General features: G+C 42.6%; 6 protein-coding genes, 1 non-coding gene and 2 pseudogenes across 10 annotated transcripts; 5 read left to right on the top strand and 4 right to left on the bottom strand.

Moving 5' to 3' along the window:
- The first annotated feature begins 16,266 nt into the window (after positions 1–16,266).
- Positions 16,267–17,483, top strand: LOC102777701 (trace amine-associated receptor 13c-like). The gene is made up of 2 exons (XM_006806638.3): positions 16,267–16,433; positions 16,670–17,483. Exons 1-2 carry the CDS (start codon positions 16,267–16,269, stop codon positions 17,481–17,483), a joined length of 981 nt encoding a protein of 326 aa, XP_006806701.3.
- A 3,122-nt stretch (positions 17,484–20,605) lies between these two features.
- LOC148098359 (zinc finger MYM-type protein 1-like) lies at positions 20,606–22,505 on the bottom strand (annotated as a pseudogene).
- A 4,981-nt stretch (positions 22,506–27,486) lies between these two features.
- On the bottom strand, positions 27,487–28,667 carry LOC148098358 (trace amine-associated receptor 13c-like). Of its 2 annotated transcripts, none has more exons than XM_087829712.1 (2): positions 28,492–28,667; positions 27,487–28,303 (listed from the first exon to the last, which is right to left on the bottom strand). In XM_087829712.1, the coding sequence occupies exons 1-2, from the start codon at positions 28,665–28,667 to the stop codon at positions 27,487–27,489; spliced, it is 993 nt and encodes a 330-aa protein (XP_087685838.1). The 2 variants fall into 2 exon arrangements, with proteins under 2 accessions (XP_087685838.1, XP_087685839.1); XM_087829713.1 differs by having other exon boundaries at positions 27,487–28,299; positions 28,584–28,667.
- Positions 28,668–44,569: 15,902 nt separating this feature from the next.
- On the top strand, positions 44,570–45,705 carry LOC102777989 (trace amine-associated receptor 13c-like; annotated as a pseudogene).
- A 5,935-nt stretch (positions 45,706–51,640) lies between these two features.
- LOC148098357 (trace amine-associated receptor 13c-like) lies at positions 51,641–52,811 on the bottom strand. 2 transcript variants are annotated; one of them, XM_087829696.1, is made up of 2 exons: positions 52,636–52,811; positions 51,641–52,457 (listed from the first exon to the last, which is right to left on the bottom strand). In XM_087829696.1, exons 1-2 carry the CDS (start codon positions 52,809–52,811, stop codon positions 51,641–51,643), a joined length of 993 nt encoding a protein of 330 aa, XP_087685822.1. The 2 variants fall into 2 exon arrangements, with proteins under 2 accessions (XP_087685822.1, XP_087685823.1); XM_087829697.1 differs by having other exon boundaries at positions 52,741–52,808.
- Positions 52,812–62,867: 10,056 nt separating this feature from the next.
- LOC148098356 (trace amine-associated receptor 13c-like) lies at positions 62,868–64,035 on the bottom strand. Its single transcript, XM_087829722.1, has 2 exons — positions 63,860–64,035; positions 62,868–63,681 (listed from the first exon to the last, which is right to left on the bottom strand). The coding sequence occupies exons 1-2, from the start codon at positions 64,033–64,035 to the stop codon at positions 62,868–62,870; spliced, it is 990 nt and encodes a 329-aa protein (XP_087685848.1).
- Positions 64,036–71,379: 7,344 nt separating this feature from the next.
- LOC118455512 (trace amine-associated receptor 13c-like) lies at positions 71,380–72,696 on the top strand. 2 transcript variants are annotated; one of them, XM_087829610.1, is made up of 2 exons: positions 71,380–71,415; positions 71,875–72,696. In XM_087829610.1, the coding sequence occupies exon 2, from the start codon at positions 71,950–71,952 to the stop codon at positions 72,694–72,696; it is 747 nt and encodes a 248-aa protein (XP_087685736.1). In that variant the 5' UTR covers positions 71,380–71,415; positions 71,875–71,949. The 2 variants fall into 2 exon arrangements, with proteins under 2 accessions (XP_087685736.1, XP_035770639.2); XM_035914746.2 differs by lacking the exon at positions 71,380–71,415 and adding an exon at positions 71,546–71,715 and having other exon boundaries at positions 71,880–72,696.
- Positions 72,697–95,418: 22,722 nt separating this feature from the next.
- LOC102778276 (trace amine-associated receptor 13c-like) lies at positions 95,419–96,555 on the top strand. The gene is made up of 2 exons (XM_006806640.3): positions 95,419–95,579; positions 95,745–96,555. Exons 1-2 carry the CDS (start codon positions 95,419–95,421, stop codon positions 96,553–96,555), a joined length of 972 nt encoding a protein of 323 aa, XP_006806703.3.
- A 14,008-nt stretch (positions 96,556–110,563) lies between these two features.
- trnaf-gaa (transfer RNA phenylalanine (anticodon GAA)) lies at positions 110,564–110,636 on the top strand. The gene has a single exon. It is a non-coding gene; the product is annotated as a tRNA-Phe (tRNA).
- The last annotated feature ends 18,047 nt before the right edge of the window (positions 110,637–128,683 follow it).

Here is a 128,683-nt window from a genome sequence, read left to right as displayed (position 1 = left end):
AAAAAAATTTTTTTAAAAAGCACATATTCAGAACTCCCAAATCCCAAATAATTTATTAAATCACCCCGATGAGGTATTTTGGTTTTGTGCAGCCACTCTTTCTCAGACCAAGTTTTTCTTCATTTTTTGAGCTACTTTTACAACGGGTTTTCTCATTAACAGAAAATAGGCAGAATCCCTAAAAGAAAACGGCCTTGTTTTACACACATCAAGGAATCAGACGACCGTCGGTTCATCCCGGTCAATTACCTCAGAGAGATCCGAAAGCTTCCTCCGTCTGAGCGTATGAGAAAACCCCCCAGAGAAAATTATTATTTTTTAAGAGAGAAAGAGAGCAAATCGATCAAACTTTTCTACAACGTGTTATACCACTCCGGTTCAGGAGGGGCGATATAGCACGGACCGGCTGGATGACTAGGCCGGATGGAAGCATAACCGGAAGCGTGGCAGCGAGTTTCCCTTTGACCTTCATTCAGCTCCATGATCAACCGTTAAATCTTTCCTCAATATTGCTGTAATGTAACAACAAAGTTAGTTTTTTGAAGATCAGACAGGTCCCAAAACATTCCTTTCACATTCCCACAGTCACTGAATAAGCATCTGTGGGACAAATAAGCTTCAGGGACTGACTTGTTTTTTAGAAACGACCTTTGACACTTGGATGTTGGCTTAATTTTTTACCGAAAGAGAAATTTGACCCTAATAAAAAAAATAAAAAAACACGATACCTTGGTGAATACTTACCTCAACCTTGATGGGTTTTTTCACAGCTAATTATTTTGAAAAAAAGTAAACATGTTACAAGGACACAATGCACATTGCAGAGTACATGAATGGGAATTCCTCCTCCCTAACAAATGCCAAGTCATCATCTCCATATTGTGTGTCCCACTTTCCGAGTTTCATTGGAGTGTACTCAAGTGCACAAGATGTAAAAACAATGTATTCGTTTTTTAAGCCTCTTACCGAGTCCCTGTAAAGATGCCATTAATTTAAGAGACTAATAATTTTTTGATTTTAAATTGTGCTAACTTCAACGCAGTAACATTAAAAATAAAACATATTAGAACTCATTTTTTGTTGGACACAAGAACAACTTGAGCATCTTTCTTTCGGGAGCCGGAACTAGGGCTTACAAGTTTGCCGTGCCCCTGGGGACCAGCGCGAGGTTGTGTGGCGTGGAGGGTTCAGACACTCCCGCAGCGCAGACTTTGCTATCCGCACAGAGCATTTCTGGTGTGGCTCATGCAAAAGAGACAATACAGCGTGTTTCTCTGCTCCCGGTAAGCCTTCCCTTTATAAATATCTCTTTGATTATTCGAACAGTGTTTAAATTGTGACTCGTTTGTTATCCAAAAACATTTTATCTATGTTACTGATTTAAATTATACATATATATATTTCAAGCTTTTAGCTTAAACAGACTAGCAAAATCCGTAATGGCATAACCAGTGTGCACCCAGTGTGTTTTAAGTGGATGTTAATCAGTACATGAAGCGTACCTCCAAAAAGAGTCCATCATTTGTGGATTTACTGATTTGTTTTTTAACTGCACTTTTCACAAACTGCGGATGATGAAATCCTCTGTATTGTAGAAAATGTATTTAAACTATCGCTGAGTTCCCGAGCTACTTCTTTACTATGTAAGACACTATCTCTACTTTTAAGATTAGGCTTCCCATTCCCATGATGCATTGAGTTTGTCCTTGCAGTCACCTTTTTCACTCACTATGTGTTAATAGACCTCTCTGCATTGAATCATACACTATTATTAATCTCTGGCTCTCTTCCACAGCATGCCTTTATCCTGTCTTCTTTCTCTCACCTCTACCGGTCGCAGCAGATGGCCCCGCCCCTCCTGAGCCTGGTTCTGCCGGAGGTTTTTTCCTGTTAAAAGGATTTATTTAATTGTTATCGCTGTATTCAAGCTACTCACGTCTCTCTTTCCGCCTGCACTTACAAACATGCACACGAAGGACTACAGAAATATCTGAACCATGGCCAATGAGAGAGGTCCCGCCCCATGAGGTCTGGTGAATAGCACTGTCTTGTTCTAACTGCTTCAGACAGTCTATCACCCTCTTCCTGTAACCACTTCCTGGGTCTTGTTACAGGGGCTCATAAGAATTTTCGTCTCTGAGCAGTGAAATTTTTTTTCTCATTATAGTGATTGCAGCCATTCCCCAACTTTCTGTGAATGGTACTAATGTTCATAGATCAGTGGTCTTTGATCAGTGGGCTCTGATCAGTGGTTGTTCATCAGAGGTCATGTTTGAATTTTCATAATTATGATGAAGGAACTGACCTCCCAGCCCACCGTTCCCTCAGTGGGACTAATTTCAGTCAATATGCAAATGTACTGTTTATAAGATTGGGGAAACCCGCAGTCAGCTGAGACTGAAGAAGTCACTTGGATGAGTGACGAAACGTTTCTCCCACTGAAAATGAGAATTAAGAGAATTAACTTTTGGAGATTTACTTTCCTGGATGATTGAGCATGCATCAAGACATCACTGAGGGAAAAGTTTACCCTGCCCAGGATAGGGTTACTGGGGGCCCCGCGCTTGAGCTAGGCCTGGGGATGGCAAGCGTGTGGTGGCCGGGCACAGCCGGAAAAGGGGACATGGGCCCATCCTCCTGCAGGCCCACCACCCGCATGAGACGCTGTAGGGGTTGGGTGCATTTTCACGATTCAAGATTTTCAAGATTCAAGATTCTTTATTTGTCACGGTTGTGCATGGTTGTACAGGTATAACACGCAGTGAAATGTGACCTGATACGCTCCTCGACTGTTCAAAGAAAAACGAGAGAGAGACAGACAGAACTTTATATACAGTGAAGGAGTATACACAAAGAGGACATTATGTGCAGCAAGTGGGTGAGTTATGTACATTATATAAATAGAAATAAAATAAAATAAAACAATCTGGAAATTTAAAGCTTGTGTACATTGCGTGGGAAGGGTGTTAAAGTGCCTTGTGCTATAGCGAGGCCAGAAGGATCAGGATGATATCAGAAAGTGGTAAGGAGTCCTGTCTCAGTCACTTAAGAATGATGGGGGGGAGATGATTCAACACACGAATGGCCTGAGGATAAAAACTTCTCTTGAGCCTCTCTGTTTTTGTTCGGATGGTGCGGAACCTTCTGCCTGATTTCAGAAGCTGGAACAGTTCATTGCTGGGATGGGACGGGTCCTTCAAAATCTGAGTTGCTCTAGTCCAGCATCTCCTGACATAAATGTCCTGTAGGGAGGGGAGAGCAGTCCTGCAGCAGCGTTCTGCCATATGGATCACTCTCTGAAGAGCTTTTTTATCCTTGACACAGCTGTTTCCATACCAGGATGTGATGTTCTGTGTGAGGATGCTCTCCACAGTGCACAGCTGGCAATGAGTCAGACTCCCCGTGGGTGATAGGCTCCACCAGGGCTGCCCTTTCTCACCAATTCTGTTCATAGCTCGGACTGAAACAGTTCGCAGCCAAGTGTGAAGCAGCGGGAATGAGGATCAGCACCTTCAAACTTGAGGCCATGGTTCTCAGCCGGAAAAGAGGGGAGTGCCCACTCTGGGTCAGGGACAAGTTCCCCAAGTGGAGGAGTTCAAGTTTTTTCAGGCTCTTGTTTACCAGATGGTGCTGCTGCTGAAGTGATGTGGACGCTGTACCAGTATGTCGTGGTGAAGAGAGAGCTGAGTGTAAAGCGAAGCTCTCAATTTAATGGTCGATCTACGTCCCTACCCTCACCTATGGTCACAAGCTGTGGGTAGTGACCGAAAAGAACAAGATCGCAGATACAAACGGCGGAAATGAGCTTCCTCCAAAGGTGGCTGGCCTCTTCCTTAGAGATGGGGTGAGAAGTTCAGCCATCCGGGAGGGGCTCAGAGTAGAGCCGCTGCTCTGCCAAATCGAAAGGAACCAGCTGAGGCGGTTTGGGCATCTGACAAGGATGCCACCTGGGCGCCTCCTGGGCAAGGTTTTCCGGGCATGTCCCTCCGGGAGGAGGCAGACCCAGGACACGCTGGAGAGATTATATCTCTCGGCTGGCCTGGGAACGCTTTGTTGTTCCCCCGGACAACCTAGAGGAGATGGGTGGGGAGAGGGAGGTCTGGGCTTCTCTGCTTAGGCTGCTGCCCTTGCAACCCGGCTCTGGATAAGCAAATGGATGGATGAATGGATGGAGTGTGGGGGAGCAGTCAGTAGTTTCAACTCCTTTATCAGGCAGCAACTGTGTGCACACTCTGGCCATATGAGGCTGAACATTGTTTTGCACCAAGAGGAACCCATGACCCACTGTGGCAGTGTAGGGTCTGACAATGGGTCCAAGGACATCATCATGATAAGTAATTGCTGTCATGGTGCTAACCTGTAGAGGTGTGTGCCTCTCTTTCTGTAAATACTTTTCCAGAACACAACCATAATAACCTAAAAGCCTGGTCATATTGTAATGTTACACATTGCATATAGTTCCCTATGTTTTCTCCAGACCTTTTTACGTCTGTTACATGTGCTCAAGGTGAGCCTGCTCTCATCCGTGAAGAGCATAGGGTACCAGTGGTGAACCTGCCGATTTGGATACTCTATGGCAAGTGCAAATCAGGTTACACGGTGCCAGATAGTGAGGTCAATACAAGACGTCAGCCCATCTAATAAAAAGATATGAAGATAAACGGTTATGGTTGGGATTACTACTAATAACGAAGTAATATTTGGGTTTGAGCAGGATAAGCGCATGAAGTGTACTATATTGTTTAGATTTTAAAGGGAGGGAAGGTAAAGGTGTGGGATAAGGTTGGTGTGTGCGTGTGTTGGCTACTATGGGGGTGGGGGGATACTGACTCACCTAAAACATGTTGCACAAACACTGGGTTCAGCAGTTTCACCTACCTGCAGTGATGGAGGAAATTGAACGCTGCTTTCCTAAACTTCTTAACACCTCCTGCATGAGGCCGAGGCGTCCCCACTTTGAGATCACGCTGACTTATATTCTGCTGTCTTCAATCTCTCTGTTAACTGACTCTTAATCTGCTTGTCATCCATCTCACACTTCAGGTAGACACACATTACACTGACTTGATGTTAAAATTGTAAAGATTTTTCCATGTGTTGTTTTTTTTTAATGTTATTTCAGCTTTTCCTCTACAATGAATGATTACTGAAACATTACACTAGTAAGACGTATTACCATTCTTCCTCTTCAGGCAGCTCCACACCCGCAACAACGTCCTCTTTCTGTCACTCTCTGCAGCTGATTTTGGTGTAGGTCTTGTCATGTTCTTCCAAATTGTGCTCATAGATAGCTGCTGGTTCCTCTGTGACATCATGTGCACTCTGTATGGTAAATGGTAAATGGCCTGTATTTGTATAGTGCTTTACTAGTCCCTAAGGACCCCAAAGTGCTTTACACATCCAGTCATCCACCCATTCACACACACATTCACACACTGGTGATGGGGCGCACTGACAGAGGCGAGGCTGCCGGACACTGGCGCCACCAGGCCCTCTGACCACCACCAGTAGGCAATGGGTGAAGTGTCTTGCCCAAGGACACAACGACCGAGACTGTCCGAGCCGGGGCTCGAACCGGCAACCTTCCGATTACAAGGCGAACTCCCAACTCTTGAGCCACGATCGCCCCTGTACCACCTTTTAAATCAAAGTGTGCATGTTGGATGAATTCTAAATTATCTGTTCGCTGACTTAATAATCTTCACTGTTAAATTGGCTCAGTAGTGGTGAAATTAAACTAAATTGTAAAGTCTGTTCAGTAGATTTGTGGTGAATGTCCGTGGTGATTTTGGGTAATTTGTGACAATAAAAGTTAAGTCTGGGGAAATAGCTGATGAAAGTTTATGGTTGTTGATATTGGGGTGAATTTTAAAGTTGATGTGTTGTGGTTAATGTTAAGTATATTGTGTCAGCCAAGAGAAAGACATTAGAGTAGGTAATTGGTGGGGGAGGTTGTTACATCTTGCAGGAGGTCTCCTCTCTTCAAGAACTCACTCTGCAGGAGGGGGAGATACAGGAGAGGTGGAGGAAGATCTCAGCCTGGGCGTCTATTGTCTTGTGTAGTCTGGAAGATGAGTGGATGACGGGGTGGGTGCAGTTTTCTCTGAGGTGGGGTCGGGTGGGCTGTCCCGGGCTCTGTGGGGCCGGACGCCACTGCTGCACTGGGCTCCGGTCCGGATGGGCCTGGGCCCCTTTCCCTACCGGGTTGCAGAGTATGGGGGTGCCTACTGGGGTCAGCGGGGGAGCTGGGCCCAGGGTGGGGTCACTTGCCCCTCCCTTCCTTCCCTCCCCATCTCCAGCTGCCTCCCTCTTCCCGCTCCACCACAATCACCCACACATACAGGGTCTTGGGGTAAAGGTGTGTTTTATCTCACAACTTAGACATTCACCTTACTCACACTCTCATAACACATACATATAGGATCTTGGGGGTGGGCACGCTACACGAAATCCAAAAGACCATCAGGGTGTACACCTCACCCCTGGCGTTGTTGCCTACCTCTCAATTTTAAATACACGTAGACATTGAGGGCAAGCCGGAGGGGCTATGCGCTTACCTGCTGCTCTCTGGCAGGTAGCTCACATGCACACACATGCATCAACACTACATATGAGCGGGCGGAGGGAGGTTTGGAGTCTTCACAAACCCCCGTTCTCTAATAAAGTACACTTTCTCTGCGGCCTGCTGGAGTGGGGGGGCTGGGAGGAGAAGTTGGCCGTCCGACTGGGGTCTGGAATGTGGGGCCTCCCTGCTGCTGCGGAGTCGGGGCGGTCTGATTCTCTCCACCCCAGGGAAAAGGGTAACACCACCTGGGTTTGGGTGCAGTTTCCCCCTCCAGGGGCAAGGGTACCTAGACCCGGGGCTTAGAGTACGCTTGGGGAATGTGATTGTGTGTACAGTGTCTCTCTATGTCTGTCTCCACGTTGGTTGAGTGTTGAGTAATTGCATATGAGAGCATGAGGGTGGGAATGGATGTCTGTATCTGTGTGTGCCTGTTTGTCTGTGTCCATATGTCAGGTTGGGTATCAGACACCACCTCTCTGTGGACATCTCAGGCCCTCCAAGGTTTGGAGGCCTATCTCCCCCCACCACTTCCCCTACCATTGGCAGACGCCCTCAGACATCGGTGATTGGTGGTTCTTTGTGTCGGGATGGGCGTCCAGGCACCCACCCGCTCACTCCTGGTGGCTGCTTATTGGGGCCTGGAGCCTGGGGCTCGCTCGGGCCACTGCCAGTGAGCTCACGGGCACGTCACTGCAACCCCCCCTGGCTTCTGTTCCGCGGCTGCTGAGTGACCCCTCATCTGGGACTCTCCTCAGCTCTTTCTGGGATAGTGGCGATAGTGGTCTTCCTTGGTCTCTTGTGTTCTGGGGGCCTCTGGTTGTCTGGAGTCTTGATCTCCTCCATACCTGCTTCATGCCCTGGAGGACGGGGCTGTGGCCCCCCCACACCCTCTAGCAGATCATTACATGAAGGAACCTTTTAAATACAAGCGCGTTCATGCTCACAGGTGTACACACGGGTGCTCACACACACAAACTACACCCTTTTTGGCTCCTACCTCAAAGCACCCTGTGTGCTGTCGATCTTACGTGCTGCACAATAATGTTTAATATTTAGTATTTACTGTTATATTCCCATATATCATCATGATGTTGTTTATTGTATTGCTCTCGTTTTCTTCTGCTTGTTTTCTTTTTTCATTCTCAACAGGTTAAATTAAAAAGGTATCTACTGTTAGCTAGTTTATTGTGATGGTGTTGTTTTTATTATGTTGCTCTTTGTTGTTTGTTTTCTCTTCTGGTTTTTTATCTCCATACAGGTGATCCAGGTGTTTTGTTTGTTTTTCTTTCTTTTTCTTCCCCCCTTTCTCACCATCTCTTCTCCCCTCTATTTTTCTCTCTCTCCCTCTCTTTCTTTCATTCTTTCTCCCTGTCCTATCCCCCAGTCATGTCTGTCACGTCTTTAAAAAACGAAAATAAAATAAATACATAATTATAATAAAGGTCAATCAAATGGACCAATATGGCAAGGACATGATGATCCACTTGGTAAAGTAAATCCACTTGGCATCTTTCTTGGCCTTCATACAACAATTCTGACGGCTAAAGATCCAAACGGGACAGGAAAAAGAAAAAAAAAAAAAAAAAGAGTAGGTCACTTGTTTCAGGGATTTAAGGCCCGTTTGGTTAGAAGGCCGGGCCTGAGCATCAGGTAAGAAACTGGCGGTTAGAGTTCCCAGCGACGATAGTAAATTTATTAAATTAAGTTAATAATTCACTGCACTCCCCCAGGAGTGCAGTGTTCAGAGGGTGACGCATCCACTCCGTCACGGACGCGTGGCGGAGACCTGCAGCAACAGGACAGTCCGGATGGTTACCGCGGGGACTGGAAACTCCCGTTAATAACCAGTGGTCAAGAACCACTTCTTTCTGCACTTTTTGGATGAAGAGCATTGAAACCTTAACGTAAAGCTTCGGGTAAAGCTTGAGGCGAGAGACGCCGGTAAAGTAAAGCTTCGGGTAAAGCTTGAGGCGAGAGACGCCGCTAATGTAAAGCTTCGGGTAAAGCTTGAGGCGAGAGACACCGGTAAAGTAAAGCTTTGGGTACAGTTACGGTCGGGGGAAACGCTTTTAAATTAATATAGGGCTTAGAAATAGGGCCCCTGTCCGGGACAGATACGGGTTAATTGATCAGCAGAAGGTTGGACTTTCGGGCAAATAGGCTTTTAAAGTTGTCGAAATTGTGTAGGGACGACTGGTACCAGTGGAGGATGTAAAGTGTGTCATGGAAACGTTGAATAATGTATCTTGGCATTTGATGTCTTTTGTTATACGTATAAATGTGTGAATATATAGTGAAGTGTAAAATTGTCCTTTGGATGCATGGCCAGAAGTGCATATTGTTTTGAAAGTGGGACAGAGAATGGTGTGATGTGTGCGAGAAGAGCTGCTAAGAGACCTGAGTGAATTGTGCTAAAATTGTGCTGAAGTATTGTGTGAATTGTGCTGAAGAGCTGAGCTAAAAGAATGGTGACATGTGTTGAAAAACTGTTAACTGTGCTGAAGATGTGTGCCACAGGAATTCTGCTAACCACGCTGAGGACTTTGATGTGAAGGATTTCTTTTTTATTAATGCTTGCAAATGTAAAGAGCTTAGTATATACTTGTGTGAAGCTGTTCAGTTTGCGTGTGTGGCTGAGGGTGCATTCTTTTTATATTAAAAGTGAGTAAAATGACAGAGGGTACAGTGTATGGAGTGTGAACATAGAACAAGAGTTCGATTAGGCTGTCGAAACTGATGAAATACAGAGAAATGAATAGGGTTTGTATGAAAACCATTGCGTGTGTGTGCCTGTGACAGAAAGTGAAAGTGTCTGCATGCAGTTTGGAGGAAATTGCCTGATGTGTGTGCAACGAGTGAGAGAGAGACGTCTTAAAAAATTTAGAGGAATTAGAATGAAAGTGTTAATAACTAGTGATGAAAATTATATCAAATAAATGTCTTACTGTGTTAATACAGGTGCCCATGGACTTGGCTCAACCTCCTACATAAGTACAGCAGCCAGAACAAAATCATAGATTAACATAATTGGGACGATAAACAGGCCAGGTTTTGGCCGAAAATTTCACAGCTTCACCTTTCATCCTGTCCTTATCCTGAGAAGAAGGTTAAAGGACACTCAATCTCTTCCTGAAGACAGAAGACAGACAGAGCAACACCATGGACTTGAAGAATCAACTGCAGGCAAAAGACAGCAGGACTGACCTAAGACTCCAAAGGGTCCAGAAGCATGTACAAATACCATAGTTGATGGAAACATACGCTCTAATCACAAGCTGGGAAGTGTACCAGTGACAGGATTGTGTGAATGGACTTGGTGGGACTGTCTGAGTTTCATATTTTCCAATCCGGGGAGTCAAGCACCAAAATAAGAAACTTAAAGGAAGGAAGAGAATGAACAGAGAAGAAGACTGTTCAGAATGAGATGTTTTGTGGAGAGCTGCAGAGTACAGGATGTAGAAAGGAAGTGAAACTAGGTTTACTAGTGTTGATCTGCAGGTAGTTCAGCTGGCACCAGTCCACAAAGTCATGGGTCAGTTCTCTGTACTCCCAATCGTCCCCATCAATGATGAAGCCGACTATTGCAGAGTTGTAAGAGAACTTCTGCAGGAAGCACTGGCTGGAGTTGTGGGAGAAGTCTACAGTGTTGATGGTGAAGAGGAATGGAGCCAGAACCGTTCCCTGTGGGGCCCCCGTACTGCAGACGACCCTGTGCGACACACAGCCCTGAGATTCTCACATACTGTGGTTGGTTGTTGAGGTGTCCAGTATCCATGCTGTGAGGTGATGGTCCACTCCTGAGTTCTCCAGCTTGTCCTTCAGGACTGTGGGAAGAATGGTGTTGAAGGCACTGGAGAAATCAAAACACATGATTCTCACAGTGCTCCCGGCGGTCTCCAGGTGAGAGAGGGAACGATGCACGAGGTGAATGACGGCATTATCCACTCCAATTGCAGGCTGGTAGGAAGTTTTCAATTCAATTCAATTCAATTTTATTTATATAGCGCCAAATCACAACAAATGTCGCCTCAAGGCGCTTCATAGATACAGAGAAAAGCCCAACAATCATATGACCCCCTATGAGCAAGCACTTTGGCGACAGTGGGAAGGAAAAACTCCCTTTTAACAGGAAGAAACCTCCAGCAGAACCAGGCTCAGGGAGGGGCGGCCATCTGCTGCGACCGGTTGGGGTGAGAGAAGTGGGTCCAGTGATGAGCTCACCAGGGGCCAAAATGAGCTCACCAGGGGCCAAAGCTGAACCAGGACCAACCGCTCCAGGGTCTTCATCAGGTGGGATGTCAGAGCCACCGGCCTGTAGCTGTTGAGGTCCTTGGGACGTGGAATCTTTGGCACTGGTAGCACACAAGAGGTTTTTGAGAGCTGTGGGACTCTCCCCAGCCTCAGGCTCAGGATAAAGATGCGCTCCATCACCCCACACAGTTGATCTGCAGAGGACCTGACAACCCTTGAGCTGATGCCATTCGGACCCGCTTCCTTCTTTAATCCTTCTCCGTTCCCTCCTAACCTGGATGGTTGAGAAAGACAGGCATGTGTTGGATGTGTACTGGATGGTAATGGTAAATGGACTGATTCTTATATAGCGCTCTTCTACTCTCCCGGAATACTCATTCACCCATGCACTTCTAAACTCAAGTGCAAACTAAACTACATTCACACATATTCATACTCCGATGAACGCATCGGAGGGCAACTTGGGGTTAGTATCTTGCCCATGGATATTTGGCATGCAGACTGGGGAAGCCAAGGATCGAACCACCAACCTTCCAATCAGTAGCTAATCTGCTCTACCACCTGAGCCACAGCCATGTGATGGGGGTGGGGAGTAGTGAGCAAAATGAGTGGAGGAGGTGTAAAGTATCTGGGGTGTCAGAGGTGGAAAAGCAGCAGTGGGGGTGGATGTGTCTGCAACCGATGTTGAAGACTGCATCCTGAATGAATCAAGCCTGTTAAAGAAGTGATTCAGTTTATTTGCCCACCTCACATCCCCCTGGGCAGAGAGTTATGATTTTTGTGGCTTGAGATGGTTCTAGGCCTCTCCAGACTTAACATTATTCTGCTGAAGCTGGTTTTCCATTTTCTGCCTGTAGCTGTCCCTGTAGCTTCCCGTTCCTGATTTGAGCTTTCAGCTCTTTCTGAACCATTTTTAGCTCCTCTTTATCGCCAGCTTTGAAGGCCCTCCTCTTCTGCTTGAGGAGAGCTTTAATTTCTGGGGCAATCCAGGGTTTGTTGTTGGAGAAACACTGCACGGTCCTGGTGGGTACAGTGTTATCCACACAGAAGTTGATGTAGCCCATGACGCAGGTCACAAGGCTGTCAATGTCCTCTCTTTCATTGTCACAAAGCACCTCCCACACAGCAGACTCAAAACAGTACTTAAGACCTCTCCTCCGACCATCTCTGCACTGTGCACGTGATTGGTGGCTCCCTGGGCACTAAGGGCTCAGGAACAAGGTGCACCAAGTTGTGATCATATCTTCCCAGGGGAGGGAGAGGTGATGAACTGTATGTCTCTTTTGCATTCTCATACAGTAAGTGCAATGTTTCACTGTCTCTGGTGGGGCATGTCACATACTGGGTGAAGTTGGGCAGTGTGGAGTCCAGTGATACATGATTATAGTCCCCTGATATCTAAAAATGGGCTCTGAGAGATGGCATTTGCAGTCTGCTGACTGCGATAACATGCGTGAATTCTCTGGGCAGGTAGTACGGGTGCATGCTACAACTAACAGCTCAATGTCTGTGCTGCAGACTTGTTCTTTCACAGTGATGTGCCCAGAGTTACACCATCTGCCGTTCGCAAACGCTGCCAGTCCCCCTCCTTTCCTCTTACCGCTCTTTCTTGTCTTGTCCGCCTGCAGCAGCTGGAGACCGAGCAGCTCCACACTCGTCTCCGGAGTTAGCGGTGTTAGCCAGGACTCTGTTACACTGCCAATCCTCCTGGCAGTGTAGCATCTGTGATTGGGTTAGCATCGTTAGCTCTTCCATCTTATTACGTAACGATCTCACATTTCCCATGATCACAGAAGGGAGAGATGGTTTGTATTGTCTCCTTCTCAGGTGACGATGCTCCCTCTCAGCATGACTCCCCGTTTCATCCCCCTCTGCTCACTGAGGATGTCGAGTCTGTCTGCCATTAGCACAGCTGCAGCTGCAGGGCACAGCGCTAACAGCAAATCCCTAACATAAACAAAGGAGCTGTGTGCCGGGTCTCCAAAAGCGGTGAAAAAAGGGGATAAAGATAGAGAAAAAATGAACAGAATTAGCATGAAACGGTAGTGCATGATGGCAGAATCTAATTGCTAAGACTAAACTAAAGGTTCAGAGAAGTAAAGACGAAAATAAGGAAGAAGCTCAGAAATGAGCAGAGCTGCTGTAACAGCCTGCTATACACAAGGGGCACCAGACGTTATTGAGTTTTTAAAAGTATAGAGCTAGAAGAATCAGATGACAGTGCGTTGCTAGGACTGATTTGAGGAAAATGTTATTTCAAAAGACTAGACAAAAGCCTTGATAAAAGCATGGTTTTGTGCAAACTGTGCAAAAAAGAGTTTGCATACCACTGAAGCAGTTCAACCTAACGGTACCATCTAAATGTAAAACATGTTGCAGCGAGCACAGCAAACTGTGGGAGCTGTTAGAGCTAGCAGTCCCAGGTTGCCAGCCCAAACTTTAGGAAATGACTGATTTCAGGATCAAAATTAGTAAGTCAACAGGCCCTCTTCCTATTGAAAAAACAAAAGTTGTATCCAAGATGGCCGACTTCTAAATGGCCACCATGGTCACCACCCATCTTGAGGAGTTTGCCCCCTCACATATACTAATGTGCCACAAACAGGACTTTAATATCACCAACCATTCCCATGTTATTACAGTGTATCCATATAAATGACCCACCCTGTATTATCAAGCTTTTTACAACTACATGAATGTACTATTGCTGTGTGATTTATTACTACTACTGAAGGCTACTCGCCATACCAATACCTATTAGATTTTTAAATCTTAATATAAAATGAGTAACAGTAGGGTGGACATTAGGGTTTCACTGCTATGCAGATGACACCCAGCTCTATCTGTCCATAAAGCCAGATAACACACACCAATTAGTTAAACTGCAGGAATGTCTTAAAGACATAAAGACTTGGATGGCCACTAACTTTCTGCTTCTTAACTCAGATAAAACTGAGGTCATTGTACTCGGCGCTGAAAAGCTTAGAAATATGGTATCTAACCAGATTCTTACTCTGGATGGCTTTACCTTGGCCTCCAGTAACACTGTGAGGAACCTTGGAGTCATTTTTGACCAGGATATGTCCTTCAACGCACATATTAAACAAATATGTAAGACTGCGTTCTTCCATTTGCGCAACATCTCTAAAATTAGAAATATCCTGTCTCAGAGTGACGCTGAAAAACTAGTTCATGCATTTATTACTTCCAGGCTGGACTACTGCAATTCATTATTATCAGGATGTCCAAAAAACTCACTGAAAAGCCTTCAGTTAATCCAAAATGCTGCAGCAAGAGTCCTGACAGGGACTAGAAAGAGAGAGCAGATTTCTCCTGTTTTGGCTTCCCTTCATTGGCTTCCTGTTAAATCCAGAATTGAATTCAAAATCCTGCTCCTCACATACAAGGTCTTAAATAATCAGGCCCCATCTTATCTTAATGACCTTGTAGTACCATATCACCCTATTAGAGCACTTCGCTCCCACTCTGCAGGCCTACTTGTTGTTCCTAGAGTATTTAAAAGTAGAATGGGAGGGAGAGCCTTCAGTTTTCAGGCCCCTCTTCTGTGGAACCAGCTTCCAGTTTGGATTCGGGAGACAGACACTATCTCTACTTTTAAGATTAGGCTTAAAACTTTCCTTTTTGCTAAAGCATATAGTTAGGGCTGGACCAGGTGACCCTGAATCCTCCCTTAGTTATGCTGCAATAGATGTAGGCTGCCGGGGGATTCCCATGATGCACTGAGTTTTTCCTTTCCAGTCACCTTTCTCACTCACTATGTGTTAATAGACCTCTCTGTATTGAATCATATCTGTTATTAATCTCTGTCTCTCTTCCACAGCATGTCTTTTATCCTGTCTTCCTTCTCTCACCCCAACCGGTCGCAGCAGATGGCCGCCCCTCCCTGAGCCTGGTTCTGCCGGAGGTTTTTTCCTGTTAAAAGGGAGTTTTTCCTTCCCACTGTCGCCAAAGTGCTTGCTCATAGGGGGTCATATGATTGTTGGGCTTTTCTCTGTATCTATGAAGCGCCTTGAGGCGACATTTGTTGTGATTTGGCGCTATATAAATAAAATTGAATTGAATTGAATTGAATAGGCAAGGCTGCGTATATAAAACAGGTCCGCGGCCCCGAACCGTAGTAAAGGGACCTCTGGCTAATACGGTGGGTTCTGTGTCGGCTCGTAGCCGAAAACTAGCTTTACTTTGTTGTCTGGGTCAAGTTTTGCTAGCAGAGACAGGGAGAGGCGTTGAAAGGCTGCTCCAACGGAACTTATTGTTTCGGAGGAAAACACGAACACGGTGTACAGTTGAGCCTTAATAGCTTACTTACAACTGGGCTGCTGCAGTGGTCAGTATTATATTTACATGCTTCCAGCTCCCGTTTCTGCTCGGTGACAACTCGTACTTTTCCACTCCCCTTTTTCTCGCTCACAGACACATAACGGGTATGTTAGTCCATCCTTCCTGCAGCACAGACTACACTGCCCATGAGGCTACATTCTTTACGGCTGTGCATGTAACACTCTGCCTATTGCCTTCATATTAAATCATTAAAAAAAGAAAAATTTCTTCATGTCATTATGAGACATGAGATTGAGAACCAGTAGTGATGTGTGATACCACTGATTTCCTTTCCGATACCAAATAAAATTCAGGGTGGTATCGACGATACTGATCCGATACCAATACTTTGTACAAACACCTTAATATTTCATTGTATTTCATATATAATTGTATTATGTAATTGATATAATAATATAATAATATAGCTTCATAATGATTACAGGACATCAGACTACTTGAATAATCATTCAGAGACCAGTTGATCAAATCCATAATTCCTCTTTTAGGTTTTAGAGAACAGACTGTGAGAGAGTGTTCCAGGGAAAAGTAAGTACAAGCTAGCTTGGCAAAACTCCAAAAGCTGGCCACTGTCCTTGACCCATGCAGGTAAATAAAACTATTTTTTAACTTATTGTTACTGTTTCTTCAAAAAGCTCTATATATATAGTTGACAATTATTGTGGAGATTAATATAGACTTTCCTGAACTGTCTACTACAGGTTTGTGACTGAACTTCTTGGAGGTGAGACATACGTCTCATATTCAGTGGTCTTACCTGCTTTCTGCCACCTGCATCACACCTTGGAGTTGTCCCACCCCCCATGTCCATGTCTATTATTTGATTCTGTCACCCACTAAAATCCTTTTAAATTAAAAAATGATTTGTGCTTTGAGGCAGTTTTTTTTGAGCAATTAATCAAGATTAATTCATTACGAAGTCTGTAATTAATAAGATTGTTTTTTAATCGAGTCCCACCCCTGCGTTTTACATATTTCTATCACTTAGTACTATTTCTGCTTCTGAAGGTGTGGCATTTAATAAAAAGGGGAGGATAAAGATATATGCTGTATGACACAGAATATGATTAGCAGCTCGCCTCACTGTGATGATGGAGGAAACTGAACTCTGCTTTCCAAAACTCCTTAATATCTCCTGCAGGAGGCCAAAGCGTCCTCACTTTGAGATCATGCTGACTTACATTCTGCTCTCCTTCATTTCTTTGCTTACTGTGATTCTTAACCTGCTGGTCATTATCTCCATCTCACACTTCAGGTATGAAAATGTTTCATTATCTCCAAATATTGAATAATTATTTTAATAGTTTAGTTAATTGTGCTGTGTAGCAACATAGCAGTAATAGTAATTAAAACCATAATATGATCTGTACCTACAAGAAAGAGTAGACCTTTTTTTAATGAAGTGCATTTCTATTTCAGTTTTTGTTGTATGTGCATCCACATACATTTTTGATGCAGGAAACTAAATATGATGCTCCTTTTTCTCTCCAGGCAGCTCCACACCCCCACCAACTTCCTCCTTCTCTCTCTGGCTGTCGCTGATTTCTTTGTAGGTTTCCTTATGTTCTTTCAAATAGTGCTCATCGATGGATGCTGGTTCCTCGGTGACATCATGTGCACTCTGTATCAGTATCTAGCATTCATTATTACTTCAGCCTCAATAGGAACCATGGTGATCATATCTGCTGATAGGTATTTGGCTATTTGTTACCCTCTGCATTACTCCACCAAAATCACACAACAAAGAATTAATATATGTATAAGTTTGTGTTGGTTTTTTTCTGTAATCTTTCAGAGTTTGATTGTGAAGGATAACTTGAAACAACCAGGAAAGTATAACTCCTGCATTGGAGAGTGTGTCTTTGTCGTTAACTACATTGCTGGGATTTTTGATCTTTTGTTTTCCTTCATTGTTCCCATTACTGTGATTGTAGTTCTGTATCTGAGAGTGTTTGTGGTGGCTGTGACTCAGGCTCGTGCCATGAGGTGTCAACTTGCAGTCACTCACCAGCGATCAGTTACAGTAACTGTTATGAAATCGGAGCTGAAAGCAGCCCGTACTCTTGGTGTTGTTGTAGTTGTGTTTCTTATATGTATGTGCCCATATTACTGCGTTGCTCTCACAGGGCAAGATAACTTCCTAAATGCTTCATCTGCTGCCTTTGTAATATGTTTGGTGTACTTTAACTCTTGCCTAAACCCTATCATTTATGTCTTTTTTTATCCCTGGTTCAGAAAGTCAATCAAACTTATTGCTACTCTTCAAATACTGCAGCCTGACTCCTGTGAGACTAACATGCATTAAGAACACTTTTTAAAACCGTACCCATAAACAGGACAATGTACTTAGTCACAATGAAGACTTGTTGAATGACAGATGTGAAAACTTTGATAAAGTGATCAAATTTTACCATTCCTTAAAATATTTTTGTCTTTTTTATACTCTAGCGTCATCTAAGAACGATACTGTCTGGATTTAACATGGATTTATTTATCAGAAAGTTCAGATAAAGCAATATGTTGGCAAACATATTTATATATGTATCTGCTTCCACATGAGTACTTGCAATTATAAAAGACCAGTTTCCTGGTACTTTGTACTCTAAATTAAGATAAAATACTTTCTCGAGTACTTTCTGTGACCGCAGACATTAGCATATACTCTTTATTCTGTAATGTTTTCATAGGCTTGAAGGACAGCCATCAACAATATTAGGAAGTAATGTTTTAAAAAACAAGTAAAAAAAATAAACAGTTAAACAATGTTTTTTCTTTATTTTCATGACAGTTTACATTGTAGCTCCTCACTGAGGCTGAAATGATGAATTAACACATATTAAATTATGTAGTAAAAAAAAAGTCTGAAATAACTCAAAACATGTTTTATATTTTAGATTCTTAAAAATAGCTACTTTTGCCTGCTAGTATATATATATATGTACACTGCCGGTCAAAAGTTTTTGAACACAATTTTTCCTTTTTTTTATTATTGAATATAATTCAGTTTAATGTCTCATTGCACTCTGAAATGAAAGCATGGTACAACTAAGCAATTGGGATTAAAAAAGAAATCATGGAATCAGTTTATAGACCAAAATGTATTCTAAACTTTTGACTCATCAAAGTACCCCCTTTTGGCAAATATAACAGCTGAACACACCCGTTGCTGTAGGATGAACCCCTGATTAACTAGGTGTATATTGCGGGTATTGCATGGTGCTGCAGAATGCTGTGGTAGCTGTTTTGGTTCAGGGTGCTTCTCACTCTGTAAGTCACCAACCCTAGAAACAGCCCCAGACCATCCATTTGCAGCATTCCAACGGCCGGTTTCATGGCCGAGACAAGCCTTTTTGTCTTATCCTGACATCATACCAATGGTTTTCTTGCTTCAACTCGTCCTGTCAAATCTGCAGCTCAGAGTCTTCTCTTAACAGTTGAAACTGAGACTTGCTCACTACGACCACTATTAAGCTGTGCTTGAAGCTGTTGTTCTGTGAGACGCCATCAAACAAGCTGTTAGCTCTCAGAAACCTGTCCTCTGATTCAGTTGTGTCTTTGGGTCTGCAGACCTCTTTTGTTTGTTTCTGAGACTTTGGATGGTGAAGGAAACTGTACTCACTGACACCTTTACTTTCTTTGCAATTTCTCTGTAGGACAGACCTACATTTATAAGTGTTATGATGGTCCGTCTCTCTTCCATTGTTAATTGGATTTTTCTTGCAAAACACTACTTTCTGCAGTACAATACTGTTCAACTGTAGTTGACAAGTGTGTGGTACCACAGTGTGTTCCAGCACTGCTTTTATGCAGACAGAGTTTCAGTCAGGTTTCAGAGTTCATCACAGCACAGAAACAGCTTTAGTGAAGGTTACAAATGATCTTCTTATGGCCTCTGACTGTGGACTCATCTCTGTGCTTGTCCTTCTTGACCTTAGTGCAGCATTCGATACTGTTGACCATAATATCCTGTTAGAGCAATTAGAACATGCTGTAGGTATTACAGGTATTGCACTGCAGTGGTTTGTATCATATCTATCTAATAGACTCCAATTTGTGCATGTAAATGGAGAGTCCTCTTCACACACTGAGGTTAATTATGGAGTTCCACAGGGTTCAGTGCTAGGACCAATTCTGTTTACATTATACATGCTTCCCCTAGGCAGCATCATTAGAAGACATAGCATACATTTTCACTGCTATGCAGATGACACCCAGCTCTATCTGTCCATAAAGCCAGATAACACACACCAATTAGTTAAACTGCAGGAATGTCTTAAAGACATAAAGACTTGGATGGCCACTAACTTTCTGCTTCTTAACTCAGATAAAACTGAGGTCATTGTACTCGGCGCTGAAAAGCTTAGAAATATGGTATCTAACCAGATTCTTACTCTGGATGGCATTACCTTGGCCTCCAGTAACACTGTGAGGAACCTTGGAGTCATTTTTGACCAGGATATGTCCTTCAACGCACACATTAAACAAATATGTAAGACTGCGTTCTTCCATTTGCGCAACATCTCTAAAATTAGAAATATCCTGTCTCAGAGTGATGCTGAAAAACTAGTTCATGCATTTATTACTTCCAGGCTGGACTACTGCAATTCATTATTATCAGGATGTCCAAAAAACTCACTGAAAAGCCTTCAGTTAATCCAAAATGCTGCAGCAAGAGTACTGACAGGGACTAGAAAGAGAGAGCATATTTCTCCTGTTTTGGCTTCCCTTCATTGGCTTCCTGTTAAATCCAGAATTGAATTCAAAATCCTGCTCCTCACATACAAGGTCTTAAATAATCAGGCCCCATCTTATCTTAATGACCTTGTAGTAACATATTACCCTATTAGAGCACTTCGCTCTCACTCTGCAGGCCTACTTGTTGTTCCTAGAGTATTTAAAAGTAGAATGGGAGGGAGAGCCTTCAGTTTTCAGGCCCCTCTTCTGTGGAACCAGCTTCCAGTTTGGATTCGGGAGACAGACACTATCTCTACTTTTTTTTTTTTTTTCAATATTTTATTTTAATTTTTTAAGCATAGAAAACCCCATCAACAAACAAATACAGCTCAGGCGCTGAGATGATAGGACAAAAAAAATAGCACAATAATAATAATCAATAGGGAAAGACAAAAGAAAAAAAAGAAAGAAAACATTAAAATGAGAAACTACCAGTATCCATAATGAATTAAATGTCATGAATACGTAATAAACAGGGAAATTGCAGTGCCATGGTACATGTTCATACAACGTGAGCTTTCTCAAGGTGAGTACAAAACGGAGTCCAGGATTTTGAGAAAACATTTTCTGCAGGTGTTTGCAGGTATCGAACTTTTTCCAGTTGAATGACTGATAACATGTCATTGAGCCAGACACTGAAGGAGGGAGGAGTAGCGGACTTCCATTCCTATAGAATAAGTCTTTTCGCAATCATCATTCCGAGGTCGATTGGCACCCGCACAGTCGCTGAAAACTGAAGGCTGACAAATGAGGCTCAGACAAGAAGTGGTTTGAGGTTGGACAACATGCCTGAATCCCATTAAGCAATTCCTGACTAATACCAGAAAAACGCTTCTCAAGTTCAGGGATCATTCTGTCCAGACAAGGAAACAACAATTTCCTTTTAAGCTCTTCTGACACAGAAGAGCCACAGACTTCACTGCCTGCCCCACAGGTTGACTCAACAACAAATCCATTCATTCTCTATTTTTTTTCTGCCTCTCTCCAGAAGACTGCTTCAAAACGGCTATCTGGTTTGCCACACACATAGCCTTTGTTCTTGCATGAAGATCTATAGCAGTGGCATCACTGCACTTCTGCTTCAATGTCTCAACCACTGCATCTTTGTGTGTCTGTGCCTGGGCAACATCTATGGTCTCCTTCTGTAGGTATCTGTGTAAACATTCAGTTACAGACAGTAGATCCTTTAAAACAATCAGCAAATACACTGAGGAGAATTTACTGAGTTTTGCCTTCAATCCCACTGCAATAGGTGTGTTGATAGAGGAAAGGCGCTCAATGATGGCAGGGAAATTGTTAAGCACAGCCGTTACTGAACGAACATGGCATGCCCAGCGTGTGTTTGACAACTGCGCAAGTTCACTTTGCCCCAATCCTAATTTCTTCTGAGTGTCTTATGATGGTTTACAAGAGAAGCACTAAAGAAGGAATGGAGACTTTCAAGCATGTTAAAGAACTCTATGGTTTCGGTAACAGCTCTGCATGTGTGACATAGGATGAGATTTAACTCATGTGCATAGCAATGAACATATATGGCCTCAGGGTGCTTCTTTTGAAAATGGGCTTGCACACCTCCAACTGTTCCGCTCATGACAGCTGCTCCATCATAGGTCTGTGCCACACATTTCAACCGCTCAATTCCCTTCTCTTGCAGCTGATTCTCAATAGCAGTATTTATCGATGCAGCATCAAACTTTTGCATTTCTGTCAGGGCTAGGAACCTCTACTACACCTTCCACAGACACATACCTCACACAGAGTGCCAACTGTTCTGTTCTTCCATAGCCTCATCAGCCATAATGGCATACATCTGTGATTCCTTCATCTCACGAACAATAGCTGCAGTTACTTCTTGTGAACAACATTCAATCATCTCATTCTGACTACTACAAGAGATGTACGTGGTGTTTGATGGGGGGGTGTATCTCTGCAAGAATGGATCAAACAAAGGTTTTATGCACTCGCGGAAATTCCCTTTATTGTCACTCTCTTCTGTTTCGTCATGACCTCGAAATGATATTCCCTGCTTCCCCAAAAAGCAAGTCACTGCCACAATACGTTCCAGGTACTCCCTTCTTTCACTTACTTCAGTGGCACTTGCTGCCTCTATCTGTTCAACAATATTGCCTTGTGACAGACTTGCTTTATAGCTGTTCCAACAAACTACACTGTCCTTGTGTGACTGGGTGGCTTCATGTTTTTGAAACTTGCTCAGTGCTTTTTGCCAGTTACTGACTCCATCATTCACTAATGTGTCATACCTAAGACTTTTGCCAAAGACTCGACAAGCAAAGCAGAAAGCAGCATTTTTTTGGGAAGAATATTCCAACCATTTAAAACTTTTGAACCAGTTTTCTTGTAAGGATCTTTTTTGTGTTCCAAATTGAGTGAGAGGTTAATGGGACAGTTTCAACTGTTTAGGACCAGTAGTCTTATCCCCTAAATCAAGAGCCATATCTTGAACTCCTTTGGATTGCTGACTGGAATGCTGCTCTGTCTGCCTCTCCTCATCTCGTTCCCTGGTCTTCTCTCTCAGAATCTCTCCCTGTTCTTCTCCTCCTTGTTTAATGAAATTAACCAAACAGTAAATCATATAGACAATTAGGAAAATGTAATGAAGGTGTCCAGTTCAGAATGAAGTCTAATGATATAAGGTCATGATTCTCAAACTGCCAGTGGTACATGAACTCCCCATTGTGGTACTTGGAGGAAAGTCATAAATAATTTTTGAAAATAAAAATACCTCAAACATGTGCAATTCAATCAAAAAAAGTACAAAACTTTGAATTAAAATACTTAAAGTATACTAAATTCATATTTCAAATATCCTAAGCATTGTCTTCCCTTTTCTTCTTGTTTCAGTGTCAGCCTGCTACATTTTCACGTTCTTAGGCTGCTCATTCTGACTTACTTCACTTTTTAATGTGACTTTTCATTTTAGTAACGGATTAGAATTTTGTCTTGTAAGATTTATGAGTTTCATGCTCTCATAGTGGTACTTTGGAGAGCTTGACATTTTCTCAGATGGTACACACTGTAAAAAGTTTGAGAAACACTGATAAGGTAAGTGTATGTGTGCTTTTGGAAAACATTTAAAGCTGCTGTACAGAATCTTTGAAACAAGCTTAAAACATCTTTAGAATATAAACAGAGCACTCTGCTCCTCTCTGCAGCTCCTTACTCCACGCAGTGCGAGTGATGTACGTACTGCGGCAGTCATACAGACAACTGGACGGTCCAAAGGTTGGCCTACCTATTACTGGCTGAGGTTTTAGTAGAGTTGTGGCTGAACCACATAAAAATATATCATTAATTTTAATCTCCCAAATCAATGATAATGTTATGTTGGAATGTTGTTATAGAGGGTCAAAAATGTTTCAACTCAGTTTGTTTTGCAGATTCTGTACAGCAGCTTTAATATAGGGAGGACACAACTTCCAGATTGTGAGTAAAATCAGGTTTTTTCTCTTTGTCAGTTTAACAGTTTCTGCCTGTCACTGTTCCCTGTCTGTTTCCTTACCTGGTTCTTCCTGACCTTGTACTTTCTCCTCACGTTCCCTCTTTCCTCTCACCCTCTTTGGACTGACAATCATACACAAATAGATTCAATTAGATGAAAAAAAATGGATTAATATGAAAAAGAAATACTATTAAAATCACTAATTAAAAAGTCCTCTCTCAGTGTACTTTCAACCAAAAGACAAATATTTGATCTTACACTTTTACCTGATGGTGGCTCCTTTTTTTTGAAAAAACGTCCTAATGTCCATTATTAACCTGGCTGTCTCTCTGTACGCACGCACACACACACACACAACAGGAGTTATAAGGTTAATGGGCATTCAGTCAGTTAGTTAGTTAGTACCTTGGGTTTAATATTGGCACATGCACATATGACAAAATAAGCAGCTTCTCTCATTCCATTTCAAACAGGACAGTAGTAACAACAGAGGGCTACAATTTTAAGTTTTAGATTTAATAGGCTACATAAATTCAATAGGAGCAACAGGGCGGTCAAATGTAGCTGAATTTACTTCAGAGCAGGACGGATTGTAGGGTAGCAAACATCGTTGGAAAACACGTTTTCAACACTGCAGGTTACCGGGTGTAATGTTTTTCAGCTAAAAGGAAACATGGTCTGACTCCTACCTAACTATATAAAGAGTAACTGAAGGTTAAATGCTGTTAATATGTCCTGTTTTAAGCCAGGCAATTCCACCTCCGCTCAGCTGTGTCTCAGCCACCATCGCTCTGGCAGCAACAGCGCTAGAGCCAGAGCAGGGGAGAGGTGAGCTGGAACAAACCATTTGGGAGGGGGGGAGGTTATCTATACTTTTGTTGTTAAAATGTTCCATCTTAATTAAGTACTGTATGCTTTTTATATTTTTAGTAGTGTGTCCCACAAACAGCAAATATTGTCAAAAAAAGTAAGAAATCTTTGTGGGTGCTTTGAATAATTTCAAATGGGCTAAAATCACCCCTGGTGCACTCTATGTAGTATTTTGTATTGAATTAATTGAAGACTGGGATTTCTAATTAGATGAAAGGTTTTTAAGCAAATCTGAGACCAGAAGTTTTGGTCTAAGTTAACTGATAAATCCGCTTCCCATTTTGCAATAGAAAGTGATATTGATTCATCTGTTTTAGAAAACATTCTGTATATTTTGGAAAGTAATTTGGGGGTTTTAAGAGTAAGAAATTGAACCACACTTGGTGGTGTTTGTAGTTCAACTTGACCCGGTTTAAATTTCTTTTTTATATGGATTTAATTTGTTGATATTCTAAAAATCTTTTCTTGTTGATCCCATATTGTGTAACTAGTCTGTCAAATGGAATAAATTCTGTTCCTTCTAATATATGTTCTAAGTATTTGATTCCTTTACCACTCCAATCTGAAGAGTTTATCATATTATTGTTTTGTAATATGTCAGGGTTGTTCCAGATAGGTGTACGTTTGCATGGGATTAATGAAGACTCCATCAATTTCAGAAACTCCCACCATGCTGTCAGAGAAGAGCTGATGTTGATGCTTTTGAAGCATTCATGCCGTTGGATGTTTGAGCTGATAAATGGTAGATCTGAAATCTCTAGATTATTGCAAAGTGCTTGTTCTACATCTAGCCAAGGTTCATCTAAAAGGGTATGTTTTAACCATCCTGAGATAAACTGAAGCCTGTTGGCTAAGAAATAGTGCTGAAAGTTAGGTAGTTCTAATCCTCCTTTATCCTTGGTTTTTTGTAGTGTTTTTAAGCTTATACGTGGGGGCTTATTTTTCCAAAGGAATTTGGACATACAGGAATCTAGAGATCTGAACCAATCTTGTGGCGGTTTAGTTGGGATCATTGAGAATAAATAATTTATTTTTGGTAAGACCATCATTTTTATGGCAGCAACCCTTCCCATGAGTGATATGGGTAGACATTTCTATCTAGCCAGATCACCTTCTACTTTCTTTAAAAGTGGGATATGGTTTAATTTAGTCAGATCTGCAAGCTTGGGAGAAATATTAATACCTAAATATTTTATATTTCCCGATTGCAGTGGAGTAGAAGAAGAATTATGGAAGGAGCAATTAATTGGAAGGACTGTAGATTTTAACCAGTTAATTGAGTAATCTGATATTCTTGCAAAAGAGTTTATCAATTCAATCACCCCAGAGATATTGGTTTGTTAGTTTTGGAGAAAAAGTAACACATCATCCGCATAAAGGCTGATTTTACATGTTCTTGCATTTTATGCTGTTAATTACTGAATTCTGTCTAATTGCTGCTGCTAGTGTTTCAATAGAAACATTCCAACACTTCAAATGCTTCAGGAGCTGTCCACTCAGCGCAGCATCAGTACCGTGGAAATACACGGATACATCCGTAGACTTGGTACAGAATTCACAATGCGTTTTCGGGACTTTCAGGTGTATGGACCAATGTTTTTTTTCTGATCAAACCAGAAAGCTGTAATGAGCAGCTGGATTTGTCTTACATTAACTGGCTGGACACAGAGGACATCGAAATGCAGCTGATTGAACTGGAAAGTTCGACTCTGTGGGGGTCAAAGTTTGAACAGCGGCGCCTGGAGGTCTTGGTTTATAACCTGAGAACTGAGGACCCTCAAACCATTCTAGAATAGTGCAGAACAAGAAACGTTTGCTAAGAACTGCAGGTTGATGCCTGCTGGCCATAAAGTGTAAAACCCATTTAAATTAAAAGGACTTTAGGAGTCCCATATAATGTGAACCGTCCCACAGGCAAATTTTTACTTTATAGTTTGAGTTGTTGCCGTTTTAGAGTACCTGTGAGGAAGACTAAAAGACTCCAGGTTTCTTTTCTCCCTTCTGTATTTTGTCTCCTTAATGGCAAATAACCGTCCTTGGACTTTCTATCACTATTATTGTCATTATTATTTTATATTATTGTTCTGTTTATTTTTATCCTGCTGCTAAACTAATTTCCCCTTGTGGGACAATAACGAAATTGAATTGAATTGAATTGAACTGAATTGAATTGAATTAAATTGATAATCATTAAGTAAAATCATTATGGTTGTGGAAGCCAGACGTGAGGAGTGGGGGTGTAGTGTATATCACACACATCCTGTCGGTAATGCATTGGATTTGCTTCGCGTTGTGCACATTTGCAATAAGGTTTTGTTAAAAAAAGCATATATTTTGAATACACTGAGTTTGCGTCTTCTCTGACAAGCCTGAGGACAAAAGAATCGTGTCATTACTATCTAACATTCACACAAATTCATACTACCATAAAGTCAGAAACTGGGGGTTCAGTATATCTTGCCCAGTGATATTTGGCAAGCAGACTGGGGCAGCCTGAGATCAAACATCGAACCTTCTGATGAGTAGACTATCTGTTCTACTTCCTGAGTTACAGCCACCTGATGTGGAGTGGAGAGATGTGTGGAGCGACATAGGCCAGAAGTAATTCCTAGTTAAAGGTTTGCACAGTACATCCTGAGGCTATAAAGATGACTTCTTTTCTCTATGTTTTTATCCATTGTTGTACCAGAAGTGTGAGAAGATTTAAAGATACATATTTCAGCTTACTCTAATAATAACAATGATCACGTGTACATTCAGAAGTCACTGGGTATTGAATTCTTTTCTTTTCTTCTTTTTTTGTTTAGACATGTCCTATAAAAACCTAGAGACGGCTGTCTGGATAAAATCCATGCAGACCACCAGCCTGTCTGGCACCTATACCCAAATTCAGGTTCACACGTTTCCTCTTCCTTAGCTGTTCTGGTGCTCAGTTTTAACTTTAGCAGGTCATCTTCACCATCTCCACATGCCCAAATGCACTGAGCTGATGCCATGTAGTTGGCTTTTAAGATAGTTGCCTTAGTAAGCAGTGGAATATGTGTACATAAGAAAATGGTATTTCTAATTTAAATTCTTGTTCTGTGATTTGTGTTCCTGAATGTATGAGAGGAATGAACATACATGTGCAGTACATTTCTCCCCGATTTGTGTTTCATTTCTTTACTTGTAGGTTACACCAAGCGTATGTTTGAATTTTTTAGTTGGTGAACATTTTTTTTGTATGTCAGTGCTTTCATTCTGTTTACATAATATTGGTGTCACAGGAGCCAGATTTCAATATTTTAAGTGTAACAATTTGTTTAACAGATTTTCTGAACCAGGGGTAAAATAAAGCATAGATTAGAGGGTTTAGACAGGAGTTTAAATAGAACAAACACATTACAAATGCAACAGATGAAGCACTGAGCATGGCATCTTGACCTGAGAGTGTGACACAGTAATATGGGCAGAGACATATTAGAAACACAATGATAACAACACTGATGGTCCTTACTGCTTTCATTTCAGACTTCTTAACATTTGTACTTACTGACCCCTTGTGTGTCAGAGCTGCAATATGTGACCGCAGGGCACGAGCTTGAGTCATAGCCACAACAAATACGTTTAGATAAAGAACTACAATCACAATGACAGGACCAATAAAGGACAGCAATAGATCTGCAACTCCAAAAGCATGGCCAATAACAACCACACACTCTCCATAGCAGGAATTATACCTGCCAGGTTGCACCAGGTTGTCTTTTTGCACAAGACATTGGAAGACTGAAGAACAAATCCAACACAGATAAACACATGCTTTTGTTCTTTTTGGGGTGACTTTGGTAGAGTAATGGAGAGGGTAACAAATAGCCACATAACGGTCAATTGATATGAGAACCATGGTTCCTATTGACGCAGAGGTTATAATGTAGTCCAAGAGAAAATACATACTACACATGAATTCACCAAGAAACCAGCAACCATCTATAATCATAATTTGAAATAATATCAGGAGACCCACCAGGCAATCAGAGACAGCCAAAGAGAGGAGGAGGAGATTGGTGGGGGTGTGCAGCTTCCTGAAGACAAAAGACAGCGACACAGTTATTATTATTATTTGTAGCAACAAGTACAATTTTATACAGATAAATGTATAAGAGAAAAACAGACATTACTACCGACACACATTTCACTTATACTCTAATATGTTATCTTCATTTTACTGATCCACAAAACCTGATAACCTTATCTATGACAAAATTATTACTTGAAATGTGAGATGGAGATGATGACCAGCAGATTAAGAGTCACAGTCAGTAAAGAAATGGAGGACAATGTAATATAAATGAGTATAGATACTGAGTGAGGTCGTATGGGCTTCCTGCAGGAGAAGTTAAGAAGCTGTGGAAAGCAGAGTTCAGTTTCTTCAAACATTTCCATCATTAGTAAAAAGGAAGAGATAGCTTGCTGTGGAGTTCCACCACCTTTCTGTCTGAAGCTCTTTGCCATATCCTGACTTATTTACTTTCCTGCTTCACATTGCTCCTCCTCCCTTACCTCTGGTGGTAGCTGTTGTTGGAGTGAATTGCTAAATGTTGTCATTGTTGTGTTTAAATTTGTAAACCTTGTCTTAAACTGCATGTTTAAATGTTTTTTCTGTATAGCTGATGCTATAGCTATAGTGTTTAACTGCAGGCACATTCTACGTAAGGTTCTGGTTTCCTTATTTAGTGAGGAATGTTTACTTCCTGCCCTTTATGGCCTCACCTGTGTTTGTATATGGTGGACCGTTAAAGGAGATGAGCCATATACAGCAGGAAGTCACGTATACACACACGCGCGCACATGCATACACGCACACGCAGTGCTTTTAACTGTTATGATACACACCATTTATGGTTTTGCAATGGGTGTTTGTGTAACTGTTTGTCACTGAATAAGAGGCAGCAAGGGGACACTGGTAGTTGAAGTTGACTGGGATCAGGTGAGGAGCTTTCAGCTCCAAGAGCCGACCAGGCTTCCCTTGTGCAGCAAGTGTAAACTGACTGAGAGGAATTGTCTTGCTTTGTTCACGGTGATAAGTCTCTGAACCAGCGGGGCCTGCGAGTGCAGACCCAACATTTATTTGGTCCTTCAGAGATGGATCCCAAGAACTGGCCTTCCACCGAGGAGGGGGGAGGACACACCGAAGTCTGTTGACAGCCAGGACACCCAGGGCGCCTAATGAAAGCCCCGGAATATGAATTTGTGGCCAGGATTGCACAGGACCAAGCTGAAGAGGAGAACTGCCACAAGACTGCTGCAAGGGGGAGAGGAAACCAGAGTGGAAGGAGCAGGTGAGGTTGTTTAGTGTGGGAAATCAAAATTGGGTTAGCGAACCTGGGACAAAAACTGACTGCTTTAAGTGGGAAAATTGAGGTGTCTGAAGCACTGCAAAGAGAAAGGTACAGAAAGTCACACACACAAACAGAAAATGCATTAATCCTACTAACACATACACACATACAATAAAGCGCATGAAGACCAGAAAGCATCATAAGCATGTGTTTCTGTTTTATCATCTGGTCCGGTTCACGTAGTGAGATGAAAAGTGATATGTAGACTAGTGGACTAGTATTATATTAGTAAAAATGATTGAATTATAGTAGGGGTGAACAGAATGCTGGAGAGGGGTTCTGAATGAGTGAAACTAATAGATAATTGAGTTTCTTGTTTCTCATGTGTTGCGAAAGTTTTATCATAGCACCCATCTGGTAACATGGGAAGAAACTCATTGTGTAAGAGAACAACAGGGTTGAGTGGTGTGTGTGGTTGATGGATGGATAAATGTTTTGGGGATTAATCTGGCTGATGCATTTTTCTTTTGTTGCAAAGTTGAACCTTTTTACTTTCATGGTACACTGAAAGTTTTCTTTGATGATCATTTAAGCAGATCTGCATGATTGGAACTGAAAGCGCTACACAACATGTTGTCGGGGGACTGGTCGCAAAGTAAGCTTCTCCACATTAACATGGGCTGTGGAGAAAGTCATTTATTTGGGACACAATCAGAAAGTGAGGCTGTCTCTCACCTTTTACCTTTCCCTGTTGCTTGTCATGTGTTTCAATGGTGTATTAAGAGTTTTTCACGTGCTATGCGCAGAGGTGGGTTTTTTTCTGTTCTCAAACTGATCTCCATGTTGGACCTCAGTCTGGGGGGACTTCTTTTTTCTCCTTGTCTTTCCTGATGTTGTTTATTTTCCATTGTTCGGTTCCGGGTCGCTGCTCGTGCGGCTGACCGGCCAGCTACCCAGCCAGACCTGTCTCCCCAATGTGATGTTTGTGTATTGTATGTATGGTCGGCAAGGTCAGTCTCTCAATAGCCCCTCGGGGATGAATAAAGTCTTCTGAATCCGAATCTGAATCTGAACTGTGGTTTGCCTCCACCAGTGTGTGAATGTGAGAGTGAATGAATAGTGGAATTGTAAAGCGTTTGGAGTGTCTAGAAAAGTGCTATATAAATGCAATCCATTATTATTATCTCATCTTAAATATTCAGTATGGTTCGGACAACAGTTATTAACATATATTAATGTACAATCCTTAATATATTTCATGTGTGTGTGTGTGTGTGTTGGGGGGCAGAGGGAGTGTTTGCTCAGGGCACCAAAAGCCCTGGACCACTGGGGATTAGGCAGTGAGTTCAGGGGTTTTTCCACCGCTGTATGACAGAGGTGAATAACATAAACCTGACCTTGGAAGCGTGTGATTTGTTACTAGGCTGCAAAGGAAGGATGGGGCAGTGGGTAGCCCAGGGGTCTAAATGATTATGGCTCATTTCATGGGGGAATTAAGCTAAGCCAAATGGCTCCCTGACCTAAGTTGGGCAATGGGTGTGGCTTGTGGCTCAGCTGCAGAGGAAGGATGGGACAGTGATTTCAGGGGACAGTGCCAGGAGAGGATGGTTGACAATTGGTGATCATTGTTTAATCATGCCCCTCATACTTAGAAAGTGCGCTGGGACTCAGAGGAAGGAGAGTTGAAGAGGAGATGAGAGACAACTGTCTGCTTACAGTCTGCATGTAAACAGTTTGTGTGAAAGAACAGTGTGAAACAGCTGGCAAGAATGTCAAAAGTCAATAACACAAGTATGGAGGCCTTTCTCCCCTCACCACACTCCCAGCGGGTGGCTAATGCCCTCAGGCATCGATGCTTTGGTGGTTTTTGGTGTCCAGGGCTGGGTGCTCAGGTATGTACTGGCTCACTCCCAGTGGCTGCTTGGCTGGTCCTGGCATCTATGGCTCGGTCGAACCCCTTCGGGGGGTGGGCTTAGGCCTCTTGCCCTGGGGCTTAGCCCACTCTGGCGCAGTTGGCCTATGGCTCCCCACACCCTCTATGTGTTATAGTGGCACCTAACTGCCTAGTAAAACATGCCAACCCCACAAAGCATACAACCAGCGGAGGTACAGGCATAGATGGTGACGGAGCTGTGATGCAATGGGAACAGGGGGATGCTGAGGCTGTGGTGCTGAGCCCTCTGGTGGTAGCAAGGAGCCACTTCAGTGATGTTCGCCTGGTGATCATAGACTAGCTGGGGCTTGTGCGGGAGGACCACTGATGACACTTCCAGGGAGGTCAAATGGGGCTAGAGGATCGACCTTTCGCTTGTGCTAGGAGGCTGCATTACACAATGGTAATGTGACTGCAGCCCAACCCCAAAGAGGGAGAAGCTTGTTACTGAGCCTCGATGCTCGAGCAGTTCATGGAGGAGCAGGAACGGCGGAGGCGTGTCTTCTGCCACTAACCAGCGAGAGATATGTACAGTGTGCCGGTAAGGTGCCAAGGGGGCATATGAAGGTGTCAGGGACCAAGCAGTAAAGCATAAAGGACACACGTGTTTTAATTCTGCGTTGGCTGTCACTTGGTGTTCGCTCGCTCTGTGGTATAGTATCACTTCCTGTTCCTGCTCAAACACAGTGGTGTTTCTGAGTAGCTTATTTGCTTAGCAGTTTAATTAACAACTTTTAAATACATTCTTTTTCACAGTATAATCTTCACGTGCTTCATCCGAAGCACACTTTCTGTGTACTCACTACCTAATTTATAGCCAAAGTATTCACTCACTGTCTCTGTACTGTTTCGCTAGCTTAGCTCGTAGCCGACTCGTTAGCACCACCTTTAGCAGTAATGATATCTGTAACAAATGTAGCATATTTGCAGCTCTGGAGGCCAGGATTACTGATCTGGAGACTCGGCTTCGCACCCTTCACTCACCCTTAGCTAGCCAGGCCCCTGTAGCTGGTGCAGCCGAAGATAGCGTAGGCCCCGCTAGCTGTTCCCCGGCAGATCCCAGCAGCTGCGGAAAGAGGGCGGCTGGGTAACGGTGAGGAGGAAGCATAGTCCTAAACAGAAAGCCCAGGTACACCACCAACCCGTTCATTTGTCTAACCGTTTTTCCCCACTCGGTGACACACCCGCTGGGGGTCAAACTCTGGTAATTGGTGATTCTGTTCTCAGACATGTGAAGCTAGAGACACCGGCAACCATAGTCAATTGTCTTCCAGGGGAAAGAGCAGGCGACATTGAAGGAAATTTAAAACTGCTGGCTAAGGGTAAACGTAAATTCAGTAAAATCATAATTCACGTCGGCAGTAATGACACCCGGTTACGCCAATCGGAGGTCACTAAAATCAATACTGAATCGGTGTGCAACTTTGCCAAAACAATGTCGGACTCTGTAGTTTTCTCTGGTCCCCTCCCCAATCAGACCAGGAGTGACATGTTTAGCCGCATGTTCTCCTTAAATTGCTGGCTGTCTGAGTGGTGTCCCAGAAATGATGTGGGTTTCATAGATAATTGGCAAACCTTCTGGAGGAAACCTGGTCTTGTTAGGAGAGATGGCATCCATCCCACTTTGGATGGAGCAGCTCTCATTTCTAGAAATATGGACAAATTTATTAAACCCCTCAAAATATGACTATCCAGAGTTGGGACCAGGAAGCAGAGTTGCAGTCTTACACGCCTCTCTGCAGCTTCCCTCCTCCTGCTACCCCCCCAAAAACCCATCTCCATAGAGACTGTGTCTGCTTCCAAAAAGACAAAAAACAAACTAAAAACCAGCAACAAACAACTTAAACATTTACAAAGAAAGAACAATACAGTATCCACATCTGAACCAAAGAGTAAAACAGTGAAATGTGGATTATTAAATATTAGGTCTCTCTCCTCCAAGTCTCTGTTAGTACATGACTTAATAATTGATCAACAAATTGATTTACTCTGCCTTACAGAAACCTGGTTGCAGCAGGATGATTATGTTAGTTTAAATGAATCAACACCCCCGAGTCATTCTAACTACCAGAAGTCTCGAAGCACAGGTCGAGGGGGCGGTGTGGCAGCAATTTTTCACACCAGTCTATAAATTAATGAAAGACCAAGACAGACTTTTAATTCATTTGAAAGCCTGATGCTTAACATTGTCCACCCCAGCTGTGAAACTCAGAAACCAGTCTTACTTGTTATCATCTATCGTCCACCTGGGCCTTACACAGAGTTTCTCTCTGATTTCTCAGACTTTATATCTAATTTAGTTCTGAGCTCAGATAAAATAATTATTGTGGGTGATTTTAACATCCATGTTGATGCTAAAAATGACAGCCTCAACATGGCATTTAATCTGTTGTTAGACTCAATTGGTTTCTCTCAAAATGTAAAAGAACCCACCCACCACTTTAATCACACTCTAGATCTTGTTTTAACATATGGCATAGAAACTGAACATTTAACAGTGTTTCCTGAAAACCCTCTCCTGTCTGATCATTTCTTGATAACATTTACATTTACAATAATTGATTATGTGGTGATAGGGCTAATCTAAAGAAGGGCATCAAAAAAGCCAAACACCACTACAAAAAGAAGGTAGAAGAACACTTCTCCAACTCCAACCCCCGACGCATGTGGCAAGGACTCCAGACCATTACAGACTACAGGACCACCAAACCCTCCCCCGCATCCTCTGATGTCTCCTTCCTCAACGAGCTCAACAACTTTTATGCTCGCTTTGAGCGAGGGAATCCAACAACCACAACCAAAACAGACATGACGCCAGACCACCAACCTCTGACTCTCTCCCCCACCGATGTAGGAGCGGTGCTGAGCAGGATCAATGTCCACAAGGCTGCAGGTCCTGATGGCATCCCCGGGCGTGTTCTCAGAGCGTGTTCTGGGGAGCTTGCAGGAGTGCTCACAGACATATTCAACCTGTCCTTGGCCCACGCTGTGGTACCGGCCTGCTTCAAATCCACCTCCATCGTCCCGATACCCAAAAACTCCAACCCATCTTGCCTCAATGACTACCGCCCAGTAGCACTCACCCCCATCATCACTAAGTGCTTAGAGCAGCTGGTCCTAGCACACTTCAAATCCTGTCTCCCCCCCACCCTGGACCCCCACCAATTCGCATACCGCCAGAACAGGAGCACAGAGGATGCAGTCTCCATCGCACTGCACTCTGTCCTCTCACACCTGGACAACAACAACACATACGCCAGAATGCTGTTTATAGACTTCAGTTTAGCATTCAATACAATCCTCCCCTCACAACTCATCAGGAAACTGACAGACCTGGGCATCAGTTCCCTCGTCTGCAAATGGTTACTGGACTTCCTGACCAACCGCCCCCAACATGTCCGGCTGGATAACCACTGCTCATCTACAATCACAATGAACACCGGTGTACCACAAGGCTGTGTGATGAGCCCTTTCCTCTACTCCCTTTTCACCCACGACTGCAGACCTGCTGATGGTTCTAACACCATCATTAAGTTTGCAGATGACACCACTGTGATTGGCCTCATCAGTGACAACGATGAGGCCGCCTACAGGGAGGAGGTGGATCGTCTGGCTGAGTGGTGCAACAGAAACAACCTACTGCTTAACACAGAGAAGACCAAGGAGCTCATCGTGGACTACAGGAGGAATGCTGACCCACATCCACCCATCCACATTAAGGGGATGGCTGTGGAGCGTGTGAGCAGCTTCAAGTTCCTGGGAGTCCACATCTCCGAGGATCTCATCTGGACGACCAACTGCTCCAAGCTGGTCAAGAAGGCTCACCAGCGCCTCTTCTTCTTGAGGACTCTGAGGAAAAACCACCTGTCCTCAGACATCCTGGTGAACTTCTATCGCTGTACCATCGAGAGCATCCTGACCAACTGTATAACAGTCTGGTACGGGAACTGCTCTGCCTCGGACCGGAAGGCGTTGCAGAGGGTCGTGAAAACTGCCCAGCGCATCGCCGGAGCACCACTTCCTGCCATAAAGGACATCTACAGGAAGCGGTGTCTGAAAAGGGCTGGGAAAATCATCAAAGACCCCAGTCACCCATCACATGGACTCTTCACCCTCCTGCCCTCTGGGAGCCGCTACAGGAGCCTCCGGACTAAGACCACCAGGTACCGGAACAGCTTCTTCCCCACAGCTGTCAGACTCCTGAACTCTGCCTCCTGACATCTGACCCACGTTAAACTCATGGACTGGACATACACACACCCACAACCACCTACACACACACACAATGGACAACCGTACCCTCAAACACACAATAATAACATGGACTGAACTAAATATTAGGGAGCTTGACTATGTAGGGCCCTAAAGGTTAGAACTAAAATTTTAAAATGAAACCTAAAACTTACAGGCAACTGTCCTTATTTTTTACTTGAGGATGAGAACAAACAAACACTGGTCTAGATGAGTTCAGTCAAACAATGATTTTATTGAACACACACGTGGGGAGATGTATACAGTAGCATCATCAGCATAGATCTCCGCTAGAAAGCACACTTCAAAATGTTTTTGATATGTCAGGGTTCAGCCCCTTGTGTCAGCAAATAATATGACATGCATTAGTTGCAGTTAGTGACAGTTAAACAAGTTTCCGTTATCAGCAACATTTTTACCATACATGGCGTTTTCAACCGTCTTACCCTCCAGATGTTTCCTGTTGATTTGCACTTCTTATGCTTATCTTTAGCAGATCCTGTACCAACTGTTGCTATGCAGGCACAAATGCAGTTACAAGCAAAAATATATCTCACCTCTGGCCTAAAACTCATCTACTGTTATTTGTGTATGTAAGCATGTTTGCATTCACCTTTCTGCGCTCTGAGTCACCTTACACAATATATCGTGTGGACATTCACGGCAGACGAAGTTATGACCTTAAAAGGACTGAGCACCAACACTTCATGAGCACATTTGCAATGTGTGTGTAAAAATAACTACAGCTACACATTTAATAAAAGTTTTAATAAAATGCCACTAATAAAAGCCATGTTAGCAATTATGTATTTTCTTTTATTTCCACATTCCCTCTCTTGACCTTTGGAAAAAAGGTCACCATACTTTCCATTGTGTAACTCCTCGATCCATTTGGCCGCTTCCAAGCATGGCCGACATAAAAAAAACCCCTTCCATTGCCCAAAGACAGAAGTCATCCAGCCTCCAGCGGGTTGTCAATTCCTGAATGTTCGTGCATGGTTTTAGATAAAGTTTTCAGCCCCGCCAGAGCTCGAGTTACGGAGCCATCTGGAGCAGTGTTGTTGGGGATAAACGTCTCCAAAAAAGTCTCCAAACATGGCACACACGCCCCCTTTCTACGCCAACAACATGTCCAGAGCCATTCGATTTTGCACTCCCATCAACGAGGTCGGCCCCAGCTGCTCTGCGAACCGCTCCATGGCGTCACTGGTTAAGTTTGAGAGTCTCAGCTCATTGTAATGGACATCATTTATGCGGTCAACATTTTTATTTGGAGTTATCCATATGAATATACTTTCAAACCCTGAAGCTATTTGATCCACTAGCTTATACTCGTTCGGAACTCCCCTTGGCACTCCTATTGAGTCGATCTAGATAGGCGGGTCAGTTCTAGGGTCATAAGCGTTCCTTGTTAGTCCCCGTAAGGAAATTTCTCCTCTGCATTTAACCAGTGAAGCAGTGGATAGCCACCAATGCAGCGCCCAGGGAGCAGTGTGTAGGGACGGTACCTTGCTCAGGGGTACCTCAGGGTAGCCGTTCAGTGGAGTCGAACCCCCGACCTTCCGATCATGGGGCAACCACTCTACCTACTGAGCTATCCCTGCCCCTAAATCCCTTGTGGCATGGCTTTTACCTTGTTCCTAATTAGCATGAGTGGAGCTCCTAATCGCACCATTGCGCACGTCCCCACACTCCCCAAAGGAACACGAACCAAAAGGGTGTGGTGTCCACAATAGTAATATAACCCACTTCTGGCCCATGTGCCAATTATATTGTTTACGTCACTTACATTGTTTACGTCACTTACATTGTTTGTGGTTCTCCCCGTGAGTGTGAGAGTGCACCAACTTGGATCCATTTCCCCCAAAGTGTATTTCACGCTGTCGGTTGAGAATTTGAAACATGTATAGTTATTAGGTTTTAGGTTTCCTGAGCTGACCTGCTGTGTTCACCACAATATTCCCTCGGACCAGCTTGGGCTTTGGGTTTACTAAACTCACTCTGATCACCTCGATTGGGTCAGTTCCCGATATGTCGGGATTACCAAATAAAATACCCCTCCCGGGCTGTTGGACCTGGGCAGAGTGTTCCATGGTCCCAAAGACAGCATGACAGGATTCTGTGAAGTGGAAAACTCCCTCTGTATAGCTATTCCCTTCAGTTCTGCGGGCACCGATGGTTGCCACCCCAAACCTGCCCAACTCACCACGTTACTCCACAGACACCATTGTATATGTTCCCACTGACCAATGATTTCCTGACTTTGTGCATATCATGGAATGGCTACAAACCCACACATCATATCCCCTCCAGCTACTATTCTTTCCCTCACAATCAATTACGTTGCACACGTCAAATGTGTACGCCGTCGTGGACCATTTAACTGTCATGTTCCTTAGTCCATGACTGAGTGATTTTGTGTTTAGTGTATTTACTGATATTATTATTATTATTATTATTATTATTATTTGTAGGCTGTTTTGGGATGGTTTGTGTTTTGGGGTTTTGGATACTGGTTTTCTGGGTTTATGCTCCCTCTGTTGGTCCCTGGTGTTAGTGTTCCCCTGTCTCGTCAGGTTAATCAGGTCCAGCTGTGTCTCCCACCTGTGTGTGATTTCCCGGTGTCCCTTTGTGTATTTATAGTGTGTGTCTGCCTGTGTTCCTTGTCGCATCGTCTGTGTTCATCCTCTGTGTTACCCTGTGTTTCTGCATTGCTCCACAGATGCAGAAGCACAGACTTAACAACGTGGTGTATGCTGTACAGTGCAGCGAGGAATGCCCAGACCTCTACATTGGAGAGACCAAACAGCCACTTCACAAGCGCATGGCACAACATAGAAGAGCCACCTCTACAGGACAAGACTCAGCAGTCCATCTTTATCTTAAGGATAAAGGACACTCTTTCGAGGATGCCAATGTTCACATTTTGGACAGAGAGGACAGATGGTTTGAAAGAGGAGTGAAAGAAGCCATCTATGTCCACTGTGAGCGACCATCTTTGAACAGAGGCGGTGGTTTAAGACACCAACTGTCTGCCATCTATAATCCAGTTTTGAGTTCCCTCCCGCCTTAACGCCCACTCACATCCTGGGCCATCTGACCTTAGGAATTTGTATGATAAGGTGGGGCCAGGTTTCACAATGAGCTCACCTGAAACCCTGGCTGATTGGGACCCACACCCGTTTTCACACCTTGGCTCAGGCGATTAGAGGATCATCAGGGGGTCCTTTTGTCCCTCTGTGGGGGGATACTCCCACTAGGTTTAAATCTGGGACTCCGCACCATTTGATCTTAGAACTGAAGAAGCTTCTCGGGTGAGAGGTGAAACGTCTTCAAGCAACTTAAAGAAGTCCAGACGCTTTTCTTTGCAAGCTCCTTTGACTACGATGACCTGGATGACTGAGAACCTTCACAGACACGGTGACAGAGTGTCTTTCAGCACTTGGTTAAAAATGCCAGGAGACAGAGCAAAGCCTTGCGGTAGGCGCATGTACCTGAGTTACTGACCCTTATACGTAAATGAAAAGATGTCCCTCAGGGACTCGTGTAAAGGGAGACAGAAAAACGCGTTAGCAAGCTCGATGCACGTGAACCACTTCTGGTCCGGTTTATTGCCGTCAGCGCTGTATAGGGATTTGGAACAGGCACAGTGTCAGTACGGAGAATGGCGTTAATGGCCCTGAGGTCATACACCATCTGCACTTCCCTTTCACATGCTTCTTCACTAGCAAAAAGGGTGTGTTCCAAAATGATTGTGAGGGCTCAAGCACTCGTACTTTCAGTAGCCCTTCAATGGTTTCTGCAATCCCCTCCTCTGCTTCTGGCTTGTGTCTGTACTGTGGTCTCCAGATTGGTGCCTCAGACTTCAGCTGGAACAACACGGGCAAACAGGTCGCCAGGCCCACGTCAGTGGGCCCCGCGGACCACAGAGTGTCAGGGAGTGTTGAAAGTGCGGCCACTGCATCAGGATGATCAGTTCTCTCCCTGCCATGGGTTCTTGAAATTTGCTGATGTTCTAGTACCACTACGTCGTTTGAAAGATAGGTGATACGATATATTTTGCATGTAGGTACGTACCAAACATTTGGAATCTGTGTGGCCTGCCACCAAGCACTGTCCAATGCTCGCTTGACCATTGACCCCATCTCCTTCGCCTGATGACCTTCATGGACCGCCAATGTGATATGGGGTGCAAATCAGACCCCATTTTGTACCAAGGCAGTTGTTTGTCCATAAATTTTACTGCTGCCGCGACCACCTCTGGGCCTACATAGATGTTGTGTGAACGTACATTCCAGGTCTGACTTTCAAGAACAGACTGGAATTGTTCTCGGTAGATGTCATCATCGTCCCTATCGTAAAAGAGAGCAAAATTGCTGGGTGGGGAGTAGACGGCCAGACTCTTGATCCAAGGCCTCCACAGCTGGTATTGTCTCAAAATGCCTTCCTCCACCAGCTGTCCCCAGTATATATCGGCTGTAGGTTGTGCAGTCTTGTACCAGGTATTGGTTTTTTGAGTACATCCCCAGGCACGGGAACTGTGTTCCTCTTGGAAGAGTAACAGTTAGTCCATCTGCAGAGCACATGATAGTAGTTCCCAGCTTAATGAGCAGATCCCTGCCCATCAGATTTACAAGCACTTGAGGAGACACCACATATCTGTGTTTCAAAGTCTGTTTCCCCGGCTTGATCAGAGCTGGATCGGTTACTGGCAGAGTCATTGGAACCCCAAAGAAACCCACCACACACACTGTGTGCACTGCTTGGCGTAGCTTTCAGCATTGAGTAAGTCGCTCCAGTGTCAGAATCATCAGAATCAGAATACTTTATTAATCCACCAGGAAGGTCATCTCTGTGCCTTTCACGGTCATGGATAACAAAGGATCTGCCATTCCTATGTTGTCTTGTCTCTGTGGGTCCCTTCAGTACTACTCCTCCCCCCAGCCCCAGTCAGCCACTGGTTACTGAGTGAAGGGCAATGCATGTGGATTTGGGGACTGGTGTCTGCCCCTGTAGACTCCTCTGCCTCTAAAACCTCCACGTGCCTGGGGTCCATAGTCTTGTTCTTGTGGTCCCTGGCCGACTCAGTGCTGTCCAGAGCCCAGTGTTCTTCACCTCCACATCTTAAACAGGCATTTCAAGACGTAGTTCTGGGAGTGCCCGAACAGCAAGCCCTTGGCCCTCCCCTTCTGTATCCACCACGCCCTCTCTGCGATATGCCGGCCCCCAATTCCCGACGGGTCACCTCTGCCTTGGGCTACTAGCGGGCCACCGGTCATCAGGGTACAGGTTCGGATTGAGATCCGGCCAATCAGGCATCAGATCAGCTTGGGACCTCACCACCATCATTTTCTTGGTCCCCTCCTTAGCCTCATTCATCTCCTTTTTCTTGTCATTTAGTTTATTTCGGGCCTCGGTCAGCTGTAACTTTAACAGCTGCGCCTGCACTTCCTCAAGCTTCTTTTTCTGCTTGTTCGCCTCGTCCAGCTCCAGCTGGAGCCAATGCACAATGTGTCTCTCCCACTGAGTAGAGTCAGCGACCGCAAAATCTGGATTCTTTTCTAGGTCGGTTCTCACTTGTTCTGATAGACCTACCAACACCGCTGCACGGAACCATGCCCTGTCCTCACCTCCCTGGCCTGGGTGTATACCTGTCTGTGACATCCACTGCTCTTTAGCTCTTTCTAAAAATTCCCTGGGAGTGTGTTTAGGCTCCCAGGTAATTTTTGGTATGGAACCAGCATTTGGGGTCGGGTACTTCTCACGTACTGCGCTAGATAGCACATTTTCCATATCCGAGTATGGGGTGTCATTGGCGTCACGGATGGTGTTAGCGATTCGCTCCATGTCACCCTAGACCTCCACCCAACATACATTTGGCTCCTATCGCTCAAAAATCTCCTATGGCCAGTTCCTCTCCCTCCATCAGGGTTCTCAGTTTCCTTAGCCAAGCCGCTCCTCTCTCTGTGATAGGTGGGAGTTGCTTGACTAACGCTCCCAAATCTCTGATCTTGTATGGACGATACACTGGTTGACACTCCGGACCCATCATCAACGGCAGACAGAGCTGCTGGTCGTTTCCTGAGTCCAAGACCCCCCCTTTATTTTGAGTCCCTGCAGTGCTCAGCAAAGAGGGAAGGCGTCTCAGCTTTTAGTTCTTTCGGAAAACTGACTGTCTTTTCCCTCTGTCATCAGCCAACATCTTCCCCGATCGTAACCTGAGACCCGGTTTTGCACCTACCTTCTTCGTCTTCCCTTTCCCACGTTCCAGCGCCAGCACCTCTCTTTCCATCTCTTCCTCCAGCAGTCCCTGCTCCACTGCCTTCAACCTATCTCTGATGTGGCGTCTCGGTCCTCATGCAACTTTCCAATGACTTTCCCTACCCACTGGTCTCTCATAGGCTTACTGTCTATCCCTATCACTGGATTCCTCTCCGTCATGGGAGTGGGCAGACCCTGGAACTGCGGTCCGGGGTCATCATCCTCCGATTCCTCGTCAGTCCACTGGGTCTCCTCTTCCTCCTCTTCCTCCTCTACGTGTTGTCTTGCATCTGAGTCTGAGCTCCTAGGGTCCTCAGTTTGAGCTGTTTTCACACCTCTGTCTGGGCTCCCTTGTGAGCTCCTAGGGGGTACAGGGGAAAGAGGGGGAAATGAAATCGATCCCTCAGCAATTATGGGGCCTTGTGATGTCTCTGCTGCTCAGGAGAACCCAGCCAGCGGGCCCGAGGTGCCCGTCCAGCCTCAAGCCAAGTTAGCTGGAGGTTCTGAGGAGCCCGTCCACCCTCAAGCCACGTTAGCTGGGGGTTCAGGAGAACCCAGCCAGCTTCACGCCTCATCAGCTGGGGGGTCCTGGAAGACCCAGCCAGCACACACACTGTGTACTAACTGTTGCTATGCAGGCACAAATGCAGTTACAAGCAAAAATATATCTCACCTCTGGCCTAAAACTCATCTACTGTTATTTGTGTCTGTAAGCGTGTTTGCATTCACCTTTCTTTTTTTTTGCCAGATGAAGCTTATGACCTTAAAAGGACTGAGCGCCAACTCTTCATGAGCACATTTGCAATGTGTGTATAAAAATAACTAAAACTACACATTTAATAAAAGTTTTAATAAAATGCCACTAATAAACGCCATGTTAGGCATTATGTATTTTCTTTTATTTCCACACAACCAGTGAAGGTAGGCCAAAACTGGAGTAATAATAATAATAATAATTGTTACGGCCCTAGCAGGGCCTCCTGAAACTACTCTTGTATGGGTGTGGTGTTCGCTTTCCGCCTCCTCCTGTCTTGCTCTACCCCTCTGTCTCTCCCCAGGACACAGCTGCTGTTCATTGGCCTCATTTACCACCTGGGCCCAGTCAGCAATCACCTCTCTGAGGTCATATAAGCTGGGGATGAACTGGATGAGGGAAGGTGATTTCTCTGGTGTTTCTTTGTTGTGTTTTAGGTGTTGAAAGAGGTCCTATTGTGTGATTGTCCTGCCTGTGGTGTGGAGTTGTAGGAGAGTAGCTGGTTCATGTGAGTAGTGTGGGCTTGTGGGTCTCAACAGCAGCAGCAATGGGACTTGCTGCTGCTAGTGACAGGGTGGGCTTGTGGGCTCCTGGAACTGCCTCCTCGTGGTGTGGAGTTTTTTTGTTAAGTTGTTGTGTTCTTTGTTGTTGCAACCTTTTTCTTTTTCTAGTGTTATTGGTAAAACGGCGTTGCCGGCTCTTTATGTCAAGATTATCTATAATAAAAACTATTTGCTAAACACCTGTCTGTTTTCCTGTTATTCCATTCTAGATCCATTTGTTACTGGTCCTCACACTCACACCCCTAGACCTTCTTCGTGGGGACGTAACAATAATAATACTAATAATAATACATTTTATTTGTAGGCACCTTTAATACCCTTGAAGTCACCTTACAATAGTACAGAACAATAGCAACAATACAATATAATAAAACATGTCAAAATGAAATTTAAACATAAGGGAAATAAGAAACAAAACAAGCATGAAAGCATAAAAGCTGAGCAAGGTAAAAATGGACTAAGACGGAATCAGGTGTATGCAATTCTGAATAGATGGGTTTTGAGACATGATTTAATATTTAATACTTTAGTATTTCATTATTATTATTGTTGTTATTTTGTTGTCTTAATATACCTGTACGCTTTGTATATGATCATGTAAAGCTGAGGAACACGAGCCTAAGAATTTCATTACAGGTAAATGTTGCTACACTGTTTATCTGTATATGACAATAAAACTTAAAACCTGAACCAAGGGAAGATACTGAAGAACCTTGGCAAACAGTGGAAAAACACTGGATGCTCACCCGGACCATGACACTTCCATACTTACATACAAATTATTGTCCATTAGCTTTTTCACTTAAAGGTAGACTGCAAAATTACCAGTGTTAAACTACACTAGAAAAGTGTTTATGTGTGTCCACTCTTTTGAGTGTTAAATTATTACTGAGCAGTGTCAAAAATATTTGGTGACTTTAAAAAACAGCTACTGTGTGCTTTTTAAAAACGTTTAAACGGTTTACAGCGATTTAAACTTTAACTCCCTAAAGGTTTAACATAAAACTAGGTTACTATTAAAAAAACACATCAAAATGATTAATTTAACATTTAAAAGAAATTTACTTGTATTGAATTGGTTTTCTTGTACATTATATTATTAACATCACATTTTGACTTATTCACAGAGGGAAAAAATATCAGAGAATGAGTTACGTCAGAAGGCAAATGAGGGAGGAAGGGTGGTGATACAAAAAAGAGGCTCAGTCACAAAGCTGTTTGTGCTGAACAGCCACTGCTTTCTTTCTCTAACAATGGAAGAAACTGAACTCTGCTTTCCACAACTATTCAACTCCTCTTGTGTGCGGCAAAAGCATTCACAAATTTAGGCTGTGTTTGTTTACACTCCACTGTCTTCCATCTCTGTGCTTACTACAATTCTGAACCTGCTTGTGATCATCTCCATCGCTCACTTCAAGTACTGACATATTTGAATACTTAACAAGTTATAGAAAAATAATGTTTTTTGTGAATTTAATTAGAAAATGTGTTGCTTTGTTCTATATGTTACAGTGGAGTTGCAATTACTGCTGTAGAACAACCTATGATGCTCCTATTTTAATCCAGGCAGCTGCACACCCCAACCAACCTCCTCCTCCTCTCTCTGGCCGTCTCAGATTTCTTCGTGGGCCTCATCATGGCTTGTCAGATTAGTCTCCTAGATGGCTGCTGGTTTCTTGGTGACCACATGTGTGCTCTGTATACCACTTTAGATTACATTGTTACTTCTGCTTCAGTAGGAACTATGGTATTCATATCAGCTGACCGCTATGTAGCCATTTGTGACCCTCTGCATTATCCCACCGAAATTACTATAAAAAGAATCTCAGTCTGTATTTGTACTTGCTGGGCTTGTTCAATTCTGTATAACAGTCTTATCATGAAGGATAATTTCAAGCAGCCAGGGAGGTATAATTCTTGTTCTGGTGATTGTGTAGTTGTCATTGATTACTTTGTGGGAATTTTTGACTTTGTTTTGACCTTTGTCGGCCCTGTGATTGTCATCATAGTTCTGTATCTAAGAGTATTTGTGGTGGCTGTGTCTCAGGCTCGGGCAATGCGCTCTCATATCACTGCTCTCAGACTCCAGGGGTCAGAGACAGTGCATGCTAAGAAATCTGAGCTGAAAGCTGCCAGGACTCTCGGTGTACTTGTTATTGCCTTTCTGATATGTCTTTTCCCATTTTTCTGTTCCTCAATGGTAGGCCAGAATAGTTTCTTTGATATTAGATCTGTACCTTTTGAGCGCTTGCTGTTCTACTTTAACTCTTGTCTGAACCCATTAATCTACACTTTTTGCTACCCCTGGTTTCTGAAATCTATCAAGCTCATTGTGACATTTAAGATATTTAGGCATGGTTCCAGTGAGGCCAGTATACTATAGGGAAAAGTGATTTTAGTAATGAGTAAGGCATACAGTCTTTGACACTGAAAAACTGATAAATGATTATTTATTTCAAGTGTGATGAAACATATGTCTGCTAGAAGTTACTTTACATGTAGATTTTCAGGGCTAGTATTCTAATCCTCTGTTACACCATGACAAAATCAGGTGTTTGTTTCTCTAATGTAAATGAATGTGAATCCATCACAAATTCTGAAAACCATCACTAACTAAACTAAAGTAAATGAAGATGTGACATATGCTAGTTTACATTGGAGCCTAATTTACATCTACAGCGTACAGCTGTAAAAAAAAAAATGCTTGTTTTAGCAGTGTAATAGATGTGTTAATAAATTAACAACCATTCTTACTGAAACACTGAAATTTACACAGAATAGAATAGAATAAATCTTTATTGTCATTGTTACAAGAACAATGAAATGCAGTTTGGCATTTCTCTGTTAGCAGCATGTAGATTTTTACATTAAAATTATTTTAGAATAACAAGAAAAAAGAAAAGAACAGAGACCCAAAAAATTGATTTAGAGTTAAAGAGGTACCTGCACAGGGAATATATGTAATAACGTAAGTATCTACATATTTAATTGTTTAAATTTATATCTCCACAACATAAGAACAGAATAAAAACACAAACATTCCCCACCGGTGGACAATGTCACCCCACTCCTTACAGTGTTTCCCAGAGAATTAGAGTCTATCTCTTCTAGTTTGTTGTTGAGGAAGTTTCCAAATCATTGATGATGTTACAGACTGGCCTGAACAGTGGAATAGTAATAAGCTCTTTCTTTATTCTAATGCACAAAATGATCTGATCACAGTCAGAAAGTGCTTTCTGCAGGGTGCTTTACTGAACCTTTAACTAAAACGAGTCTTAATCTTAATCTTAATATATTGCATGTCATTCTAAATCTTTTTTCAGGCTGACTTAAAAAAGGGTTGTGCTTCATATTTAATCTATGTCTAATATTTCATATACAGAAATTTGTTAGTAAACATCCTATATTAAAAATAAATGATTTAATTTTTCTAATGAACAAAGTGAACTGGTTTCAGTCACAAAGTGTTTTACTTAGGTGCTTTTCACTTTATTTTTTACATATTGCTTGACATTTAAAAACCCTTATTTCAACTAATTTAAACTAATTTTCCCTTAATATTTGGTATATTTCCATCATTCCATCATATTTTTTGATGCTCAGTAATCCAGGTAATTAAACTCCAGAAGGCTGACTCTGTTTATTTTGAAGCAGCAATTTAAGTAGTAGAAAATCTTCATCACTCATTTCAGTGAGGTTTCCACAACCTTAAAAACAGTACAGTTAGACAGATACATACATACAGATTTACTCTTAGTTCACCTCCTTGGTTCAGTGATCATTTCTCCCTTTTCAAATAAATGGCGTCCTTCATTTCCTGCTTAAACTGGCGTTCCTCTGTGTGCAGGATGTGCACATCCATATCACAAGTCTGCAGTTTTAAATAGTTAGTCCTGGTCTGACAAAGTAGCTCTTCTTTGTTGTGTAATTTACTTAGCCAGTGGTTGATTGGTTTGTCCAATGCATAATCCACGGTGGTGTGAATGACTTTTACAGAAACCTTTCACAATGTTATTCTGAGCATCTTATTTTTCATGGTGAACATAATGTTTTTGTTCATCAAGCTGTGTGATCAGTGAATTGTGGAATGTCCTGAGATTTGATTTTAACCCAGGTGTCATCCATATACCTGAACCAATGGCCCAGTGCTGTTCATGGATAGGATATCAGAACCCTCCTCTTCCCCACTTCCTTCATGCACAAACTGGCCATGGTTAACAGTTCGGAACTCATGTCACACCCACGTTTCTGTCTATAGTACAGACACTTGTATTAAAAAATGTAGTTCTAAAAGCAGATACACTTGGCCAGTATTAAGGGTGGTTCTGTTGTGAAGAATAGGGTCTCCCTTTAATTTCTTATAAACTGTCTCCACTGCTTCAGTAACTTGAACACACACAAATGAAGAAAAACACATCATAAAGCCCAGCAATTCATCTGCCTCTATGATCTCGAGTTCTCCACAAAAATCAAAGTGCTTTAAATTTGGAGCTGACTACCAATGGGTTGAGGACTGCAACCAAAAATCTGAAGATGTTATAGTGGATGGAATCAACCATACAGACAATGGGGCTTGAGCTATTCCCTGTTTAGGATTGACCAGACAAGGACGCTTCAGTTTGGTATAATGTGTGGTATGAAATCCAATCTATATTGTGATCCTATTAACTGCTTTAGGCAATCTATCCCCTTCTGTAACGATCCAGGAGCTCATAAGAATCCTCTTCACTGGGTAGTGACATATTTTTCTCATGACAGTCTTTCGGGTTTAACAAAACTGTGGTCCTACTCCTACTCTTGTCTGCTGGAAGGTAAAGATGTTGTCCTTAACATGTGTATAACACGTGCCTTTGTACCTAGGGCCACAGAGTCAGCTACTAAGTGAATGGGTGAAAAAACCTTATTTATATAATATGTTCCAATCCAAAGAGGAGCAGACCTGAACACGCCACTTCTCATACCAAAATCTCATACCATAATACCCATATTTTAACAAATTTTGTCATATTTAGATTTGATTTATGCAGTGCTTGCTGTGTTGGTTTTTTTATCATTATTTGAGCTCCTTCTTTAATAAATATAACCATTTTGTTCTTTGATATTTTATTAATTTTTTTGTTGTTGTTTTTTATCATTTGCTTTTTTTGTGATAAAAAAAACTGAGACAATTGTTTTATCTGCCTTCTTAATGACATCTCTCTGTTATGGTCCTGGGTCATTTTGAACCAGCGTTCTTAGTTTTTTTTTTTGTTTTTTGTTTTTTTAAATTTTGTTCATTATTTATCCCATGGTCCCTAGGTAGTTCCGTTTAGTTTTTTAGATTTCCCATCATGTCTTTACACCCTGTGTCCCCCTCCGTGTATCTGTGAGTTCCCATGCCTCCTTTTTCCTCCTTGTGTTTTATTTCATATTTTCCTCATCCCGTTATGTCTGTGCTCTCCACGTGTTCTCTCTTTCCCTCTGGTCTGTGTATCTTTGCCAGTGGCGGTCCTAGCCTGTTTGGCGCCCTGAGCGAACTTTCTCTCTCTGGCGTCACAGAAGCACGTTCAGTGAGAGACTGAGATTACCAAAAAATGCTACTAAACAACACAGGAAATCATTCCCGCCCGTGGTCATCTCCCTGTACAACTCCTCGATCTAATACACTGTAAAAACTGCAATAGTTACACCCTTTTTGCACACACTCTTTTCTACTCAGTAATATTCTTGTCAATTTTCTTGACATTTCTTTAAAATCCTTTCTGTTCATCCTTGATATTTATAATTGAGTGATCTGTATATATTAGTGCTATTTCTTAAATGTGTAAAATCTGTAACATAATGTATTGTTTGGAGTTTAGTCTGTTACTGTTACTATTTTTACCATTCCTTCTTGGAGCAACTGTGACCCACATAATTTCCTTAGGGATTAATAAAGTATTCTGATTCTGATTCTACACCTTACTTTACAGATATGCTTTGTCTAGGGTTTATTTCTGGGATTTCACACAACCCAGAATTCAAATCATGAATACATAATGGGCTTGGATTTACAACATTAGAAATTAAATGTGCTATATTTGGAAGCAGCCACCCCCTCCCTTTTCGACGGGTTGTGTGAGACTTTAAATCATCAAACTGTAATTATAAATTTTAAATTGTTATTGATCGCTTTACCCCGAGTCCTAAAGTGTATATTTATTTTCTTAATCTTCATATATTTATTGTTTGTTTACTTGCACTGCTTTAACTGGAGCCTCGTTGTCTCGTCTCTCTATATACTGGACTGTATGTAGCGGAGATGACAAAGTTTACTTTGACTTCAGCACAGCAGCAAGCAGGCGCACCGAGGGCTCTCGCACTCACTTTTTGCCTATAGAATTTCAAAAAAACATTGGTGCAAATTATAATTCTTTATCATAATGTCTGGTGTTTTCATGTTTATTGGTTTGTTTTTATTTTGTTTTATTTTGCGAGTTGGCTATCAGATGCCACTCCAGCCAGCCAGAGAATCCCCTGCCACCCCGTCCTTTCCTCCCTGTGCCACAAGCAGAAGTCGCACCTCGCAAATGGAGGGCACCCTTACTCCCAGCAAATGGCTATAAGAACACCAATCGGTGCCTATGCCATCCCCAAAATGCGTTGGCATGATGTTGAGGCAGCATGAGTACGAGCAACTTTTTTTTGCTGATGCCCGTGATGCCGCCCCCTACCACGATGCCGCCCTGGGCAACTGCCCGTGCCGCCTATATCAAAAACCACTACTGCTCTGTGTACTTCCTGTTTGACCCTAGAACTGAAGAAGCTCCTCGGATGAGAGGTGAAATGTTTTCAAACAACTTAAAGAAGTCCAGATGCTTTTCTTTCCAAGCTCCTTGGACTATACTGAATAATAACACAATTTACATTAACTGATGCTAAAGATCTTAGCCATAACCACTGTTGGGTGTAACATGTTACAAAGTATTGTTAATGTAATCACATTGCATTTTTTAGTAATGTAGTAATGTAACACATTACTGTGCTTAATTCCATTAAAATTACAATTATGTCATTACTCACATTCCAAAGGTTCTTTAGTTGTCTGTAAACTGGCCTAATAAAAATAAAAATAAATCAAACAAACATGCCGTTGTCTTTCGGCGCAGTTTTGCTCCAATCCACTGATTTCAGTGTGTGTGTGTGTGTGTAGCAGCAGTAGCTTGCAGCAGTAGCTTGCTGCTACTACTGCACATTCACCTAATGTATATACTATATATATAATGTTCTCCCCCCCCCCCCCCATTTTTGCACATGTCGAGGAGCGTGTCAGGTTACATTTCACTGTGTGTTATACTTGTATAACTATGCATGTGACAAATAAAGAACCTTGAACCTTAAACCATCTACAGAGACAGTATACTAATGCAAGTCTAGCCAAAAATCAGTCAGTGCAGTGAGTCAATGCAGACCCCTGCCCAGCAGTCAGACCCTGAACAGGTAACAAAGACAGTGATGTGCAGTCAAGCTTAAGACTTCTTCAAGCTTGTGTTCTTTAGAGTAGAACTATTCTGGTGATCGCTTTGCAGCTTCTCTAGGCTGGTTTTCATCTTTGCTTCATCTTGCTGGTTTTGTGTTCATATGTTAAAAGTTAAAAGAAAGATTGTATGTCTGTCTTCATTAGGGCAGGGAGTCATCTGGGTGTTTAGGAACGTCAGGTTTATATTATCAACTGGTAATTATAATTTTCCTCCTCTTCACTTCTTTTGCTGCAGACTTTTGTATAAACTGGTTATCTTATCAGATTAGAGTATTTTTAATGTAGGCACATTACTTTTTTTGTCTTCATTTCCAGCTGTAAAGCTATATTCATACTGAATGCTGCTGTTTCTCAGAAACTGCAGCTTACATCCCTGCTCTCTGCTTAGGCACATGAAAGAACACAACAGACAAGGATGGGGAGGAGCAATGTGTACACGCTGTCTATTTGTGTACATGCATGACAAGAGTGCTGTTTCCAATGACATGTCTCCTTTGTATGAAATGGAGTAACATACTGAAGATAAAGGAGAAACTCTGAAACTAAAATATAGTTCCTATAATGCTACTAGCAGTCTAATACATATACTAATGGTGGTTGCCATTGACATGAATAATATTTGTGTCAGTCAAAATATTTCAGAAATGAAGTCCGTCAGTAGAGTTATTACAGTCTTTTCTTCCCCATCTCTGAGCCACACGGGTTTCTATTGTTTACTTATGGGTGTTAATTCTCTGTTAGTAACTTTTTTGTAATAGAAAACATAAAAAAACAACAACAAAAAAACAATGGGGCTTTCATTCTCAGTCTTTCATTCTGTTTACATGATATTGGTGTCACAGGAGCCAGATTTCAATATTTTAAGTGTAACAATTTGTTTAACAGATTTTCTGAACCAGGGGTAAAATAAAGCATAGATTAGAGGGTTTAGACAGGAGTTTAAATAGAACAAACACATTACAAATGCAACAGATGAAGCACTGAGCATGGCATCTTGACCTGAGAGTGTGACACCAAAGTATGGGCAGAGACATATTAGAAACACAATGATAACAACACTAATGGTCCTTACTGCTTTCATTTCAGACTTCTTAACATTTGTATTTACTGACCCCTCGTGTGTCAGAGCTGCAATATGTGACCGCAGGGCACGAGCTTGAGTCAAAGCCACAACAAATACGTTTAGATAAAGAACTACAATCACAATGACAGGACCAATAAAGGACAGCAATAGATCAGCAACTCCAAAAGCATGGCCAACAACAACCACACACTCCCCATAGCAGGAATTATACCTGCCAGGTTGCACCAGGTTGTCTTTTAGCATCAGACATTGGAAGACTGAAGAACAAATCCAACACAGATAAACACATGCTTTTGTTCTTTTTGGGGTGACTTTGGTAGAGTAATGGAGAGGGTAACAAATAGCCACATAACGGTCAATTGATATGAGAACCATGGTTCCTATTGACGCAGAGGTAATAATGTAGTCCAAGAGAAAATACATACTACACATGAATTCACCAAGAAACCAGCAACCATCTATAATCATAATTTGAAATAATATCAGGAGACCCACCAGGCAATCAGAGACAGCCAAAGAGAGGAGGAGGAGATTGGTGGGGGTGTGCAGCTTCCTGAAGACAAAAAACAGCGACACAGTTATTATTATTATTATTTGTAGCAACAAGTACAATTTTATACAGATAAAAGGAAAAAGCATTTCGCTCAGACTCACTCAGATAGGATATCATATCATTTTCATCTTTTAGCCATAAAATCTTACTGTCTGCATATGTCTAACAAAATTATTACTTGAAATGTGAGATGGAGATGATGACCAGCAGATTAAGAGTCACGGTGAGCAAAGAAATAGAGGACAGGGTAATATAAATAAGTATAGAAAATGTATAAGGACGCATGGTCTTCCTGCAGGAGGAGTTGAGGAGTTGTGGAAAGCAGAGTTCAGTTTCTTCAAAGGTTTTCATCATTAGAAAAAGGAGGTTCCAGCTTTCTGCATGAAGCTCTTTGTTCTGTACCTGATTTATTTTCTTTGCTCACATTGCTCCTCCCTCTTGCCCACTGGTGGCAGTTTTCTTTCAGTATGTTTACAACTATGTCAAATCCTGCATTTGACTTATTCGCAGAGGGAAAAAATATCAGAGAATGAGTTACGTCAGAAGGCAAATGTGTGAAGTTTCTTTTTATATGATGCTTTTGTCTTTTCCTCATAGTTTTAATGTTTTAACTGTTAAACTAGAGATGCTATTACCAATATAATGCTTTATTTTAATCCAGGCAGCTGCACACCCCAACCAACCTCCTCCTCCTCCAACACGTTCTCACTCCCAACTCGTCAAATGTGTGACGCATGGTCAGGCTCCCTCTGCTTCACTTATTGACGCACAGGGTATCCCCCTTGCGTCGAGAATTGACATGCAGGGTCCTCTCATTGAATACTATAGAGTTCTCTAAACGTTGCTTATTGACGACAAAAGATTTCCGCGGAAGAGCCTGTTGTTTGTATATTTATACATTTCTGAAATCACATTGTAGTGACGTATACTGAACACAATATATTATATAATGTAAGCAACTACCTGTGAAACAGCAGATACAGCAGATAAATTAATTATAGACTATTACTTTTGTATCGTTTATTGCATTTATGGTGGGAGTGGTGTATGCTGGGTAATGGCACAGCTAGCGACTGGGTGACTTTATTCACCCGCTTCGGCTGTTATCAGTCCATACAATGGGCGTTATTAGCACAAATCAGTCCCGTAGATATGGGCCATCTCCTTCTAGATTGTTCAGAAGGTTGTTCTCATCCATCCAGATGGAGGATCACTAACAGGAGCGTGGGAATACTCCAGAATCCACTCTGGCTGGAATCCGGTGGATACAGCAGTGTTTACAGGTAAGACCATTTAAACGGACACCATTTATAGAATGACTATTAAAAGTCAGCAAGTGTCAATAATGTTAATGTGGTTATGTTAGTAATACACCGAGTGCTAATATAACAGCTTTAAGATGCATTTGTAGATATTATTACGTGTTTTACCGTCTTTATGGTGCTAGCTTAAAGTTACGGTGTAAACATTAGCTTATATTGGAGTAAAGCTGTTACTGTTTAAACGATGTTAGCACAGAAATATTAGCTTCTGTCATGACTGATGAAGTTACTAGTGTGGGATTATAATATTATTTTATGCCATGTTAGACCCCTAATTAAAAATTGTGAATTATTATGTAGTTTTAGTTTGCATTATTCTCCTGAATTAGAAGAAGGTGATAACTATTACATTTGTTAAACTGATCTGCATTACATTAGACTGCTGATTTATTGTGAATGAATGATATTGTTTTATGATGCATTATACTGCTGAGTTATAAGAAATACTGTTTGCAGAAAGTCATCGCCTTATTTGTCTGATTAGAAGAGAACAGAACATACTGGAGAGGTTTGCTACCCCATCTCAGCAGGAGCAGATAAACAGGGAGCCAAGGTTGTAGGTTAGGCGCTGTGTGAGAGAAAGAATGTGAATGTTTAGGCATTTATGATTAGGTGGGGGCCACTAGAGGCTATAAGAGTTTGATCAGTGCTCCACCATTTTGAGATCTGATGCTGTCTACTGTATGGTGTCCATCTCCCATGCGTGTGTTCATTAAATCATTGTTTGACTCAACCCGGCCGGACCAGTGTGGTTATTTTGGTTTTCCTCGTGTATCCATCCCTAATATTTGAATCCGTGACAGTTTGGGGGCTCGTCCTATGGCATTGGGGTGGAAGTTGGAGGCTTGGATGGTCCGAGGTGGTCAGACGGGCAGACATTATCCGGCAATCGAACTGAGTGGACAGGCGCCTTATAAAAGAGGTAGGCACAGGCCTGTTGATTTTATCCGAAGTGTGCTGAATTGGACAATAAAATTGAATGTCTATTCAGTAGAAGTTGCCGGTGGGTGTCTGTTTTGATTTTGATGAAAAAAATCTCATGAGAATTGAAGCTGAAGTAATGATAAACAAACGTTGAAAGTGACAGTACTGATGATTTAAAGCAGTTGGACTGCTGAGTGAAGTTAAAGCAGTTGGACTGCTGAGAGAGAAAAAAGCAGTTGGACTGCTGAGAGAAGTTAAAGCAGTTGGACTGCTGAGAGAAGTTAAAGCAGTTGGACTGCTGAGAAATATTAAAAAGCAGTTGGACTGCTGAGAAATATTAAAAAGCAGTTGGACTGCTGAGTGAAGTTAAAGCAGTTGGACTGCTGAATGAATTTAGCTTGATAGGGAATTGGTCATTTAGTGGGTTAAATTCCCCATTGGTCATGGTTGGACCTGCCTCAGTTATACTCTTGCTCTGCGGTGTTGACTGTTGTTTCAAATTATTATAAATTTTCTAAGAACGGCAGTGAGACACTGCTAGGAAGCGCATAGCCCGGAGGTTACGCTCCCTCCTGGCCGCGGACGCGCGACCTTGACCTGTCGGCGAACAGGGTTAGTTCAGTTTGGCTTGACTGTGGGGTACAGGGCATCCTGGAATACGCTAGGAGTTAGAGTCTCCTTACCATTTGGAACGGTATCTGCGCTTTTTTGGGCAGTAAAGGTTAGACCTTGGGTTTTGGACACTTTTAAATTGAGTTAGGGACTTTAGAGATGAGGCCAGAAACTGTTGGACAGATACTGGTTAATTGATCACAAAAAAGTTGGACTTTTTCGGTTGGACCGTTAACTTAAATTTGTTGAAATTGTGTAGGCGCTATAGCTGTCAGGCCTGACAGTGATTGTAAATATAAGACGTCTTTGTAATATAAAATAGAGACTTGGGTGTGAAACGAGGGTGTGTGTGACGACAGCGCGCTGCAGTGCTGCGAGCTATTTTTAGACGGTGTGTGAACATGCAAATGAGGCGGCTGCTGTGAAGCGCACAGAGGACTTTCACTGGTGAAATAACACGCAGGAAAAATGTTGATCATGTTGATTATGTTTATTCCAGTGTGCAGAGATTGGCTAATCTGACCAGGAAATTTTATAAAACGGATTGTCGGAACAGTCAGCCTTAAAGTCACCTTTGACAGTCCAGACTAAGATGGCGTTGGACATCTTCGGGGCGGAAAAGGGTTGGTGTGACCAAGGTGTGGTTTGGCTCGTTGTATGTATATTTCAAGAGGATATGGCTCTGGATGGACCAGTTACCAGGGCATGGAAGGAGGACAGACTCATTAAATGAGGAGAAGGAATTTTCTGGGATTGGAGATCCTCTGGGTGAGTGGTTGACTAAAAGCATGCATAAAAAAAAGCTATCTTTTGTTATTAATTGGTAATAGATTGATAATTGGCCACATTTACAGCTGTATTGACTTGTTGTGGACGTAGTCTACTTCATGTTTAAGCATTCTAATTAACAGATTGAAAATAGTGACATTAAAGGAAGAATATGCAGCGCCACCCTGTCAGATGCCAGTGACGGTGGGGCTCAGTGATGAATCAGGTGAGCTTCATGGCTGAATCAAAACATAGATGCCCCTGCTGTGGTCAGCGAGGGAAAAACAGGGGAAATAAAATTGAAAAGAGGCATTTATAAACGTTTATGTGTGACGTTTATAAACAGGATAAAAGGGGGGTGTTTTACTGTTATTTTAGCATCAGCATTATTGTTACATCAGAATCATATAACAAGCATTGCATTAAACATTTATTGAAGCTATTGACATTACATTAACATTTGTATTATAGTGATTGTTATAACCTCATGTTAATCTTCTATTTACAGGTGTCAGAGTAATCATATGATCTTTCATTGCAGGTGTAACCATGATCATCTTTATACATATTGCAGTTTGTTGCTGATTATAGAGTTGTGCTCAAGTTAATAAGGGTTAAAAGCTACAGTCAGCGCGATGTCTGGCTGATCTATGGAGTGGAGTGACTTCAGCATAGAAGGCCGCACGCGCTTACATAACACTGATATCATGTTGTTCTTTGTGATCTTTTATTCAGTTATATCTTTTGTTAAGTTTTAAGTAGTGGCCGTTGATTAAACAACATTCATTTAATATTACATACCTGATTCGGGGCATTACACACAGATCAACTTAACAATCTGCTGAACCTTATAGCTGGAATGTTGTGTCTCAATAAGGGACAGTTGGCTCGAGGAGATAAGTGGGAGTCAGTGCCTGTCCTGGGGAAGGAGAGAATGTTCCTTTGCTGTGTCAAAAGTAGTCAACAAGTTCATATTGTAGTGAAGTTCATATTAATACAGGTTTTGTTTGTAGACAATTGTGAAGACGCAGGCTCTGGGCGGAGCCAGGAGTTGAACAGATCTAACATGACAATTAAATTGATTTCATTCCTTGGCACAGGATGACAAGACTGGAGCAACGACAATGGAGAAAGTCTGATACTTTCTAAGATATGAGGTCACTAACCTTTTCTTTTAATTTTCTAGCTCCGTTGAATTGACACATGGGAATGTGTCAAAAAGGGGGGGAAGTTGAGTTTGAACATCAAACAAGGGTTATATGAACATTTTTATGACTTCATTTGTGTTTTAATAACTTAGGTATGGTAAAACTTAAGCTAATAATGACCCAAAAGGTTTCCAGATTTTTTAGAGAACCCGTGAGAAGCATGAATTATTATTTCCATGTTTAAGCATTAATCATTGAAATGAACTGAATAGCGTTTAGAAGATAAAATGCCTGTGTTCACGAGAAGCTGAGTACCACACTGGAGAGGAAACCGTGGGACGGTAGGCGGAAGGAAACACATGATTTTTGTGAAAACGGGGGGCAAATGTTAGAATTAAAAATGGCTAATTTGTTTTTGATGTCTTTTATTAAAATGAGTGGTTTTAATCATTTTCATACACACCTGGCAAATGTGCTTATAATGAGTTGGCACTCGGTCCTTTGAAGGTCATAAGCTTCGTTCGGCGTGATGGTCCGGACTGATAAAGTGTAGGAAATGCCTTGAGTGCAGCGGGCTAAATGCAAACACGCTTACACACACATACACTAAATTATGTTAAGTCCTTGGGACATTCTGAATATTCTAAACCAATTCTGAACCACCAAAAGATCAGTAGATAACAACATTAGATTATTAGAGCTAGGAAGAGAGGTGTTTTGGTTTTCTGTCTCTTACAGAGAAAGGAACGGACAGCAGACAAGGTCACAGATATACGAGGATCCTTCGCAGCAGAGACAGACACGGTGACTGCTGAAACATCAACTGGGTTCAAGTGTCATGGCATTTTGGGCTCCAGCTAGTCACCTCAAAAGGATGGATCCCATAAACACAGCAATAACCATGAAGGGGTTGGCGGAAATCCAGGAACACCAGACCAACGAGGTTCGAGAGGCTCTTGGTCAAAAGGGGGACACGTTCCTGTTCCTTTTTCTGGGGAACACAGCTGTGACCCCAGAATACACAGATCGTTGTTTGAAATCGGGGAAGAATAATCCCCTGATCTGTGCAACGACTGAAGGGTTGTCTAACCCCTGAGGTTGAAGAAAGAAGAGCAGAGGATCACCCGACTGGAAGACACTGGTGCCTACAGCCATAAAATAAAGGCCAAAAGCTCCTCGGACAGAGGTTCTAGTCTGAGTACGTTTGAAGGGTATAAGGTAGCACCAAAATAAAGCTGTGGGAGAACTGGGGAGTGATGGGAGTGTCATCTGTACCTACTATTGTTGTTGTAATAATAGTCTTTCTTGCATCTGAACTGCGCAAACACAGAGGTCATCTCACATATGGTTCACCCAACAGGGGGACAAAGGGCCTCAGGAGTAAGAAGAAATGAACCCGGCAACACTGGATTGCAGGGTGTAAGTGAGCTCTTTAAGTTTAAAGAGCTCAACAGGGGGAATTGTTGGATTATAATATTATTTTATGCCAAGTTAGACCCCTAATTAAAGATTGTGAATTATTATGTAGTTTTAGTTTGCATTATGCTCCTGAATTAGAAGAAGGTGATAACTATTACATTTGTTAAACTGATTTGCATTACATTAGACTGCTGATTTATTGTGAATGAATGATATTGTTTTATGATGCATTATACTGCTGAGTTATAAGAAAATACTGTTCACAGAAAGTCATCGCCTTATTTGTCTGGTTAGAAGAGAACAGAGCATACTGCCCCATCTCACCAGGAGCAGATAAACAGGGAGCCAAGGTCGTAGCTTAGGCGCTGTGTGAGAGAAAGGATGTGAATGTTTAGGCATTTATGATTAGGTGGGGGCCACTAGAGGCTATAAGAGTTTGATCAAGGCTCCACCATTTTGAGATCTGATGCTGTCTACTGTATGGTGTCCATCTCCCACGCATGTGTTCATTAAATCATCGTTTGACTCAACCCGGCCGGACCAGTGTTGTTATTTTGGTTTTCCTCGTGTATCCATCCCTAATATTTGAATCCGTGACATAAGGCATACAGTCTTTGACACTGAAAAACTGATAAATGATTATTTATTTCAAGTGTGATGAAACATATATCTGCTAGAAGTTGCTTTACATTTAGATTTTCAGGGCTAGTATTCTAATCCTCTGTTACACCATGACAAAATCAGGTGTTCGTTTCTCTAATTTAAATGAATGTGAATCCATCACAAATTCTGAAAACCATCACTAACTAAACTAAACTAAATGAAGATGTGACATATGCTAGTTTACATTGGAGCCTTATTTACATCTACAGCGTACAGCTGTAAAAAAAAATGCTTGTCTTAGCAGTGTAATAGATGTGTTAATAAATTAACAACCATTCTTACTGAAACACTGAAATTTACACAGAATAGAATAGAATAAATCTTTATTGTCATTGTTACAAGAACAATGAAATGCAGTTTGGCATTTCTCTGTTAGCAGCATGTAGATTTTTACATTAAAATTATTTTAGAATAACAAGAAAAAAGAAAAAAGAGAGACCCAAAAAATTGATTTAGAGTTAAAGAGGTACCTGCACAGGGAATATATATAATAACGTAAGTATCTACATATTTAATTGTTTAAATTAATATCTCCACAACATAAGAACAGAATAAAAACACAAACATTCCCCACCGGTGGACAATGTCACCCCACTCCTTACAGTGTTTCCCAGAGAATTAGAGTCTATCTCTTCTAGTTTGTTGTTGAGGAAGTTTCCAAATCATTGATGATGTTACAGACTGGCCTGAACAGTGGAATAGGAATAAGCTCTTTCTTTATTCTAATGCACAAAATGATCTGATCACAGTCAGAAAGTGCTTTCTGCAGGGTGCTTTACTGAACCTTTAACTAAAATGAGTCTTAATCTTAATCTTAATATATTGCATGTCATTTTAAATCTTTTTTCAGGCTGACTTAAAAAAGGGTTGTGCTTCATATTTAATTGATTTCTAATATTTCATATACAGAAATTTGTTAGTAAACATCCTATATTAAAAATAAATGATTTAATTTTTCTAATGAACAAAGTGAACTGGTTTCAGTCACAAAGTGTTTTACTTAGGTGCTTTTCACTTTATTTTTTACATATTGCTTGACATTTGAAAACCCTTATTTCAACTAATTTAAACTAATTTTCCCTTAATATTTGGTATATTTCCGTCATTCCATCATATTTTTTGATGCTCAGTAATCCAGGTAATTAAACTCCAGAAGGCTGACTCTGTTTATTTTGAAGCAGCAATTTAAGTAGTAGAAAATCTTCATCACTCATTTCAGTGAGGTTTCCACAACCTTAAAAACAGTTGGACAGATACATACATACAGATTTACTCTTAGTTCACCTCCTTGGTTCAGTGATCATTTCTCCCTTTTCAAATAAATGGCGTCCTTCATTTCCTGCTTAAACTGGCGTTCCTCTGTGTGCAGGATGTGCACATCCATATCACAAGTCTGCAGTTTTAAATAGTTAGTCCTGGTCTGACAAAGTAGCTCTTCTTTGTTGTGTAATTTACTTAGCCAGTGGTTGATTGGTTTGTCCAATGCATAATCCACGGTGGTGTGAATGACTTTTACAGAAACCTTTCACAATGTTATCAGAGTCTGAGCATCTTATTTTTCATGGTGAACATAATGTTTTTGTTCATCAAGCTGTGTGATCAGTGAATTGTGGAATGTCCTGAGATTTGATTTTAACCCAGGTATCATCCATATACCTGAACCAATGGCTCAGTGCTGTTCATGGATAGGATATCAGAACCCTCCTCTTCCCCACTTCCTTCATGCACAAACTGGCCATGGTTAACAGTTCGGAACTCATGTCACACCCACGTTTCTGTCTATAGTACAGACACTTGTATTGAAAAATGTAGTTCTAAGAGCAGATACACTTGGCCAGTATTAAGGGTGGTTCTGTTGTGAAGAATAGGGTCTCCCTTTAATTTCTTATAAACTGTCTCCACTGCTTCAGTAACTTGAACACACACAAATGAAGAAAAACACATCATAAAGCCCAGCAATTCATTTGCCTCTATGATCTCGAGTTCTCCACAAAAATCAAAGTGCTTTAAATTTGGAGCTGACTACCAATGGGTTGAGGACTGCAACCAAAAATCTGAAGATGTTATAGTTGATGGAATCAACCATACAGACAATGGGGCTTGAGCTATTCCCTGTTCAGGATTGACCAGACAAGGACGCTTCAACTTGGTATAATGTGTGGTATGAAATCCAATCTATATTGTGATCCTGTTAACTGCTTTAGGCAATCTATCCCCTTCTGTAACTATCCAGGAGCTCATAAGAATCATTGTCACTGGGTAGTGACATATTTTTCTCATGACAGTCTTTCGGGTTTAACAAAACTGTGCTCCTACTCTTGTCTGATGATGTTGTCCTTAACATGTGTATAACACGTGCCTTTGTACCTAGGGCCACAGAGTCAGCTACTAAGTGAATGGGTGAAAAAACCTTATTTATATAATATGTTCCAATCCAAAGAGGAGCAGACCTGAACACGCCACTTCTCATACCAAAATCTCATACCATAATACCCATATTTTAACAAATTTTGTCATATTTAGATTTGATTTATGCAGTGCTTGCTGTATTGTTTTTTTTATCATTATTTGAGCTCCTTTAATAAATATAACCATTTTGTTCTTTGATATTGTATAAATTTTTTTGTTGTTTTTTTTATCATTTGCTTTTTTTGTGATAAAAAACTGAAGAGAATTGTAACATCGTACGAGACAATTGTTTTATCTGCCTTTGTAATGACATCTCTCTGTTATGGTCCTGGGTCATTTTGAACCAGCGTTCTTAGTTTGTTTGTTTTTTAATTTTGTTCATTATTTATCCCATGGTCCCTAGGTAGTTCAGTTTAGTTTTTTTAGATTTCCCATCGTGTCTTTACACCCTGTGTCCCCCTCCATGTATCTGTGAGTTCCCATGCCTCCTTTTTCCTCCTTGTGTTTTATTTCATATTTTCCCCAGCCTGTTATGTCTGTCCTCTCCACGTGTTCTCTCTTTCCCTCTGGTCTGTGTATCTTTGCCAGTGGCGGTCCTAGCCTGTTTGGCGCCCTGAGCGAATTCTCTCTCTCTGGCGTCACAGAAGCACGTTCAGTGAGAGACTGAGATTACCAAAAAGCGCTACTGAACAACACAGGAAATCATTCCCGCCCGTGGTCATCTCCCTGTACAACTCCTCGATCTAATACACTGTAAAAACTGCAATAGTTACACCCTTTTTGCACACACTCTTTTCTACTCAGTAATATTCTTGTCAATTTTCTTGACATTTCTTTAAAATCCTTTCTGTTCATCCTTGATATTTATAATTGAGTGATCTGTATATATTAGTGCTATTTCTTAAATGTGTAAAATCTGTAACAAAAAGTATTGTTTGGAGTTTAGTCTGTTACTGTTACTATTTTTACCATTTCTTCTTGGAGCAACTGTGACCCACATAATTTCCTTAGGGATTAATAAAGTATTCTGATTCTGATTCTGTGTTCGGTGTTACTTCTCTGTTAGTAACCTTTTTGTAATAGAAAACATAAAAAAAACCCAACAAAAAAACAATGGGGCTTTGATTCTCAGTCTTTCATTCTGCTTACATGATATTGGTGTCACAGGAGCCAGACTTCAATATTTTAAGTGTAACAATTTGTTTAACAGATTTTCTGAACCAGGGGTAAAATAAAGCATAGATTAGAGGGTTTAGACAGGAGTTTAAATAGAACAAACACATTACAAATGCAACAGATGAAGCACTGAGCATGGCATCTTGACCTGAGAGTGTGACACCAAAGTATGGGCAGAGACATATTAGAAACACAATGATAAGAACACTGATGGTCCTTGCTGCTTTCATTTCAGATTTAACATTTGTATTTACTGACCCCTCGTGTGTCAGAGCTGCAATATGTGACCGCAGGGCACGAGCGTGAGTCATAGCCACAACAAATACGTTTAGATAAAGAACTACAATCACAGTGACAGGACCAATAATGGACAGCAATAGATCAGCAACTCCAAAAGCATGGCCAACAACAACCACACACTCCCCATAGCAGGAATTATACCTGCCAGGTTGCACCAGGTTGTCTTTTAGCACAAGACAGTGGAAGACTGAAGAACAAATCCAACACAGATAAACACATGCTTTTGTTCTTTTTGGGGTGACTTTGGTAGAGTAATGGAGAGGGTAACAAATAGCCACATAACGGTCAATTGATATGAGAACCATGGTTCCTATTGACGCAGAGGTTATAATGTAGTCCAAGAGAAAATACATACTACACATGAATTCACCAAGAAACCAGCAACCATCTATAATCATAATTTGAAATAATATCAGGAGACCCACCAGGCAATCAGAGACAGCCAAAGAGAGGAGGAGGAGATTGGTGGGGGTGTGCAGCTTCCTGAAGACAAAAAACAGCGACACAGTTATTATTATTATTATTTGTAGCAACAAGTACAATTTTATACAGATAAAAGGAAAAAGCATTTCGCTCAGAATCACTCAGATAGGATATCATATCATTTTCATCTTTTAGCCATAAAATCTTACTGTCTGCATATGTCTAACAAAATTATTACTTGAAATGTGAGATGGAGATGATGACCAGCAGATTAAGAGTCACGGTGAGCAAAGAAATAGAGGACAGGGTAATATAAATAAGTATAGAAAATGTATAAGGACGCATGGTCTTCCTGCAGGAGGAGTTGAGGAGTTGTGGAAAGCAGAGTTCAGTTTCTTCAAAGGTTTTCATCATTAGAAAAAGGAGTTTCCAGCTTTCTGCCTGAAGCTCTTTGTTCTGTACCTGATTTATTTTCTTTGCTCACATTGCTCCTCCCTCTTGCCCACTGGTGGCAGTTTTCTTTCAGTATGTTTACAACTATGTCAAGTCCTGCATAGTTTCATTGTGTATTGAGGTTTTTAAACTTTTTCCAGTGAAGTTCATGTACTTGATAGATTGCATGCATTACCTACAATCGGCCAACCCTGTTCTTCGACCTCAAAACCCCGAAGTCTTCGACCCATTACTACCAGCCTTACCCTTGCGGGAACTTAGGAGTGGCTACTTTGTCATTTATTTACCCTTCCACTGGTGCACATCCTCTGCCTCTACCTTCCCTGCCTAAGAGGCGCTATAGGAAGCGGAGCAAACTGAGTGGGTTCCATGTTCGCTTTAAGGTCTACCTTAAGGCACATGCTGTGGCTCCGGTAAAATGCAATAGAAATGACTTCTGCGGGCCCTCGTCGCCCTGTATGTATATTTAATTCTGAGACTGTGCCTTTTTTGATCCTGATAGCACGGACACTAAGTCTTTTACTCCGTGATCAATCCTTGTCCTGGAAGGTCAGATTTGGCTTCCTCAGCTCTCTGTGAGCAATTTTTAAATCATTTTACAAGAAAAATTCTCTTAAGCCTTCATTTTTACACCCCTCTGTGGTGAATCCTCTTCGTGCTAAAGTAGAAAGAGGTAGGAAGTAGGAAGTAGTTCATTCTCCACCCTCAAGAGATTATTGGTCAGGTGAGAAGTTCGAATTCTGTACGTGACATTTCTCCTATTATTAAGGATGGTTTTGATGTAATTGGGCCTTATATTCTACCTTTGATGAACCTATCATTAATGGTGGGCTGCGTCCCGACTGCCTTTAAACACGCAACAGTGCAGCCTGTTCTAAAAAAAAAAGCAGCCTTGACCAGAATGATCCGGCAAACTATAGACCAATCTCCAAACTCCCGTTCTTATCTAAAGTACTAGAGAAAATTGTGTTTTGCTGTGTGTCATGCTGTAGGCATTAAGGGTTCTGCCCTTAACTGGTTTAAATCCTATCTCTCGGATCTTTTTCTTTCACAATGGGATGTTACTCATCCACCCTGGCCCCTCTTTGTTGTGGTGTGCCCCAGGGTTCTGTGCTGGGCCCTTTGTTGTTTTCTTTGTACATGCTACCTCTGGGCTCTATTTTTGATAAATATAAAACCTCTTGCCACTGTTATGCTGATGACATTCAAATTTTCTTTCAATTGATTCATGATTTGTCATCTTCACTGGAATGCTTGTTAGATTGCATGAAAGAGGTCAAGGACTGGCTTTTGGCCAATTCTCTTATTTTGAATGAAAACAAAACTGAGATTGTAGTGTTTGATAGGCATATCCCTCGGGACTAGTTAGCCATTCTATTTGGCCACCTTGCCAGCTTCTTCTCTGACACTGTAAGCAATCTAGGTGTTTTCCTGGACAGTTTATTTAGGCTTAATAAACAAGTGTCCTCAGTAGTCAAATCTGGCTTTTTCAATTGCACAATCTCTAAAGCCAAACATTTTATACAGCACAATGACCTTGAAAAACGTATCCATGCTTTTTTGACTTCCAGATTAGAATACTGCAATCCCTTTAATTTGGCCAATCCGTCCATCTCCATAGACTTTAACTTGCTCAAAATGCTGCAACTATATAAATTTAAACTATATACCAGTTTTTCAATTGTGTTGATGGGCCACGTAATACCAGCGTTATGATAAAAAAGATACACGCAATGTTTTATCCTGAACAAAACAGTGGTGTTTACAGCGGGAAGAACGGTAAAAACTGCGTTTTCTACGGACAGCGCTAGCAAACACTCTCCGCTTGTGAGTGAAAAAAGAAAAAGAAAAAACACCCCTTCCCTATTGGTGTTAAAGTTTACCTTGTCAGCCAATCAAAAACTGATATGGCAACATTTGGCACTTGGTTGTTTAGGGAGAAGGGGCAGTTTTAGGAGCGACACCCGCGACGGAAAGCGGGCAAGCGAAAGAAAGACAGAGAGCGAGTTTTCATATGTGAGACATTAGTGATGTTTAGCATGTTTGGAGGCTAGAGTTAGTGTGTTGTGTAGTTATTGTTTTGTATTTTGTGTAAGTTATACTGCTGAATGTCACATTTGCTCCAAAAAAGCCGTCAAAGACAAATTCCAGTGTAAACGCTGTCCCCACATGGAAAACAGGACTGACACACCTCCTGTTGTCAGACCTGGAGGGTTTAGGACTGTGCTGTTCTCCTCTTAATTATATTGGACACAAACTATTTTTTTGGACTGGCACAAATAATTTGTGTGCTTTCTTATTTGATGCAGCACACCTGATTGTTCAGTAAATAGTTTTAAATTGTTATTTAAAAAACGCCTGAGACCTTGGCTGCATTTTTAGGTAAATAGTACCATATAACTTTGTTGTTCGCAAAACTTGTGTATAATTTTTAGAAATGTACAATTTCTATTTGCATTTCAAGTTATGAAAACGATTCGTTAAACATGTTTTTTGAATTTTTTGTCTGGATTTAGATCAATTGTGCTAATATAGTATGCCAAAATGAAAAAATAACTCAAATTTCAGATATTTGAGGTTATGCTGAAAATAATGATACAAAACAAGGCAAGATAAACAGTTTTTAAAGGTGTAATATAGAGGCAAAATCAAAAGTAGTCAAAAACGGCCAATTATACCCTGGACCCCAGAGGGTTAAGATCATCTGGTCAATTACTCTTGGTCCAACCTAGGTCCCACCTGAAGACCAAGGGGGATTGTGCTGTTGTCTCAGCTGCACTGAACTTCTGGAATAGTCTTCCTGTTACTATTCGTCAGTCAGCAGCCCGGCTGACGTCAGTTCAGTCAGGAGCCCGGCTACCCTCAGTTAGGCCAGCTCACTCACCCATTCAGCCACCATCCTCACCGTCTCATCCTAAGCAGGGAACACACTCCACCACAACATCTGCTGGGTCTCTTAAGATGGTCATCTTCAAGGACGTAACCCCCTCCAGAGCCTCCCCAGAGGCTCGGTGCCAGTCGTCAGCCAACTCTGGACCCCTGGAGGTTAAGCCACCAGCTCCAACAATTTCACCCGAGAACTTTTCTTAGCAGTCTCAGCCGTCATCCCCTGCTGAGAGCTCCAGTGAGTTTGCCCTTCTGCCTCCGTATTCTGCTGGAGGGTCAGAAGGACACGTTCAGCCGCCTATCTCAGCTGGAGGGCCCAAGGAGCCCGTCCAGCCTCAGGCCAAGTTAGCTGGAGGGCCCGAGGAGCCCGTCCAGCCTCAAGCCACGTCAGCTGGGGGTTCGGGAGAACCCAGCCAGCCCCAGGTCTCGTCAGCTGGGGGTTCAGGTGAACCCAGCCAGCATCATGCCTCGTATACTGGAGGGCCCGAGTTGCCCGTCCAGCCTCGTGCCACGTCTGCTAGAGGGCCCGAGTCGCCCATCCAGCCTCATGCCGCGTCTGCTGGAGGGCCCGAGTCGCCCGTCCAGCTTCAGGCAAAGTCAGCTGGTGGGTCCGAGGAGCCCACCCATCACCACGCCTCGTCTGCTGGGGGTCCTGGAGGACCCAGCCAGCACATCCTCATGTCAGCTGACAGTCCGGGGAAGTCTGTTCAGCCGTCACCTGCTGAATCATCCCCTGCGGCAGCATTCACATCACCACCTGCAGCATCACCGCCTGCAGCATCATCGCCTGCAGCATCACCGCCTGCAGCATCACCGCCTGCAGCATCACCGCCTGCTGCATCCACATCGTTGCCTGCAGCATCACCGCCTGCAGCATCACCGCCTGCAGCATCACCGCCTGCAGCATCACCGCCTGCTGCATCCACATCGTTGCCTGCAGCATCATCGCCTGCAGCATCATTCCTGCAGCATCGCCACTGTCAGGTTCTGCAGCTGCCACGCTGCCGTCAGGTTCCGCAGCTGCCATGCTGCCGTCAGGTTCTGAAGCCGCCACGCTGCCGTCGGGTTCTGCAGCCGCCATCACTGCCTGCTGCATCACCACCTGCTGCTTCACCGCCTGCTGCATCCACATCGTTGCCTGCAGCATCATCGCCTGCAGCATCATCGCCTGCAGCATCATTCCTGCAGCATCGCCACTGTCAGGTTCTGCAGCTGCCACGCTGCCATCAGGTTCCGCAGCTGCCACGCTGCTGTCAGGTTGTGCAGCTGCCACGCTGCCGTCAGGTTCTGCAGCTGCCATCACCGCCTGCTGCATCACCGCCTGCGGCATCACCGCCTGCAGCATCATCGCCTGCAGCTTTATCGCCTACAGCATCATCACCTGCAGCATCATCGCCTGCAGCATCATCGCCTGCAGCATCACCGCCTGCTGCATCCCCGCCTGCTGCATCCCCGCCTGCTGCATCACCGCCTGCTGCATCCCCGCCTGCTGCATCACCGCCTGCTGCATCACCGCCTGCTGCATCATCGCCTGCAGCATCATCGCCTGCAGCTTTATTGCCTGCAGCATCATCACCTGCAGCATCATCGCCTGCAGCCTCATCGCCTGCAGCATCATCACCTGCAGCATCATCGCCTGCAGCATCATTGCCTGCAGCATCGCCACTGTCAGGTTTCGCAGCCGCCACGCTGCCGTCAGGTTCCGCAGCCGCCACGCCTGCAGCGTCAGCCTCATCCACGCCTGCAGCGTCAGCCTCATCCATGCCTGGTCCAGCCTCTGTGTCTTCATCCACGCCTGGTCCAGTCTCGCCAGACTCGTCCATGTCTGGTCCTGCCTCGTCAGACTCGTCCACGTCTGGTCCTGCCTCGTCTGGTCCTGCCTCGTCTGGTCCTTTCTCGTGTGGTCCTGCGGTTGCCACACCATCATTGGACCCAGCTCGTCCTGTTCCGGCTCGCCTCTGCCAGCCGCTTTCCAGGCCGGTCGGTTCGACTCAGCATTTTAGAGTTGTTATGTTTTGGCTTTGAATAATGGATTATTCCTGTATACTGGTGGCGGTGGTGATGATTATGATGATGATAGATTATTATTAGATTTCCATGTTTCTGTTCATGTGTGTTTCAGGATTTGTGTCTCATGTTTAGCATTTAGGTTCCATGTGTTATATTCAGTCTGTCTCTCAGTGTCAAGTCTGCGTCTTTGTGTAGTGAGGTCTTGTTTCCTGTTTTATTGTGAAGGTCTGCGTCTCTTGTGAATGTGTTCAATTTTACCTCTTGTCTCGTCTCGTTAATTGCTCCCAGCATTGTCCACCACCTGTGTGTAATCTCCCTGTGTTTCTCTGTGTCTTAAGTCGTGTCTTCTGTTATTGTAGTTGCTGGTCCGTCTGTGTATCCACCATGTCTCACCTGTGTGTTCTCCCTGCTGTCCATCGTCATTCTCCTCTGCTCGTTCTCATTCTTGTTCAGGTTTGTGCTCTGTAGTTTAGTTGTGTCCAGTATAGTTTAGTTTGTCTTCGTTTGCCATTTTTCCCTGGCTGGACCAGGTGACCCTGAATCCTCCCTTAGTTATGCTGCAATAGGTGTAGGCTGCCGGGGGATTCCCATGATGCACTGAGTATTTCTTCTTTACTCACTTTGTGTTAATAGACCTCTCTACACTGAATCACACTTATCATTAATCTCTGTCTCTCTTCCACAGCATGTCTTCATCCTGTCTTCCTTCTCTCACCCGAAACGGTCACAGCAGATGGCCCCGCCCCTCCCTGAGCCTGGTTCTGTCAGAGGTTTCTTCCTGTTAAAAGGGAGTTTTTCCTTCCCACTGTCGCCAAAGTGCTTGCTCATAGGGGGTCATATGATTGTTGGGTTTTTCTCTCTATGTATGTTTGTAGGGTCTACCTTAAAATATAAAGCACCACAGGTGATTGCTGTTGTGAGTTGGCGATATATAAATAAAATTGAATTGAACTGTCTCAAGTGCAGGAACCCAGAGCAGTGACAGCGAAATGTTTTACATTGTTTATTTGTTAAACTCAAAACTTCAAAGTGTGACAGGGACAAAGGCAACAAAACACAGAACATGACGTTGCAAGGCCTAGTTTACAGGCTAGGTAGACATGGATTTAAAAGGGGGAATTGAGCCAGAGATGCAGACTGGACCGTGGCAGTTAAGCAGTCACACTGAGGAGAGAGGACAGCGGAGTTAGCTAGGTAGTAAATAGAATAGAACAGAATAGAATAGCTTTTATTGTCACTGTTACAAGAACAATGAAAGGCTATTTGGCATTTCTCCATGTGTGTGAAGTACACAATAGCCTAAATATTTACACAATAACAGACAAATTTACATTTACACAAGAAAGATATGTACAAGTTATACATACACCCATACAAACATACACATACATACATACGTATATGTATATATACACATGTATGTCTGTGTACATACATACACACACATATTTCCACATAAACGCTTACATATATATACATACACATACATGCCATCTGAGGAGCAGGTGCATTGAGAGGTGCAGTGTGATCAGTGATGTTGCACACTGAGTGGGGGGAGGGGGGGCTGTTGCAACTATACTAAATAAGGTTATTATAAATACAGTTTAAAGCGGTAGGGATGTTGGTTGCATTGAAGTATAAATAGAAATACGATTTATAAATAATGTCCATGAGTGTTGGCAGTGCAGTTATCCTCCAATCAGGGTGGAGGTAGGGCATGTTTGACAGCCTGTGGGTAAAAACTTCTGTTGAGTCTGCTTGTCTTCAACCTGATGGACCTGTAGCGTTTACCAGAGGGAAGGGGGGGAAAAGTGTGTGTCCAGGGTGCGAGGGGTCTTTGATGATGATACTGGCTTTCTGCTGAAGTCTGCCAGTATAGATGTCTCTGAGGGGGGTTGGTGAAGTGCAGATTGCCCGCTCCGCTGCCCTCACCACCTGCTGCAGTTTCCTCTTATCCTCCACTGCGCACTTAGGAGCCTGATAGAAAATTCCAGCCGCACACCCTGACTAATTATCATGAAGGTCCTCCAAAGTAGCTGTGATCTGACATTCAGAGACATGTGACCATTGGGATTCATGTGGTGTCTAGCACCAGGATATTGATAGCAGATCTATCCTGTTCTATTTGCTGAAGTGTGGTGCTTTTCTGAGGAATGTTCCAGCTTAAGACATGGGCTCTTTTTTTGTTTCTCAAGGTTTTCCTGGACAGGTAAGGTTTATGAATCAATTAAAATGCCATTTTTGATCCAGTTTAAAACTAAGCAGTTATACTTCCATGTTATGCAATCACGACATCCAAAAATGAATGAGGTCAGATGGGAAAAATAGGAGGACGGACATTAGTGTGATGCACAGGAGAAAAAAGGGGCTCGGTCACAAAGCTGTTTGTGCTGAAGAGCCTCACTTGTCTTGGTTTTCTTGTACTTTATATTATTAACATCACATTTTGACTTATTCGCAGAGGGAAAAAATATCAGAGAATGAGTTACGTCAGAAGGCAAATGTGGGAGGAAGGATGGTGATACAAAAAAGGGGCTCAGTCACAAAGCTGTTTGTGCTGAACAGCTGTCTTTCTCTAACAATGGAAGAAACTGAACTCTGCTTTCCACAACTATTCAACTCCTCTTGTGTGCGGCAAAAGCGCCCACAAATTGAGGCTGTGTGTATTTACACCCTGCTATCATCTATCTCTCTGCTTACTGCAGTACTGAACCTACTTGTCATCATCTCCATCGCTCACTTCAAGTACTGACCTATTTAAATTAGTGACTTTTTTTTAGTGATAAAAAATCATTTTTGCTTGCGAAGTTTCTTTTTATATGATGCGTTTGTCTTTTCCTCATAGTTTTAATGTTTTAACTGTTATACTAGAGATGCTATTACCAATGTAATGCTTTATTTTAATCCAGGCAGCTGCACACCCCAACCAACCTCCTCCTCGTCTCTCTGGCCGTCTCAGATTTCTTCGTGGGCCTCATCATGGCTTTTGAGATTAGTCTCCTAGATGGCTGCTGGTTTCTTGGTGACCACATGTGTGCTCTGTATAGCAGTTTAGATTACATTGCTACTTCTGCTTCAGTAGGAACTATGGTACTCATATCAGCTGACCGCTATGTAGCCATTTGTGACCCTCTGCATTATCCCACCAAAATTACTATAAAAAGAGTCTCAGTCTGTATTTGTACTTGCTGGGCTTGTTCAATTCTGTATAACAGTCTTATCATGAAGGATAATTTCAAGCAGCCAGGGAGGTATAATTCTTGTTCTGGTGATTGTGTAGTTGTCATTGATTACTTTGTGGGAATTGTTGACTTTGTTTTGACCTTTGTCGGCCCTGTGATTGTCATCATAGTTCTATATCTAAGAGTATTTGTGGTGGCTGTGTCTCAGGCTCAGGCAATGCGCTCTCATATCACTGCTCTCAGACTCCAGGGGTCAGAGACAGTGCATGCTAAGAAATCTGAGCTGAAAGCTGCCAGGACTCTCGGTGTACTTGTTATTGCCTTTCTGATATGTCTTTTCCCATTTTTTTGTTCCTCAATGGTAGGCCAGAATAGTTTCTTTGATATTAGATCTGTACCTTTTGAGCTCTTGCTGTTCTACTTTAACTCTTGTCTGAACCCATTAATCTACACTTTTTGCTACCCCTGGTTTCTGAAATCTATCAAGCTCATTGTGACATTTAAGATATTTAGGCATGGCTCCTGTGAGGCCAATATACTATAGGGAAAGGTGATGTTATCACTGACACGGTGAAAAAAGATAAATTATGATTAATTTACACTAAGTACAATTCCAGAAGTCTGATAAAATGGATTTGTTTCCATTGTTTCCATTATTAAAGTACTAGTCCTCTGGTCCACAATGAGAAAATTCTGTGTTTTGTCCATAATTTAAATGATTGTAATTCCATCAAAATTAAATTGGAATGCACAAACAATTTCCGAGAATTGTACATGGTACTCTAATTTATCTGCAGCCTACAGATGAGACAAAAAATGTTGGTCTTAGTAAATAAATACATATATGAATAGTCATTCTTATTCTACCAGTGAAATTCATACATTTGAATTGTTGACCTTAATATCAGACTCTATAACATAAGAACATAAAAAACAAACATTCCCTGGAGCTCAACAGCATCCCTCCATCTCTCACTGTGTTTCCTCTGGGAAATTGAGTCACTTTGTAGTATTTTGAGGTTAAAATGTGGCTTCTACATCAGTCTGTGCTCACCAGGCACGTGCAGGGGGGGGGCTAGAGGGGCTTGAGCACCCGCCCCTTTCCTGATGGGTGCCCAAAGTGCCCTTTTGTTGAGGCAACTTTTAAAAAAATTTTTTTTTTTTTTTTTTAATGTGTGTGTCCGTGCGGAGTCCTGTCTGTGCCCCTCAACAATAATATTTAACTATTAATCACAGTTAAATAAAATAAAAGGATCTGGCTTGCATCAGTCACATGATCACATTTAACCAATGATCGCCCTTGACAGCAGAACGCGCTGGTTACGAGCCGGGAACGAGCTCACAAAGAGCACGCGCATTTTTTGCGGTCCGGAGCTGCAGGAGAAACACAAGTTAATTCAGAGACACAGACTGATGCGACAAAACCAGTAAGCAGGTGTACAGCGTACACTGTAGTGTATAGCACACAGGAGTGTTAGCTTATTACGTACACGTTGGTAAGCTGTCTTGTTGCAACTGACGAACTGAAACAAACGAGGGTGCTGCGTGTGCAACAGTGCAACAAACATTACCTGTCCTTTTATTAACTGCACAAGTAGCGCTGGTCATAGCTGCTGGCTACCTGTGTAAGGCTGTCATGGGTCTGTAGCTCTGTCACCGTTTTAGGGAACATATTTAGTTTTAAAGTAAGTTTCCGGGCTTTTCCTGCCTTTCTGGTGGGATTATATTTCACTAAAAAACGATCTAATATGCATGTCCACATAATTATGCATTATTATAATTATAATATATTAAAAAACACACGCTGTATTTTAAAGAACATACATTAAGAAGCAGATTATATTAGATTTATATTTTAAATAAGACAAAATTTAGATTTTACAGCAGTAAAATGATTGTATCTCTACAGTTTAAAAATGTAATAAGCTTTGCCCTGCACAGAGTGGATAGTGAAACAAATGGAATCATCATAAATACATTATTTCATATTTATTACTTCCCCCTCCTCATTGCTTTGTTATTGTAGCTCTAGTAATAAATAATAATGTAAGGATTCTGGATCAGCACCGTGATGCCCATAGTATATACAGTATTCTGAAGAAGGTCACTGTGTGTGCGTGCATGTGTTTGTTTTATGTATATGGATTTTTAAAAAAATATTACTCATGATATAACATTGTCCAGACATGCCTGGTAAGGACATAAGGAGGAAACGGTAGGAGCTGTGTGAGGCTACTAAAAGCAGTGCTATAACATTTTTCTGTCATCATTTTATTATAGATTAAGTGCAAGAGTTGTTAGGTGTGGATAAATAAAACTGTGATAAATTATTTATCACAGTTTTTTGTTGCCTTATGGTTCCAAGCGCTGTCACCAATTTTTGCATTTTGTTATTATCTCATGACACTTGTTTAATCAGCTACCATCTCTCCTATGGACTTTTTAATGTCTACAGTCTCAGATCAACACAGCCCTGCCCTTTCCATATTAGATTCTTGATGAATGTGTGTTGTTGTTATTCAGCCTGGTTCAATGTGTCCCTTTTTAACTTTGAGCACCCGCCCCTTTAAACCTCTGTGCACGGCCCTGGTGCTCACTATCAATTTTACACATATATGAACTTGAGTGACAGCTTTTTCTTAATCCATAAGGTTAAATATGTTGTTGGTCCAGGTATATAAACTTCACCTCTATGGGAAGGCTTTCCACAAGGTTTAGGAGTGTGTATATGGGAGTTTTTGACTATTATTACACATCAAACCTTGTCTTTATGAGACTTACCTTTTGTATTGATGCCCATGTTGGTGAGACACAGCAACAATCTAAATGACTGTGGCTAATATGATGAGATGATATGATGCTGGCTATGGATAATAAACAGATGCTGACCACTTACTAGACATGCAACTGAAAGCATCCTCTAAAATGTGTTAACATCTGTTTTAGCTCTGTTGCCTCAAGGACTGTTTTTTAATCTTTATAATCTCATACCACAAAACCTACATTCAGTCTGGATTTATTGAGCTTCTGTATTGTAATTTTTAGCTTTCAAAGCTATTTATGTGATACTGTTAATATCTTATCTTGTAAAGACATAATTATACCCCGTAAGCTTGTTAAAGTGTACCCTAACAATAAGCCGTGGGTCATCAAAAGCGTCAAATCCTGTTTACGGAAAAAGAGACAGGCTTTTAGAGAGGGGGCTGTTACTGACTTTCAGACAGCCACCAAAGACCTGAAAGTCAAGATCTTGAAACCAAAACAGAGCTACAAAAACCTTCTAGAAACCAAATTTGCTGCAAAAAATTTGGGGTCTGCCTGGACTTGTATGAAAACCACAGCAGGGTTTCAAAATCCCCAGAGCAGCAGTCAGATCATTTTAGATGGCTTTAATTCAGACACAGATTTTGCACTTTGAATATATTTTATGCTCATTTTAGTTCCTCTGATTTTAGCAAGGATATTTTGGAACTGAAACAGAAACTGAGAGATACTCAGCACTTTATCATTGAACTCATGTCCTTTCATATATTTAATGTGAACAAAAGTCAGGGTCCTGATTACATTATTGGCCGCCTAATTAAATCTTGTGCTAAAGAACTCAGTCCTATATTTCAGGTTATTTTTTATAAATCCTTGCAAACACAACATGTGCCCTCTCTTTGGAAAGAAGCAGTTGTGGTTCCTGTCCCTAAATCTAGTCATCCAACAGTTCTAAGTGACTTCAGGCTAGTTGCCCTCACCTCAGTTGTGATGAAAGTCTTCAGAAAATCACCAGAAGTTTGATTATGGAAGAGATTGAACATCAGCTGGATCCAATGCAATTTGCATATAGGCCCAATAGAGGAGTGGAGGAGGCGCTTTTGACTCTACTAAATTTGATTTAATAACACTCTATATTAACAGTTACACACTATATAAAACAACTTTATAGAATTATATTTGTTTTCAGATGTTGGCAGCTATCAGCGAATAGTTATCAGCTATTTTGAAACAAAAAAAGACTCTTTTTATTCATAACAAGAATTCCATAACAGCAAATGAACTGTGAAGCAGAAAATACAAATGCTATTTATGGTCTCCTCACAACAATGATAAGAAAAATAAACTGTGCCAAAATGGCATGTTTGGTAATACAGGGATACACATGTTAATGTGTGTCTGGTCTCCCACTCAGAGACACAGGTCTCCAAGTGTTCAGCATTCAGATGGCTACAGGGACAGTCATGTGAGAGAAAATCTGCTCACACAGATATGTAGAGCCAAGTACTGTCAATAAGGCCTCTGTATTGTTCTGAAGACAGTTAAACTAGTTGGGTAGTGATGTCCAGCAGGTGAAAAATACAAGCTCCATGAACACGCACAGCTATGGATTCCAGCTGCGTTCGTAGTTCTGCAACCCCACAGAGTCAAACTTTCCAGTTCAATCAGCTGCATTTCAATGTCCTCTGTGTCCAGCCAGTTAATGTGAGACAAATCCAGCTGCTCATTAAAGCTTTCTGGTTTGATCAGTCTTGAGTCTACAGATGTATCCGTGTATTTCCACGGTGCTGATGCTGCACTGAGTGGACAGCTCCTGAAGCATTTGAAGTGTCGGAATGTGGAAATTTCAATATTGCTTGAAAACACTGCCAGTTAGCAACGTCCCTCTGGGCTAAGGTAGGGTAGGCTAAGTTGTTTTTAGCCAATTACAAGCTGAATGTGGTTGTTGGGGTTGTTAGCTAAGATACCGTCATTAAGAAGTGGCACAACTAATGTGTCTATGCGAGCTAATTTGCGATGTGCACCGCATTTATTCGTTAATGCACCTTCTCAGATTAATTCACTGCGTGTTGTGCCATCAGTTAACCCTTCGCGTGCCAGCTGTGGCACGCATGCCCAGGATTGCAGACCCCTGATGTAGAGAGTAAAGGGACTTTTGCAAGACTTCTTTTCATCAATTTTTCTTTTGCTTTTAATATAATACAGCCCCATATTTTAATTAAAATACTTTTAGAACAGTTTGAAATCAAGAAAAACCTGGTGGGCTGGATTCTAGATTTTTTAACGAATAGGTCACAAAAAGTGAGAATAAATGGGGTTCTGTCTGACCCAGTGTTCTCCTCCACAGGTTGTCCTCAAGGGTGTGTCTTATCGCCCTTATTATTCATTTTTTATCCAATCTTTAAGTGATGACGTGAAAAATCCAGCTTCTGGGCCCAATGTAGTCTGCATAGGCTGTTGTGTGTGTTTTTAACATGTTTTAATGCTTTGTATCTTGTTCTGTTTAATTTCAACAAGCCCCTAAAAACAGTCAGTGATCACTGTCGGCTTCTCTTGGTTTTTATTACCTCTAATCATTTTAAAGCTCAGTTTGTAAGCCCTTACGATGCAACTACAGCCCAGCCCATACAGCAGTATATTAATGACTAACCTCGTATTGTGGATGGATTTTCTCGGTTGTTCTCCTGACTGAAGTTTGGTCCGTTTACAGCATCCTGCCATGACATTGCAGGATGCTGTAATCCATTGAAAACTCTCACATTAACTTTTATTGAGTGGAAAAAAGTCCTCCATTTGTTAGCGTTCGCCCTCCAGCTTCACTGTTTATGTTATACTAATGTTGGGTCTAAACTCAGACCCCGCTGTATCCAGGACTTATTCCCGTGAAAGAAAAACAAGGCAACAGCGATCGATCGTTTCACTTGCAAGGGAGGCCTCGTTGATGTCTACCACGAAATGACCCCAAATCCGGCCTCCTCCCGCTGCCTTTTATTGAGAGACAGTTCACACAGAACACATCACAGAAAAGTAACGCCCACATGGTTCCATGACAAGGCATTTTATGTATATGTGTGAACTTCTGTAAAAAAATGTGTGTGTGTGTGTGTGTGTGTCTGTGTGTGTGTGTGTGTGTGTGTGTGTGTTTTCCTGCTGACCAGAAGGGTCATAAAGAAGGAACAACATCCTAGGTCATAAAGAGGGTAGTCTCCCCCACACCCAATTTATGGTTCACCCTAGATAACACCGTGAAGCCATAAAAAGGGGAGGAAGTTTACCAACATCAAACAGACCTTCACAAGGATGTGCCTGTGATAAAAACACTACCGCCCCCCACCCTATACACATCCTCGAGTTTTATAATCCACACTTCACACTTACAACAATACACAATAATCAGACAACCCAAGTACATACAGACACAAACAACATGATCCCTACGGGGATTCTCTGGCGTCCAACGCCTGGGTCCAACCCGTATGCCCCCCTCTTCTGGTACCAGACTTTTCCTACACAATTTTGACAAATTTAAAAGCATCTAAGCCCAGGTCCAACCTTGCTGACTGATCGACCCGCTTCGCGAACACCCTCACCGATAGCGGTCAAATTTCTAAGCCCTATAATAATTTAAAAGTGGTCCCCGTGAGTTGACCGGAAACCCCACTCGTGGGCGCTTTCAAATCCCGTCTGCGCCTGAAGCTTTACTTAAGGTTTACCTGTCAATCACGTTCAAATGGGACCACCCGGGTCCAACCCCGTCGGTCAAAGTGGTGCTTGACCACTAGCTATTAACGAGTGTCCCCAGTGCTCGGCGTTGCCAGCCGAATTAACCCTCTCGCCGGAGGACAATGTCCCGCGTCCGGAAGAGAATGGAGGTATAACCCTCAGAACATTTTGCAGCCCTGGAAGTTTAACTTCCGTCCTAAAATTTATTTAAATACATTTTGGATTTAAATAAATTTAAATGTGGATTCCCCACAGCACCACTGTGGGGAATCCACAGTTAATTTATCTGGTGCCCGAGTCCAACTCTGCTTATCAATGTGGGGAATGAAATCCCCTGACCAAATGTCCTAATCTAATCTCTTTTCCTCTTTTCTTGGCTGACTTAACACATAACGGGGCGACCGTGGCTCAGGGGGTTTGGAATCGCATCTGTAACAGGAAGGTCGCCGGTTCGATCCCTGGGCTCTCTGTCCTGGTCGTTGTGTCCTTGAGCAAGACACTTCACCTACCACCTACTGGTGTTGGCCAGAGGGGCCGATGGCGCGATATGGCAGCCTCGCTTCTGTCAGTCTGCCCCAGGGCAGCTGTGGCTACAACTGTAGCTGCCTCCACCAGTGTGTGAATGAATAGTGGAATTGTAAAGCGCTTTGGGTGCCTTGAAAAGCGCTATATAAATCCAATCCGTTATTATTATTATTATTATAACACACCAACTTCAAACATACGTCACAACAATTTAAAATCCACCCTGGTATTAACAATAAGCTTTCGTCAAATATCCCCAAACTTTACCTTTATTTATCCCTAATTACCCAAAATTACCATGGACATGTCACCTGAAGTCTACTTAACAGATTTTATAATTTCATTTAATTTCCACTGAGCCAATTTAATGGTAACAATCATCAATTTGGTGGACAACTAATTTAGAATTCCTCCAATGTGCACAATTTTTTACAGGTTTGTTCTTACTTTATCTTTTAGACCGGTCTGTTGTCCGCCTCATATCAGATCAAGGTCCAAATTAGTCCCCTCAGCCGCAAAAGAATCCGGGTCACTGGCACCAAGTTTTATATCCGGTTCTTTTATATTCTTTATGGCCAAAAAAGACACAAGGCTCAAAGTGGTCTTTTAGTCAAAAAATAATCTTTAATTTTACATATTCCGGAATATGGAGACCCGAGCAGGCACACAGACACGCCAGCCAAAGTCTGAAGCACAAACACGAAGCCTAGTTATATACTCCATCCAGACGTCACACCACACTTTAAGTTTCGATCAAACACTCTGCTTAGTTTCACTTTCTGGTCCTGCAGTTACCATGCTCTTGCAAAAGCATGTAGTTTCCTGTCAGTACTTTCAGCACAGACTGTACTAAGAGATGGCCCTTTTAAACTACATTAAAAGCAAGTAACAATAAACACTAAATAAGGATTAACAATATATTTATTTCATGACAAGGTGATAGCAGAGCTGTACGTTTTAATTTGTTTCATAAATCCCTCAGTCTGAAGATGGCATATTATATTTAAATGGAAGCTAGCGAGCTAACTTCGTGCTTACTTCTAACTCCATTAAATATCATAAATTCTGTTTTCATGGATGCTTAGATGTTAAACTTAATTGTTACACCTGTTAAAGCAGCAACACTGATCATTTTATTAGAGATGAAAGAATTTCATCTCTAATAAATGTGTGAATATTCAATATTCAAAATCTCTGGTGGAGATTTTACACCAGGAATTTAAATCTCTGAGAGAATCCCTGGAATTCAGCCAGCAGCAGGTGGAAACGCTTGCCGCTGAAAATGCCACGCTATGGGAGTCGGTCAAATCTCTCACCGATAACATGACCCAGCTAAACACTGAAAATAAAAAAATAAAAGAGTCCGTTATCGATCTACAAGCCCGTAGCATGAGAGATAATCTTGTGTTTTCTGGTATTCCAGAATCTGCCGGAGAGGACGTGGAGGCAACAGTGAAAAGCTTCATTAAAATCCACCTGAAGCTGCTGGAGGACACCGTAAAGAACGTCGCCTTCGATAGAGTGCATCGCTTGGGGGGTGTGAGGTCGCGGACCGGGAGACCACGCCCTATTGTGGCCAAATTTGGTCAATTCAAACAGAAGGAACAGGTGAAGAGTCGCGGCAGGGAGCTGAAAGGAACGGACTTCAGTGTGAACGACCAGTTCCCCAAAGAAATCCTGGAACGACGCAAGGTCCTGTTCCCAGTTCGACGTAGCTTCATTCAGAAAGGCTCCCGTGCTGTCATCGCCGTGGACCGGCTCTACGTGGACGGACAGCTCTACCGCGACCCCGGCACCACTCCGTGGTTATATTGACTGCACTCCAGATAAGAACCCGCTACACTCTTTTCTTATTCATTCACACTTTCTCCTTTAACATGGGTTTAACCTAGTAATATCAGTATGATGTCATAGCAGATATAACACCGTCACCCTCCGTCTTTACTTTAATTGGAATGTTTCCGTTTCCTTTTCTTTTTTTTGTTGTCGCTCGCAGTTTATGTGGTTTCTTTCTTTCTCTTGTCTTTCACTGCTGTGATCACCTACTTCCCCACTCACCTACAAATAACACCCTCTATTTCTCCATATTTTCACACCACGATCACGCAAACACATGCGCTCAACGGCAGCACATTTACAACAGCCAAACAGCACGCACAGACTTGCAGGACACATACGCAAGCCACGCTTGTTCATATTAGTGAATATTCACACACATAGTCAGACTTATGGAGCCTATCACCACACTTTTTTCTCTTTCTATTTACAAACAAGTGATGTTTCCACATTCTCTCCACCTGTCTAAACGAAACACCCAGCGTACATCATTAGACATACACACACAATTATGGGCACGCTGAGGTTTGTCACATGGAATGTAAATGGGGCTGGCACCAGAGGAAAGAGGTTAAAGATATTTAACCAGCTTAAAAAACTACAGGCAGATGTTGTTTTATTACAAGAAACTCACAGACCTGTTACAGGTTTAAACGAACTTAAAAGACCTAAATTTCCTAATGTGTTTGCAGCCTGTTATAATTCTATACAAAGAGGAGTAGCAATTTTAATACATAAAAATGTTAATTTCACAGTACTCGATTCAATTCAATTCAATTCAATTCAATTTTATTTATATAGCGCCAAATCACAACAAATGTCGCCTCAAGGCGCTTCATAGATACAGAGAAAAACCCAACAATCATATGACCCCCTATGAGCAAGCACTTTGGCGACAGCGGGAAGGAAAAACTCCCTTTTAACAGGAAGAAACCTCCGGCAGAACCAGGCTCAGGGAGGGGCGGCCATCTGCTGCGACCGGTTGGGGTGAGAGAAGGAAGACAGGATAAAAGACATGCTGTGAAAGAGAGACAGAGATTAATAACAGGTATGATTCAATACAGAGAGGTCTATTAACACATAGTGAGTGAGAAAGGTGACTGGAAAGGAAAAACTCAATGCATCATGGGAATCCCCCGGCAGCCTACATCTATTGCAACATAACTAAGGGAGGATTCAGGGTCACCTGGTCCAGCCCTAACTATATGCTTTAGCAAAAAGGAAAGTTTTAAGCTTAATCTTAAAAGTAGAGATAGTGTCTGTCTCCCGAATCCAAACTGGAAGCTGGTTCCACAGAAGAGGGGCCTGAAAACTGAAGGCTCTCCCTCCCATTCTACTTTTAAATACTCTAGGAACAACAAGTAGGCCTGCAGAGCGAGAGCGAAGTGCTCTAATAGGGAAATATGGTACTACAAGGTCATTAAGATAAGATGGGGCCTGATTATTTAAGACCTTGTATGTGAGGAGCAGGATTTTGAATTCAATTCTGGATTTAACAGGAAGCCAATGAAGGGAAGCCAAAACAGGAGAAATATGCTCTCTCTTTCTAGTCCCTGTCAGTACTCTTGCTGCAGCATTTTGGATTAACTGAAGGCTTTTCAGTGAGTTTTTTGGACATCCTGATAATAATGAATTGCAGTAGTCCAGCCTGGAAGTAATAAATGCATGAACTAGTTTTTCAGCGTCACTCTGAGACAGGATATTTCTAATTTTAGAGATGTTGCGCAAATGGAAGAAAGCAGTCTTACATATTTGTTTAATATGTGCGTTGAAGGACATATCCTGGTCAAAAATGACTCCAAGGTTCCTCACAGTGTTACTGGAGGCCAAGGTAATGCCATCCAGAGTAAGAATCTGGTTAGATACCATATTTCTAAGCTTTTCAGCGCCGAGTACAATGACCTCAGTTTTATCTGAGTTAAGAAGCAGAAAGTTAGTGGCCATCCAAGTCTTTATGTCTTTAAAGACATTCCTGCAGTTTAACTAATTGGTGTGTGTTATCTGGCTTCATGGACAGATAGAGCTGGGTGTCATCTGCATAGCAGTGAAAATGTATGCTATGTCTTCTAATGATGCTGCCTAGGGGAAGCATGTATAATGTAAACAGAATTGGTCCTAGCACTGAACCCTGTGGAACTCCATAATTAACCTCAGTGTGTGAAGAGGACTCTCCATTTACATGCACAAATTGGAGTCTATTAGATAGATATGATACAAACCACTGCAGTGCAATACCTGTAATACCTACAGCATGTTCTAATCGCTCTAACAGGATATTATGGTCAACAGTATCGAATGCTGCACTAAGGTCAAGAAGGACAAGCACAGAGATGAGTCCACTGTCAGAGGCCATAAGAAGATCATTTGTAACCTTCACTAAAGCTGTTTCTGTGCTGTGATGAGCTCTGAAACCTGACTGAAACTCTTCAAATAAACCATTCCTCTGCAGATGATCTGTTAGCTGTTTGACAACTACTCTTTCAAGGATTTTTGATATGAAAGGAAGGTTGGAGATTGGCCTATAATTAGCTAAGACTGCTGGGTCTAGAGATGGCTTTTTGAGTAAAGGTTTAACTGCAGCCACCTTGAAGGCCTGTGGTACATAGCCGATTATTAGAGATAGGTTGATCATATATAAGATTGAAGAATTAATCAATGGCAGGACTTCTTTGAGCAGTTTTGTAGGAATGGGGTCTAAAAGACACGTTGATGGTTTGGAGGAAGTAATTATTGAAGTTGACTCAGAAAGATCGATTGGAGAAAAAGAGTCTAACTTAACATCAATGGTACTAAGAGTAGCTGTAGATAATATTACATCTGTGGGATGATTATTGGTAATTTTTTCTCTAATGATAAAAATTTTATTTGTGAAGAAGTTCATGAAGTCATCACTAGTTAACGTTAAAGGGATGGTTGGCTCAAAAGAGCTCTGACTTTTTGTCAGCCTGGCTACAGTGCTGAAGAGAAACCTGGGGTTGTTCTTATTTTCTTCAATCAGTGATGAGTAGTAAGCTGTTCTGGCTTTGCGGAGGGCTTTCTTATAAAGCAACAAACTATTTCTCCAGGCTAAATGATGATCCTCTAAATTTGTGACACGCCATTTCCTCTCCAGATTACGAGTCATCTGCTTTAGGGTACGTGTTTGAGAATTATACCACGGGGTCAGGTACTTCTGATTAGAGACCTTAGTTTTCACTGGAGCTACAGTATCCAGAGTCGTACGTAGTGAGGAGGTGAAATTATTAACAAGATAATCGACCTCTGTTGGGGTAGCGTTCAGATAGCTGCTCTGCTCTGTGTTGGTACAGGGCATTGACGATGATAACAGTGGCTGGATTATATTCTTAAACTTAGTTACAGCGCTTTCAGAAAGACATCTACTTTGATAAAGTCCACTCTCCACTGCTGCGTAATCAATTATTGTAAATGTAAATGTTATCAAGAAATGATCAGACAGGAGAGGGTTTTCAGGAAACAGTGTTAAATGTTCAGTTTCTATGCCATATGTTAAAACAAGATCTAGAGTGTGATTAAAGTGGTGGGTGGGTTCTTTTACATTTTGAGAGAAACCAATTGAGTCTAACAACAGATTAAATGCCATGTTGAGGCTGTCATTTTTAGCATCAACATGGATGTTAAAATCACCCACAATAATTATTTTATCTGAGCTCAGAACTAAATTAGATATAAAGTCTGAGAAATCAGACAGAAACTCTGTGTAAGGCCCAGGTGGACGATAGATGATAACAAGTAAGACTGGTTTCTGAGTTTCACAGCTGGGGTGGACGAGGCTAAGCATCAGGCTTTCAAATGAATTAAAAGTCTGTCTGGGTCTTTCATTAATTAATAGACTGGTGTGAAAAATTGTTGCCACACCGCCCCCTCGACCTGTGCTTCGAGATTTCTGGTAGTTAGAATGACTCGGGGGTGTTGATTCATTTAAACTAACATAATCATCCTGCTGCAACCAGGTTTCTGTAAGGCAGAGTAAATCAATTTGTTGATCAATTATTAAGTCATGTACTAACAGAGACTTGGAGGAGAGAGACCTAATATTTAATAATCCACATTTCACTGTTTTACTCTTTGGTTCAGATGTGGATACTGTATTATTCTTTCTTTGTAAATGTTTAAGTTGTTTGTTGGTGGTTTTTAGTTTGTTTTTTGTCTTTTTGGAAGCTGACACAGTCTCTATGGAGATGGGTTTTTGAGGGGGTAGCAGGAGGAGAGAAGCTGCAGAGAGGCGTTACTCGATACAGTTATAGATCCAGAGGGTAGATTTCTAATTATTAAACTATCAATATTGAACAAAAAACTATGTATTGTAAGTATATATGGTCCAAATGTTGATGAACCCTCATTCTTCCACGGATTTTTTAGTGCACTCTCTGAACACCTTGATTGCACACTCATTCTTGGAGGCGACCTCAACCTTGGACTAAATGAAGAAATGGATAGGCTCAAAACTACAGGAACTCAGCGCAATTGGCAATCCACAAATATAATCAACCAGTATATGAGCGACTATGGCCTTTGCGATGCATGGCGCTGCCTTCACCCCAACAGTAAGGAATATTTTTTCTTCTCACATATTCATCACTCCTACTCTCGTCTGGATTATTTTTTGGTCAGCAGCTCACTGCTGAGTGACATTTCAGACACCGAGATTCACCCTATAGCTGTCAGCGATCATGCTCCTGTATCTTTAACACTAATGCACAGAATAATACTACGCCAAGTAAAAACTGGAGATTTAACTCATCACTACTTAAAGATGAAGACTTTATTAAATATTTTAAAAAGGAATGGATTTCATATTTAGACTTTAATGACACTCCCGGAACATCTGCTTCTGTTCTATGGGAAGCAGGAAAAGCTGTGATGAGAGGTAAAATAATTTCTTTCTCATCACACTAAAAGAAACAAGACAACAAAAATATTCAGGAATTAGAAAAAAACATCAAATCCTTAGAAGAAGCCTACGCGTTCCACCAAGATCAAGAAATAATGAACAAAATATGCAAAACAAAACTGGAATTAAATGAAATTATTAATAGAAAAACACAATTCCTTGTACAAAGACTTTGTAACAAATCAGGTCGATTTCTAACAAAAGAGTTAAAAATGAATAAAGAAAAAACAACTATATGTGCTGCTAAAGATTTATCAGGGAACACAATATATTTCCCTGGAAGAATAAACAACATTTTTAGGGATTTCTATGAAACTTTATATTCACCACAAATAAACCCGTCTAAAAATGAAATTGATTTGTTTCTAGACAACATAACACTTCCAAAATTACTAGACAGTCAAGCAATTCGCCACTGACGCCAGGTGAACTCCAGGAAGCCCTGATAAGTATGCCCAATAATAAGGCTCCAGGTCCAGACGGCTTTCCTGCAGAATTCTACAAAGAATTCTGGACAATTTTGACACCAGTATTCCATGGAATGTTGCAGGAAATCGAGAAAAATGGCAGACTACCACCAAATATAAATTCAGCCAACATTAGTCTCCTGCTAAAACCAGGCAAAGACCCTTTATTTCCCTCAAGTTATCGTCCAATTTCTCTTTTAAATGTAGACCTTAAAATAATCTGCAAAGCTCTCTCAAAGAGATTAGAGAAAATAACCCCCCCTCTTAATTCATCCTGACCAAACTGGTTTCATAAAAGGTCGGCACTCCTCAACAAACACTCGTAGATTACTTAATTTAATAGACTACTCATACAATAAAAACATTGAAACCATACTATTATCGCTAGATGCAGAAAAAGCATTTGACAGAGTTAACTGGAAATTTTTATTTGCAAATTTACAAAAATTTGGTTTTGGAAACTCTTTCATAAATTGGATAAGAATATTATACAATTCCCCAACAGCTCGTATCAGAACAAATGACCAGACATTCTCCAGCTTTTGTCTCCTGAGGGGCACCAGACAGGGATGCCCACTCTCCCCTTCACTTTTTGCAATTTTTATCGAACCTCTAGCAGCAGCATTTAGACAGGCTACAACAATTAAGGGCATAAAATGTAAGAATGTAGAACATAAAATCAGTCTCTATGTGGATGGTGTGTTGCTTTTTCTGCAAAACTCACAAATCAACCTCTCTGAGGTAATTACTGTAATAAACTGGTTTTCAAGAGTTTCAGATTATTCAATTAACTGGCCAAAATCTACAGTTCTTCCCATTAACTGCTCCTTCCATAATTCTTCTTCTGCCCCACTACAATCTGGAAATATTAAATATTTAGGTATTAATGTTTCTCCTAAGCTTTCAGACTTAACTAAATTAAACCACATCCCACTTCTAAAGAAAGTAGAAGGTGATCTGACTAGATGGAAATTTCTACCCATATCACTCATGGGAAGGGTCGCCACTATAAAAATGATTATCTTGCCAAAAATAAATTACTTATTTTTAATGATCCCTAACAAACCATCACAAGATTGGTTCAGATCTCTGGATTCATATATTTCTAAATTCCTTTGGAAAGATAAACCCCCGTGTATCAGATTAAAAATGCTACAAAGAATCAAGGATAGAGGAGGATTAGATCTGCCTAATTTTCACCAATACTTCTTAGCCAACAGGCTTCAGTTCATCTCAGAATGGTTAAAATGTACCCTCTTAGATGAGCCCTGGCTAGATGTTGAACAGGCACTATGCAATGATCTAGAGATTTCAGACCTACCATTTATTAGCTCAAACATCAAAAGACGTGAATGCTTCAAAAGCATCAACATCAGCTTTTCTCTGACAGCATGGTGGGAGTTTCTAAAAATAACAGAGTCTTCATTAATCCCATGCAAACGTACACCTATCTGGAATAACCCTGACATATTACAAAACAATAATATGATTAATTTCCCAGAATGGAGTTGTAAAGGAATTAAATACTTAGAACATATATTAGAGGGAACAGAATTTATTCCATTTGACAGACTAGTTACACAATATGGGATCAACAAGAAAAGATTTTTAGAATATCAACAAATTAAATCCATAGTAAAAAAGAAATTTAACCTCAGTCAAGTTGAATTACAAACACCACTAAGTGCGGTACATTTTCTTACTCTTAAATCCCCCAAATTATCATCTAAAATATACAGAACACTTTCTAAAATAGATGAATCAATATCCCTTCCTATTCCAAAGTGGGAAGCAGATTTATCAGTCAGCTTAGACCAAAACGTCTGGTCTCAGATTTGCTTAAAAACCTTTAAATTGATTAAAAATCCCAGTCTGCAATTAATACAATACAAAATACTACATAGAGTGCACTATACAGGTCATCGAATGTTCAAGATGGGCTTTACATCCGCCAACAACTGCTCACACTGTCAAGGCAATACACCAGACAATTACATACACGCTCTTTGGTTATGTCCACCAGTGCAGAAGTTTTGGCACAAGATATGTGAAGACTTATCAAAGTGTCTGAAATGTAAAATTCCAACTTCCCCTTTAGTATGCTTGTTGGGAAATTTGGATGATGTCACTACTGAAACTAATACAGTCCACATGGTTTTTACTGCCCTATGCATCGCCAAGAAAACGGTCCTCATGAACTGGAAAAATATAAATAATCTTAATTCTAGCCAATATAGAAACCATCTAATAGATCACATTAGTCTCGATATAGCCTCTGCCACCACATTAGATCAATCCCTCTGGGCTCCTTTGATCAGCTCCATCACCTAGCGGGGGTAGGGGGTCGTGGTTTGGTCCCGCCTTAGCTATTGTGGTTGATGTGGAGGTTGGGACGGGCTTAGGGCACCTGGAGGGCACCTGGAGGACCCCTAGAGACGTTATCCCTGGAGGGCTTAACCCGGGGGTTGTGTTCATAACCTGGTTAGTGGCTCTGGTCGCTCTTAGAGGTTGTTCTCCTCATGGCTGCGTGCAGCGGGGCTGGAGGATGGTCTGTGCTGGCGGACGTAGGTTACTGGCCTGGTGGCTTGGCTGCCCCTATGTGGATCCGGGGCAGGCGTGGGGGTTTGGGGTTCGGGGGTGCTTCGCCTCCGTGCTGGGGCTCTGGCTGGGCCTTGGGGGCTTCGGTCCTCGTCGGTGTGTCGCCGAGGTTGTGGGCGGGTGGGTGCACGGGGGCTCAGCCCTGGTGCAGGGGGCCTCTTGTGCATTGGCCTAACTGGGGGGCTCTTCAACTGGCAGGGAGGTTGTTCCAACCTTGCAGGAGTCCACTCTGCAGGTGGGGGAGAGACATAGGAGAGGTGGAGAATAAACTTAACCTTGGTGTCTGTTGTCTTGTGTAGTCTGGGAGATGATTGAATGTTGGGGTGGGTACAGTTTCCTCTGCGGTGGGGTAGGGTGGGCTGCCCCGGGTCCTGTGGGGCTTGGCGGTGCTGCTGCCGTAGGCCTCGGTCTGGATGGGCCTGGGCTCCCTTGCCTTGGTGGATGCCAGAGGACGGGGGTGCCTACTGGGGTCAGTGGGGGAGCTGGCCCTAGGGAGGAGCATCCTCCCCTCCCTTCTTTTCCTCCCCATCCCTGGCTACCTCCCTCTTCCCGCTCCACCACACCCACCCACACAGGTAGGGCCTTGGGGTGCGGGTGTGTCACCAGGGTGCAGGGGAGACATTCCCCCCCTCTGTCCTCTTCTGGCCACCTGTGCCTCAATTTTATCTCACAACTTAGACATCCACATTACTTACACTCTAATAACACACACATATATATATATATATATATATAGGGCCTTAAGGGTGGGCACGTTAACAGCGTCCAGTAGACGGTCTGTGTATTCAAACCTACCTCTGGCGCTGGTGCCCACCTCTCAATTTTAAATCCATGTAGACATTGAGGGTTCTCGGGAGGGGCCGTGCTAACACCTGCTGCTCTCTGGCAGCAGCACCATGCTCTCCCTTATTTTAAATGCACTTTAGAGCAACACGCAGCAACACTTCACATGAGCGGGAGGAGGAAGGTATGGGGTCTTAACACCCCCCCGTTCTCTACTAGCCATTGGGGCGGGGGGGCTGGGAGGAGATGCTGGCTGTCCGATTGGCCTCCCTGCTGCTGCGGAGCCTGGGACAGTCTGCTTGCCTCCGCCCCGGAGGGAAGGGTAACATCTCTTGGGTCTGGGTGCCGTTTCCCCCTCTGGGGGCGAGGGTACCTGGACCCAGGGTATAGAGTATGTTTGGGGAGTGTGATTGTGTGTACCATTAATGTTTATCCCTACGTTGGGTGAGTGCTGAGTGTTTGTATATGTGTGCATGAGGGTGGGAATGCATGTCTGTGTCTGTGTGTGCCTGTTTGTCTGTGTCTATATGTCAGGTCGGGTCTTAGACTCCACCTCTCTGGGAACTCCCAGGCCCTCCAAAGTGTGGAGGCCTATCTCCCCTCACCACACTCCCTGCCGGTGACTGATGCCCTCAGGGGTCGGTGCATTGGTGGTTCTTGGTGTCCGGGGCTGGGCGCTCAGGTATGTACCAGCTCACTCCCGGTGGCTGCTTGGCGGGGCCTGGCGCCTGTTGCTTGGTCAGGCCTCTTCCGGGCACGGGGGGCCCTCGGGCCTCCGGCCTCTGTGCCTGCGGCTCAGTTCACTCTGGCACAGCTGGCTGCCGGCAGAGCTGGCGGGCACGCCGGTGCAGCCCCCTCTAGCTTCTGCCTGGTGGCTACTGGGTGACCCCTCGTCTGGGGATCCTCAGCCCTTCCAATGAAGGTGGCACGGATGCCCCTCCGGTGGTCCTCCTTGGGCTCTTGCACTCTGGGGCCTCTGGATGTCTGGGGCATGGATCTCCTCCATGCCTGCTTCATGCCCTGGGGGACAGGGCTATGGCTCTCTACATCCTCTAGCAGACCATTACATGGGGAAACCATTTGAATACAAGCGCGCCGATCCACACAGGTGTGCACACGGGTGTTCACTGTCCGTAGACTTAAATCACACCTTTCTTGGCTGCTACTTCAAAGCACATTGTGCGCTGTCTGTCCTGCGTGCTGCACAACAACATTCAATATTTAGTATTTACTGCTGTTTGCACTTAGCTAGATTAATGCGATGGTGTTGTGTTTAGTATGTTGCTTTGTTTTTTTTTGTTGGTTGTTTTCTATTCTTTTTCTCTCAACAGGTGATCCAGGAGATATTTTTTCCACCCTTTCTCACTGTCCCTCTCCCCTTCTGTTTTTCTTTTCCTTCCTCTTTCTTTTTCCCTTTCCTATCCCTCAGTCATGTCTGTCCCATCTGTAACAACTGAAAATAAAATAAAATAAATAATAAAAACAAAGGTCGATCAAATGGACCAATACGGCAATGCCATGATGATCCATTTGGCAAAATAAATCCATTGGGTATCCTTGTTGGTCTTCAGACAACAATTCTGACGGCTAAAGAACCAAATGGGAAAGGCAAAAAAAAAAAAAAAAAAGAGATGAAAGAATTTAGACCGTTTTTCAACTCTCAGTAATGCTGCAGTGATAGTTTGACTTAGGGACCTGCAGCGGAGTTTGGGCCCAGACATGGCTAATTCTGCAAACTTAAAGACCAGATACAAACATGTGTCAGAGCAGATATGAAAACAGGGCCGTTATTAAATATGCAGATGACTCGGAGCAGACCCAAAACAAAACGTCCGTAACACACACTGGAGCTCGAAAAACAGTTCGAAACATAATTAAGGCGGCTGACCCAGGGGCCAACACCACAGAAGACCAGGGTGAAACAGTTCAGGGGTCAGGCCATGCGGGAGGCAGTGGCAGCGTGGAAACAGTTCAGGAGGCCAGCTACACGTTAGGCAGTGGCGGCGACACACACCATTCAGGAGGTTGTTCACGACAGTGATTGTAAGAGTGAGATTTTTTTTATATTGTCATTTGTGCTTAGAAACATATAATCATTTATGCTTAAAAATATGTAATCATTTGTATGCTGATAAAAATCATATCCTTATTAGGTCTGATAAGATTGTGTGCACTTGTGTACCATGAGATAAGAGGACGCAGTCTCGACGTTATAATTCCATTATAGCTTTTGACTATAACTTCGGTGTGTCCTCCCTCTCCTCGATGAGCGGTGATATCTTTGGATCCGGCTCGAAGGACCAAGGTCAGTGAGTCTAAACTCACTGACCTTGCTGTCTCAGAGACCTGTCACTGTGAACCAAGCAAGACACTCAGAGCTCGATTGGTTTTACTTGCCGGCAAGGGAAGTTGGGCTGGGGTCTCAAAGTTGCAAGGCCTTCACCCGAACTCAGCCAACTCCGAACCTGACTTCCCTTACAGCTCCTTTTATTGATGAAATGCAGTCATACATTCAGTTAACCACGTGACAGTTAAGGCGAGCATACCTGAGCAAGCAAGAGTGTGTGTGTGATTTCCTGACACCATTTATGGCGTGACCCTTCAACAACATCTCAAGTCACTCCATTTTAGGGCATGACCTTTTAACAAACCAACATGTACAAAAGCAGAAGTGAGCAGTCCTGCTAAACTTATTAAAACAGGAACTTGTGGTTTCTTGTGTGCAATGGAAAAATTACAGCAACGAGACTGCTCATTACATGCAAAGGCTACATCCTAATATGAAAAATTATTTTTAATCAGCGCACATACAAGCAATGGCCATGTGACTTTGCACAAATCACAGTTTTCAAAGAATCAACTCTGACAGAAACATCAGGACTCTTCGTAGTGTGACAGGTGAGACCTGAGTCTGGGAACCGGCCCTGGTATATAGGGCTGGGTTTTCCCCTTTCATATGCACAGGTCCAGGTAATTAGTTGATCTTTTGTGTGAATCTGGAGCTGTGTGAATGCCTGGTCTAAGCCGTACGATTTGGCCTTTTAACTTTTCTAAGACAGCTTAATGTGGGTGGCATAGCCTTCTATTGGAGATGTAGGTCACAGAAAACGTTCTGCTCGAGTTTTGGTAAAGTTTTCTTTGCAAGCTCCTTTGATGTCGATGTTTAAAGTTATTTTTACCCCTTTAGGAAAAAAGACTGTTTCATACCTGTAGGGAAACTTGTAGTGGACTCTGCCCACTCTTGCCAATACTTATTAAGATGTGACCCTAACCTAGAGACAGATGGCCAAGCTGCTACTTTGCTGGTGTGGATTTCTGACTGCTGGGCTGAGGTCCTTATACGCCTGTGGCCATTGTAATTTGTTTTAAAACTGGTTTAACTTGAATGCAAAGAGCTGAGGACTGTTCTTATTTTTGTGGTTGCTTATTTTGTTTATTTATTGCTATTTTATTGTATCAGAAAGCACCAATTAATGCATTGATTGTGTTTTAGAGTGATTTAATCACTTCTTATCATTGCAGACAGTGAATGCACTGCATGGAAATTGAGCTTGAGTGGTGATGGGCATTGAACACACAGTGATCTACACTTGAATCTAAATGAGCAAAAATATACACAAGAAAATTGTCCAATGTGACACATGGTGTTGGGCATTAATATATTCCCTGCAGTGCTTATCCTGTCTTCTTCATACTATCATAACATTTTCTAGTTTTTACTGTATCTAATAAAGTAGATCTTTGTTTATTGTTTATTAAATTGTAAATTGTTTGATTGGTGCTACTGTATAGAAAGATTTTGTATTAGCATTAAGCCTTGTGAACTGACTGTATGCCTGGCTCAGTTCCTATTCCTCATTTCCAAACTGTTAAAATGTGTATTGTTTGCTGATGATACCACTCTGTATTGCTCAGGTAAAAACCTAGAACAGCTTCTGACTACAGCGGAAAAGGAGTTAAATATATTAAAAAACTGGTTTGATGTAAATAAGTTATCATTAAATATAAAGAAAACAAAATTGATTATTTTTGGCACTAGACAAATGAAAAATGTATCTAAAATCAGGGTTAATGGAATTGAAATTGAAAGAGTGTACGAAAATAAATTTCTTGGAGTGATAATTGATGATAAGCTGAGTTGGAAGTCTCATATAAACCATGTGAAAACAAAAATGTCAAAAACCATTGCTATTCTCTATAAAACAAAGCATGTCCTGAACAAAAAATCATTATACACACTCTATTGTACTCTGTTGCTTCCATATATGACTTACTGTCTGGAGATATGGGGTAATGCATATAAAACGAACACTCTTCCTATTTTCAAGTTGCAAAAAAGAGCTATAAGAATTATAAACCAATCAAACTATATAGAACCAACTAACATTTTGTTTATTAATCTGAATACCCTGAAATTTTATGATTTAGTTGAATATAAAATGGCACAGATAATGTATAAAGCACAAAATAACTTGCTTTGCCCCAGTACTCAGAAGCTGTTCAAAGTCAGAGAGAGTCAATATGACTTAAGGGGAACAGATTTCTTTAAAAAAAACAAGATAAGGACAAATATAAAGCAGAGATGTGTTTCTGTTAGAGGAGTTAACCTGTGGAATAGTTATGACAGTGATTTAAAAAGGTGTAGTTCATTTTCCTTGTTTAAAAATATGTTTAAAAATAGAGTATTAGAAAAATATATATATCAAGAATGAAAAGAGCAAAAAAAAACAAAAACAAAAAACAAAAAAACCTCTTGATTCTTTTGCTTTGATGTAGTTACTTACTAAGGTGGAAAGTTTTTTGTTTTTTTGTTTTTTCTTGTTTGTTTGTTTGTTTGTTTTGTTTTTGCTTTGTTTGCCTTCTCTCACCCCAACCGGTCGCAGCAGATGGCCGCCCCTCCCTGAGCCTGGTTCTGCCGGAGGTTTCTTCCTGTTAAAAGGGAGTTTTTCCTTCCCACTGTCGCCAAAGTGCTTGCTCATAGGGGGTCATATGATTGTTGGGCTTTTCTCTGTATCTATGAAGCGCCTTGAGGCGACTTTTGTTGTGATTTGGCGCTATATAAATGAAATTGAATTGAATTGAATTTTATTATTTGCTTCGAGCCCTGTGTACAGGAGCTGCATGCTAAAAGATCTTTTGTTAAAAGGGTTGGCGTAATAAGCAAATGCTTCAGCCAATACCTTTTGATTAGCCTTGTCTCATGCTTTCTTGCTTTGTGGTAAATCTTTGTTCTGTCTTCACTGAGATATTTGAATGCTAATCAATAAACAAACAATATTACAACAGCACCTCCCACAGGTCACACTGGAGTATAACAGTTTTAGTCAGGGAGGGGACCAGAGTAATGTCTTGGAACTAAAGAAATACCAAGTGGAAATGAACACAAGCAAAAGGAGAGCATGCAAACTTCATACAGACCCTCTCTCAGAGGACCTGTATTTAAGTGTCATTGAATAGATACGAACCAGGAACACTGTCGCTGTGAAGCAGCGTGCCAGGGTTCCTGGGTGTTCACCCACTGTTTTCAGTTGTTTCATGTTCCTCAAAAGAGGAGGGACTTTAATCATTAAGTAAGAAAGAATCTTAGAAGAGGGACAACGTTGTAACATTTGAGTTTGTTAGAAAGGTGTCAGGGGCTCATTTGCACTTCTAACTGATGATGGCAGAAACTGAACTCTGCTTTCCAAATCTCAACTCCTCCTGCAGTAGAGTAAAGCGTTCTCCCTCGGAGTCAGTGCTTATTTATGTAATTCTAACCATCATTTCTCTTCTTACTGTGGCTCTAAACCTGCTGGTCATCATCTCCATCTCCCACTTCAAGTAGATACTTAATACATTTATAAGTCTAGCAGTTGTACAGGAGAAAATGACTGACATAAAATAAGTTAAACAGAACAACTTTTTGACAATGTTTTGATGTGGATGATCGGCTGGAATAATTGATGCTACAAATAATATATATTTTTCTATCTCTTATGTCTCCAGGCAGCTCCACACCCCTACAAACTACCTCCTCCTCTCCCTGGCAGTCTCTGATTTCTTTGTGGGTTTCAATATGTGCTTTCAAAGTATGCTCATAGATGGTTGTTGGTATCTTGGTGACCTCATGTGTGTCTTGTATTATGTTTTCGATATAGTTGTTACTTCTGCCTCAGTAGGAACCATGGTGCTCATTTCAGTTGACCGTTATGTGGCCATTTGTGATCCTCTTCATTATCCCACCAAAGTCACTCCAAAAAGAGTTCAGACCTGTGTTTTAATATGTTGGATTTGCTCGCTCCTAGTAGTCGGTGTGCTATTGAAGGATAACCTGGATAAACCAGGTAGGTTTAATTCCTGCTTTGGAGAGTGTGTGATTTATATTGACTTTGCAATACAAGTTACCGATCTTATTTTTACAATCCTCCTTCCCATTACTGTCATCGTAATTTTGTATGTAAGAGTATTTGCTGTGGCCGTGTTTCAGATTCGGGCCATGCAACATCATGTTGCAGCTGGCACACAGAGGGGGAAAGTAAGTCCAAAAAAATCTGAACTGAAAGCAGCTAGGACTCTTGGCATTGTTATTGTTGCATTTCTGATATGCCTATTCCCATATTTCTGTGTAATACTCTCAGGCCAGGACACACTGCTTGATATTTTATCCCTTGCCTTTTTTTTATGTTTGTTTTATTTTAATTCCTTTCTCAACCCTATCATATATGCCCTTTTCTACCCATGGTTTAGAAAATCTGTTAAACTTATTGTTACATTTCAAATAGTCAAGTCTGGCTCCAGTGATGCCAGCATGCTGTGACAAAATAAGCCCTTCAAGTCAAGCCAAATAAATAAAATAATATTTCCATATTTCAAATTGCAAATATATATTATATTATATATAAACTGCAAAAGAAAAGAAGAACATTACTTCTTATTTTCTATTGTTGGCAGCCAGTTAGCCTGTGGCCTCAAATACATCAAAATATTTGTTTTGGTTCCTTAGCCTCTAAAACCTTAAAATTGCAAAATAAGTTAAAAGCAAAAGCAAGTGCCCCAGATCCAAAGATAGATAGATAGATAGATAGATAGATAGATAGATAGATAGATAGATAGATAGATAGATAGATAGATAGTTAAAATCTACAGAAAAATAATTACATCAATTATATATTGTATATACATATTGGAGGTACTTTTTTCTTTGAGCAGCTTGACAACATTTTAAAATTTTACTTTTTTGTTGCAGGTACTATTATATAATATCAGAATGCCATGATGTGAGTTTCTGCTGTATATCCAGCCTCTCTCAGTATTTAATCTCTTCATATAATCTTTGATTAATCATCCCGGGTCCTGTGGGAGCCATACGATGTTTCTTTCTATACTATATTCTTGATATCAATATTTGTCAATCCATTGTAATGCACTTGCAATTATTTGTGACATGCTCTGAAGGTCTTCTCTAAATAAATAAAATTGCTGCATTGTTCTTGAAAGAAAAAAAATAGCATAGGTTTATAAGGAAACACGACGGGCTACCGCAATATGTTTATTTACATAATAATTGTGATAGTGAGCAATAGAATGCATACTGTCATCAAGTGTTGACATATTCAACTAATTAATTAACAAACTTGTCAACAAAGAGTTATTTATTTGGAGCACATTTCTACAAAAAAGATAAGTGCTTGTGCTTAAAGTGCTTTGACACTCCTTGGCAACATTGTAGACAATGTTAAACTTAATCATCACATTGGCCTCCTCTGACAACCTGTTTGCTGCTGCCTGCCGCTGAAAGGCAGTGGCAAGAGGGGACTCTTGGGCAGTGCATTTATCACAGCATATAATGAGTTTTCTGGATACACTGTGATTTTTCAGCGTTTTCAGAGACTGATGGCTCCATGTCAGAGCACTGTCTACGGATCAGGCCTTAACAAAAATTGTATCAACAGTTCTTTTCATCTTTGCTTTTTACCCACAGCTTCATCCACTCTGTCGGGCCTAGGCTACTCACTAGGGCTGAGTATCATCACTGATTTCTATAATTCATTCGATTCCAATTCACAAGGTCCCAATTTGATTCAATTTTGCCTGAGATAGTCAGAAATTTATATTTCTGATCATTTATCAGTACTGATACTGTGAGACTTTATCATAGGTGTAACGTCACAGCAGATGCCTTTGTGTCAAAGTAACTGAGAATAAAACACAGAAAAACATGAAGGAGCTTTTCCTGGCCTGCCTTTTTAAAGCAGATAACCTTAAAAATGTTCTGCAATTTTGCATAATCTTAAAAAGTTTAAATTTCTTCAGTACTGAACAGCAGAAATTAGGCTTTCTTGTCCGAGGACATTTAAGTGAGAAAAAAAAAACACAGCGGCCGACAGCGCTGTAAACAATGGTAGACTGGTGGGTAATAATGAGTGAATGAATAATGCAGAAAACAGAGATTTGAGATGGGAAACTGTTCTTGAAGTACACACAGTGAGCTGTGCATGAAGTTAGATTTTTATCATGGTGGAAGCAAAACAGCAAACGTCAGAGGGAATTAATGACCGCGGTCAAGTGAGCCGTCATTTGTGAGCCATGGTCAAGCCAGCCGCTTCTTATCTGCCGCATAAATTTTCTTGCGCTTCTACACCAATATTTATGGTAGCGCCTTTTCTCATTATTTCCCGATCGAAAGCCTAGACCCATGCACGCGCCCACACAAATTGCAATGGGATAGCGCAATACAGCCATCGGGACAGTCTGGTTGCATATTGAAAAATTCATTAAAAATCATTCTTGATAGTTGATGTCCAGATTTGAACACAATCCTCCTCTGGAACACCTACTGTACCTCTGGGCCAGGTTTCATCCAGATCTACTGTAATATTCCTCAAAAATTAAAGAACATTTATAATCAATTCAATACAGTCAATACAGTATAATTATGTCATTTTCAAAATTTCATTTAAAATCATCCTTAATAGTTGAGGCCCAACTTTCAACACATTCCCCCTCTGGAACACCTACTGTACCTCTGGACCAAGTTTCATGCAGATCTACTCTAATATTCCTCAGAAATTAAAGGGCATTTATATTCAACGCAATACAGTTAATACACTTTAATTATGTCAATTTAAAAACAAACATTAAAAATCTTCCTTAATAGTTGAGATCCAACTTCCAAAAGAGACTTGCTCTTGGACACCTACTGTACCTCTGTGCCAAGTTTCATCCAGATTTACTGTAATATTCCTCAGAAATTAAAGGGCATTTATATTCAATGCAATACAGTCAACACACTTTTATTGTATTTTTTGTATTTTCAAAAAAATCATTAAAAATCTTCCTTAATAGTTGACACCTACTGTACCTCTGGACCAGGTTTCATCCAGATCTACTGTAATATTTCTCAGAAATGAAAGGAAACTTGTATTTAATGCAATACAGTCAATACAATAGAATGATTGAAGAGTCCAACATCATCATCAAGTTTGCGGATGACACAACCATCATAGGCCTCATCACAGGCAATGATGAGACGGCCTATAGAGAGGAGGTGATGGCACTGTACGAGTGGTGTCTGGAAAATAACCTGACTCTCAACATCAGCAACACTAGAGAGATGATAGTGGACTACCAGAAACGACCAGTCAGGGAACACCAGCCCATCCACATCAACGGTGTCAAGGTTGAAAGGGTCAGCAGCTTCAAGCTCCTTGGAGTCAACATCACCGAGGACTTCTCCTGGACCCTTCACACAGACACTGCTATCAGGAAAGCTCGCCAGCGGCTTTACTTCCTGAGGAGGCTGAGGAAGTTTGGCATGAACGCCAACATCACCTCAAATTTCTACAGGTGTGCAGTCGAGAGCTTGCTGACGAGCTGCATCACAGTTTGGTACGAAGCTGCTCTGCCAGCAGCTGTAAATCACTACAGAGGGTGGTGAAGGCAGCAGAGCACATCACTGGCACGAGGCTTCCTGCCATTCAGGACATTTACCTCCAGCGATGCCTCCGTAAAGCACACAGCATCATCAAGGACCACAGCAGCACATCAGCTGTTCTCCTTGTTACCATCTGGCAGACGTTACAGGAGTCTGTCTGCTCGACTACAAGACTTAAACAGTTTTTACCACCAACCATACGACACCTCAACCACAACACTTAAACACACACAACACAGCACTCAGAAGCTGCAGCTTCACAAGTGTTTAATCTGCACTGGTCACTTCACTTTATTGTTATTTATATTTATATATTGTTATATATATTTATGCTCGTCAAACACATTTCATTGCAATGTTGACCCTGTGCTAACTTGCATATGACAAATAAAACTGAAAACTGAAAACTGATATCATTTTCAAAAATTCATTAAAAATCATCTTTAATAGTTGAAGTCCAATTTTCAACACATTCTTCCTCTGGGACATCTACTGTACTTCTGGGCCACGTTACATCTCAATCTGCTGTATCAATAATTGTTTAAAATTAATAGATCAAAATTGCTGCTGAGAGAGTCATGACAGGGACTATAAAGAGACAGCATATTTCACCCATATTTGCTTGTCTTCACTGACTTCCTTTGAAATCCAAATTTTAATTTTGGAATATTAGGTGTACTTGTGGTTCCTATAGAATTATAAGGTTGAATGGGAATTCATCTCCCAGGCCTCTCGTCTGTGGATGCAGCTTACAATATTAATTCAGAAGACAAACACCCGTCTCAGCTTTTGAGATTAGCCTTAAAACCTCAGTTTTGACAAATAATACAGTTAGAGTGGATCAGGTGACCCTGAATCTTCCCTTATTTGTGCTGCAGGGCAGGGGTCGGCAACCTGCGGCTCCGGAGCCGCATGCGAATTTTAAAAAAAATAGAGTTCAAGTTATTTTTACTTCTAATAGTGTTAACATACTACACAGGTCATGAACAAGATTTTTTTTACATTTTAGAATAGAATAGAATAGAATAGAATAGAATAGAATAGAATAGAATAGAATAATCCTTTAATTGTCCCACAAGGGGAAATTTGGTTGTAACAGCAGCCAGAAAGACACATATACAAACAAACAGTACACAGGACAGAAACATACACAATTTTTCTTACATATTTACATTAAGGACAATGGTTACTATAAACAGAGTACTGTACAGTTATTAAATTAAATAAAAATAGCTACAGATAAGAGGCAAACCAGGTTGTAGTGTGAATCGGTTGATTAAATTATTGCAGTTACAGCGCAGATGTAAACATCTGTTTGTTGGGAGCAGTTCTGATTGTACAGTCTGACAGCTGCAGGGAGGAAGGACCTGCAGAAACGCTCCTTCATGCATCGAGGATGCAGCAGTCTGTCACTGAAGCAGCTCTGCAGTTCAGCAACATCTACATGCATGGGGTGGGAGACTCTGTCCATCAGAGATGTTATTTTGGCCACAGTCCTTCTGTCCCCCACCACCTGCACTGGGTCGAGGGTGCATCCCAGAACAGAGCTGGCCCTCCTGATGAGTTTATCCAACCTCTTCCTCTCAGCTGCAGATAATCTGCTGCTCCAACATACAACACTGTAAAAAATGACAGATGCCACCACAGAGTCATAGAAGGTCTTTAAAAGCGCTCCCTGGACTCCAAATGACCTCAGCCGCCTCAGCAGGTAGAGTCTGCTCTGACCCTTCCTGTAAAGAGCATCAGTGTTGTGGCTCCAGTTTATTATTCAGGTGAACACCCAGGTACCTATAAGAGTCCACTATCTCAATGTCCACTCCCTGGATGTTCACCGGTGTCAGTGTGGTGTGTCTTCGTCTCCGGAAGTCCACCACCAAGTCCTTGGTTTTCCCGGCGTTGATCAGCAGGTGGTTCTGCTGACACCAGTCTACAAAGTCCAGAGTCCACCGTCTGTACTCTGAGTCGTCCTCACCTGTGATGAGGCCGACTATGGCAGAGTCGTCAGAGAACTTCTGTAGGTGGCAGCGTGGGGAGTTGATGGAGAAGTCTGCAGTGTAGAGGGTGAAGAGGAACGGTGCCAGCACAGTTCCCTGTGGGGCCCCCGTACTGCAGACCAGTGTGTCAGAGACACAGCCCTGTGACCTCACATACTGTGGACGTTCTGTGAGGTAGTCCAGTATCCACTGGGACATGTGGTGGTCCACTCCCGATAGCTCCAGCTTGTCTCTCAGAAGTCCTGGCTGGATGGTGTTGAAAGCACTGGAGAAATCAGTGCTGGTTTTTTTTGAACCAGTGTTCCTCCCTGTCCAGGATGTGTACAATCTCATCCTTGAAAGAGTGTCCACTGGCCTGTAGGTGTAAATATACTGCAGAGAGCTGGCCTGACGAGGTAGCTCTTCTGTGTTGTGCTCTTAGCCAGAGGTTGTTTGGTTTCCCCGATGTATAAATCCTGGCAATCCTCCTGGCACTTAACAGCGTACACTATGTTACTCTGTTACTCTCAACTGCTCTGATGCTCCTGACACATACGGGATCACTACAGGTTTTCGCTTAGGCAGCAGTTGTCCTTCTCTCCTGGATCGGCTGGAGCTTTCTTTTGGCGCCTTCCCAGCTTTGACATATGTCCAGCTGGGATAACCACATTTACTCAGGGCCTTCTTGATGTTCTTCTGCCTCTCTGGCCTCTGTGTCAGTGGGGATGGTGTTTGCTCTGTGTTGTAGCGTGCTGATGACGCCCAGTTTGTGCTCCAGTGGATGATGAGAGTCAAACCTTAAATACTGATCCGTATGTGTAGGTTCACGGTACACATCAGCTTTTAAATGTCCCCCATTACTGATGGAAATCTCACAGTCTAAGAAGGCTAACCTGCCACTTTTCATATCCTCTCTGGTGAATTTCATGTGTCGGTCCACCGAGTTAATGTGATCCGTGAAATGTGGTACGTCCTGAGATTTGATTTTCACCCAGGTGTCATCCACATATCTGAACCAATGGCTTGGTGGTGTTCCAGGGTAGGATAGCAAAGCCCTCTTTTCCACTTCTTCCATGTACAAATTGGCCACGATGGGTGAAACTAGGGAGCCCACGGCACACCCATGTTTCTGCCTGTAGAACTGACCCTTGTATGTGAAGTAGGTGGAATTTAGACACAGTTCGAACACACTTGGTCGATGTTGAGGGTGATCCTGTTGCTGAGGTTGGGGTCATCCTGTAATCTCTTACGGACTATCTCCAACGTTTCCGTGACTGGGATGCAAGTGAAGAGAGATGTAACGTCGTACGAGACCATGGTTTCATCTGCCTCCATGATGACATCTCTCACCTTCTCAACAAAATCCAGGGTGTTCTGGATGTGGTGTTCAGAGCTGCCCACCAGCGGGTTGAGGATCAAAGCCAGAAACTTGGAGATGTTATAGGTGACCGAGTTGATCATGCAGACAATCGGTCTTAAAGGTGCACTCTGTTTATGTATTTTTGGAAAACCATACAAACTTGGTGTAGACTCCCCTGGGTAAAGCCTGTGGTATGAGGTCCGGTCAATAGCCTTGTCTTGTTCTAACTGCTTCAGACAGTCTATCACCCTCTTCCTGTAACCACTTCCTGGGTCTCGTTTCAGGGGCTCATAAGTATTTTAGTGTGAGTAGTGACAAAATTTTCTCATGATAGTCTTTCTGGTTTAGCAAATCTGTGCACCTACCCTTGTATGCCAGAAGAATGATAATGTTGTTGTCATTACAAAGTGATGTGAGTGCCTTCCTCTCCTCCATGCTGATTTTGGATGCTGGGGGCTTTGCATTGCTGAGACAGGCCGAAACTTTCGTCCATAGTTGCTCTGCTTCCACTTCTGCAATATTCTTGTTTCGAATTGCTGTTTCTGTGGCTGTGATCAGCTTCACTAGCAGGATTTGTCTCCGTGTGACAGCATAATTCAACCCTTTAGCAAGGATGTTTTTCTCCATTTGGGTGAGCCGTCTGTCAGACAAATTCTTCACCTACTTGTCCACATCCTCGGTGTCGCATCCTTGTCTCTTCTGGTCACTGAGGACACTCTCCGTATTTTGTGGTGGTTTCCGACGTACAACAAGTAAGTCAAACTTCATTTGTTGCCTGGTCTTAGACTTCTTGTGCTGTGCTAGACGAGCCTTGTCAGTAAAGTCAAAAACCTTTTTAAGAGTATTCTCATCTAAAAGCATTGTCAGTCTCTGTCGGATCCGCTCCTCTTGAGATTTTAGCATGTTGATGATAAAATTTGTTTGCCTCACCTGTTCATTAACCCTTTAAAACCGGTCAGAGCAGCACGCTCTGTTTTGCGTAACTATTTTTAAATCCCGGTAGCTCTGCAACCACGTGAGCTAGTGCAATAATTTTTTTGCATATGAAACCGGAGGAGTTGTACTTACATCTTATGCCATCAGCTTGTCCTCGATCACAGTTTCCTTCCACATATAGCTTTGCAAAAACTGCATAAAAAGCACTTGCAGCAACACAAACATAATATTCCAGAAACACGCTTTGCCGATCCGATCAGCTGTTCATAACACTTCCTATGTCCATCAGCGCGAACTATCGCATGTCCACCATGACCTGCCTGAAACCGAAAGTGACGTCATTTTCGCGGAAATGTAGTTTTTTACCATATAGCCTCATGAGCCTATACTGGTGTTTTTAAAAGTTATGTTTGACTTTATGACTTTCTGTGTGGTTTCTGGGATACTTAGGACTCATATTGCACTGCTGGAAATAGTTTATTTTGATGCATATGCTGCTTTTTTGCAAATTTGCATTATAATATTTATTTTTGTTTTTCCTGCAGTATATAAAAATTGGTGTATTTCAAAAATAAAACTATGAAGACACTCAAAATAAATTTCCTGTGGTGGGAAACTATTTTGTGCAACTTTTTTGTATTTACAGTTTTGAGGAATAAGCCTCTTAAATTTCTCTAACTAGAAATATATGTTAAAAAACAAAAACGATTTTCAATTTATTTGTAGTTTATTGCACTTTTTTGCAATTTATGTAATTACTATGCACTTAATGCATGCATATTATTAAAATTTAGGCTTTAATGGTTGTATTGATGTATAGCAACTTGAAATGCTCCCAAAAATGGCTCCACAGCATGTAAAAATATAATATAAGCTCTAGCGGACTTGGTTCTATGGTAGGTCTTAAAGGGTTAAGCAACTGATGCTGTGCCTTTGGGAGGATTTTTTTTGCCCGGAAGCCTTTAACTGAAGAGCTCATTTGCACACTTTTAGGAGTAATCCTGTTTTGTCGGCATCTGAGGCTGAATCTCAGGTGGTTCCTGTAATCCGCCATCTTACGTGCTGTTTGCTCATACTGACGTACAAGCTTTAGGCAGTCCTTGCCAAAGTGGGTTAAAACATCTTGATCCATTCTCAATCATCCAGGTAAGTAAATCTCCAAAAGTTGATTCTGTTCATCTGGACGTATCGTTTTGTGAGAGAAACGTTTCGTCACTCATTCAAGTGAGTTCTTCAGTCTCAGCTGACTGCAGGTTTCCCCAATCTTATAAACAGAACATTTGCATAATGACTGAAACCAGCCCACTGAAGGGACAATGGACTGGGAGGTCAGTTCCTTCATCATAATTATGCAAATTCTCATGACCATTGATCAACAACCAGTGACCAAAACCCACTGATCAAAGACCACTGATCAATAGCCATGAGTACCATTCACATAGAGTTGGGGAATGGCCGTAATCACAGCACTGTAAGATGGCAAAAGATGTACGAAAGATGAACCCGTAAGGGTTTCTCCCACAAAACGCTACGTCAAAAAGCCAACTCAGCCTCCATGTCCAGGAAATGTAATCATATGCAGACAGATTCTTACCATGCACAAGCGCAGCCAGCGGAGCTTCCACGGAAGAATAGTGTGGAATGAAATTTCAACAATAGGAACGACATCATCTGTTATGGTGAGAGGCTTTGGAATGTTTGTGACAGCCTCCACCCTTTTGGAAGAGATCTGGCGTGAGTTGTGAGAGGTCACATGGCCTAAAAATGTGACCCGCTCCCTGGAGAGCTGTAGTTTGAATTTGCTGGCTTTGTGACCCTTGTGATACAGATGTTTCAACAAGGAGAGAGACTCCGCCCTGCAGTGCTCTTGTGTGGGCGCACACAACAGCAAATCATCCACGTACTGCAACAACACCGTGCACAGGGAAAGAACCAAATCTGACAAAGAATTCTAAGCGCTGCATTATAAATTGTAGGGGACTCACAATAGTCTTGACACAGACGGGTGAAGGTGTAAGGCTTTTCCCGGAACTCGAAAGCAAACCAGAATTGGTTATCTGGATTAACTGGAATAGAAAAGAATGCATTAGACAAATCCACGACAGTGAAACACATAGCATCTGAAAGGATCTGAGATAGAATGGTGTGGGGATTTGGAACTACAGGGGCTCTAGGGATCACAGCTTTCTTTACAGCCTGTAAATCCTGTACAAAATGCCATTCAACAGGCTCATTTGGCCCCCCAATTTTTTTCACAGGGAACAGTAGAGTGCGAACTGGAGAAGTTGGACACGAAACAATCACTCCTGCTTTTAACAAAGCTTCAAAAACAGGAGTGATCACCTCCACAGCTTCCTGTTTCAGAGGGTATTGTTTTTGACACGGCCAAAAAGAGGACTTAGGAGGACTCAGGCTCACAGTCTTTAATCAATCCTACATCATATTTGGATGAGGCCCACAGGCTGTCAGGCACCTCTGTCAACAGTGGGTGTGTAAGGTCTGCAGAAGATACTGTTTTAACCAAACACTGTGAGACAGTTGTGGCTACCAGCTCAACTGAGCGGACACAATAAACTGCACCAAATGTGGAGCTCCAAAACAAAGATTTCTTTATTTTTTACACGGTACCATGTTTCCTTGTATCTGTCATCAGGCACCTGCAGGGAGAAATACCATGTGCGATGCAGGTCTACATCAGCCATAAAACAATGCCCTGGAGGCATGCAAACCTTTTCCGCTTGCACAAAGTGCTCAGCCACCGGCCCACCTCACAGCCCCACTCATAAGCAAACGCTTGGATGGGGGCTGTATTTCACCATTGTGTGGTCATAATCTGCTTACAGTATTGTGATACCCTCTGGACTGGAGATCAAGTTTATGTTCAATTTACACATGAGATCTCTGGCCAGCAGGTTAACTGGACACAGATCAGACCATAAAAATACATGCTTAAATTCTGACCCCCGCTCATCGATGCAGGCCAGGAGTGTGGTGAAATTCTCTTTCTGAACGGTCCCTGATGCAGATATGGAGTGTGTGAATCTTCCTCCCAGCACCAGTTTGCGTGGTGCGTGGGAATCAGATTTCAAAACAGAGTGTGTTGCCCCCAAATCTACTAGAAATTCAACTTCTTGACCACAAACTAACATTTTATAAGTGGGAAAAGGTCTATAAGACTCGTTACTAAAATGCACATACGTTCCTTCAGGTGACAGACAAATTCTCTCTAAGTGGGCAAAAGCTTGGTGTATTGGCGAGTGTGTGCAAAGCATTCTTCATTGCATTAGCATGTGTATATGTATGTGCGTTACCTCCCTGTGTTAATGGCATCATGGGCAAACCACAGCCTACAGCTTCTTTTGGAGTCCCATCCTCCGATCCCAGTTTTCCCTCCCTCCTTCAGCCCTCCGTGTTCTCTGGTTGGGACGGTCTTTTCCACAAAGGTGGCAGTGCTTGTGGTCACTCACTGGTATCCACCCATAGCCAACTTTTCCCCTGCCCCGTCCTCTAACATTTTCCCTTTCTCTGGGACCTGTGTTCCCTCTTGCCACAGCATTATACAGTGTCAGTGCCGCATTATGCAAATCAGTACCTTGCTTCTCTTCCTTCGCTGTTTTCTTCACGTCCAACCGCTTCTGGGCGTGACGGACATGACGGCGTAGTTCGGCCAGCCTCGGCTCGTCCTCAGCGCCGATATATGATTGCTTCACCTCGGCCGCTACATGTTTCTGCAGAGGTGGCTCTCATAAGAATCAGCTTCCGCTCCATCTTTGTTCAGGGGCTTAACCATGCCGCTATTAGCTTCAAATGTGGGCATAAGGCGGTGAAAAAAGTAGTCCACTAACTCATCTTTATGTTGTTTGCAGGTGTTTATTTTCACCATGTCCACTTTGTCAGGAAAGGCTTGTCGCAAAGCCACATTCAAATTAGCTACGGCATCCCAATAGACCCAGTTTGCATCGTCTGTCCACACCAGGTGTGTAATACGGAGATCAGGCGCTGGCAGACTTTGGGAAATCTTCTGGAGGTCCGCAGGCTTCATCTTTGTCGCAACTGCCCTGCGGACCTCCGCGCCCATGGGTCTATACTCCTGGTAAAAAATTAGTAACTGCTCACCAAACTTTGCCCCAGAAACAATCGGGTCTGGCAGGAGAGACGTGGCATCCTTCACATCCAAAGCTGTCCATGGTCTGTGTACCAAAATGTACGGTGGCTGGGAAGTGCAAAGCGCAACAAATTAAAAAACGCAACAAATTAAAAATCCACAACAAATTAAAAAACCGCAACAAATTAAAAATCCACAACAAATTAAAAATCCGCAACAAATTAAAAAACCGCAACAAATTAAAAATCCGCAACAAATTAAAAATCCACAACAAATTAAAAAACTGCAACAAATTAAAAAAACGCAACAAATTTAAAAACCACAACAAATTAAAAAACCGCAACAAATTAAAAATCCTTGACGGAAAGGGATTGTCTGAAATACCGGAAGTGACACAACGATTAGCCTAATAGGGCTTTTGGAGAGTGATGTCACGAGAGGGGCGTGGCCAGGATTTTTGGTTGAGGCGCCATGTTTCTGGGCCGAAGAAAGCGCTAGCGAAAGAGGAGCGAAAGTACACGGATAACACCAGCTATGGTTCGTACTTGCTGTGCGGTCGGTTGTAAAGTTAGATCGCACGACCAGCAAGGGAATAAGGTTGAAATGGTTTATCTTTTCATTCTTTCCCCACCTGGAAGCAACATGAGGCAGCTCATGGATCGGATGTTACCAAAAGAAGGCGTCTAGTCTGGATAGCAGCTGTGAGACGAGCTGATATCTCTTCTCTTCCATCTCCAAATATCTGTTGGTGCTCCAGACATTTTCATTCCGGTAAGTTATAGATATGTTCATATCACTCTTTAGCCGGTCTTTTAAGTCTGACATCACTAGCCGTGTCTTGGCTCAAACTCCGTTGCAGGTCCATAACTCACAAGATCACTGTGGCATCACTAAGTGTTGAAAAACTATCTAAAGTCTTTCATCTGTAATAAAATGATCAGCGTTCTGCTCTACCATGTGTAATAATTGAGTTTATCATCCAGGCATCCATGAAAACGTAATTAGCAGGAAGTTAGCTTGCTAGATTCCATCTAAATACAATATAGCATGTCCTAACTGAGGGGTTTTGGAAACAAATTCAAACGTACAGCTCTGCTATTGGATGCAGTTGTTCACACTAAACCTAAACATTCACCATCTTCACTCATGCGGCTATCCCACTAGCACCAGCTAAAGGCCTGCCAAGGTGGAAGCTGACTGGAACAACAAATTCTTCCCATGATAACAGGATTGTTGTCAGAACTCTTTGCACCTCCATCAAGGCCGCCTGGGTCCACTGGAGACTGTTGACCTTTGCTTAACCGGGCGTGGTGACAGTTTCTCTCAGCTGAACACGGTATACACACACACAAAACATGTACACTGATACGCACTATCACCCTCCCTCCCCCGAATCCAACGCCTCCTCCCATGCTTACCTCCCATACGATGTGGACAGCGGATCAGCTGGATACTCTCCCATACTGCTTGTATGTGTTTTATTGTGTTATGGTGTGTTGATATCTGTGCATTCCTGGATTATCCTTTTGTGTTACACATTTAAAAAAAAATTTCCTTGCTAGCTAGCTGGACCTGTCTCCCCAGTGTGATGTTTGTGTATTGTATGTACGGTCGGCAAGGTCTGTCATCTCGGTTGTGGGCAATTGCAACTGACAAAAAGGCTATCTCATCTGTTTCATCTCATGACATGTCATCTCCTTAAGAGCTGCATTTTTCTCCCATCTCCCTGCTTTCTCTATCCACATTTTAAAACACTTCTTTATCCTAGACACATCAGCCGATTTAACGTTTTTCTTTTTTAACATTTCTCGTTCTTCTCCCCCCAACTGCTCTTCCACCTTCCTCAACTGGTTCACACTAAGCGAACCTTTTTCTGGAAAACCATTCTTTTTCTGCCATTTCTCGACATATCTCATGCATTCAATAACAAGTTTTTTTTTACCATTGAATCAAAAATTGGGTTTTCACCTGGACTACCTCCAGGGAAACATTCCAGTACAGTAGCCGTTTTGCTGGGCCCAGCTCCTATTACAGTGGCTTGCAAAAGTATTCGGCCCCCTTGAACCTTTCCACATTTTGTCACATTACAGCCACAAACATGAATCAGTTTTATTGGAATTCCATGTGAAAGACCAATACAAAGTGGTGTACACGTGAGAAGTGGAATGAAAATCATACATGATTCCAAACATTTTTACAAATAAATAACTGCAAAGTGGGGTGTGCGTAATTATTCAGCCCCCTGAGTCAACACTTTGTAGAACCACCTTTTGCTGCAATTCCAGCTGCCAGTCTTTTAGGGTCTGTCTCTACCAGCTTTGCACATCTAGAGACTGAAATCCTTGCCCATTCTTCTTTGCAAAAAAGCTCCAGCTCAGTCAGATTAGATGGACAGCGTTTGTGAACAGCAGTTTTCAGATCTTGCCACAGATTCTCGATTGGATTTAGATCTGGACTTTGACTGGGCCATTCTAACACATGAATATGTTTTGTTTTAAACCACTCCATTGTTATATAGCCGAAGTAGCTCAGTTGGGAGAGCATTAGACTGAAGCTCTAAAGGTCCCTGGTTCGATCCCGGGTTTCGGCAGATCAGGAGTGACTTTTGCCAGGAGAATAACCTCCTCCTAAAAATCAGCAAGACTAAGGAGCTGATCGTGGACTTCACTACAAAGCAGGCGAGGAATTACAAGCCCCTCATCATCAGTGGCACGCCAGTGGAGAGAGTGGACAGTTTTCGATACCTGGGTGTCCACATCACTCAGGACCTGTCATGGTCCTGTCACATCAACACCCTGGTTAAGAAAGCCCGTCAGCGTCTCTTCTTCCTCAGAAGACTTAGAGACTTCCATCTGCCACTGAAGGTGCTCAAGAACTTTTACTGCTGCACCATCGAGAGCGTCCTGACAGCAAACATCTGCACCTGGTTTGGGAACAGCACCAAGCAGGACAGACGAGATCTGCAAAGAGTGGTGCGCTCAGCCGAACGCATCATTCAATCAGAGCTCCGTGACCTGCTGTCCATCTACACCAAGCGGTGCAAGATCAAAGCTAGGAAGATTATGATGGACCTCTCCCATCCCAACAATGGACTCTTCTCACTGTTGAGGTCTGGGAAGCGCTTCCGCTCCCTTAAGGCCAAAACAGAGAGAATGAGGAGGAGCTTCTTCCCCCAGGCTATTCGGGCCCTGAACCAGGTGTAGGACTGGACTCTCCCACACACATCACTATAAGACTGGACTCTCACACACATCACATCACCACACGCACTCTGGTTTTTCTTTATGCACACTCCCTGTAATTTATAATCTTTATAATCTATTTCTGCTATTTGCACATTTTTTACTGTAAATTTCTAAGTTAATTTGTAAATTTTTGTAGTAACCTGTAAATTGTAAGTACTGTAAAACTACTGTCATTTAATGGTCGGGCATTGCACAGCTACAAGCATTTCACCCCCATGTCATACTGTGTATGGTTGTGTGTGTGTGACAAATAAAATTTGAATTTGAATTTGAATTTGTTGCCCTGGCTTTATGTTTAGGGTTGTTGTCCTGCTGGAAGGTGAACCTCCACCCCAGTCTCAAGTCTTTTGCAGACTCCAAGAGGTTTTCTTCCAAGATTGCCCTGTATTTGGCTCCTGAATGTGATGCTGCTGAATGTTACAACTGCTGCCATAAAGCCAAAAAAAAGCAGATTACAGCGTAAATGGTCTCTCCAGGTAGAAGATCTACACATCAAAACAAAGATAAGAGAGAACAAAAACGTGTATTTTAATAGAGGAAAAAGTTAGGACATCCCATCCTCTAATAACTAGTGTTGCCTCATTTGGCTGATATAACTTCAGTGAGATGCCTTTTGTAGCCTTTTACCTCTGACATCAGTCAGAAGAAAGTTTGACCACTCCTCAATGCAGAATTCTTTCAGCTGTGTGATGTTTGAGGGATTTCTTGCATGTGTAACCGGTTTCTGCTTCATCCCGCTGCAACAGCCCAAACAGACTCCTTGATTCTGCGTTGTGTTGTTTTTTTTTAAGAAGACAAGGGGTCTCTTATCAATCGTTGTCACTTTATTGCCTGAATGGAAACAACGGTGTATTATCAGTGCACAGGCTCGCCACACACCACTCCGCACAGCACACTCTCGTATGGCTACAGCAGACTGGCAGCGATTATTGCAGCAATATTACAATTTCTAATGTACAATACAATAACAGCAACAACAAGTGATGTACCTGAATGGAAACAACTGTGTATTATCAGTGCACAGGCTCGCCACACACCACTCCGCACAGCACACGGCAGAACATCCCATTAGCATTCTGCTTTAGCATACAGTTTTACACAATAATAAACAAATGAAAAGTACATAAAACTGGTGTTGGACATGTGTCCACTAAGCACTTATTACACTTGGTGCCCATCAGCTAATCAAACATGTTTTATGTGTTGTTATGTTTTTATGTTTTATGGTCTGTACCATTGACTGTAGAAAACATGAACGACGTGACAGCTCCCCAAAAATGAAGCCAAAACGTCTCTATCGCCCCCTGGTGTCTGGCTGTAGTATAGGTCATAAACCCCACCTCCTCCATGTTAGCGGATGGGACTGGGGTCAGACTAAAATAAATTAATTCTCCTTAGATAATTTTTTTCCAAAGATTCTTTCTTTTGTTATCAATAGTTCTCATCATGCTGATTGATGTCCAAGGGGTCTCCTTTCCCATAAGTTTGATTCTAATTCCTACCGCGGTGATGTTAAATTGGGGTGAAACGTCATCATAAGAGCTTTGACTGACAGCTGCAGTCACGGAGAAACTTGCGTATCTCTGTTCGCGAATAGCAGATAGAGCGCAGGCTCTGAGAGGACGCCCAGCGTTTACGCTACGAAAACACGACCGAGTGTTTTAACCTGACAGCCTGAGGTGTTCTTCAGTAAACTGGACTACCCGACAGAAGGACCCGAGGCCCCGCTGCACTTTTTCGGTAAGTTAAACGTGTTTGTAAGCTAATCCGTAACTACCATCCTTAGCTAGCTCCTGAGACCTAGCTAGCTAAAATGAGCACTCGGCTGTCAGGGTTCGTTTAGCTAATCCGTGCAGGTGAATGAATTTAGCCTGACTAAAGAAATCAAGAGAAACGCTCCAGGCTTCTCAGTCACTAATTACTGTTACTGTACTTTTATTACAAGTATTATACTGTAAAAGCAACAGGCTGCACCCTGCTTCAGCTCCTGTGCAGAGCTGAATATTAAATATGTGCAAACAACAGCATGTTTTCAGTCTCTTGCCACATCTGTAAAGACAGTAACAATTTTTTTTAAAACCTTGTACTTCAGTAACTCCTCATTAATCAGGAACTATGGATTAAAGAACTGTAGTGTACTGTAATACTGAAAAGAATGTAAGAGAAGAACTTCAGATCCTGAGTGTGTGAGGACAGAAGAATCAGCTTTATTTCAATATTCTCCTCCGTGAATCGCAACCTTATCATGGTGGAGGGGTTTGTGTGTCCCAGGGATCCCAGGGGCTATGTTGTCTGGGGGCTTTTGCCCCCTGGTAGGGTCTCCCATGGCAAATTGGTCCTGGGTGAGGGACCAGACAAAGAGCGATTCAAAAGACCCTTATGAAAAAAACACAGAGGGAACAGTTTACCCTGCCCGGGATAGGGTTACCGGGGCCCCGCCTTGGAGCCAGGCCCGGGGAGGGTGCCCGAGGGCGAGCGTCTGGTGGCCGGGCCTTAGTCCATGGGGCCCGGCCGGGCACAGCCCGAAGAGGAGACATGGGCCCATCCTCCCACAGGCCCACCACCCGCAGGAGGCGCCATAGGGGTCGGGTGCATTGTGTGCCGGGTGGCGGCCAGGAGCGGAGGCCCTGGCGGACTGACCCCCGGCTGCCAAGACTGGCAATAGGGACATGGAATGTCACCTCTCTGGTGGGGAAGGAGCCTGAGTTAGTGCGTGAGGTTGAGAGGTACCGGCTAGATATAGTCGGGCTCACCTCTACGCACGGCTTGGGCTCTGGAACCAGTCTCCTGGAGAGGGGCTGGACTCTGTCTCAGTCTGCTGGAGTTGCCCCTGGTGAGAGGCGGCGGGCTGGGGTGGGTATTCTAATATCCCCTCGGCTTGCTGCCGGTACGTTGGGGTTTTTCCCGGTGGACGAGAGGGTTTGTTCCCTGCGCCTTAGGGTCGGGGAACGAGTCCTGACTGTCATCTGCGCTTATGCTCCGGGGGGGCTGGTGGAAGGTGCTCCACCTGGAGACCCTGTTGTCCTGCTGGGAGACTTCAATGCTCACGTGGGTAACGACAGCGAGACCTGGAGGGGCGTGATTGGGAGGAACGGCCTCCCTGATCTGAACCCGAGCGGTGCTTTGTTATTGGACTTCTGTGCTAATCACAGTTTGGCCATAACGAACACCTTGTTCGAACACAAGAGTGCCCATAAGTGCACGTGGCACCAGGACGCTCAAGGCCGTAGGTCGATGATTGATTTTGTAATCGTATCACCAGACCTGCGACCATATGTTCTGGACACTCGGGTAAAGAGAGGGGCTGAGCTGTCAACTGATCACCACCTGGTGGTGAGTTGGATCAGGTGGCGGGGGAGGACGCTGGACAGACCTGGTGCACCTAAACGCGTAGTGAGAGTGTGCTGGGAACGTCTAGCATAGGCCCCAGTCCGCGAGATCTTCAACGCACACCTCCGGCAGAGCTTCAACAGCATTCCGAGGGAGACTGGGGACATTGAGTCCGAATGGACCATGTTCAGCGTCTCCATTGCCGAAGCTGCTGCATTGAGCTGCGGCCGCAAGGTGGTTGGTGCCTGCCGTGGTGGTAATCCCCGAACCAAATGGTAGACACCTGAGGTGAAGGGAGCCACCAGGCTGAAGAAGGAGTCCTATCGGGCTTGGTTAGCCTGTGGGACTCCAGAGGCAGCCGACAGGTATCGACAGGCCAAGCGGAATGCGGCCCGGGCAGTGGCTGAAGCAAAAACTCGGGTGTGGGAGGAGTTTGGAGAGGCCATGGAAAAAGACTTTTGGACTGCCTCGAAGAAATTCTGGCAAACCTTCAGGCGTCTCAGGAGGGGAAAGCGGTGCTCTACCTGCACTGTGTTTAGTGCTGGCGGAGCGCTGCTGACGTCGACTGAGAAAATTGTCAGGCGGTGGAAGGAATACTTCGAGGACCTCCTTAATCCCACTGACACGTCTTCCGAGGAGGAAGCAGAGTCTGGGGATGAGGGGAATGACCCGCCAATTTCCGGGGGCGAGGTCACTGAGGCAGTTAAACAACTCCTTGGTGGCGGAGCCCCTGGTGTTGATGAGGTCCGCCCCGAGTTCCTGAAGGCTCTGGACATTGTAGGGCTGTCCTGGTTGACACGCCTCTGCAATGTTGCGTGGAGATCAGGGGCAGTACCCGTGGACTGGCAGACCGGGGTGGTGGTCCCCATCTTTAAGAAGGGGGACCGGAGGGTGTGTTCCAACTACAGGGGGATCACACTCCTCAGCCTCCCTGGGAAAGTCTATGCCAGGGTGCTGGAAAGGAGAGTTCGTCCGCTAGTCGAACCTCGGATACAGGAGGAACAATGCGGTTTTCGTCCTAGTCGCGGAACACTGGACCAGCTCTTTATCCTCTTGGGGATACTTGAGGGTGCATGGGAGTTTGCCCAACCAGTCTACATGTGTTTTGTGGACTTGGAGAAGGCATTCGACCGTGTCCCTCGGGGTGTCCTGTGGGATGTGTTGCGGGAGTGTGGGGTGTCTGGCCCATTGCTACGGGCCATTTGATCCCTATACAACCGTTGCAAGAGCTTAGTTCGCATTGCCGGCAATAAGTCGGACTCGTTCCCGGTGGGTGATGGGCTCCGCCAGGGCTGCCCTTTGTCACCGGTTCTGTTCATAATTTTTATGGACAGGATTTCTAGGCGCAGCCAATTGGCGGAGGGCTTTCGCTTTGGTGGCCTCAGAATCTCATCTCTGATTTTTGCGGATGATGTGGTTCTGTTGGCTTCATCGGGTGAGGGCCTCCAGCTTGCACTGGAACGGTTTGCAGCAGAGTGTGAAGCAGCGGGAATGAGGATCAGCACCTCCAAATCTGAGGCCATGGTTCTCAGCTGGAAAAGGGTGGAGTGCCCACTCCGGGTCGGGGATGAGTTCCTGCCCCAAGTGGAGGAGTTCAAGTATCACGGGGTCTTGTTCGCGAGTGATGGGAGAAGGGAGCCGGAGATCGACAGACGGATTGGGGCTGCAGCTGCAGTAATGCAGACGCTGCACCGGTCTGTCGTGGTGAAGAGGGAGCTGAGTGTAAAAGCGAAGCTCTCAATTTACCGGTCAATCTACGTCCCTACCCTCACCTATGGCCACGAGCTGTGGGTAGTGACCGAAAGAACGAGATCGTGGATACAAGCGGCAGAAATGAGCTTTCTCCGAAGGGTGGCTGGCCTCTCCCTTAGAGATAGGGTGAGAAGTTCGGCCATCCGGGAGGGGCTCAGAGTAGAGCCGCTGCTGCTCCGCATCGAAAGGAGCCAGCTGAGGTGGTTCGGGCATCTGACAAGGATGCCCCCAGGGCGCCTCCTGGGTGAGGTGTTCCAGGCATGTCCCACCGGGAGGAGGCCCCGCGGCAGACCCAGGACACGCTGGAGAGATTATATCTCTCGGCTGGCCTGGGAACGCCTTGGTGTTCCCCCGGATAAGCTGGAGGAGGTGGCTGGGGAGAGGGAGGTCTGGGCCTCTTTGCTTAGGCTGCTGCCACCGCGACCCGACCTCGGATAAAGCGGAGGAAGATGGATGGATGGATGAATCTTAACACTTGTTTTAAAGACGTTGCATAAACTAGCCCCTACATATCTTGCTGACCTCCTAACCTGGTATTCTCCCCCAAGATCCTTGAGGTCTGCAGACCAAAAGCTTTTGGTTGTCCCTAGGTCCAGATTAAAACATAGAGGAAACCGGGAATTTGCTGTGACTGCCCCCAAACTGTGAAATACATTGCCTTTGCATATCAGGTCCTCCCCAACCCTGGATACTTTTAAAATCTGTCTGAAGACTGGTTTTTATTCTCTGGCTTTTGATTCATCATGAGTTTTTTACTATTATTCTTTTTATGATTTTATTCTCTTCTAAAACTATTCTATTTTTCTTTGTTTATGTCTTCTGCTTTGTCCATGTTATTGTACAGTACTTTGTTCAACACTTGTTGTTTTTAAAAAGTGCTATATAAATAAATCTGAACTTTAACTGTTTATGTATGTTAGTATTTGAGTATAGCAATCTACATCTAATACTACTTTATATTACTTTACTGTATACAATAAAGTATAAAACACAAATATGTGATACTAATTATGAGATATTAGCCATAACAAATCCCAACGCAATCCAGCTGCTAAACAGCTACAATCTTATATCAGACAAGAACAAGACAAAATTCATCTTCAAAAAGTCCAGTAACTGGTCTCTGGAGTTCTCAGATGTTTACAGACTGTTGTTAAAAGAAGAGGAAATGCTACACTGTGGTAAACATAGCCTGACCTTTGACATTTTACACAGCATGTCATGTTATTTGGATTTGGTTTTCAATCTTATTTTCCATAATCAGAAGCTATAAAACTGTTTTTAAATGACCTGACTAAGAATTAAACACTAGCAAATGTGTGATGGGATGTGGGCTAGATTGTCAGTGCATAATCGCAAAACTAAACGACAATCATAATATTGATACAATGGAAATGTAAATGTACAGAACTTGTCTCCAAACACATATCTGTTTGTTTCACTTTCAACTTCAACTTTTTCGCCACTATTAATAACCACTGAGTTTTACATAACACACAGAAACACGCACACCTACATGCACGCATGCACACACACATTATTATTAAGAGTCTCACCAGGCTCTAAACAGCTTGTGTGTTGCCCTTTAATTGCTGCTAATGACTGTTTGACTCTGTAGGTAATGACTGTTTTCCCACATGCTCTCATTAGTGATCAAATGATGACAGTGCTCAAATTAGAGGTGTTAATTGTTAATGTCAGTCAAAGCAAGGTGGAATATCAAAGGATGATGCAACTCTTGCTAAGTTGTCCAATTAAGTTAAGAGTATTTAAGTTTTAAGGTGTTTTTTTTGTTTGTTTGTTTGTTTGGGTGTTTTTGTGTCTGTGACCCAGCATTTGTGTTGGAATTTTTAAAATTTTGTTAATTCTTGACTGTTTTGGTTTTTGAGAAATGGTTAATTAGTTCCCTTGAGTGTTGCCTTCCTGTTCCCCCAGTTTTGTCTCTGGTTTTCCTAGTGTCTTCTATGTTCTCTAAGTCACATCTTTATGTGTGTTTAGTTTTCTTTTTTTGTAAAGTTCATCTGTTTGAGTCCTTTTTTTTGTGTCCCCTGTGGAATCCTGACCGATTCTCAGGCTGATGGGTGGCCATAACGATATCTTCTGCCCTTGATGTGGATGATGCAACCATGAGTAATAAAACCCCTAAGCGGCATTAAGGAAAAACAGTGGTAATGTCTCATTTATCCTCCAGGGGAAGCAGTGTGGAGGAGCATTCATTTACACGCTTGCTACACTATATATTTATACCTTTTAAATTTGTTCAGGAATTGTATAATTATGATACAATCATCATTTCTATTAAATATTGATATAGATATATGTTTGCAGCAAATAAAATACAGATTGTGCACACCGAACAAACCATACAGAAAGTGATGTGTGCATTCTGTGGTTATTGCTGACTTGCTGAACATAAAAGCATAAAACGATTATTTCAATGCACTGCTAATGTAAAATGCAAAATCCATATTTAAACACATTCCCATTGCGGATTAACCCGAACGTGCATGTATTCCTTCCTTTTTTTGCCTGTCCCGTTTGGCTCTTTTGCCATCAGAATTATTGTCTAAAGGAAAAGAAAGATGCCCAACGGATTTACTTTACCAAATTGACCATCCCAGCCTTGCCGTAATGGTCTATTTGATTCACCTTTTATTGTTTATTTTATTTATTTTTTATTTTACTTGAATGAGGAAAAGAAAAGGGAGAAAGGAAGAGGGGGAAAAACTGTGGAGAAGAGGGATTCAATTCAATTCAATTCAATTTTATTTATATAGCGCCAAATCACAACAAAAGTCGCCTCAAGGCGCTTCATAGATACAGAGAAAAACCCAACAATCATATGACCCCCTATGAGCAAGCACTTTGGCGACAGTGGGAAGGAAAAACTCCCTTTTAACAGGAAGAAACCTCCGGCAGAACCAGGCTCAGGGAGGGGCGGCCATCTGCTGCGACCGGTTGGGGTGAGAGAAGGAAGACAGGATAAAAGACATGCTGTGGAAGAGAGACAGAGATTAATAACAGATACGATTCAATACAGAGAGGTCTGTTAACACATAGTGAGTGAGAAAGGTGACTGGAAAGGAAAAACTCAATGCATCATGGGAATCCCCCGGCAGCCTACATCTATTGCAGCATAACTAAGGGAGGATTCAGGGTCACCTGGTCCAGCCCTAACTATATGCCTTAGCAAAAAGGAAAGTTTTAAGCCTAATCTTAAAAGTAGAGATAGTGTCTGTCTCCCGAATCCAAACTGGAAGCTGGTTCCACAGAAGAGGGGCCTGAAAACTGAAGGCTCTCCCTCCCATTCTACTTTTAAATACTCTAGGAACAACAAGTAGGCCTGCAGAGCGGGAGCGAAGTGCTCTAATAGGGTGATATGGTACTACAAGGTCATTAAGATAAGATGGGGCCTGATTATTTAAGACCTTGTATGTGAGGAGCAGGATTTTGAATTCAATTCTGGATTTAACAGGAAGCCAATGAAGGGAGGCCAAAACAGGAGAAATATGCTCTCTCTTTCTAGTCCCTGTCAGTACTCTTGCTGCAGCATTTTGGATTAACTGAAGGCTTTTCAGTGAGTTTTTTGGACATCCTGATAATAGTGAATTGCAGTAGTCCAGCCTGGAAGTAATAAATGCATGAACTAGTTTTTCAGCGTCACTCTGAGACAGGATATTTCTAGTTTTAGAGATGTTGCGCAAATGGAAGAACGCAGTCTTACATATTTGTTTAATATGTGCGTTGAAGGACATATCCTGGTCAAAAATGACTCCAAGGTTCCTCACAGTGTTACTGGAGGCCAAGGTAATGCCATCCAGAGTAAGAATCTGGTTAGATACCATATTTCTAAGCTTTTCAGCGCCGAGTACAATGACCTCAGTTTTATCTGAGTTAAGAAGCAGAAAGTTAGTGGCCATCCAGGTCTTTATGTCTTTAAGACATTCCTGCAGTTTAACTAATTGGTGTGTGTTATCTGGCTTCATGGACAGATAGAGCTGGGTGTCATCTGCATAGCAGTGAAAATGTATGCTATGTCTTCTAATGATGCTGCCTAGGGGAAGCATGTATAATGTAAACAGAATTGGTCCTAGCACTGAACCCTGTGGAACTCCATAATTAACCTCAGTGTGTGAAGAGGACTCTCCATTCACATGCACAAATTGGAGTCTATTAGATAGATATGATACAAACCACTGCAGTGCAATACCTGTAATACCTACAGCATGTTCTAATCACTCTAATAGGATATTATGGTCAACAGTATCGAATGCTGCACTGAGGTCAAGAAGGACAAGCACAGAGATGAGTCCACTGTCAGAGGCCATAAGAAGATCATTTGTAACCTTCACTAAAGCTGTTTCTGTGCTGTGATGAACTCTGAAACCTGACTGAAACTCTTCAAATAAACCATTCCTCTGCAGATGATCTGTTAGCTGTTTGACAACTACTCTTTCAAGGATTTTTGATATGAAAGGAAGGTTGGAGATTGGCCTATAATTAGCTAAGACTGCTGGGTCTAGAGATGGCTTTTTGAGTAAAGGTTTAACTGCAGCCACCTTGAAGGCCTGTGGTACATAGCCGATTATTAGAGATAGGTTGATCATATATAAGATCGAAGAATTAATCAATGGCAGGACTTCTTTGAGCAATTTTGTAGGAATGGGGTCTAAAAGACACGTTGATGGTTTGGAGGAAGTAATTATTGAAGTTAACTCAGAGAGATCAATTGGAGAAAAAGAGTCTAACTTAACATCAATGGTACTAAGAGTAGCTGAAGATAATATTACATCTGTGGGATGATTATTGGTAATTTTTTCTCTAATGATAAAAATTTTATCTGTGAAGAAGTTCATGAAGTCATCACTAGTTAACGTTAAAGGGATGGTTGGCTCAAAAGAGCTCTGACTTTTTGTCAGCCTGGCTACAGTGCTGAAGAGAAACCTGGGGTTGTTCTTATTTTCTTCAATCAGTGATGAGTAGTAAGCTGTTCTGGCTTTGCGGAGGGCTTTCTTATAAAGCAACAAACTATTTCTCCAGGCTAAATGATGATCCTCTAAATTTGTGACACGCCATTTCCTCTCCAGATTACGAGTCATCTGCTTTAGGGTACGTGTTTGAGAATTATACCACGGGGTCAGGTACTTCTGATTAGAGACCTTAGTTTTCACTGGAGCTACAGTATCCAGAGTCGTACGTAGTGAGGAGGTAAAATTATTAACAAGATAATCGACCTCTGTTGGGGTAGCGTTCAGATAGCTGCTCTGCTCTGTGTTGGTACAGGGCATTGACGATGATAATAGTGGCTGGATTATATTCTTAAACTTAGTTACAGCGCTTTCAGAAAGACATCTACTTTGATAAAGTCCACTCTCCACTGCTGCGTAATCAATTATTGTAAATGTAAATGTTATCAAGAAATGATCAGACAGGAGAGGGTTTTCAGGAAACACTGTTAAATGTTCAGTTTCTATGCCATATGTTAAAACAAGATCTAGAGTGTGATTAAAGTGGTGGGTGGGTTCTTTTACATTTTGAGAGAAACCAATTGAGTCTAACAACAGATTAAATGCCATGTTGAGACTGTCATTTTTAGCATCAACATGGATGTTAAAATCACCCACAATAATTATTTTATCTGAGCTCAGAACTAAATTAGATATAAAGTCTGAGAAATCAGACAGAAACTCTGTGTAAGGCCCAGGTGGACGATAGATGATAACAAGTAAGACTGGTTTCTGAGTTTCACAGCTGGGGTGGACAATGCTAAGCATCAGGCTTTCAAATGAATTAACAGTCTGTCTGGGTCTTTCATTAATTAATAGACTGGTGTGAAAAATTGCTGCCACACCGCCCCCTCGACCTGTGCTTCGAGATTTCTGGTAGTTAGAATGACTCGGGGGTGTTGATTCATTTAAACTAACATAATCATCCTGCTGCAACCAGGTTTCTGTAAGGCAGAGTAAATCAATTTGTTGATCAATTATTAAGTCATGTACTAACAGAGACTTGGAGGAGAGAGACCTAATATTTAATAATCCACATTTCACTGTTTTACTCTTTGGTTCAGATGTGGATACTGTATTATTCTTTCTTTGTAAATGTTTAAGTTGTTTGTTGCTGGTTTTTAGTTTGTTTTTTGTCTTTTTGGAAGCAGACACAGTCTCTATGGAGATGGGTTTTTGGGGGGGTAGCAGGAGGAGAGAAGCTGCAGAGAGGCGTGTAAGACTGCAACTCTGCTTCCTGGTCCCAACTCTGGATAGTCATGTTTTGAGGGGTTTAATAAATTTGTCCATATTTCTAGAAATGAGAGCTGCTCCATCCAAAGTGGGATGGATGCCATCTCTCCTAACAAGACCAGGTTTCCTCCAGAAGGTTTGCCAATTATCTATGAAGCCCACATCGTTTCTGGGACACCACTCAGACAGCCAGCAATTTAAGGAGAACATGCGGCTAAACATGTCACTCCTGGTCTGATTGGGGAGGGGACCAGAGAAAACTACAGAGTCCGACATTGTTTTGGCAAAGTTGCACACCGATTCAATATTGATTTTAGTGACCTCCGATTGGCGTAACCGGGTGTCATTACTGCCGACGTGAATTATGATTTTATTGAATTTACGTTTACCCTTAGCCAGCAGTTTTAAATTTCCTTCAATGTCGCCTGCTCTGGCCCCTGGAAGACAACTGACTATGGTTGCCGGTGTCTCTAGCTTCACATGTCTGAGAACAGAATCACCAATTACCAGAGTTGAGGGATGGGGATAAAGTGCAAAAAAACCAAAAGCCAACTAAATAAGCAGACAAAAAAAATACATCTATCGATCACCTGGATCACCTGTTGAGAAAGAAAAAAGAAAACAAGCAGAAGAAAAGGAGAGCAACACAATAAACAACATCACGATGATATATGGGACAGAGGGGCAGCTGCACCACTATCCCAGAAAGAGCTGAGGAGAGTCCCAGATGAGGGGTCACTCAGCAGCCGCGGAGCAGAAGCCAGGGGGGTTGCAGTGATGTGCCCGTGAGCTCCGCCGGCAGCCAGCTGTGCCAGAGTGACCGAGCCCCAGGCCGAGAGGCCGAGGGCACCCAACCCCAGAAGTGCCCCGAGCGAGCCCCAGGCTCCAGGCCCCGATAAGCAGCCACCAAGGAGTGAGCCGGTGTGTACCTGGGCGCCCATCCCCGGACACAAATAACCACCAACGCACCAATGTCTGAGGGCGTCTGCCACTGGCAGGGAGTGTGGTGGGAGGAGATAGGCCTCCATACCTTGGAGGCCCTGAGATGTCCCTAGAGAGGTGGCGTCTGATACCCAACCTGCCATATAGACAGGCGCACACACAGATACAAACATCCATTCCCACCCTCATGCTCTCATATGCAATTACTCAACACTCTCCTAACGTGGAGACAGACATAAAGAAACACTGTACACACAATCACACTCCCCAAGCGTACTCTATGCCCCAAGTCTAGGTACCCTTGCCCCTGGAGGGGGAAACTGCACCCAGACCCAGGTGGTGTTACCCTTTTCTCTGGGGTGGAGAGAAGCAGACTGCCCCGACTCGGCAGCAGCAGGGAGGCCCCACACTCCAGACCCCAGTCGGATGGCCAACTCCTCCTCCTAGCCCCCCACCCCCCCCACCCGCTCCAGCAGGCCGCAGAGAACGGGGTGTGTGAAGACTCCAAACCTCCCAACCCAAACCATCTGCCCGCTCATATGTAGTGTTGATGCATCAGTGGTCTAAGGTGCATTTAAAACCCAGGAGGGCATGGAGCTACCTGCCAGAGAGCAGCAGGTAAGCGCATAGCCCCTCCTGATAGCTCTCAATGTCTAGATGTATTTAAAATTGAGAGGTGGGCAACGAGGCCAGGGGTGGGGTTGTACACCCTGATGGTCTTTTGGATTCCGTGTAGCGTGCCCACCCCCAAGATCCTATATGTATGTGTCATGAGAGTGTGAGTAATGTGAATGTCTAAGTTATGGGATAAAATTGAGGCGGTTTAAATTTCTTTTTTACTATGGATTTAATTTTTTGATATTCTCAAAATCTTTTCTTGTTGATCCCATATTGTGTAACTAGTCTGTCAAATGGAATAAATTCTGTTCCTTCTAATATATGTTCTAAGTATTTGATTCCTTTACTTCTCCAATCTGAAAAGTTTATCATATTATTGTTTTGTAATATGTCAGGGTTGTTCCAGATAGGTGTACGTTTGCATGGGATTAATGAAGACTCCGTCAATTTTAGAAACTCCCACCATGCTGTCAGAGAAGAGCTGATGCTGATGCTTTTGAAGCATTCATGTCGTTGGATGTTTGAGCTGATAAATGGTGATCTGAAATCTCTAGATTATTGCAAAGTGCTTTTTCTACATCTTGCCAAGGTTCATCTAAGAGGGTATGTTTTAGCCATCCTGAGATAAATTGAAGCCTGTTGGCTAAGAAGTAGTGCTGAAAGTTAGGTAGTTCTAATCCTCCTTTATCCTTGGTCTTTTGTAGTATTTTTAAGCTTATACGTGGGGGTTTATTTTTCCAGAGGAATTTGGACATACATGAATCTAGAGATCTGAACCAATCTTGCGGCGGTTTAGTTGGGATCATTGAGAATAAATAATTTATTTTTGGTAAGACCATCATTTTTATAGCGGCAACCCTTCCCATGAGTGATGTGAGTAGACATTTCCATCTAACCAGATCGCCTTCTACTTTCTTTAAAAGTGGGATATGGTGACTTCTTCACACACCCCCGTTCTCTACTAGCCATTGGGGCGGGGGGGCTGGGAGGAGATGTTGGCTGTCCGATTGGCTGCGGAGCCTGGGACGGTCTGCTTGCCTCCACCCCGGAGGGAAGGGTAACATCTCTTGGGTCTGGGTGCCGTTTCCCCCTCTGGGGGCGAGGGTACCTGGACCCGGGGTATAGAGTATATTTGGGGAGTGTGATTGTGTGTACATGTCCATTTATGGCAGCAGATGGCCGCCCCTCCCTGAGCCTGGTTCTGCTGGAGGTTTCTTCCTGTTAAAAGGGAGTTTTTCCTTCCCACTGTCGCCAAAGTGCTTGCTCATAGGGGGTCATATGATTGTTGGGTTTTTCTCTGTATCTATGAAGCGCCTTGAGGCGACTTTTGTTGTGATTTGGCGCTATATAAATAAAATTAAATTGAATTGAATTGAATTATGTCAATCCTTACGTTGGGTGAGTGCTGAGTGTTTGTATATGTGTGCATGAGGGTGGTAATGCATGTCTGTGTCTGTGTGTGCCTGTTTGTCTGTGTCTATATGTCAGGTCGGGTCTTAGACTCCACCTCTCTCCCAGGCCCTCCAAAGTGTGGAGGCCTATCTCCCCTCACCACACTCCCTGCCGGTGACTGATGCCCTCAGGGGTTGGTGCATTGGTGGTTCTTGGTGTCCGGGTGGCTACTTGGCGGGGCCTGGTGCCTGTTGCTCAGTCAGGCCTCTTCCGGGGCGCGGGGGGCCCTCCGGCCTCTGGGCCTGGGGCTCAGTTCACTCTGGCACAGCTGGCTGCCGGCGGAGCTGGCGGGCACGCCGGTGCAGCCCCTCTACCTTCTGCTTGGTGGCTACTGGGTGACCCCTCGTCTGGGGATCCTCAGCCCTTCCCATGAGGGTGGCACGGATGCCCCTCTGGTGGTCCTCCTTGGGCTCTCACACTCTGGGACCTCTGGATGTCTGGGGCCTGGATCTCCTCCATGCCTGCTTCATGCCCTGGGGGACAGGGCTATGGCTCTCTACATCCTCTTGCAGACCATTACATGGGGAAACCATTTGAATACAAGCGCGCTGATCCACACAGGTGTGCACACGAGTGTTCACTGTTCGTAGACTTAAATCACACCTTTCTTGGCTGCTACTTCAAAGCACATTGTGCGCTGTCTGTCCTGCGTGCTGCACAACAACATTCAATATTTAGTATTTACTGCTTTTTACACTTAGCTAGATTAATGCGATGGTGTTGTGTTTAGTATGTTGCTTTGGTTTTTTTTGGTTGTTTTCTATTCTTTTTCTCTCAACAGGTGATCCAGGAGATTTTTCCCCCTTTCTCACTGTCCCTCTCCCCTTCTGTTTTTCTTTTCCTTCCTCTTTCTTTCTCCCTTTCCTATCGCTCAGTCATGTCTGTCCCGTCTGTAACAACTGAAAATAAAATAAAATAAATAATAAAAACAAAGGTCGATCAAATGGACCAATACGGCAATGCCATGATGATCCATTTGGCAAAATAAATCCATTGGGTATCCTTGTTGGTCTTCAGACAACAATTCTGACGGCTAAAGAACCAAATGGGACAGGCAGGAAAAAAAAAAGTGGGATATGGTTTAATTTAGTCAGATCTGCAAGCTTGGGAGAAACATTAATACCTAAATATTTTATATTTCCCGATTGCAGTGGAGAAGAAGAATTATGGAAGGAGCAATTAATCGGAAGGACTGTAGATTTTGACCAGTTAATTGAGTAATCTGATATTCTTGCAAAAGAGTTTATCAATGCAATTACCCCAGAGATATTGGTTTGTGAGTTTTGGAGAAAAAGTAACACATCATCCACATAAAGGCTGATTTTATGTTCCACGTTCTTGCATTTTATGCCGTTAATTACTGAATTCTAATTTCTGCTGTAAGTGGCTCAATAAAAATTGCAAACAGTGAAGGGGAGAGTGGGCATCTCTGCCTGGTCCCCTCAGGAGACAGAAGCTGGAGGATGTTTGGTCATTTGTTTTGACACAAGCTGTTGGGGAATTATATAATATTTTTAACCAGTTAATGAAAGAGGTTCCAAAACCAAATTTGTGTAAAGTTGCAAATAGAAATTTCCAGTAAACTCAAACGCTTTTTCTGCATCTAAAGAAAATATTGTAGTTTCAAGGTTTTTACTGTATGAGTAATCTATCAAATTAAGTAATCTACGTGTATTTGTTGATAAGTGCCTACCTTTTATGAAACTAGTTTGGTCAGGATGAATTAAGAGGGGGCTTATTTTCTCCAGTCTCTTTGAGAGAGCTTTGCAGATTATTTTAAGGTCTACATTTATAAGGGATATTGGACGATAGCTTGAGGGATATACAGGGTCTTTGCCTGGTTTTAGCAGGAGATTAATGTTTGCAGGATTCATATTTGATGGAAGTCTGCCCTTTGCTTTGATTTCCAGCAACGTTTTGTAGAAAACTGGTGCTAGAATCGTCAAGAATTCTTTGTAGAATTCTGCAGGAAAACCGTCTGGACCTGGAGCCTTATTATTGGGCAAACTTATCAGGGCTACCTGGAGTTCACCTGATGTCAGTGGTGAATCCAGTGCCATTGCTTGAGTGTCTAATAATTTTGGAAGGGTTATGTTGTCCAAAAACTGATCAATTTCCTTTTTAGACGGGTTTATTTGTGATGAATATGTTTTATAGAAATCCCTGAAAATGTTGTTTATTTGGTTCGGGTCATATATTGTGTTCCCAGATGAATCTTGAACAGCACCTATAGTTGTTTTTTCTTTATTGATTTTTAGCTGGTTTGCTAGAAATTGACCGGATTTGTTACCATGTTCATAATTTTGTAAGCGTAGTCTTTGTACTAAGATTTTTTTTTTTTTTTTAATCAATTATCTCATTTAATTCTAGTTTTGTTTTGCGTATTTTGTTCAATGTTTCCTGATCTTGGTGGGACACGTAGGCTTCTTCTAGGGATTTGATGGTTTTTTTCTAATTCCTGAATATTTTTGTTTTCTTCTTTCTTTTCATGTGATGAGAAAGAAATTATTTTACCTCTCATCACAGCTTTCCCTGCTTCCCATAGAACAGAAGCTGATGTTCCGGGAGTGTCATTATAGTCTAAATATGAAGTCTACTCTTTTTTTTAAATATTTAATAAAGTCTTCATCTTTAAGTAGTGATATATTAAATATCCAGTTTTTACTTGGCGTCAAATATTGAGGGTGAGCACAAAGACAACAATTGGTCCAGGAGAGTTAAGTCAAACGATGATTTAATGAACACACGCGTGGGGAGATGAACACTGCACACCGACAGCATCGATCTCCGCCCAATGATACACAAGCAGTTGTTTTTATAACATCAGGGTATTATTTATGACGCCCCCTCATGCGTCAAAGCAGATACAATACATGCATAAGTTTCAAAACCACAAATGTTCTGTTGACGACTTTTGACACATTTAAAAAGACATCTTCTCCGTCTCGAGGCCAGGTGCTTCCTGGTAATCTTCTGACTCTCGCTTATCTCCTGGAACAAACTGTCCCTTAGGCAGACACAATTTTGCAGTCACAAGCTTTTGCAAACTATTATTTGAA

Source organism: Neolamprologus brichardi, chromosome 16 (genome assembly GCF_056152115.1).
Source record: "Neolamprologus brichardi isolate AB-2024 chromosome 16, ASM5615211v1, whole genome shotgun sequence".
NCBI classification, from domain to species: domain Eukaryota; kingdom Metazoa; phylum Chordata; class Actinopteri; order Cichliformes; family Cichlidae; genus Neolamprologus; species Neolamprologus brichardi.
This window is presented reverse-complemented; position numbering and strand designations above follow the sequence as displayed.

What these genes read in the sequence shown, in the direction of transcription:
- LOC102777701 (XM_006806638.3), top strand. Translation starts at nt 16,267, where the DNA reads ATGATGGAGGAAACTGAACTCTGCTTTCCAAAACTCCTTAATATCTCC. An exon ending in ATCTCCATCTCACACTTCAG is followed by an intron (nt 16,434 to 16,669) that starts GTATGAAAATGT and finishes TTTTCTCTCCAG; the next exon opens with GCAGCTCCACACCCCCACCA.
- LOC148098358 (XM_087829712.1), bottom strand. Translation starts at nt 28,667, where the DNA reads ATGATGGAAATGTTTGAAGAAACTGAACTCTGCTTTCCACAGCTTCTT. An exon ending in ATCTCCATCTCACATTTCAA is followed by an intron (nt 28,304 to 28,491) that starts GTAATAATTTTG and finishes TTTTGTCTTCAG; the next exon opens with GAAGCTGCACACCCCCACCA.
- LOC148098357 (XM_087829696.1), bottom strand. Translation starts at nt 52,811, where the DNA reads ATGATGAAAACCTTTGAAGAAACTGAACTCTGCTTTCCACAACTCCTC. An exon ending in ATCTCCATCTCACATTTCAA is followed by an intron (nt 52,458 to 52,635) that starts GTAATAATTTTG and finishes TTTTGTCTTCAG; the next exon opens with GAAGCTGCACACCCCCACCA.
- LOC148098356 (XM_087829722.1), bottom strand. Translation starts at nt 64,035, where the DNA reads ATGATGAAAACCTTTGAAGAAACTGAACTCTGCTTTCCACAACTCCTC. An exon ending in ATCTCCATCTCACATTTCAA is followed by an intron (nt 63,682 to 63,859) that starts GTAATAATTTTG and finishes TTTTGTCTTCAG; the next exon opens with GAAGCTGCACACCCCCACCA.
- LOC118455512 (XM_035914746.2), top strand. Translation starts at nt 71,552, where the DNA reads ATGGAAGAAACTGAACTCTGCTTTCCACAACTATTCAACTCCTCTTGT. An exon ending in ATCTCCATCGCTCACTTCAA is followed by an intron (nt 71,716 to 71,879) that starts GTACTGACCTAT and finishes ATTTTAATCCAG; the next exon opens with GCAGCTGCACACCCCAACCA.
- LOC102778276 (XM_006806640.3), top strand. Translation starts at nt 95,419, where the DNA reads ATGGCAGAAACTGAACTCTGCTTTCCAAATCTCAACTCCTCCTGCAGT. An exon ending in ATCTCCATCTCCCACTTCAA is followed by an intron (nt 95,580 to 95,744) that starts GTAGATACTTAA and finishes TTATGTCTCCAG; the next exon opens with GCAGCTCCACACCCCTACAA.